This window comes from Pecten maximus, chromosome 11 (assembly GCF_902652985.1).
Source record: "Pecten maximus chromosome 11, xPecMax1.1, whole genome shotgun sequence".
Classification (NCBI taxonomy): Eukaryota; Metazoa; Mollusca; class Bivalvia; order Pectinida; family Pectinidae; genus Pecten; species Pecten maximus.
Genome location: NC_047025.1, coordinates 12,394,488 through 12,514,446, shown reverse-complemented (window position 1 = coordinate 12,514,446; position 119,959 = coordinate 12,394,488). Strand labels below are relative to the sequence as shown.

Here is a 119,959-nt window from a genome sequence, read left to right as displayed (position 1 = left end):
GGGATAAACCTCGCGGTCAGTGCAGGACAATGCCGAGTGTAAACAAATATAGGTATTAAAGATAAGTATCTGATGGACATACCGTCACCGTTCTTCCGGAGAAAGCGATTAACGTACTTTTAGTCACAGTTTAACGTGCTGGGTTGGTTTGGAAGTCCCGTGGGGGTGTATTTGTAGCATTCTTATTAATCGGTTAAATAATTCTGCTAAATCTAATAAATAAACAAAGCGCTTTATTATCAAATATTTTCTGCGTTATAAAGCCATTGACTTGCAACTGATTAAATGAAGTTCGTTATCATAATATTAACACCATGTAGGTATTTAGGAATTTCGGTGAATTAGCGTTGTTATGTAAACTTTATTTATTTTACGACAATTGCGAAACAAGCTATACCAACTTATATCATTCACTCTTGTTGGCCCAGATGGAAGTGCGCGAGGAGTCTTCAGGTCTTGCTATGGCAGCACCGAGAGAAAGGCAGTTGACCCCATACCTTTTCAAGTCCGGTCGATGAATCGAACCCCGGCCGCCTAGGTAAAAGGCACCCGTAGCACCCGACCACCGATATAACGCTATATGCAAGTAGTTCTGGAACACCAAATGGGGCGGGTAATGAGGACATTGTCTTTGTAGTCTACCTTTAATGATGTCGACTAGATATAGCAATACAAACCGTATTCTACAAATCACTTACAGAGGTAGCCATTACTATCGAAAAGGTGTATTTATATACTATCATCTTCAATCATTAGTTCCCCTTACAGACTGCCCTAAGGTCTGTGATCTTATCTTTTCTCTTCTTTCTAAACAACGTTTCTTCTTCCTCATACCAACATAACAAACCATAGCCTCCCAAACATACACACATGTATCTCGCACACAGGGGAGATAGTCCCGAAATGACCAAAGGTGTTGATAGGACGTTAAACGATACGACACTACCCCCCCCCCCCCCCCCTACCCCAAGCCGTCGTTGATCAACTTGGATTCGAGGAAGTGTCGTTTATAAACTTGTATTCGAGGAAGTGTCGTTGATATACTTGTATTCGAGGAAGTGTCGTTTATAAACTTGGATTCGAGGAAGTGTCGTTTATAAACTTGGATTCGAGGAAGTGTCGTTGATATACTTGTATTCGAGGAAGTGTCGTTGATAACTTGTATTCGAGGAAGTGTCGTTTATAAACTTGGATTCGAGGAAGTGTCGTTGATAAACTTGTATTCGAGGAAGTGTCGTTGATATACTTGTATTCGAGGAAGTGTCGTTGATATACTTGTATTCGAGGAAGTGTCGTTTATAAACTTGGATTCGAGGAAGTGTCGTTTATAAACTTGTATTCGAGGATGTGTCGTTTATAAACTTGTATTCGAGAAAGTGTCGTTTATAAACTTGGATTCGAGGAAGTGTCGTTTATAAACTTGTATTCGAGGAAGTGTCGTTGATATACTTGTATTCGAGGAAGTGTCGTTGATATACTTGTATTCGAGGAAGTGTCGTTTATAAACTTGGATTCGAGGAAGTGTCGTTTATAAACTTGGATTCGAGGAAGTGTCGTTGATATACTTGTATTCGAGGAAGTGTCGTTGATAACTTGTATTCGAGGAAGTGTCGTTTATAAACTTGGATTCGAGGAAGTGTCGTTGATAAACTTGTATTCGAGGAAGTGTCGTTGATATACTTGTATTCGAGGAAGTGTCGTTTATAAACTTGGATTCGAGGAAGTGTCGTTTATAAACTTGTATTCGAGGAATGTGTCGTTTATAAACTTGTATTCGAGAAAGTGTCGTTTATAAACTTGGATTCGAGGAAGTGTCGTTTATAAACTTGTATTCGAGGAAAGTGTCGTTTATAAACTTGGATTCGAGGAAGTGTCGTTGATATACTTGTATTCGAGGAAGTGTCGTTGATATACTTGTATTCGAGGAAGTGTCGTTGATAAACTTGGATTCGAGGAAGTGTCGTTGATAAACTTGTATTCGAGGAAGTGTCGTTGATAAACTTGTATTCGATGAAGTGTCGTTGATAAACTTGTATTCGAGGAAGTGTCGTTGATAAACTTGTATTCGAGGAAGTGTCGTTGATTAACTTGGATTCGAGGAAGTGTCGTTGGGAAACTCGGATTCAAGAAAGTGTCGTTGGGACACTTAGGATCAAGGAAGATTTGAGAAATTTTAGAAAAAGGAAGGGTCGTTGGAAATTCAAGGAGATTTCCTTACATACGTCAAACATAACTGTGGAAATCATTAAATTTACGATGGTAACAAATAGATTGATTTGACTTTTAATTATGATAAGGAATTTTTAGGTTCAAATATATTGTTTTCCCAGTCAATGCGTCTCGCCTGTCTAACAGTGTCGGGACGTCAATTGAACGGATCACATTTCCTTGTCGCCATGGTTATATATACAAAATGAGTTTCGGACTAGAGTTAAGAGGCAAGTTCCGGGAGGGGGTTGAACAGGTTCAGCGGTGTAAAATCCCAGGCGGACAAAAGGCGTGCTGGGGAGATTGGCGTGTTACATTACAGAACGGGTATCTGTCACAGAGGCGCCAGGTCACGTGACACCTAATTATTTATATTATCGCTTATCCCCGCTGTTTGTATTTGTAAAACATTTCATAGGCGTGTTTTTGTATGAAAATGTCCTATTTCAGATAAATACGAGTATTTAACTTGCCTGTGGCGTTTTTAGAGATTAAATACACAAGTTCAATCAGATCAATTATCGCCAACTTGCATTCCACTGTCCAAAAAATACGGAGTTTTCAGATAAAGCGTTTTCATATTTAAACTGTCATTATAAGGCAGGGAGGAAAACTCATTAAGATTGAGGGGGAACACTCCAGCGTATCTTTGATCAGCTTTAATGGTTAAAAGGTTTTTGATTAGTTTCCCAAGAAATGTAAAAATACCATCCATATGTACAGTCTGTAGTCTGTAAACCTACAGATTTGTATCGCTTCAGTTATAATGTTGACCCACTCATTCAAATGAAAAATGAAACTTAAGTAATTATTTAGAAATTCTTTTAAAATTTGCAGTAAAACTATGTAGATTAATTCTAAAACGATAATTTTATTTTTGTCGAGTCATCCTATGAAATATACGGCTAGATCACAGGGAATTGGTGCAAATCGCCAACCCCACGATCATACACATATTTAATAGAACACAGGGATAGGAGTTTGTAACAATTCCATGTGAAGAAGAAATTTTCATCCGAGGACCTTTCTCGTTACTATATGTTACTTGACCATTCCGAAATCAGTACCAGCAAGTATCACCCGACTTTGACTTGGCATTACAACATCCGATTCAGACAGGTAACTACCGACTTATACAAGTAACTTCCGACTTATACAGGTAACTACCGACTTATAAAGGTAACTACCGACATATACAGGTAACTACCGACTTATACAAGTAACTACCGACTTATACAGGTAACCACCGACTTATACAGGTAACCACCGACTTATACAGGTAACCACCGACTTATACAGGTAACTACCGACTAATACAGGTAACCACCGACTTATACAGGTAACTACCGACTTATACAAGTAACTACCGACTTATACAGGTAACTACCGACTAATACAGGTAACTACCGACTTATAAAGGTAACTTCCGACTTATACAAATAACTACCGACTTATACAGGTAACTACCGACTTATACAAGTAACTACCGACTTATACAGGTAACTACCGACTTATACAGGTAACTACCGACTTATACAGGTAACTACCGACTTATACAGGTAACTACCGACTTATACAAGTAACTACCGACTGATACAGGTAACTACCGACTAATACAGGTAACTACCGACTAATACAGGTAACTACCGACTAATACAGGTAACTACCGACTTATACAGGTAACTACCGACTAATACAGGTAACTACCGACTAATACAGGACATTCCAACATATACAGGTAACTTCAGAATTAGAGGTAACTTCCGACTTGGTTACGTCCGACTTATACAGATAACTACCGACTAATACAGGTAACTACCGACTAATACAGGTACCTACCGACTGATACAGGTAACTACCGACTAATACAGGTAACTACCGACTAATACAGGACATTTCCAACATATACAGGTAACTTCCGACTTACAGGTAACTTCCGACTTAGGTTACGTCCGACTTATACAGATAACTACCGACTAATACAGGTAACTACCGACTAAAACAAGTAACAACCGACTTATACAGGTAACTACCGACTAATACAGGTAACTACCGACTAATACAGGTAACTACCGACTCATACAGGTAACTACCGACTTATACAGGTAACTACCGACTTATACAGGTATAACTACCGATTTACACAAGTAACTAACGACTATACAGGTAACTTCCGACTTATACAGGTTACTACCGACTTATACAGGTAACTACCGACTCATACAGGTAACTATCGACTTATAAAGGTAACTCCCGACTCATACAGGTAACTACCGACTTATACAGGTAACTACCGACGTATACAGGTAACTGCCGACTTATACAGGTAACTACCGACTTATACAGGTAACTACCGACTAATACAGGTAACTACCGACTTATACAGGTAACTACCGATTTACACAAGTAACTAACGACTATACAGGTAACTGCCGACTTATACAGGTAACTACCGACTTATACAGGTAACTACCGACTAATACAGGTAACTACCGACTTATACAGGTAACTACCGACGTATACATGTATAACTACCGACTTATACAGGTAACTTCCGACTTATACAGGTAACTACCGACTTATACAGGTAACTACCGACTGATACAGGTAACTACCGACTAATACAGGTAACTACCGACTAATACATGTAACTACCGACTAATACAGGACATTTCCAACTTATACAGGTAACTTCCGACTTATACAGGACATTAACTTCCGACTCATACAGGTAACTACCGACTGATACAGGTAACTACCGACTCATACAGGTAACTACCGACTTATACAGGTATAACTACCGATTTACACAAGTAACTACCGACTTATACAGGTAACTACCGACTAATACAGGTAACTACCGACTTATAAAGGTAACTTCCGACTTATACAAATAACTACCGACTTATACAGGTAACTACCGACTTATACAAGTAACTACCGACTTATACAGGTAACTACCGACTTATACAGGTAACTACCGACTTATACAGGTAACTACCGACTTATACAGGTAACTACCGACTTATACAGGTAACTACCGACTTATACAAGTAACTACCGACTGATACAGGTAACTACCGACTAATACAGGTAACTACCGACTAATACAGGTAACTACCGACTAATACAGGTAACTACCGACTTATACAGGTAACTACCGACTAATACAGGTAACTACCGACTAATACAGGACATTCCAACATATACAGGTAACTTCAGAATTAGAGGTAACTTCCGACTTGGTTACGTCCGACTTATACAGATAACTACCGACTAATACAGGTAACTACCGACTAATACAGGTACCTACCGACTGATACAGGTAACTACCGACTAATACAGGTAACTACCGACTAATACAGGACATTTCCAACATATACAGGTAACTTCCGACTTACAGGTAACTTCCGACTTAGGTTACGTCCGACTTATACAGATAACTACCGACTAATACAGGTAACTACCGACTAATACAAGTAACAACCGACTTATACAGGTAACTACCGACTAATACAGGTAACTACCGACTAATACAGGTAACTACCGACTCATACAGGTAACTACCGACTTATACAGGTAACTACCGACTTATACAGGTATAACTACCGATTTACACAAGTAACTAACGACTATACAGGTAACTTCCGACTTATACAGGTTACTACCGACTTATACAGGTAACTACCGACTCATACAGGTAACTATCGACTTATAAAGGTAACTCCCGACTCATACAGGTAACTACCGACTTATACAGGTAACTACCGACGTATACAGGTAACTGCCGACTTATACAGGTAACTACCGACTTATACAGGTAACTACCGACTAATACAGGTAACTACCGACTTATACAGGTAACTACCGATTTACACAAGTAACTAACGACTATACAGGTAACTGCCGACTTATACAGGTAACTACCGACTTATACAGGTAACTACCGACTAATACAGGTAACTACCGACTTATACAGGTAACTACCGACGTATACATGTATAACTACCGACTTATACAGGTAACTTCCGACTTATACAGGTAACTACCGACTTATACAGGTAACTACCGACTAATACAGGTAACTACCGACTAATACAGGTAACTACCGACTAATACATGTAACTACCGACTAATACAGGACATTTCCAACTTATACAGGTAACTTCCGACTTATACAGGACATTAACTTCCGACTCATACAGGTAACTACCGACTGATACAGGTAACTACCGACTCATACAGGTAACTACCGACTTATACAGGTATAACTACCGATTTACACAAGTAACTAACGACTATACAGGTAACTTCCGACTTATACAGGTAACTACCGACTTATACAGGTAACTACCGACTAATACAGGTAACTACGGACTAATACAGGTAACTACCGACTTATACAGGTAACGTCCGATTCATGCAGGTAAATTTCGACTTATACAGTGATAACTTCTGTCTTTGGCAGGAAACTCCTACTCAAACAGGTAAAACATAAAATGGGCACCAGTCCTATTAGACAGGCATCACCTGACTAAGACTCAGGTAACGTCCGCCTTAGACAGCGAGCAATTTTATTATCTTGCTCAGTTCCACAAGACAAGAGCAAGTTTCCTGATTTGACATGAGAGATTGGCGCGAGCAATGGGATCACGAATGGGCAGATAACTGCGCGTCATACTTTATACAGGGAGGTAACTCGGTGCAACAATAGTATGACGTAACGCCTTTTGTTCAATATCTCCTTCACAACAGAAGCGGGCGAGCTAAAGAAAAGAGACACGAATTAACCAGATATCATTTTTATAATTAATAACAATGAACAACACGAACAACAACCAGGTAAAGTATGTTAGACAGTTCTTTAATGAGGTAGAATGATTTTACCTACTAAATATTTCATTTTGAGCAAACAATTAATTATTCATAGATAGAAGAAAGCGTAACGACCAGACCGGGATTCGAACCCGTGACCTCCGAGCTCTAGACTGACGATGTGTCTATTTGAGCTACCTGCATGGCCACCGGTAGCTACTCTTTTAGCGGAAAAGCATTTGACACTTGTGACTTTCAGAACTCGAACTAAGGACGTCTTGACTGATGTTCTAGCCATTTAAACTATATGGACATCAGCGCTCAAGTCTAGTCCAGTTCCGCTATACAGTTTCTGAGACGATTTTTCCCTTGATTATCTATTGAACAAGCAAACTATCACTTCATCAAAAAAAGCCATTCTCCGTTTAGAATTACGTAATATGTATACTGTAATTGTTAGATTATTATTATTATTCTTATTTTTTTTTTGTATTTTATATAAGATTCTTGACGGAGAAGAAGAATGGCCCAAGGATGTATTCGGCTTTTTAAGAGGTGAAAGGTCATGTGGTTTAAACCTTTGGGTGACTTATCGAAAGGACAAGGTGAGCTTTACATTACAAGACGTACATGTATTAAAGGTTTTGCCAGAAATCGTTGATCTGTCTATGATTAATTTGATAGCAAACGAGCATGGTGATTAAACATATTCATATAAAAGGAAAGTTAATCTGACAAAGAAAGAACAATATGAAGTTTATGATAAAAATTAACTATGTATGTTTTATGTTTTTTCATTACAAAATTAATATTATAAACACAAAAACATTTAGCAATCGATATAATTTTTAAAGTCCATTTGTAATTATTAATTCACCTTCAAATATAAATTAATTTATATTGAGTGTTTCCTTTTTAAGTTCGGACTAAACGACAGGACCAAGGAACCATGTGGCTATCCTGAAATTGCGGAACAAAATGAGATAGACGAGAAACCAAATGGATTTTATGACGAGGATTACAATCCATATGTTAGGCTGTTTGCCGACGACATTGACGATTGTGGATTTGGTGGCGGCATGCCTGAAGCATGGAAACTTTAATTGAGGGTAAATATTTTAAGAAGATTTTTTTATCATTATTATCTGATTTTCATTATCCTAATTACATATATTTTTATCTATTTAAAACCTCATTGATTGGAACTTTTTATTCTGCATTTCTTTCGTGTATTCTTATTCTAAGAAGTGGTTATATACATGTGCATTTAGATGACTATTTTAAAATGTCATTTTTTAAAATTTTCATTTCAGTACACGAGCCAAGTAAATCCGAACGAGCTAAATACTGCTGTTCCCGTGATAAAATACCTGGATGAAACGTATGGCGGGCCCGGAATCAGTCCCAGACTTGAAAAAAAGCCCACCAAACTTATGTCAAGACTGAGATTTTGAACCCCCCCCCCAAAAAAAAAACAAATACTTCGTTTGTCTTCACAAAGATATTTGGAAAAAAAGGAAAAAGACTTATGAACACCATGTTCACAGAGACTCGTAGATAAAAACTAGGTTAAACAGTCGTAGGATCACGTGACCCCGAGAACTCAATAATGCATTGAAAATATTTTGTATTTATAAGCAACATGTGTATATGTATAAAGTACGATTTTATTTAAACATGCAGATATATTTATTGGATGTTTATGCATGTTAACATAAGTTATATCTTTCTGTGTGGTCGGAATGAAGCGAACAATCATGGGTATACATGTATAGAGTTTCTCAATAAACTGTTATATTTCATCTTTTTTTCTGTTCTTACTCTTCCTATCTATAAATTACATACACGTAAAGTAGATTGACATTGACCTTTGACACCGAAGATGGACATCTGTACGCAACTTTGAAGATATGCAAAATCAAATTCCAAAGGTGGCCGCTTGATGGCCAAATCAATTATCAGGAAAAAAAAGAGAAATTCAACACACTTGAAATTGTTTATTTCTCTAAATATTTCGGGGTAGCTCCTTCTCCTAACACGAGTTGTGACCGACAAATCGACGAAGTTACATCCAAAATCAACAAATGTATTTGCTTTTTGAAAAGAAGCCTCAAAATCAACAGTCAGGTATCCAAGGCAACAGCGTGTAATGCTTTGGTAACATCCAACTTAGAATAGTGTCCTGCCTTAAGATAACAAGGGTGGACAGTTGTAACACAGTCGTCTTTCGCTAAGGCGACCGGGGTCCGATTCTCTGAAATTCCGTTACCCATTCTGGTAAGCTCTTCAGTATATATCTTGGCCTTAGTCCAACTTGTATTTGATACATTATTCGCCTTTCAAGGAAAATATTTCTTATCACAAGAGAACGAATCAGTTTTTAAACGGAGTATTGTAATATAAACGGTGGAAACTTCACAAGACGTGACTGTTTAAGATTTACATAGAGTTCTATAACTTTCAAAACCCTAGTTGACCAATTTTACAATTTGTTGTGAGTGCAGGTACAAATTAGCTATGCTTCCTCTACAGGGATCCCATTTCCCCCATCTCCAGGTATTCTGTCATGGGGACCACACTCTTTCAAGTCGGTGATCATTGACACTCAAGCTGTAACTGATACAAGTTTCAACAGTCTTACCAGAATCAAATCAAACCCCAACTCTTTGTATCAATCACACGGACTTTGATTCTCATCCCCAACCCACGGTCCACATCGAGTCAAAATGGCCGTGGGCTGAGTGCCATTGTGGTATCAATGGTCCCTCTTTTGAGAAGTTTCAACCTTCGGGAAAATACTAAAAACTAAACGGTCCGCATGGTTCTGAATGTATGCTAATTGTGCAACTGATTAATAGGAGATTTGAAACATCTTTTTGTAATAAAATATTGAATACACTTTCCCTTTATTTGTTTGTAATAGTGAACATACGTGTTTGTTGAATGATGATGCCATTTATAGGGTCAGACAAAATTCTGACTTCTTCTGAATCCGCGCTGATTTCATGTGAGAAAAGCCATTTCGCATGCTGTGACAATGCAAAAAATAGTTCCATATTGTGTTTTTCTCTTTATGTATTTTTTTTTAAAAACAAACTCTGCAGTAAGCGAACATTGAAGAAACTCCGTAAAAAAAATAAGCAATCATTAAGATATATCTTAAATATTTATGACTTCAAATTGTATACAAAACAACCATTGGAGAGAAAGCTAAGCACATTATTCCCACAGGAACGAAACTGGGCAGAGTTAATTGACGATTAGACTACCGTCAGAAAACATCAGCATTCTTGTGGAACAGTTAAAAGTTCTATAATACTGTAACACAGATACTGTACCGCGCTGGGAAACTATATCTTACTGGTATTTAATGGGGCTTTTATTACACAACCGGAAGACAGAAGAAATGATTGTGAAAATGACAAACAAGATACACCTTTCAATAAAAATTTAGAGATAAATGTAAATTTGTTCATTGTACAACAATTGCTGAACATGTTATATCAACCCCTATATATATCACACATGGTGACCAGTATGGAAGAGCGAGGGGTCTTAATTTGGGAGGTATTAAATCGGAGAACCCACGTGGTCGGCAGGTGACCCATAACCTTTTCACGACCGATTGGGGAATCAAATCCCTGCCGCCTATGTGAGAAGCAAGTATGTTACCGCTGATCATCCGACCGCCCACTTAGAAATTTAGTTTGGAGTCCGGATGAATTAACAGTATCATACAGTTGTTTCGTCCTTCTAGGATGGCCGCCGTCAGGCGTTGGCGCACTCATTACTGAACAAAACCCAACGATCGTCTTCCTGGTCTAATATTACAGATTTATCATCGTACGTTTACCCGATAGAAAATTCACTTCACCATCCGGGCATTACTGTTGCGAGGTAAACGCCTATATATATAGTACCCTTTGATTTGGGAGTACACTGTATACGTCTGTTTAATTGTGCTCCTACAAACTTTACCCCATAACTCATTTCAGTATACTTAACATCCATCATATTGGCTCAAAATTAATACTCTTAACTTCTATTTAGTCGTTCGGAGATTTCAATACGGGTAAGCTTGAAAGTGTGTCAAGGACGTTAATTTGTACAAAACGTTAGTCCATTATCCCAGCATGCAACTGGCAAAATGTAACTATTCACCTCCTGAGTTACTGGTTGTCACAAGATTATGCAAAACATCAGATTCATTTACAGAACCTTGTAAACCATCACTCAACCTATCAGCAACATATGACAATGGGTCTAGTGATCTGCATGAGAATTTTCATCCACTGCCATCTTTCAGTAATATTGAGCCAAGTAACTTCAACTAAAACTTAATTACACACTCATCTCAGCATGTTTCATATAATGTACATGTACTGGCCAAATGTTTATACAGATAATCTGATAATTCATCTTCATGATCTGAATCGGTAATTTTTCCATTTGCAGAATTATGCATCAAATAAGTAATAATGACAAAAACACACACACAAATAATAATAGTTCATTATTTTATTCAAGTTCTTACAACTGTTTGTAAAACATGTGTTTGGTAGCTGAAGGTTAGGTCTGTACATGTAATTTTAAGAGAACAGCAACCTGAGAAAAATATCTGATCACATTCCAAGGGAGATAATTACATTTGGTGTACTTTTGAAGTTACATTTCATCATTATGCATTTCATACATTTATTGCATTGTGTAGAAGGGGAAAATAATAAAGACTTGTTGACATTTCAAGATGTCAAAGACACTTTGTAACATGATTAAGGATGGAACAAATTAATTTGTCAAATTGTGTGCTCATGATCAAAAACCTGGACAAAATATAATTACAATATCATAACTACATCTGTACATTGTCACTTCAGTCTACATAATCTAGAATATAACAACACACAAGTCTTCATGGTATCATATCTAAATGTTTCTTGTACGATTTGTTGATTAATAGAGTGAATTCAGTCTTTAAACTTAACATCACCAGCAATTCTTTTTCACTCTTGGAATTGAAAAGTAAAGTTTTAACAATCATTAGATGAAGCATCAACCATGGAGTTTTACAAAATGTGTAGTGATAATTCATGCTGAAAAAAAATACTATGGGGGAAAGAGTCAGGAAGAAAGAGGATGGGGTTTCCCTGTGCAATTTGTTGAATACTGAAATTTAGGAGAAAGTAGAAAGGATTTCCCTACACAAATACATTCTGAAAATTCTGACGAAATTTTCAACGCCAATACTTGTGTTTTGGTAAAAGTCCCACAAATCTTGCCCTGAAGTAATTGTGTAGAGTGGTCACATGAAAATTGAACATTTACCTTCAAATACAGAAAGGAATGAAAATGTATCAAACAAAAAAATGTATGACCGATATCAAATCAATCAATGATACAATCCTGGAGTGATAGGGAACGAGACAATGCACATCAGGAACGTTTTTATGAAGTTACAAACATGATCAATTCTAGAACAATACATGTACAGACTATAATGATATCAGCCAGACCAATAAAAAAAAAGGTGTAAAATCTGGATTTGTATATTTTCTCCTTCAGCTGTGACCAATTTGGACTAGTCCGACTGTATCCGAGTCTAATCCAGACACCAGCTTACACATGCTGGTTTTGTATTGCATTAAAAACCTCCACTAGACAGTAAGATATTGTGACAGATAACAAGTGTACCGATTGTACGTAAGTAACAAATCCAAACCATTATCATTTTTAAAGCCTGTCCCTACTAAACTTAAAAGATATGTGACTTGTCTGTTATGTCAAATGGGTAAGATTTGGCAAATAAAAGCTTCATGATAAAATTTCTTCCCCATTTCGTAACATTTTTTAGAAACATGATTCATGTGCTAATTAAAATTCAACCATAACTAATATCTAGTAAGAGTCTTTGTGATCTATGACAATGAAAAATGGGAGGTTTTAAGTAAGTTTCTCGGCGTTAAATGAGGTCTTGATTTAAAACACAAAAAACAATTCATACAATAAAAAAAACATAAAATTAATGGAGTGCTGTACAGTAAACATAACAAACAGACACTAGACCATCCTTTCACGACTCAAAACAACTTGTGTGCAATTAACTTTCAACAAAAATGTTCAACATCATAAAACATTTGTGCATTATTATCACCGTTTTAATAGGCAACAGAAGCTTTAAGCATTTAACAATGCAGCAATTTTAGTAACAACTTTTTATCTTGGTCGTTTTAACTGCAGTTTACCCATTTTGAACCCAAACCCTGTTACAACCATACCATTAACGTACAGATACAACCGTCACAGGTGCCCATGCAAGCGTATTTCAGCTGCAACCAGCAGATGTGTCAGAATTCAATGCGAGTGGAAAAACTGCTCAGTAAGAAGTAAGAAATTAACATCAGTTTTATATATATGTTAAAAGCTAATACGAAGATTTTATGACATCTAAACTATCTGAAGAAATGCTTCTCCATCTCCTACCCAAAATGTTTGAAAAATAGATCCTTTCAGCTTTGTACAGAATCTTAATACACTGTATGTGTCTTCATTTAGCTAGAAGTAATAGATGTGTAAGTGAACTGCTCGAGGTAAACACTTAAGTTACCTTTGTATAACATGTTTGTATTATTTCATTACAAAAAGTTATAACAATTACACTCAAAATATAATAGCATTCTAAAGAATGTCTCAAATGAGTTTGGTTCATTAACACCACAATATCACAAGTTTAAACTGGCGTATCGACAAAAAAAAAGGTTCTGATAATGATTTTGTTCTTTCATCCATGAAACATCAGAACATTATAGTTCCTCTAATATATCACATTCTATATTTAACAAGTTCACATAATGATATATCACATCCTGTAGTAAACAGAACGGACATCCGAGGAGACATTCACCACATCACTGGTACACCATTAAAATCTAGACTTCTCTATATATATTAGACATTTCTTTGAGTTAATTTCCGCAAATTTACACATAATTCTAATCATTTCATTAAATGTTTGAAACAAAATTGTTGAATCCTGGTAAAAGTTTATGATTTTTTTTACCCAATAACACTAAAATAAAATGGATAATGACAATGTTAACAAGAGGTTTACTGCCAAAAAATGTGACACGAAAAAAAAATTCTGATTTTGCAATTAAGTAAACTTTGCATAATTGCCATCATATTAAAAGTGTTCATCTTGATAGAGATGGACTACAAAATAAAATTTGATTAACACTCTGAGACAGACAGGAGATTCTGTAGATGCTGGTGATTGTTTTACTGCTAAAAAGGCAGGGTTAATATCTTATAATACATTTCTATACATTGTGTATTACACAAAATGAAAATTATATTAGGATTGTGTTGATATATACACCGAACTCAATTCAGTTACTTAACATTATAAACAAATAAAACATTTTAAAATAATAAAAAATGTTTTTAAATCTCAACGAAGATTGAAAATGACTCTAAATATTAAATAAAATGCCTTTTGAATCCGAGAGGTTTAATAGCACATGTTATAAAGATTAATACCATATTTTCTCACTAAAAATCAAAGTATTGTACAGGTATCAAATTTCATTGGACTCATTAGATTAAAAGTCTCGAGTGTTTTTCTTAAATCCTCAATGTTTGATAAATAGTTACATATGGGAAAAGTACAACAAACTGTCTGTCAGAGAACACACACATAACACAACTTACAATCTCACTTTCATCTAGATCCATGATTTCTCTGTATACATCAAGTCAAAAATAAGAATATTACATGTTCACAATGGCATTCTATGGCGGGATGAAACGTTAAAACACAAAGTCCTCGTCAGCCATGTCGATGGCCCACCTGAATTTGTCTCGCTGAGTTTTGTTGTAGATTTTCTCAATAGGAACTTCCCACTTCTTGCACCTGTAAATGATACGAGACTTGTTATGGATAATGTGTAGCACACATTTTAAGATATGCAGGGGTTACCTTTTAAGTCAGCATGAGGCCAAAAGTGAACATGACAGCATTGAACATAAAGCATCAAAATTTTCTCTGAATTCATGTTCAGTGTTGTATTAATCCCCATCATACTGAATATCATATTCATATACATGTAATATAAATTTTCCTTTTTCATATTTTCTTACCAAGCTGGTTACAATTTGTTGATAATCTGATTCATAATTGTGACATTTCTAACTGCTTATTTTCTCTACCATTAAAGTGTGGAAAATCGAAAAAAAGAAGATATTTTGATATCTTATAATTACTGACAATTTCATCTACATTTTAGAAATGACCCTCTTCTACTAAAATTAAAAATATATCAATAAACACATTTGCATAGCAAAATTGACATGAGCAAACTCACCAGGCAATGGATATTCTGGGATCTAAATAGTTTAACTTGGAGGTGCCCAATGCTATTTCTTTATTCTCATCCTGAAAAATAATTATACATGGGTAAAAATTGTACCATTAATTTTCTTAAATTAAAGAATGAAAAACAATATAATCGTGATAAAAGTCATTCAGAAATATAAATTGCAAGAGGGCATGATTAATCAGATACCCTAACACACAAGGAAGTCCCCAAACTATGGTATCATTACAAAGGGCCATAAAAATATAAAGCAATGCATGGGATCATCACAAGAGGTATTTGTCAAATTAGAACATTTAGGGCCATAACTGTTCATATACTTGGTCATGGTCTAATTTTAAGTACAATACCCTCCTCTTTTCCAACAAATATTTACATGTTGTAGGTAAAAGAGTATATGATTGAAATGGGTCTTTACAAAACAGACTGGCTCTCATAGGCCCCTCGAGAAATCTTACAATACATAACCTGCGGATGTGATAAAAACTTCAACCGTATGAGTGTATAAAAGTTCCTGACAGTATTCAACCCGTCTTTTGAACAGTTACATACTTATCATCATCATTTGAAATAACACATACAAAAAAAAATATCATGTTTTTATAGGAGGTAAATCCTGCATGTTTTAAAACCATTATAAGTACCTTGTCTGTTGCTTGCACCTCCAGTTTGACCAGCTGATCTTCCAGTCTGGCAACACTCTTCTTCTTCATGTCCATCACTCTGTAAAACAAGCAAGTTACATTGTTAAGAATCTCGTCATAAACAAATTAAAGCCACTTTAAGCAATTATACACTTGTAAAATATGAGTAATCTAGGATGACTATTTTCCCCAAAATGGTTAGTCTTTGATATCATCTAATGCGGCTAAGGGGTGGTCAGGTGACACAGTGATAACACTGGTTTTTCACCTTTAACCTGTCAGTTTGTTTGCCGAGTTTATTGCCCTGTGAACAACTACGATCATTTTGAGGCGGGGACTCCTTGTAGTAGTTGGTGACTTCCTCTCTGAACAACATACAGGAGGTCGGTCAAGGATACAACCATATCAGCACAGACTGGCCCATTGCTTGGCTTCCCGAGGAACACAAACTTTCACAGGTATCAAACCACGTACCTAGGATCTTCACATGAGGTAATTTGACCGGCGCTCTAACTGAGCTATCGTGACCCCTATGTGGTCGAGGTTGGATTCCCAAATCAGACCAGAAAATGTATGGGGTCACCTGCCCAACCATGTGGGGTTTCCTCTGGATACTCTGGATTATTTCCCAAAGACAAAACTCTAACTTAATCAATACATGCCAACAAGTGTGATTAAAAGGAGTTGATATCTCTTCACGCAATTGTTGTAAAATAAAGTTTACATCTAATGCAGAAAATGTATCAATATCAAAATACCACTTCAGAACAGACAAGTTAACCGTCAAAAATCCTTTCATAAAGACACAGGTAATGCCTATGTCTAGTTTTCCAGTGTATCTGTCAAACAACACATCACTAGCATGGCAGTTAACCCCAGTTTCAGGGGAGAATACTCTGCAATTTTTACATACTTCTTGTTCTTGTCCGACTTTGCAGCCTTGAAGTTGTTCTTTGCTGACTTCAGCTGCTTTTTGGCCTCACGTATAGCGTCCTTCTTGGCATCGATCTAAAAACACAAAGGAATTACAACAATGACATTCTTAAATTTGAGAATATTTGTGAAATATTTATGCCCCACTCCAGCTTTGCCACAAAATTAAACAAGAGCAACATGTCTCATATTTAATTTTCCAATTTGACTGCACGGCATGTAGCGTGCCCCATTACTTTATGCTGGGTAAAGTGTACCCCTCCTCTGAAAATCTGAGGCATAAAAACATAAGCCAAGGATACTAGCAAAAATTCAGGTGTCAAGGTTATTTATATGTACACATTTAGCAATCACATTACAGCTGTAATTATAAAAGTGCTATTAATGTTTTATTGAATTGAACATAAAAAATGTGATCCAAGAAGTTTTGATGTGCTCATTTCTTATAAGCAATTACATGTAGGTATATTGGCCCAATGGATTAATATATGTCTTACAAAGATTGTTTTCAACTCAAATTTTGAATTTTGAAAAGTTCAATTCTGCTTAATTTTCTATTGATCCGATATTGATGAGAAAACCCTTTTTCTTTTCACAAAGAATAAACATGATTGGTGTATGTCATATGATCTGTAGCAATGATTGTGCCTTTAATGAACTAGAGAGAAACATTTAGGTTAGGAAATAAACTAGATCTGTGTGTCATCTACCAATCAAAATACTGACAGTAGCAGCTGGCTTACGAAACAATCTGGAAGACTTCGCCTATCATAAATCATATTTTCTTCAGACAATTTTGATTCTTAAATGATATTTCTAAAACTCATTCTTTCTGTTTTATGTGGACGCAGTGTACCCTCAACATTTACTGTTTGTGTGTGCATCATAGTTTTGAAGCATGAATCATGTACAGCTGTATGTAATGGGGTTAGCTGCTGGAAACAGATTTATATAACATTTAAGGCATTAAATGACTTGATGAGTGAATGATCATATCTAAAGAACCTCTTAATCAAATTTGTACAAGTCTAGACTTAACTGTATGTTCCCAACCACTTTATGGAAGGGTATTTAAAAAGTAGTTTTATTTTTCTTCATCAACAGGAAAGTGTTGACCTGGGTATCGTTTCACAAAGCTTTGTAACTTACCAACGAAAAGTTACGCAAAACTTACAAATTTCGTAAGTGCGTTTCACAAAGGTGTTTGTAACTTTTTTCATATCTTACGTCAAAATCGTACGATCTCCCGGTAAAAATTTCCACTCTCTAACTTTGGAGGTAAAAAAGGACGACATTTTTTAGGTGAAAATTGTACGCCAGTCGTATTCCTGAGTCACGAGTCAAGGTTTTTGCATAACTTACCAACGTTCGTAGGATATGAAGTTTTTGTGAAACACTTAGTAATTAGTAAATGCGACTTACGCAAATTTTGAAAGCTTTGTGAAAAGATACCCTGGAGTCCATTACAAATGTAAAACTCAATATTATTTTACCAAACACAGAGGATAAATGATTACACATACCTTGTTCTGCAGGTTTTCCATCTGTTTGCTGAAATTTTTCGGTACAGCACGTTGATGGTTACATAGCACAGCCACAGCCCTGTTGGCTCGATTGTATGACAGCAGCTTGGCCGGTACTTGGTCTTCCTCTACAACACGTTCAAAGACAGAATATATAAAAGAGACAAAGTGTAAAATTACAGTCATGCACAGGTGTAAAAATTTTCACTAAGAATGGTCAATCTGTTTCTTTGATGTAGGTTATCGAAAGTCAAATGAAGGTCATAGTGACCTACTTTTAAATGCATGTTGTTGAGAATTGGAATGAGGCCAAAAATCAAATAGTTGATTTATTTTAAAAGCAAATTTGATGTTATTTACCTTCTGTCAAAAGGTTAAGTTGTTCCTGAAGTGTCCGAGAGGCGTTGAAGGTACGGAACACCTTGGCCGTCAGTCCATCCATGAGGTCATGTAAATGTTTGTTCAGAATGGTAGTCTACAACATACAATCAATATTCTTTTCCTAAACTTTGAAGAGCTAAGCAATTATGGTAAAATCGACACAGAGAATCGTTAAACTGACATTAAAAACAGTTCAACTTGTATGAACTCAGAGAAAATATCACCAACAATAAACAATACAACTTGTTCAAACTGTTTTTCAAAAAGTGTTTCTTGACCAAGTCCATTCAAACATATCATGTGTCATAAATAACTGAAGTGTCTGGCATTACTTACATTAAGTCTGTCAAACAAATCATCCCCTGGCTGTTTGTTGTCCATGAAAAGTTGCAAATTTTTGAAAACTCTCTTCTCCACGTTGACCCTGTTATAGTAGCGGATGGAATCTTTACCTAAGAAGTCAAACTCAACCACATTCTCCTGATCTTCGTATTTCTCGTGAGTCTTGAGATGTTCAACACGCAATGAACAACAACCAACAGTATCTGCAGTCTCTCCCTCCTCCTTCTCGTTACCAGCTCTCAAAGCAAGCTTTCAAAACAAAATAATAAAGCATGGTTAAGATCCTATACCCTTGTAAGAGTTTTGAGAAATGTCAAGCAAACTTTCCACTATAGTTTATACATTATGTTGAATACTGCTTTTAAAATTTCAACAAAAAAGTAATGAATTTACTAGTTTTTGCCATGCAGTTCGTTAAGGTCACATTACAACCAAAACACTTTTTGTCGCACGTTCAAATAAACATTCCAACTTAATTGTTTGTATGAAAGAACACCAAGAAATATTACAATGGTTTTGGAAAAGTATCAAATCTTTCTATTCTAAAACTGTTTCATAGTCATATTGACAGCCAATCATGCTGTGACAACAAAATAAAACTTTGGTGAAAATATCAAGATAGACGGAAAAAATAGCCAACATAGCCAAAGAAAAATGATCTTTGTTTGAAATGGTACTTACCTTGTCGATAAAGTACATAGCCACAGCCCTCTGTCGGATCCTCATCTCCTTAGATTTCCAGTCCTCCATGTAGTTGTGCCGAATCTTATCAACACATTTGTGTAACTTCCTTGCAGTCTCATATTTCTGCCAATCCTTCTCGCCCTGTTGTTCAAACCATCTCATGTTAATTCAGCAACCTCCTTAACCTTGAATCTAGTGCATGAATTATCTCCCCTCCCAATATTAAACTATTTCAGTTTCTGGCCAATGTTTGTCTAAGTGTCTTAATGACTAAGCACTGAACCATTTATTGAAGTAAATAGAAACACAGTTGATATAATTTCTCATTCAACATTCCCCCTGGAATTCTCCCTCTTATTCAAGAACAAAAATAAAAACAACAACCACTACTTGCCTTAAGTCTTGAGGCTGCATTCAGCATCACATACTTGGTCTGGCCTTGCACGTTTTCGTTCCAGCATGCCAGCCAAGATACCTGCAATACCAAACTTATGTGTTATACACCTGCATCACTAGATATTTCATTTAGGAATTAGATGCTATCTTTTAAAATTCTTCCATCCGAACCACACTTTCCATATCAAACAATTTGTAATTTGCTCTGGTATGAAAAAAGGCAAAAAGGGCCTGCACTTCCTATATTTTGAACTAGGAATTTTTCATCAGTAGTTTGGGCTAAAATTACAGCCTATACAGATTCAACCAGTTTTTTTTCAGTGAATCACATGTTGAAATTTGTAGTGCAAATACTATTATGAATTTTACTGCTTTACCTTGTTATCGTGTCGAACTTCTTTCCACTTGTGACCTTTAGGTGGCTGGGGAACTTCAGAAGTTCTGTAAAATCACCAAACAGTTAAAGTAAGATTCTTCTAAAACCCATGTCTTGCTATATTTACAATACGCATAAAAAATGCATTTTAAATGAACAGAAATTGTTGATATCCCAAATGGTTTCTATTAAAGCTATGAAGAATGCTATCTAAATTTCATTTGAAAGCTTCATTCTCAATCCATTTCAGATAGTTATGGTTGATGGTTATGAAACAGAAATTGAAACTACATTGACGGCAATGGTGACCATCTTGAGGTTGTTTGTTTGGTTATAAAACTATGAACAGCTAGCATCATTTTGGGTTGCTGATGACTACAGTAATTTTCTATGGATTGTCTATACTGTAAGATTGCCCGCACAAGCCAAAATAATGCTTTTATAACTTCAAATCAAGGAAAACTCTTGCAGTGTGTGTTTAGCTCTCACAGTTGGGACCTGTAAATGCTCTTGTAAACTTTATTTATTTTACAAAAATTGTGAAACAAGTTATATCAACTTATATTAATCACTCTTGTTAGCCCAGATGGAAGCGCACAAGGGGTCTTACTGTGGGAGGAAACCGGAGTACCCAGGGAAAACCCACGTGGTTAGACAGATGACCCATACCTTTTGACGCTCGATCTGGGAATCAAACTCTGGCCGCCTAGGTGAAAGGCAAGTGTGTTACCACTGTGCCATCCCACCACCCTGTATTGCCTAGTGATCAGAGTTAATAAACCTATTTCTAGATATACTTGTGAGTTGTTTTTACTTACATACAGAGGCCTATCACATGCTATCTGGATATAATAAGGTAGTATGTCTTCCTTAAGGACACAACTACGACAGCATAAGACCGTTTGTATTCTCAGCTTCCTGGGAAATGCAAACTGCTCTGGGTAGGGATAAAGCCCATCTCCCCAGATTCTTATCTGTGGTTGAATTATAATTCAAGCTTCTAGCATTCGGAGTGGTTACATACAGAAATTCTGAATATTTCTTCTCCCTAATGAGGACGGAAACACAAAGGTGAAGTATGACCTACTTCGCACAATTAATGATGACATCTTCAGGCATGGTCCTGCGTTTCAGCATGCCTTGCTTGGGGTGGTCTCCGCGCCCTCTGAACAAGCCCGGAGGTTCAATACGAAAGTTTCCAATCTTTTCCTTGTGGCCATCCATGGTACAAAAGCCATACTCTTCTTGTATTTCTGCATTTTTATTTTTGATTTTCTGAAAACATTATCCAAATGACATGAATTTACAATGACTACAATATGATATATTTACAGTTGCAATGAGGTCAGTATAAACGAAATTGTACAGATATATACAGAGCAACCCGCTTATTTGCATAGTCCTTTTTCCATGACAAAATATGCAAATAACCGGAGTATTCGTATAGGCGGAGTTGGGTTTTGGCCCCTCCTATACACTATGTAGATCGTCAGGTAGGTACTCAAAACGAGCGCTATATGATTGTTTACGTTATTTGCATTAAAAACATATTTAAAAAAAAAACATTATTTAAAATATAAGAGTAAATACTAAATAAATGGGTTTGTTATTCTTTGTAAATGTACAAATATTTGCATATACATTTGTACTTCATCGTTTACTACTTGTCACTCCGAGTCTGTGGGTCCGAAATCGGTCATACACGCGTGGGTTGGCACTACGATGTACAATGTCATCGTTTCAATAAACATTCATTATCGTCTTGAGATGTGTTTTGTTCCTGCTATGAGTATATTAGTTGTTTGATCATAGATGATGAACTGCTTAAGCAATAGACTGTCTTAAATGACCGTGAGATGTGCATTGTCGTTTGGGTTTGTTTTGGAAAATGGCGCACACACACAAAGAGTTGTCGTTCCTTACACATATGCCCCCACAATGCAACGCGCCTAGTAAACAATCATGGCAATCGCAACCTGCCTCAGCGAGTGTTCAAGTGCACAGAACACAGGTTTGGATCGATGCTATAATAAATAAACAAATCTCATCAAAAGATGAGACATATCAATATTTTTTTCAGTAATTCTTCTTCACAATGCTACTGATATGGTCTGGATAATAACTAAATGTCGATATCGATGCATCGAACATAACCTGTTTTGACGAAGTGGGAACCAATGATTAGATAACATTGTAAATCATGTCGAATCAATATGTAAGTTAAAAACACTTTTCATACAACTTTTATTACGGGAAAATCACAAAATACCCTAAAATCAATTAAATTTTTTGATTTTTTGGAATTTTTATATGCATATAAGCGGGAGTCGGTGTTTTAGTCGATGCAAATACACGGGATTAAAATACAAAGATAAAGAAGAAAAAAATCGGGACCTGAGAATTTTATGCAAATAAGCGGGATATTCAAATAACCGATATGCAAATAAGTGGGCTCCTCTGTACAACATTTGAAAAACCTTTATATTAAATATGCTAACAGAAGATTTGATAAATCTGACTGGGATAATTTATAGCAAATTGCTCCACTAATAACAGTTTCCCTTATATAATCCTATGTATTACTTATACATACCAGTTTCTCTTCCTTTGTCATGGCTTTCCTTTCCTCGGTCTTCAATTTGAAGTATCTGTCCATTTCTGTGAAGTTACACTTGGACAAGTCTTTGATCACTTCCTTCTCCTCTGAAGTCATCATCTAAAAATCACACATGTTGAACATATTATCAGGGACCCATTTGTCAACATTGTTATCAGATAATTCATTTTTACAACCAGTCATCAAAGCCAAGTCTGTGATGGACCTGGCTGTATTTTTGTTCCCTCTTATTAAATCATAATGAAGAGAAAAAACAATGCATTGTTTGGATACGAAATGGAAAAGAGGAAAAAAGGGACATAATTCTTGTTGCAATCCTGAGCAGATATCTTATGAAGTAAGCATTATGCTGCAGCATAAAGCGTTTCAAGTGATAAATATCAACTGCAAGCAGAAACGAAATCTGGCAGTACAGAAGGATTGATAGAAACGAAATCTGGCAGTACAGAAGGATTGATAGGTATATCTTTAATGACGGGCATTACATTTCCATAAGGACACTATTAAATGGTTATCATTGAATTCAAGCAAAGATTACTCAGATTAGTAATTACTTGCATCTTGGAATCTAATCATCTATACCACAGTATTACCTTTCTCCAATCCTTCAGGAAATTTTTGTTGAAAACATCTCTTGTAGTGTAGTCATGGTCCAACATTCTCGCATAAAATGTTCCCACTTCTTCCGCTTCAGGACTCAACTTCATCACCTTACCTGTAAATGCGGACAAGCTAGTAAGGCATTCTTTACAAAATCTCCAAAGTTACTGCACAAAGCACATGAAATCTGGATGCTTTGAGTGTCAATTTTATTTTGTAAGGACAACTTCAGTAAAATATTTAACTTCAGAGACAAAGACAGTATATAGGAAAAATTGATTCATTCAGACTTTCTTAAAACTATTTACTATTTCACCTTTTTAAAATAAATCATTCTATAGTTTACTTATTACATAAGCAAATGATGTAGTGATGGTATTAAAGATTGCTTACAAGAATCAGTAATTTTTGCAATTTTGGAGGATAATCAAAATCAGACAGTCTTGAATAATTTCATTAAAAGTTTCCTTCAGGTGGATTCCTTACCATCATAGTAGAATTTGACATCGCTGGGCACCGGCTCATAATCGGGGGCAAATACTGGCCCTTTGTGTTCTAAGAAATTCCATTTCTGACCGTCATCACGACGCTCTTCCTCCCACCTTGCAAAAGAAACAGAAAATGAGAGTTTGGATACAAAGCAAATTTACTCCAAGACTAATCACCTAGTGTAAGAATAATGCCTAATGTTAGTTATTCAAGACCTGATTACACTGCTCACTGGCAACTGCTTCTTATAGACACCATCATTGAAAGTCAAATACAGGGATCAAAACAAATTCATTATGCAACACTTTGCCATCCCTAGGAATTACCTATAGTATACATTTTAAATCTGGCCATGGTAGGTGATATAAGTTAGAATCAGAGACTAGAAAATGTCTGTAAAGACATGAATGTCCCACCTGCCACTTGACCACCCCACAGTTTGGTGAGGATCGCATCAGCAGTTCTTGAGATTAACTAGTTACATTGCATCAGGAAGGGATGGGACAGGGCAGAACAGACATGGGTAACACTATATGCCCCCCTCCCGATTTCATGGCAAGGGCATAAAAACCTGTTTGCAATTTCACAGTAGACAAGGGCCTTAACTCTATGTATAGTAGGTGTGAAACTCAATTTCATTTAAACACAGCAGTTTCAAAAGGTACCCGCATATACATGTATAGTTGTATGTGATGACAAATCATACAAGAGATACCAAGTAGCCCGTTGGTGGACAAATATCTCTTCCAAATAAACATCCTAATCTTATCACGATGCCATATATTGATTATTGTCACTTACCATCTCCAGACTTCTGCTTCTTCGGGTTTCTTCTTGCCTTTCTGTGGCGATTTCTGTTGGGACTGCTTTGGCTGCACTTTTTTCTTCTTTTTCTTTAACACAATTGAAAGACAATTTTTTTTACAGTTTACCTAGTAGAAGTCCATTGAAACTATACAGAAGTTCCCAAATTAGTCAGCTCTAGGATTCTCATGTTTTGCAAAAATATTCCTGTAAATATAACATTTTTGTAACATACCAGTGGTTTTTCTTCTTCAGATTCTTCTGGCTCTGATTTCCTTTTCTTGGTTGGCTGTTTAGGTTCTTTTTTAACCTTCTTCATTCTTCAATGATAAAGTGAAAAAAAAAAGAGTTTTACTAAGAATTTCATATCTTCTGAATATATTTGCAATCAGAAGGTAATAAATATCATTTCTATATAGTTATGTATCGTCATTTCATAGGCATGATAATTTCTCTAATTCACAGGGTATCAAATGCATAAATATTCATCTGTGAAATAGTCTTTGGTGCAGGTTTTAGTGTTGTTTTCTCCATCCTTTTGGACTGTTTATGCACATCAATTAAAATCTCACTTGCTCAAATTCTTCCGGACCATACCATTATATTTTTTAATTAGTTCAAGGAATACTGATATTCGAGTAATCAGATGCAAGTCTCAAGACTGTGTTAGATATCAGTCATGTGAACAACGTAATGTTAAACTAGACTGTACTTGGTAACATTGCCGACAATGCTAATTTATAACCCATATTAAAACTGAACTATGGGAAAGGATGTGAAAACAAATATTGACAACAGCTAATCATTTTAATAAAATGTAAACTGAACAATGTCCTCATCCTTATAAGGACATAAGTGACCTGAACTGAAAAGGACTAAATACTTCATTTGATGAATCTATGACCAAAACCTAAAATTCATTTTTTTCTGCATCAAACAGCAGAAAAATATATAATTTACCTGGAAGACAGGGGTACATCTTCATCATCAGAGTCTTGCCCCAGTTCCCTCTTTGGTGCAGGTTTTGGTGTTGTTTTCTCCATCCTTTTGGACTATAAGTAGTAAAACAGATAATAATAAAATTAATAAAGAATTAAATCTGGATTGCACACACAAGGCACACACACATTTTCCCATTTTTTCCCCATTCTTCCTTAAATTACTATTCATATAAATAGAAAATTGTATTATTTCTAGAACTTGCATTCAAACATGAATAGTTTGGTGTAAACATGACAACATAAATAGCACTGGATTTAAGTGTGACATTTATGTGACAACAAAATGTTACCTTCAAGGTTTGGCAGAGATCAGTTAAGTTAGTTATACCCTGGAAATGGTCTGTAGACCGACTCCTTCAAAATTTTATTTGTGTTTAATTTAAATCTTATCTACTCAGTACTCACTACATTGAGAACAGGAGAGATAAATTCCAATCATCTAAATCTGGCCAACCTTAACCATCAAGTGGCTGTCTTCCATATTTCGAGTAAATATTGGTCAAGCTTACCAGTGGGACGTCGTCGTCACTCATTGGCTCGTCCTTTACAGACTTTTCTGGGGATGACTTAGTTGGAGATTTTTTAGGAGATTCTGGTTCTTTCTTTGTGGGTGATTGAGGCTCATTTTTCACCTGTTTAGGGGGCGAGGATTCAGACACTACGTCTGGATTCTCCGAGCTCTTACTGCTAGAGTGTTCCTTGTGTTTGCTTGATGAGCTGTGCTTGTCTTTTGAATGACTGCTTGAGGAGCTATGCTTGCTGCTACTGTGGCCTGAACCATCTCTATGCTTGCTGCTACTGTGGCCTGAACCATCTCTATGCTTGCTGCTACTGTGGCTTGAGCCATCTCTATGCTTGCTACTACTGTGGCTTGAGCCATCTTTATGCTTGCTGCTTGATGAGCTGGAATGATGCCCATCCCTGTGTTTACTAGAAGAGCTTCCTTCCCTGTGCTTACTAGATGATGAGCTTCCATCCTTATGCTTGCTCGAGGAGCTTGAACTGTGCTTACTTGAGGAATGATGAGAACTTCCATGCTTGCTAGAGCTTGAACTACCATGTTTGCTGCTTGAGCTGGAGTGATGCTTTGAGCTGGACGAACTTCCATCTTTGTGTTTGGAAGAGGAGGAATGGTGCGAGTGTTTCGAGGAGCTGGAACTATGATGTTTATCTTTAGATGAGCTCTCCTTTGGTGAAGCATGACCGTTTTGGCTTTTCTGGTCAATGTGGTTGCTCATATCACCATTCTCCTGAAGCTTGGCTTTTATGTCAGCAACTACAACAGAACACAAATATATACGTAACCACTTTTAGATTATATTTCAAAGAAATCTGATGATAAAACTTTAAGCATGAAAATGATGAACAGAAGAATTCAAATGATGCATTGGCTTTTGGAAATATTAATGACTAGAGTAGATAAAAATTTTGAGTACAGAGGAATCCACTTTATAACATATTGGTTATTTGCATAACTTGTTTATTCGCATAAAGTAATCATGTCCCAATTTGTTTTCCTTCCTTGCCTTTGTATTTTAACTCAAGATATTTGCAGAGATTTTTGCACTGAATCATGCAAATGAAAATTCTGAATATATATTTGGGGGTAATTTTCATGAAATGTACTGATCATGATAGATCTATGTTTTTATAGAATGTCAATCAATTTTGATCATGTTTTTTCTAGACTGGTTATGTCGACAAGCCCATATATATATATAAGCAGCCACCAATATCCCTATTACAGAATAATTATTTATTAAACATTTAAAAAACACATTTATTCTGAAATTTATTTATTTGGTCATGTCTAGCTTGTTCTGCATAGGTGTAACCATCAAACCGTGTTTTTACTAGCAGCCACTGGCCCACGATATGATTGGTTACACTCAGCATGTTGCATTAGGGGGGCATATGTGTAAGGAAGGACAACTCTGTGTATGGGAGGGAGTAAGGTAGCATGTTCCTGTGTTAATGCTAATTAGTGATAGTTGTATTAAATTCCTCCGATAGCTCCAATAATGAACATATCAATACCAGCAGTGATTATGTTATTTTAAGCCATTTAAGAATGTTTAATTATTGAACAATGTCAAGTGTCTTCAACAAATACAAATCAACTTGTGCATTGGTAATGGGCAAGGTCGAGATGTGAACAACATAATTCATGCTACTACCTTTCATTCTAAATCACATTTACATTATTCCATTTTTTAATTCATTATAAAAAACACTTTAATTCTTGCAAAATTATACTTTTAATGTTTTTGGATTGCAAATGATTGATACATGTATCTTGTGCACATTTCCAATTCCATGAATACATGGCGATGAGCTCCTTGGAGTAATACTTTGTAATAAAATGTTGATAAGACTGGAAAGGAAAACATGACACAAGTTTGGTTTTGGAAAACATTAAACAAATTTAAAAGTACCTGGTATTACAAGTATATTATTACTAAGAAGTCGGAGATCCAAAGTTTTATTTTAGGGTATACAGCTTCCATTTCACTTCTGTTACCTTACCAACTCACTTAAATTTTACACCACAGAGAAACAATACATAAATTGTCTGGTTACTGACTTAATTACATTCATTCACAAATAACAAAAAAAAAAAAAACACATTTTACATCAAGATTCGATTAATAATTGATGACTAATCAATTTAGCTTTAAATCTGATCACATTATGATATTTCTGATCACATGATGATAATTAAATGATGATCCAAAACATTCCATGTTATATTTCCTGTTTGACAACGGTCATGGTAACCCGAGTTTCCTCTGGGCCGGACATCATGTAGGGCCAGAGCGCACTACTATATGAAAATGTGGAATTCTCCGAGACCATTTGGTGTCGCTAACTTTTTATCTACCTTTAATTGTTTTTATTCTAATTTAATTTAAGGACGTTTAAGTAAATAATGATCAGGTTCCTTTGTAAGAAATTTTGAAATCTTCCCTTTTTTTGCCTATATTTTTTTTCTGGAAACAAAACTTTTGGTTTTCACTGGCTTACTTTGAACATTTCAGTACAATTAATTTTGCCCACAAAATATATAATTTTGCTCGAGTTGTAGTTTGAAATGCAAGTTTTCCAATAGGCCTGAGATGGCAAAATGATAATGGCTCCCCCTGTAACTGTATGGCCATGGCAAAACCATGTTGTTGTTTTTTAATTTATAAATCAGACCTGTTTTTATTTTATTTGGTCATGTAATTAGTAATGAGCTCAAGAATTATATATACACCATTTAGAATCTTCTTAATAATTTTTAACAATGTATAAACAAAACATCAGTGAAAAATCAATAAGCACATGTTTAAAGATACGAGCGTTTGAAAACATCTCAAAATAAAAGTTTATAATCTCGCACACAAAAATGAATGAAAACTTCTAGTTCTTGGCATAAGTTTGGTTTTCATCATGCTTACCATAATTATGACATTGAAATTATATTATCATTTGTGATTTTAATTTTATGGAAATAAGTTATAATTGGGTCAAATATGGAAATTGGAAACAGCTCAATTTAAAAAAAGTTCACGTGGAATATAAGCTAATTTAGGTAAGTTATTTTGATGTCATGTTAACAGTGATCGTATTACGTATAGTTCTTCCTGCTGTGTATCGGTAACGCACTCAACCGAAACGGGTTATAGACTTCATCAACACAATTTGTTTATAATAAATAATAATCCGAATCAAAGATGAACTGTGTGATGTGTACATCGAAATCACACAAACAACCTAAACACACTCATTTCTAATCAATAATCACCTTCAACCTAACTCAGATTTACTTTATGGCCTAAATCACCCCAACAGCTGAGCGACATTCCGCCAGCCTTACCCATGTTGGACTTAGTCTCTCAACGCATAAAAATGGCTAACTCGTCGCCTCGACTAATTTTACTCACCTTGTATGTCACTGTCTGGACCATCCACATGATTCTGGAAGATAAATAAACATTTCTAGTGACCAATCTATGAATTTTTGGAACAGGATGAATTAATCGTCAGCTAAGTAGATGATATGAGGAACTCAAAATTGAGCAAATTTTAACAGATCCTCGTCGGACTTAGAAAATTTTTCAGCCATCTTGACTTTGTCGTTTTCAGGGTCCTTTGTTACGCGATATTTTCTAGTAACAAACGGCAGCTACAACACTTATCAACAAAAAATCGCCAACACAAAGTAAACAGAAAGAAAAATCACGTACCTCCGTGGCGCCAGAAGTGAAATCATCCCCTGCGGAATCCATTTGTACAATTTTTTGTACGGCTTTCTATGGGCCACGTTATGGCGGAGATTTTGCTGAAACGGCTAAGTCCACACTGGCGATCAATGCGCATGCGTCAATGACCTCACATCACCCACCTTGCATCTATTGGCTGATTGAAAGACGTGGTGTAAACATCCTGTGTCCCCAGCACGTGTTCACTGACCTTATTTTTTCACTACCAGACAGAAATATAGTTCAAAGACCTGTACAATGGAATAGTGATTTGAAATAAATAATAATAATAATAAAAAAACAATCCGTGAAATACAGATCTTGTAACAACATATCAATTACGCACCTATCTTCTGATTTCAACTGGGAATGTAAAGAATACTTTACAGGCATCAAATTACTTATATACTATGGCGCGGGAAGGATGTCATAATTAAATAATTTTGCTATTATTTTTGCCTAGGCAGAAATCGAATTTTGCCTAGGCAGAAATAGAATATTGCCTAGGCAAAAATATGTTTGCCTAAGCAGAGACCTATATACTATATAGGTCTCTGGCCTAAGTAAAAATAATTTTGCCTAGGCAAAAGTCTATTTCTGCCTAGGCAAAAGTCTATTTCTGCCCAGAGACCTATATACTATATAGTATATAGGTCTCTGTTCTGCCTAGGCAAAATTCTATTTCTGCCTAGGCAAAATTCTATTTCTGCCTAGGCAAAATTCGATTTTTGCCTAGTTAGAAATAATTTTGCCTAAGCATAAATCGAATATTGCCTAGGCTGAAATATTTTTGCCTAAGCAATATTCGATTTTTGCCTAGGCAGAAATAATTTTGCCTAGGCAAAAATATTTAATTATGACATCCTTCCCGGGCCATAATATACGCTTTATTACATCAGTTGTTTTTATCTATGGGCTTATATTCTCATTTTACGTCCCTATCTGATGTTTATCAATAACATCTTATACAGGTATATGCTTCATGCAGTTTTTTTAAATCGTATCTGAATATATATTATTCTAAAATATATATACACCACTGTTTGATTTTGAAGACTTCCTTGGCCTGATACATATATACATATGTATAAGTCTCTGATTTGGCGTAAATTATTTGCATTTGTATATAAAGTATCTAAACAGTAGTAGTTTTCTCTGTTATAAATACGTAAAGTGCCGTGATACATTAATTAACAAAACCAGTACTTAAATTTAAAAGTGCGTATACAATATCTGAACTTATAAACTTACCAAATATATTTATTTCTTGTAGTCATGTATGCATATTCGATAATTTGCCTTGTATTCTGATGTGTAGTATCTAGACGTTTTTTTTTTTCAAACACTCGATTTTAAACTGACTTTGACAAAAAATCAATTCATGTCAGCCCAAACAATTAAGGCACATGTACATGTTGATCTTTCAAGTGTGGTATCTAATTAATTAATCCTGTATGCCCGGCCTCTTGTTGAACGGTATCATGGTATTCTATGGCAGAATAAATTTGTCACTCAGGCGGAGAAGCAGCGAGTGTCAGTATAAAATGTTCAACTCCAGAAGCTTTTATATATATATTGTACTGTGACACTAATTATATCAAGCTAGCAGTCATCACGTGACAGCTAAATTGTAGTTTCCGGTGTCACCTCCCGATACGCCCCCATCAATAGTTTACAGATCTCTATATACATGTGTGTATATCTGAACGCCAACGTTTTCTAATTTCCCTGGAGGGCAGTTTGTTTTTATATAGGTATTATAGTCTTTTTCACAAAATGAATCTCGATCAGATTTACCAATTGAATTGAATACCGTTAAAAATAATCATATGTTGGTACTAAAGGGCCCGTAAGGCACATGCGTAACCTACATATAAATATATCAATGGATTAATATTTATTTATTGACGAGGAACATAATGCTGTATTTTATAATCATATTAATTTAGCTGTGCATTTAATTGTTGATTGAGTATTCATAATAGCACCAACTATTTAAACCAGTGTAACTATTTATTTTCATTTTTACTTCACATTTTATTGTTATCGGAGATATTTGATTTTCATTTGAGATTTTCTATTTCTATTTCTATTTGTGATATTTCATTTTTATTTGAGATGTTTTTTGTTTTTCTTTCTCATGATATCATTTATTTTTAATATTTCACCTTTTATTTGGATGTGCTTAATTAGTATTAGTACTTTTTTTATTTGACAATGGACGTGATAACAAACCACAATGTACAATATAAAGTATCATATTGAAATAATACAAAAAGACAACAATTAATCATGTATTCGTTATCATTAATTATGTATACGTCATCATGTGCCTTTTCAAATATAATTGCGATAATTCAAATAGGGTTCATATAAATATTTGGCAAAATTTACCACCAATTTCGCTTTGAGAGTCAATAGGTGTGTCCTATTGTTTCATAAAAAACCATCTATTATTGAAAAGTATGTCGGCGTTCAGAAAACACTCCCTATATCATATATAATATCTATTGACCCTATGTGATCTGATGTCGGTAATAAATAAAACATTTGACGATAAATATATATTTTTGTATACATTTTGGTACAAACGTCAGATCTGAAATCAGACATGTATTTTTTCTACTATGCTTCTGTAATTAGCCAATATTCGTGATGGATATGTCACGTAATTTGTGTTAATCTATTTATCAAATCCAGGTATGTTATCATATTCCGCCATATAAGTTGAAAAGAAGTACATATATGTAAGACTAGTAATAATACTTTGGATGATCACTATTGCTAAAGAAAGACGGAAAGAAAGAGAGAAAGAAAAAGAAAGAAAGAAAGAAAGAAAGAAAGAAAGAAAGAAAGAAAGAAAGAAAGAAAAAAGAAAGTATAAGTAAGTAAGTAAGTAAGTAAGTAAGTAAGTAAGTAAAGCCATTCAGCCAGGCAGTAAGTAAGTAAAGCCATTCAGCCAGGCAGTAAGTAAGTAAAATAAAACATATCCTACTACTTTAGGGCTGTCGCTCGGTATACAAGTATACAATACCAGGTATACACATCGAGTTCATCATTAAACAATACCCCCACCCCCCACCACCACACCACACACAAAAAGATAAAATGAAATAAATAAAGACAAAAAAGTCCTTTAGAAAAAAATAAAAATATCGCTTAGGTGAGATAATGAACGCCACCAGACAATTACAGCACTAGACCAAGATTGACAGATTGATATAATTAGCTAACGGCAACCAGACACCTTAATATAGTCCTATAATGAGGTATCTGGGCAATCACTACAGGGATGCTACAATACTCGTACAGCAACACGTAATATACCCGCAGGCTATGGTCGCCAGATCACAGGCGTCTGCTTCTGATTAATATTTATAGAAAAAAAGATGTAATAGGAGTAGGGGCTAGTATTTTTTTTCTATTATTGCTAACCAGAAGCAGGCGCCTGTGGTCAGATACTGTAGAAATAATATATTGGACCACAAAAGTCGTCGCTAAAGGCGATTCATCAATACAAAATTAACGCCATTCAAAACTTCATAAAATGCAGACATTACCGTAGCTGGGAATCTATGGACTACAAACATTGCGTTCGAGCGAAATAACACATGTAAAAGTGTATTTCTTTCGTCTATATTTATAAGGATTGTACCTCATTTTGACTGCGTATACGGTAGTATGCCCGCAGTTGGCAACGGACATTTCCTATGGTTAGCGCCGTTAGCAGCGAACATTTCCTACGGTTAGCGGTCACCATATGAAATGTTTGTTGCTAACTGCGGGCATACTGCCGTATACGCAGTAAAAATGAGATACAAGTCTTATATTTACATCAAATAAATCGTTCAAATATAGTGCGAAGAAAATAAAATTCAGGGTGTGTTGCGACGTTGGTAACTAGAATCTACGGCAGCCGTGGTTGCTATAATAATATAGTTCCAGTGAATCGATCTATACGTAAAGACACCAGTATTGTTAACAAAATTAAAAGAAACAACTCAACATGTTTGTTTAATACCTTTTATATTTTTATTTAATTGATACATTCACAATTTCCGTCTCAGATTAACTATGGTCGTCAAGCACAGCGTGTATTGACACAGATTTAGTAGTGTGGTCAAATGTTCTCTAGGAAGTGTAGGCCCTATGCTTCAGCCATTTATTATTAGCTTTCTTGACCGTAGGCCGGTGGTTTTACTCCGGGTACTTCGGCTTTCCTCCACCTCCAAACCTGGCACGTCCTTAAATGACCCTGGCTGTTAATAGGACCACTGTGTGCGAACTCAACTGTACGGTTACCGGATGTTGCGATTGCTGAAGCGGTTGAAAATAGCTGCTTATTGCAGAGGTGAGAAGAAAATAACAATTATGTACCGATAAAGAGTGAAATGATACAAAGAATAAGTTGTGGTACATGTTAAGATATCAATCATGCCCTGAGACTATCAACATGTCTGTTAACTATAACCAAACTATCGCAAGGATTAAAAATCACTTGCTCCTCGTCGAAAATTTCATCCGAAAGATGTTATTATTTTCATTTATATCCTCTCGTTATGTGTTATTTCTTCTATCTTAGTTCTGAAACGAAAGTTTGTACTCCGATTATTCTATATCACCATTCCTACACGATGTAATATTATGCAAACTTACATTTTACGAGAAAAAATACACGGAGTTGAATGCGGGAATATGTACGGGTTGTTATGAAACTACTGTAAGGGTTGTAGCGATTTATGAAAAATAAATCGTACGGGTAATTGTGATGGTTATCGATGCATTATAAGTAGTCTGAGCCACAGTCTCAATGTCCACGAGTTTTATGTAATTTATTCGATATTAAAAAATGTTTCTAATGAGATTTCTTGTTTACCGTTTCAGATCACGATGGAATACCGTTGCTATTATTGTGATTTCAAATGTTTGCTGTTTGAAGACGTAATTAAGCACAGTCAAACTTTACAGGGACATGAAATGCTTAATTTCAAAACTGCAAAACACTCATCAAAAGGAACTATAGTTCAGACCAAAAATTCCAAACGTGTACCAGATGTAGTAGGAAGACAGGGGGTAAAGATAAAAGTAAATAGTGACACCTGTACTATCACATTACAGGAAAGTGATGAAGGCTCCCATGACAATACTCATGCTATTCCGCCGTGGTGAAACATATTTGGAGAACAGGATTGAAACTGTTCAAAGAGAAATTCCTGAGACTTATGGGAGGTTGGAAGAAACCAGTTCGCAGGATGCGAAAATAAATTTTGCTGTTCCACATCATTGATGTTTAGAGGATATTGAGCTGTCACAAAAGCTAAGAAATGTAAAGCCAGGAATATTGCACGAGATGATAGAAATGGCAAAACTGGACAACGTGGAGCATTACAATACATTCAAATTCTGTATCGACGGTAAACAAATCAACACAGGTGCAATGGATCAGAAAGAAGGTGATGTAAATATATGGGGCTATGGAACAGAACCTACATTGTCACAACGGAAGGATGAACTATGCTAACTGAAACATTTACAAATTTATTGGAATCACTTGATGCAAGATGTAAGGCAAAGGAAGATTGTCACGTTGACAAAGTTACAAACGGCATGCGCAACACCACTGTTGAAAGAAAAGTATACATATGCCATCAGTGCCATCAAAACCCATGTTTACAGATTGAATATGACCATCAGTAGGACTATGAATGCGTTTGACTTACTTGGGAGTAAGTCGCTGAATGCAACGACATGAAACACGTGTATCAACGTGGGCAAAATTGCAATTTGCCATCCCAAGAGACCTACATTTGCTTGACAGGACCTAATGGAATCAGAAATCTCATAAACTCGTCCTTCATTAAGCAATGAACAGATGCCTGGTAAGGGACGCGAAAGAACACCAAAGTGACAGGAAGTACTGACCAAACAGCACTTGGATTCTATGGTTTAAAAAAGATGAAAGAACGTTATGAAAATGTTTCAACTCAAAAGAAAAACCGGCCCCCGGGGATGAGACAATGTAAAGGATGGAGTAATGGAACGTCAAATGAAATCAATGCCATTTCAACACTGGTATCAAAGGTTTTACCCGTCTTCTTCCCGTCGTTGTCCTATGTAGCTGAAGGATGTGATATAATTCATTATAAAGATGCCCCCTTTGCTGTTGTGAGTCCAGATGGCAGTGCCAGACAGACAGATGAAATTAAAAGACCACACGGGGAAAAACGTATGCTATTGAAATGAAATGTCCCTTTCCAGATCAACTATCCAAAACACCAGTTGTTTATTCATTACCATGGTATTACGTCGTTCAAATTCTGTTCGTTTACTATTTCTATGCTACAACACGGAAAGCACAACGACATTCCTAGCAAAATTCGACCATGAACTGTTTCGGGACATTTTTGCCTTGCTCTAGAGATTGTACGGTCAGGAAAGTTTACCTCCAAAGAAACTACCAGACATTTTCTTGACACGCGGTTGTATTGAATTTTGTACGCTGTACGTACACTACCAGGCAAACATATTGGTGCTTACATAAATCACAACACACCGTTCAATCACATCGCTATAAGCCGTACACAATCCTAGATTTGTTTGTGTTACAACCCGTACAGTCGATGCTAACTTTATTTCGATATTTTGCAAAACGTAGTCAAGACAGAATCATGCTGAATGTCATTTTCATTTTAGGAGACGTATATGTTTCTACTCAAACAGCCAGAAAGTTATTTATTATCCGTGTTTATCTGTAAAATGTGCTAATTTGATACGACAGTCATATCGACAGCTGATTTCACGCCGAGTTTTGATATAAAAGTATCATTTCCCATGTGTATTTTTAATTTATAAATCTACATAATATCAAGAGTTTATTCAGGAGACACCGTAACGCTGGGGTATGTAAAATACATAATATAACTACCTAATTTCAGCTTTGAAACTTATATCGCTCTCTCCGTTTACCTTTCCGCCTCGCTTCGGCTATCGCAACATCCGGTAGCCGTACAGATGAGTTCGCACACAGTGAGGACGTTAAACAAAAACAAACCAAACCAACTCTAGGAACTGTACGCTTCAGCCATTTATTATTAGCTTACCTTATGGAGAAGTTAAATATGTACCCACTTCCGCAATATTCAGTTTAGTTTTTGACAAAATACTCACCTGACGTTAGCTTTTTGTACAGATATCATCGGGTAACAGGAGAAAACGCAAAAATTGCGATGATGAGACCTTTCAAAATGGCGCCGTCTAGTTGACGTTCCGGTAACGTGACAGTGAGACGACGTCATGATTATGTTACCGATTCCCGCGCTTATCAATACGATGTGCCTCTCTTCGTTGCGTATCCCGACGTCATCATTTGCGGAATATTTTCTGATTTAAGATAAAAAAAAAAAAAAATAATAACATCAACAAAAACTATTTTTTTAAGAAAAACGGAAATTATCAGAGCTGGAAATCATTATAGATCTAGATATGAAAATTAAGTGACGAAGAGGCGACGTATACATTTTCCACTTTCGTCTAATTTTTTTCATTGTTTGGAACTTATCTAACGCCCTTGCTAATTCATAAATGATACACATATGTGACACTCAGATTATCAACAAAGAATTTCCGTTGAAGTGAGTGATAGATGAAAGTTTTTGCACCAGATTGGTATTATAGAGATAACACCTTTTTGAGATCAAAGATAATTAACCTGTAGAAACGGAGAACCAAGGACACACACATATATATACGTCTGTCTGGTATATTTGCAAATAATTAGCGATCTCCGTGAACTTCGAGTGAACCATACTACCATAGCTACATGTAGGTTATTAACCATTGAACAATCACCAGATATGGCGTTAATTGTCAATATGAATGTCACTAGGGTAAGGTGTCTGGTGAAAAGAATGGCGTTCGTCAGCTGTATGTTTCTATAGAGACTACCGTTCCGAAAAGCTTCAGATTCTATCAAATTAGTCTGGTCCGTTTAATAAAATTGTTGCAAAGGTTGTCTTTTTCTTGTATACATGTAAAATAATGGTGCAGAGCCCTTATATAATATTATATATACTATATAAATCAGGAAGATGCTGATTTTACGAAATGGCAATCAAGTTTCGACAACTTTGTAATTGTATGCAGACTGCGTAAATGACAACTGAATTCACTAATACAGCAACAGGTGCCCCCCTCGTCTCGATTCAGAGCATGCTGCGTACGTATGCAAACTGCTTTTCGTCATCGCGGCCGATTGGAAATATCTCTGTGATGTTACTGCATCCATTTACATTATTGTAACTCCACCCATCAACTATCTTTTTTTGTTTTGTTGAAGCTATCTTGTATGGACAAGTATTCACTTTTCATCCCAGGGATTTGATACTTAATGTACTTGACATACACGGATGTTATGTGCATGTATTTTAATGACAGTTATGTCACTATAACCTTTTCTTCGGTTTGTAGACAGAAATTTTCCAGACAACTTCTGCTATTTTTCGTTCACCCCACTTTTGTTTAATCTGTAAATATATTATTATATCACTAATTTTTATAGGTGATATCACTATATGAAATGGTGATATTTCCTTTTCCAAAGTTTGTAGACACTAACTTGTTCCTCTTACAGTTTTCATACAAACTGTTGGAAACTTCACTGACGTTATCAGCACACAAAGCACTTTGTTTTTATTTAACCATTTTAATGGCAGTTATGCCTTGTGATTATAAGGTTTTCTCCAAACTTTTTTCGAAACTTCTGTAGTCATTGAACACATACTCTGAATATTTAACTAAGAAAGATAGTGTGGGAATCGGAGTGGATTCGGGAGCGAAGGAAATAGACATTTTAGCGAAGGTTAATTTCTTTGATTGCCGACAGTACATATATACAGAGCATGGTTTTACTTATATTCGCTTTATAACATCTTCAAGTGAAGTGTATTGGATGTACAACCATGCTTTAGTTTTAATTAAGCATATTTAAAGATATGTATTGTCTACATCCTTTATGAACCCTAATTTGTAGTACATGTATATCCTAATGTAGCAACATTCATCTCACTCTTATAGATCTCTAGATCTCTCATTCTTCTCTGCTTTTCTTTCTTTATAATCATTATAAGTATTCTGTGTCGCTATCACAATCTTTGTAATATGTATTTGTGGGGAGGGCTTTTATAAGTTGTTAAAACTTGTGCCCAATCTAATTGTGTCTAAACAATAAGATACGTTCAAGTCAACATCTTAAAATGAAAAAAAAGACACCAAACAGGCCTGATACCGGTATTTTTTTTCGGTGATGTAGCCTATCTTTCAAATCGTTCATTTTGTGATATCGTTGTAATAAATTGCTGATATTATTACACTGAACAGTTAGTCACTAAAATGAATGAATGGCCATATAATCCGAATGTTTCTTATTTTTTTTATCTTTTAAAATCTGACGTGGTCCGACTTCTGACGAAACATCTGGAACCTTCGATTAATTCGGATTATGGCCAATAGAAGATCTTTATTTAGGGTTTCAGATTATTTTTGCTCTCAGATTTTAATGTCTTTTTGAAAGTCCGAAAGTTGGACACTAAATCGTCTTTAAATATGGGGTTTGAGTATTCTTTTTCTGCCAGAACACCTGGTTATTGGTCGCGTTTATTGTCAGTTTGGTGACTGCTATAAAGTTAATAGATTAGCTTACATGGCAATAAAACGTGACATTTTCAATATTGAAGAATAATGTTCTCAATCAGTAATCTAGTACAGAGATTGTGGTGAACTCCATGCTTGGTATCTGGAGGAGGATGTGACCAGTAGTTCAGGTTTGCCACCTCTCACGTCCTCGGTGGGAGACTCACGATATTGAAAGCTTTCTCCCACGAAGACCTCTCTCACGCGACGGGAGACAAAATCTCACGTTTTTCAAAAAATTCTCCCTCATTGTCACGTTGAGCCATTACTAATGTACCAGAATGCATGGCATCCATACAGTGCCTTACTATTGTCAATCATGTCTGAACCTTATTAATCAGAACACCAGGGCTGTGTTTATGTATACACTAACAAATGTGAAGGCAATTAGTCTGACATAATTATGAGTAGCTAGTTGTATAAAGAGTGTAGGCCAAGGACCAGTTTCATCAATATTCCTTAACTTAAAGAATTCAATTCAATCAAAATTATCTTTAGAAAAGTTTTACAGAATTAAAGGAATGTTCCTTAACTAATATTTTTGATGCTTTCCTGTGGACATTTTTAGGTTAAGTAATTTCCTTGAGTTAAGGAACGTTGATAAAACCAGTGCCTGGTGTATTTGAGACCCTTAAAATTAAAGATCAGTTAAATAAACAAAACCAAATAAACATATTTATCTCATTTTACTAAATGTAATGTTCTTAAAACATGAAACAGCACAAGACATAAAATAAAGTCACTGAAAATCCTGCTGGAATCACCCACAGGAACTTGATATAGGTAATCATGAAACTCATTACAATATTACTGAAATACAGATTTTTTCCTATCTTAACTTCTGTAACTCCTATATATACAAGTCCCCTGTGCCAGTCAGATATCACTCCACTATACCTACTTATCCTGTACTGTTATAGCACTAACAATTTCACAGGCACAAGCACAGGGGATTGACAGGATTTTCTAAATGATAGTCCATATACATGTATATATATATATAACATAGAAACACAAATGACGAAGGAAGACAACTTTTTGACTCATGCCCTGACCAGGCCTTGAACTCATGATCTACGGCACTCAATCGCCTAGCCAGAAATACCCGCAGCTTATACCACTGCACCACATCGGCGTTCTTAAAAAAAAAAGAACGTTTCAATGGCGCAGTGATGGTCGGCCCGATACCCTGACATGATCATTGTGGAAGTCGTCTATAAGATGATATGAATACCTGGATCGCAATGTATTTACATACATGGATACGAATTGTACATATATTATAAATATTTCTCTCGGTACAACTACGACAGGAAATTCAAATCTATATCTTCGGATCACCAACTCATAGAGTATATGATGCATTGTTTGGTTTGTTTGGATTGTTTTTGCTTAACGTCCTATTAACAGCCAGGGTCATTTAAGGACGTGCCAGGTTTTGGAGGTGGAGGAAAGCCGGAGTACCCGGAGAAAAACCACCGGCCTACGGTCAGTACCTGGCAACTGCCCCACGTAGGTTTCGAACTCGCAACCCAGAGGTGGAGGGCTAGTGTTAAAGTGTCGGTACACCTTAACCACTCGGCCACCGCGGCCCCGATGATACATTGTGCTAATAAATAGATATATAACATAGAAACACAAATGACAAAGAAAGACAACTTGTTGACTCGTGCCCTGATATATAATATATATATATTATAGTGACACCATAATACATATATAATATATGGACTATCATTTGGAAATTCGTGTCAAGTCCCTGTGGGCACCAGTGACAATTTATTTTCCTACCTGGTATTGGCCTGCTGATATACGTATTTCATTAATATTTACATGTAATATACTATAGCTGACTAACTAGCATGTATGGCAAAAGCCAAGATATCATTTATTCACGGATGAATGTTAATTCTGTCTTTAATTGAATCGTATCAATTATTATTTATATCATTTTTGTTTTATTTCATTCATATCTTATTGAAAGTTTATATATTTCTACTTTTGTAAGATATCTTCTTGTCGACTATGTGATATATAAGATATAAAAGTATATTTTCATGATTATTTTTGTTTTACAAAAACTCTAAATCAAGATGTGAAAACAGCGCTGTAGGAGCTTCCATTTTTCATGAGAGTTTGACACTTATGATAATGTTGACATTTTGACAGGCTTGTTAAGATGAGAAGATATAAATTTTACTATTCTCTCACAAAAAAGAAACTTGTGTACATTTGTAGAAGGCAACCAATAGGAAAATAATATTGTGACTGGCACCTGTAGATTCCTCAAATGTCAATCTTCCCAGCTAGGATTTTTATTTGCCAAAACTGACTGCTTATAAGTCATGTTGTCCAAGTTATATCTTTTCACATCACCTGAGCTGAGCAAATCCTTGCCTCACCCAAGCTGACCAAGATCTCACCTCAACTGAGCTGAGTAGCACCAATAACACCTAGTCAAGAATGATAATAATGTTCATTTCTGAGATTCTTTTGGAGATATGACAATTCTGAATAATTCATTACGTACATATAAATGTATATACCTATGCTTAATGTATAACTGGAAAATCAGGTCTTTTGAGAGAGATAGATATATATATATAAATCATTGATATTATTAACTCATATAATCAACCCTTTGACTGTTTGGTACTTCTTATTCAAAGTTCTCTTTTATTTTCCTCAAGGAAAATTATCTCCAATGTCAGATTCACAATGCCATTCAAACTTGTAATTTTGGATTAAATCTCATCAATATTGATTAAAATTCAAAACTTCCCTTGATAAGGGCAATGCTAATGAACACATATTTTGTATTATGGCAAATGTACATCATAGTACACTGTACATGTATAACAATGCAAGATTCACATTCAAATATTTCAAATCCTTTCCATCTTACATGAGTAAATTTTCACTTTCTCATCAGCAACATTCTCCCATACCACACACATTCCCATTAATACTAGGGTCAGTTCTGTATTATACGGTTTCAGGTTTTGAAAATAAGGAACAATTGTTTGACAATTTACAGTAACAAGAGGCCCATGGGCCTGAACGTTCATCTGACACTATAAAGACTCTTGTACTATTGTAGTATACATACTCAGTAGCAAGTATAGTGGTATTGTTGACCATGGTGGCCATCTTAGATTTCAGACCGACTGTGGAAAATAACAATACTTGGTCAGGATCATCTCAGGTAATTCGAGCTGAATGCCACTGTTGGAACTTGAGAAGAAGTTTAGAATAGAGGTTGTTCAGGAAAACCATGATTGGAAATTCATATTGAAAAATGGCCATCATAACAGCCATGACAAAGTTTTTACGAGGCCGAAAAATAACAACACTTTGTTGGCTCCTCTTCCTTAACATTCCTACCAATTTTTAGCTCAATGGCACCAAGTTTAAAATATGTTTTTCAAGATGGCTCTCATGACGTTCATATTGGATTTCGCACCGACCGATAAAATAACACTTGGTCAGGACTATCTCAGGATCATTAAGCAAGTTTGAGCTGAATCACATAAGTGGAACCTGAGGTGAAGTTTGAAATGTGAAATGTTTACAGATGGCAGACCCTTCGGGTCCGATGGCCTTACTATGAAGTTTTAAAATGATATATATACTGATAACAAACTATCTTTGTGGGTCGTGATATCAGTCTGAAAGTTTTCCTGTTAAATGGTCTTGAATACATGTTAAACCCATTTTATTTTCAAAACCAAAAGTCAAAGGGAACTGAATATAGCCTGTATATATCATGTAGTACCTGGGCAAGTTTGATCATCAAATTAATAACTATAGTCAGGGCTGTTCCATCTAATGTGATTATACATGCTGATAAACCAATCATCCAATCACTGTGCTTCCAAATGGTGACGCAGACATCTAGATTGTGTGATCAGACCAAAGTAAACCCTTTTGGTTGAGCCATAGTCAATAAGACATGTGCTATGTAATTTCCTGTTTCTCTACATAAGCATATTTAAAATGTTATCAAAGTGAGTTTGATCTATAAAGTTAGACCATCGTCCCTGTCAAGTAGTGACTCACTAAATGTTTATTGAAGTCAGCCTTATTGTAAACGCTTACATAACCATCACTATGACTGCGTCTTTTGTCCATGTCTTAAAGAGGCATTCCTTCGTTTGAAGAAAGTTTAGGTCGTCAAAATTAAACTTACTGGAAAATATATATTTTTTCCAAGTAGTAAAAGTTATAATCTTTACATAAATACGGCAGTTTTACTCTCGAGATAAATCAAAGTTCTTCGAGTATTAAGTCCTGAGAATTCTTAATTCGATCCGAAGTATCACTAATTACCACCAAGTCATACGGTATTTGTATACAATACACCTTTTTCCTGTACATTTCAGCATTAGTTTCATTACTAGTAGGCACAAGCACTCATATAATTATCGTTCGGGCATAGATTTCATCAACAGAAATTGTGCATGTTTCTAATGTGCCAACAAAGGAATGCCTCTTTAAATCATAACTTTTGACATAAATTATCTTCCTTATTAACGTATAGTACCATTGAACATAGAAACATTGGATCAATTTATAATGTATCAAACTTTCCTAAACATTTTGGTTGATAAGTTATTATAGTCATTCTTGATCTTTATTTAAGTGTATACAACCAGTACCATGAATTTCTCTCATTCTATGAATAACTCTCAACGTTAAACTTATACAAAATTGGGAAGAGTTGGCATATAGACATACATTTGTTGTATATATATAATGTAAATGAATTGACTATTTACCACATCAGTGTATTTATGTTACAACCAAAAAGACCTGTCACTTATAAGATAACAATTTAACAATTTCTTCCAGGCCTCTGTTTATATATGACTCAGTTGTGATTTGCCTGATGAAGGTGACATTGTAAATCCAATACTGGTCATCATATAAGTGTCCACTCAGATTCACATACACTCTGTAATGAAGCCAGATTTACAGCATGTGGTCTGAATTCATGTTATTGACCTACAGGACGATCACCATGTCTGTATTAGGACCAGGTACACTCCGTCCGAATTCCATGTCAACCTCATTCTTACGATGTTTTTTGTTCTTTCTGTTGTGGTTCTGAAGACTCTGTGAACTGGTCACTCCGTCGCTTATTGGACCTTTTCTCCAAATCCGGTTCAGTCCATAATTTTCCAGTATTTACATCTTTCACTTTTTGGAAAGCAAATGCTAGATATATAGCTGAAAGGAGAAATATTACAACAGTGGATACTCCAGTCATTTGTTACTGATACAGTAAGAGAGAATTTTATGTCATTTTTTAGGCCCATAGTGTGAAATGCAATAGTGAATTTGACCCCTTTTCCTAGACTGATGACCTCAACTCACTATTACTAGATTGATGACCTTGACCCATTATCACTAGACTGAGCCCCATTCAATTTGCTCTCTTCTCAGAAGTCCTGAGAAGAGAAGCCTTCTAAGAAGATCGCATTCCGTTATATGTAAATCGAGTAAAGCGGGAGAATATAACCCAAAATAAACAAGTTTTAAAGTTTTCTCAAACACTATGACACAAACACATCCATGTATGTGTCATATATCCTTCTCTAGTGAAACTCATCACTCGCACACTTAAAACATGGTCGCCGCCATCTTGGAAGATAAATCTTCCAGCTTCGAGACAGAAGAGGTAGAAGATCTTCCAGAAGCAGAAGAGCTACAAATCGAGTGACCGGAAGATATATTCTAGAAGGAGAAGAGTGCAAATCGAGTGGGGCTCTGATGACTTTGACCCCTATCAATAGATTGAGAACCTCTTCCCCTATTTTTTTTTTTTTTAACCTATGATTTTATTTGGTTTTCCAAGCAATTGTTTACTTGACATAGTAATATATATCATCCATACCAAACATCTCTATTTTTCCATACCAAACCTCCCTAACAACATAATACTTCTTCCCCTATTATTAGATTGGCAGTGATACTTACTAGAGGCATCCCACTCGGCTTGTGACAATGTCCCCTAAAATTAGATCAGACAAGCATTAGCAGTTAATCATACATAGGACTTTCATCAATTCTATGTCAATTTAAGAATTACAAACAAATATCTAAAGAGAAGTCAATCTTGTTGGCATCCTTTAACCACCTTTTAAGGAAAACACTGAAAACAATATTTTAATTGACTGTATCAATGTTTTCAACATAGAACAGGGTTAAACAATACTATTTTTGAATGTTCGACCTTAGATATTGAAAGGAGAAGTTTTTCACCTCAAAAATTAATCATCTGACATAGTGTAATTTCATGCAAGATATCATGATGTCCAAAAGTCTCTCTTCCTTAAAAAAGTTATGTAACTTTATCAAAAAAATCAATTCCGTATGTTCCCCGGAGTAGATATTTTAATTCAAATATAAGTTCACATCTTTATGATAATTTCATCCCTCTGTATATCCACGCATGTTCACCAAATTTCATATTATTATAAATTTACATGTATTGTATTTTGTAGTCTATCTCTGTATACCTGTATAGGTGTTGAGATAATAAATGAATTTGAATTTGGTGGTCGGGTGGCACAGTGGTAACACACCTGCCTTTCACCTAGGCGACCAGGGTTCGATTCCCTGATCAGACGTGAAAAGGTTAGGGTCACCTACGCGACCACATGGGTTTTCTCCAGGTTGTCTGGTTTCCTCTCACAGTAAGACCCCTTGTGTGATTTAATTTGGGCCAACAAGCGTGATTTATGTAAGTTGATATAAATAAAATCCATGTTTTATTAAAATTCAGTAATGAGAGTACGGTACATAAAAAAAAAAAAAAAAAAAACATTAAAAAAATAATTTATTCCACGTTTATTTTGGTATAGTTTTATGTCCTGTTAACACAACAAGGTTGTTTTTAGGTTAATTTGTTTAGCTCTATACTGCCATATCTAAGAGTTAAAAAACAACTTACCACTCTGACAGGGCGATGTCGTTTGAGGTCCTCTGGACGAGTGTCCTCCTCCTTCAGCTTGTTAAGGCAGATCTCTGTGTCCTTGTAGTCCTCTGGACTAGTTCCCTACTAGAGCTGTCCCTTCTGGTGGAGGGTAACACTACAAATATATGCAACAGAGTTATTAAATTTGAGTATTTTTGTGAATGGTAGTGTTTTCTGGAGTCCCTATATTGGGGCCAATCTAACAGGAGTTGTAAAATTAAGGTGGAGTATTGATGTCAACACTAGTAATTCCTCGAGTCCCAACATTGGGCAAATCTAACAGGGGTTGTAAAATTAAGATTACAGGTATTTTATTTCCTCAAATCCTTATATGGATGCCAATGTAACAGAAGTCATTATTAATTATATCTATTTCACAGCCTCTATTTGGAATCAAACCCTGGACCTTACTAATGTAACACTTTACTAAGTGAGCTTATGAGAAATTCTTCAAAGCTAACACAATGCCAAAGGCCACAAGCAGGGAACCCTAACCAGCCACATTGTACTGACAACTGATGAACACTACAACAATGTTAAATGTAAAGCGAAAGAGTAGGAACTACCATTTTTAGACTCTGGTATGTCTTGGCCAGGAGACAGAACCTGAAGCCTTCCTCACAGGGGCAAATATTTTATTAAAGGTCAAAAATGTGTCATTTTTCTAGTGTGAAAGCCCTACAAATATTAAACAATCACTTTACAGTTTTATTAATTTTTTTTTAGTATTTTTAGTGTTAAGTCCATGCTTTAAAACAGAACTTTAGAACTATATATCACAATGAATATACTGATTCTCCATCAAGTGAAAAAATTGATGCTTATCTCAAGACTTACTTCTAAAGCTGACATTCTCCCCAACAAACCCCTGTGTTCACCAATCTCTGACTTCTCTGCGAAGTATTCATCAAACGGCTTTCTGTACACCAACTTCATACCAAAGTCCTCTGCCATTCTACAACAAGAGCAAGTTTACTGTATACTTTTATATTTGGGATAGCCATTGACCAAATACCCAGGTATGTTTTCATCAATTTCATTAGCGGTGGATTAAGGTAGTATTATATCACACATCAGCTTTATAGAAGAGAAAATCTAGTATTATTTCTGAAAACAAATTTTGAGAACAGAAAATCATCTTTTTTTTGTAATCAAAATTGTTAATGATTGAGTTCAATTAATATCAGGAGCAGAGCTCACTAAATAGCTTCAGCTTTTTTAAACACAGTTGTCTTCATATGATCAGCTGGCTCTTGAGAGGTTGTTTGATAACACAAAACAAATGAATAGTAACCTACAGCCAGGATATGATCCTTTTACAAGTATTGACATCGTATTTTACTCTTACTTCTCAAGCACTGGAAAGTATACGAGGAACTCCGGACAGTCCACCACACCCTCCAAGTGGAAGTCATATTTAGCCCCAAACAAGGGAATGTTGTCTAGGTCCTCTGAACAGAAACTCACACTGTACACGTCATTGCCTGCACGACGGTCTGGGGAGTCACGCATTCTCCGCCTACAACAGTAAATCGTGGCTTAGTACTGTTAGACCAGTAAAAACATATCACAATTTAAAGATCATGATTATGTTTTTTGCTATTAAACACAAAAATCTCAAACTCATTTAGATTAACTTCCTGCAGAAATTGTTTCTTCAAGGGTATGATTATTTTTCAATATTTTTCATGGATAAAATGAATAAAAACTAATTAATGTGATATAAAATGAATACTTTGACAATGAAAGAATGAAAGAAAGTACAGACAATTTCATAACTTCCATTAAAAAGTAAAATTTTAGCTGCAACTATTTGATAAAACCTCAAAAAATTTCCGGCTGGTAACTCATCAAAAGCTACTATTTGTATTTGCCACAATGATAAATGTCAATTTAACCTACAAAAGTGTCAATTTTCTTGTTAGAGAAAATACAGTAGTTATACAGAAAATTTAGTTTTACACAATAAAATATATATATATCTACTATCTAGTCGATATATGTGTGACATTGGATTTAACTTACATAATTTCGTATGAGTCTGGGGTTGTTCCAATAAAGTAGCCTCCAAGTTTTAAACTTTCGCAGGCATTTTGAAGCATAAGTTTTGCCTGGGGATAGCTCTCAAAACAGTAGTGGAAGGAAAACTGGCAACTTGTAATGTCAAAGGTCATGTTGCTGTCTTTGTAGGTGTCTTTGAGTCTCTTCTACAGAAATAGAAGTGATATTTAATGAATCTCCAGATATTGTCAAGTTGAAATCATATAGAATTATTTATAATTACAATACCAGTTAAAATATAACCAAAAAAAGCTGCCATTTGATAAGGAACGAAATGGTGACATACCAACTTGTTTTTTTTCTTTATTACAGTAGACTATGCAGTCATCAAGTTTTGAGGAACATTGATGAAATTTTTAAATTCTTATATAGCTATTAGATCTTTAATCATTTTAGATTAATTTAGAATTGGGATACCGAAACTTTTCTGTAAAAAGATGATTTGAAAGAATACTGACTTTGGTGCAATCTGCTGCTATAAACTCTGCAGAGAAGATTCGGTTGGGGCCTCGGTCATTGCGACCACGGTCAACCATTTCCTGATAGCGACTCTCGCATTGCTCCACAGATGTTTCGGCTATGTCTGAAAATTCACCATATTTTATTACATTTTGAATAAAGTATGCAGAAAATGAATATTTTGCAGGTAGAATCCATAGACGGGAGCATATCAGCTTCTTGTGCCTAACAAAAACTATTTAAATAGCTACATGTATAAAATTTGTTGTTCTCTGATATTTTATCACATGAGCACAGGAAAGTGACCATCGTTAATCTGGGGCTGTGACCAGATATTTGATAACTGACCATTCTGGGGACACTGATAAAACATGTATATCTTGACCTTTTAAAATCACATTATTCTGGATGAAAATTTAAAATCCTTTTACATATGTGAATTTAGAGGTGAACTTCAATCAGGTACTGAACAAATGCACATTTGAAGTTGTACTGATTTTCTCCTAGCGTTAAGTTTATCTTATACCTGCACACACTAATTTCGATATCTGTCCCTTTTTCCACTTGAGAAGATCGCCACCTTTTCCACAGCACATGTCGAGTACAGCCAGGTCCTTATAGTCACGGCTTTGTTGACGTACCATCTGGACAGTTTCCCCTGTTAAAAGATAAAACGTCTGGAAATGTAATTCAAGCTTCTCTAAAATTAATAACTTCACATCCTTTCTGATTTTTGTATCCATGTAATACATCGCTTTCTGATTCTAACATTTAAAAGTTTAGACAATTTAATCAAGAATTTACAGAAGCTAGGGAATGACTCAAACTATTCATAGACTACAGTAAATGTACCATTGTTTCTAAAACGATGAAGGCTATTCCAGTAATAACCCTACCCAAACAAGACTCTGGGTTTATCAAATTGGGGCCACAAACAAGAGATTTAGATAAAACAATACCACATCATACTGGTAAACACATTTTCTCCTGTGCCTACCTAGCATTTATATATACAGTCAAACCTCAATGATTCGAACTTCGTTGATTCAAATTTCTTGCTGTATCGAACTTTTTGCTTGGTCCCGAATTTTCTCACTATATAACACTACTAACGAAACTATGTATGATTCAAATTTTTATAAATCGAAGTTTTCGATGTATCAAACTTTTTTCATGACCCGTTAGCTATGATTTTATAGGTAATTGACATCTCATGATTCGAACAAAAGATTTACCTGTGCTGACCACTGGACAGGTGTTTGTCGTGACCCCTGCGGCAAGATTTCACACCTCTCCCCCAAATGCCCTGACTGACAATAGGGATAACGATAGCGTGTGTTGTCACTCCCGGTCATGGGGTTAATTAATAATCACACCAAATTGATAAATAAAAGGTGTATTTAGAAGCCATGACATTTAATCACTCCGGTAAAAATTTTCGGTAGTCGTCTCTGATAATCTCCGCCGCCATTGAAATCAGCGGTCGGTGAGTAAATTTTACGGAACTGTAAAACAACCGGACCAATTTTAAACACAAACAATTAGCGATGGCTTCACTCATATTCAAAGTGTCCCGTTTCAAACTTATACATAAATATCCAAGTAAATCGATTATTTGTCATCCAATCATGCATTCTCCAATCGATCGGCATTCCGTATTTTATATGCACATAACGTAAACGCATGTGTCTTTAGCAGAAAAGCCTAACGACTTACGTAAGTGTGCATTGTACTTATTTTGCTTTATCTGTTAAACGCGATATAAGTGTTTTGTAACCGATACATATTTTGTTTAATTAATAAAATGCTTAGGTATAATTAATGAAAATAATTTTGTTTTGTTGTGTTTGAGGTATAAATTAACTAAACTTTTCGATGTGAGCCTGACAGGCGACGATCAACACGAAGACACCGAGGACATATAACGTTAACAGATATGGTCATTATCAAGAAAACATCGATCTATTGTCAACCATGAATAATTCGAAGTCCCGCTGTTTCGAAGTTTTTCTGCTAGTCCCTTGAACTTCGAAACATCGAAGTTTGACTGTATTTTTATTCTGCAGTCCTCCTGTTGTATATATCTTACAGGCCTAAATCTGAATTATGAGTATGATTACTGGACCATTGACAGTTCACAAAAAAAGTGGAGAGAAAATAGTAGAAAGGGTGATGTCTGAAAAGTTTGTATCGACCTATAGAAAAAAATGTGTATGTATACTAGTATAGATGAATATAGGACACACAATATATATATACATGTTTATCCTGCAACTGCCACCACATTGTCGGAATACACCCACCGTATATATTTTTGCTGTATACGGCAGTGACGGAAAACAGCTGTATTTTGGAATCATAGCATGTGCGGCAGTTCGACTGACCTACTTCAAAGTGAAACTACGTTTAAAAGGCGAACATATGTCTGTCATTTTTGACACCGTTTCACTTCAAAATGATTATTTCTGATGATTATTTTTATGTCTGTTGCAGGATAAATAGAATACATGGTCAGTGTCTTAACATATAAGCTGTATTTTTGGCTCGGGACAGAAAGACAAAAGTGGCTCGCCAAGGCTCACCACTTTTGTCTTTCTTTACCCTCGCCAAAATACAGCTTATATGTTAAGACACTGACCATGTTTTCTCTATATATAGTAGTCATACTGATTTGACACATGATATGCCCAGTACAGTCAACTTCACTTAAAACAAGTTTCCGTGGTTCAAGAAAAGCACTTATATACTAGCAGTTAGTTGAGTTCATAATTCCGCTGATTGGTAAGTATATTTTAAAGCGAATCGGTATAAAATAATGCTTCATTGTTTTTGAAATTGTTTTGCTCCAGACATTTTTCAAGTTTGCTGTCCATCTCCACTGCATTGCAGGAGGAGGTTAAACTGTTGTCATAAACTGTGTCTCTTAACTAAAATGGTACTCTTCATCTTGAAGAAAAGAGTTTTCAATATTTTTCATGGCTTTATCTAATTACTTATTACATTTGACTTACTTACCTATTAAGACACTTTTTATCCAGTTATTAAAATTTCTGAGATGAAATATCCGGCTTTCTTTTCTCTTCTCAAGGCCGGATTCCTGTAACTCATTGTAATGCTTGGCGACTGTTGATGTATGGTCCTCTTGTTCCCGTGTCTGTGGCTAAAATGACAGACAATGTCAAATCAAAACGAAAAAGAATCTTGATGACTTTAATAAGAAAGGTCTCATGGTCATGACCAATTTTACAAAAAATAAAAAGGAACAGGCATCTCATATTTTAAATTGGGAGTTTCTGTCACTGACAAATATTACTTGTCCTGTTTTGCCATGTCAGGTCAATGCATGTACTTTTGTGGTCACTTCAAAAAATATTTTTAAATTAATTATCTCTTTCCTGTTTGTCCATACATATGTACTTACATTTGATTCTGCCATCCTGGGGCCAATATCATGTGAAGTCAAAGTTTTCCAATCCTTTTCAAAGGATCATACACCTGTATTAAGTAAATATAAATTCACATGAATAATTTTGTGTGATGTAAAATTGGAGAGTATACATGTAGGCCTATATATATAGGTCACCTTACTAGTTCAAGCTAGTGGGAATTTCTAGAATGCTCTAGAACCCATATCATAGGATGTCCATTCAGGAGCTGTTCATGGCAAAAAAGCAGAACAAAAACAAAACAAAAAGACCAGCTAATGTGTAAAAACACCAATTAATGATTTAAACAATAATTTAATATACTAAACATAAACTTGAACATGCTTAACTACTTAAATGCATTACGTTGAATGCTATTAAGTTAGCAGTAAACATTTTACATGTTTAATCCTAGATCTATGTTGTTTTTTATTTATATATACATGTATTGGTATAGATTGAGGCCTAGCAAAGACACAGCATATCAAGTTTGTGGTTTACTATATAAACTTTATATACATGTATTTCACAACAATTGCAAAACAAGTATAAGGTCAACCTACACTCATCAATATTGTTGGATCATATGGGAGCGCAAGGAGTAATATTGTTGAAAGAAATTAAACTAGAGTATCTGGAAAAAACCCACATTGTTGGTCAGGTAGCCCAAGGTATTTTCACCCCTAATCTGGAATTCAAACCCTAATTGCCAAATAGGAATATGCCTAGTGAAACCACAGTAACATGCCAATGTTATGATGCTTGTAAAACCATGTTATATGTAAACTATAAGCTACTTGTAGGCACTTGATTGGACCACGGCACAGGGGTTCATTACAAATGATATAAGATTGGTCACACATATATATACAGTCAAACCTGCTCTAACGGCCACCTTGAATAAGCAGCCACCTCCCTTAAGTGGCCAGTCTGTGGTCCACCCGATGGAAAACACTATATAATTAACCTTAAATAAGCGGCCACCTGTCTAATGCGGCCAACGGCCACAAACATCTGCCCCGAGTCGTCGCATCGTCCTGTATTAAGCGACCATTTTGTCCGGAAGTAGACATCCGCGATGATCATATGACCAAGTATTTTTATCAAATTCATCAAAACTTTTATCTTTGTTGGTTTTCAAAATACACTATACATGTTAAATTGTATAGAGTTATCAATATCAATAAGTGCATTGTAATATGATAAATTCAATAATCTGTTGAAAAAAGAATTAGGCAACAGGCCGTTTCTGGCCAACCTGGTTTAAGCAGCCACCTGCCTTAGCAGCCAATATCTGTCGGTCCCTTGGGTGGCCGCTTAATACAGGTTTTTGTCTGTATATGATTTGTAACGAACCCGTGATTGGATGATAGAATCTTACATATGATATTATTAAATAAGCCAGACATACCTATATATAAGCAGAGACATGTATGTCTCTGATATAAGGAATAAGCATTTCTAGCTAAGTTTATAATGCAACACTAAACATGTGGTGAAACTTGCAATTGTCTAATGATAGTAAATCTGACCTACAGATTGCTCCTTTTAATAATCCAACACCTTTATAAATAGAACATTTACCTTGCAAGGTGATCATCAGATGGTAAATATCAACGCAGAAAATGAACTACAAACCCACGTAAACGTTAGTCTTGCGGTTTTTATCTCCTTTTTTTTTTTTTTTTTTAATTTTAACTGGTAGATAATAGATGGGCAAAAACTGCAACCATGATATTCTCATATTGACGCATTATACGGACATATTGATACAGAAATAACATTTACACGCCTTTTATATGTGTGTAAACGTCGTACCTAAGTGCTCAACCTGAACCTGCCACTATTTAGCTCGTCAGGAACACACATACAGCTGAAAGCGGATCTTCACAATATTCTTTATTCTTTCTCGTGGTCGGGATGTTTATGATGGAAATCAAAACTGATGTCGTAAAACAAGAATTATTTATAATTATTCATTTTAATGTTTAAAAGTATGGGAGTTAGCATTGGCACAGAAAATTGAATAAAATACACGAATAAAATCGTAAATATTGTTACAATAAATAGGTTATGTTGTAGTAAAATCACTGCCTATCCTATTTGTGATAGTTTGTTTACCACATGGCCAAAAATGCTATCCACTTCAATGACTTCACCTAAAACAACACCACTTTTTTACCGAAAATATTTATCGGTTAGATAGATCTGTTACCGTCTATATTAGACTTGCGCAAGTCATTTTGCAATTGTTTGTCAAAAGTCAATTTTCAGTCGTTTTATTTTCTTCCAAACCAGGGACATCTAATGAGATAATAATGAACGCGCCTGCCCAAAAAAGACGGGATGACAAAAATAGATTTGGAAAAAATCCACGAAGAACGAATCGATTGCATCTTGTACCTAAAAATATAATTCTAGGGAATGTAGGATAGTATAGGAGCAGACGACCCGACTCTACAACTTCCGGTACATTTTCAACATCAATATTCCGTTGTTTATATCTATTCGTCTATCAAATGGCTTGGAAACACGTACCAATGGTTTAAACTTTCAATTTGCATTCTTATTTAAAACTAAGTGAAGAAAGTAGAAAAGAAAAACCCAAATAACACTCAAATGAAATCAGGATAATACAGTCGATAAACGATGTGCTTGACCATATAGTATTTAGCATATTTAGCTGGATGACATTCCCGGGCATCGAACACCTTAGAATCGAGTCTTATCTCGCTGTCATTTCTCTATGAACTTGCATCATTTTAAAGTGTTGTTTCTCTTATGAAGGTGATGATATATAAGGTATTTAAGTAATATGTTTAATTCAGCTCGTGTTTCCGTTCACAGAACGGTCCAACATTTATGTCGACAGCCTATATCCCGAACTGGACATGTCCCCGACCCCGGAGAGTTCGTTAGGGCGCGTCCATGGATATGGACATCTCTGAAGACGGTGACTCAAGACACGCGCGCACTTAGATGTCCAGGAACTGTAGTACATGGTAATGTTGGCACATCTGACGTTTTGTTCTTGTTACGGTTTTGGTGTGTGTGCCACTGACGGTGATTGTGAGGGGAGGAGAGAGAGAGGTGTGTTTGTGTGTGTAAATATATGAAATACTTGTCAATACTTAGCCCGAAATTTCTCTGGCGTTGACATGTACACTAGACTTTGTGTCAGGGCCAGAAAAAACTCGGGCTAGTCAATACTGTATTGTAGGGTTCATCGTATATATATAACATTAATAGGTCATTGAATCCGCTGACAATACATATGTAATCGCAGACTCAAAAATTGTAATGGTATTGGTAATTAGTTTTAGTGGAATAAGAGCAGTTATGCTAGTTCTGTTGGTGCCACCCTTGTTCTTATATTGAGAGCCTGGCATTAAAAGGACATTACCAAGATTTGCATGACCAGTGTCATTGAAGAAGCAGGCCAGTAGATGCTTCTCCTTCTGGGACACATGGTCTAGCTTATTTACCAGGCTATTTTCAATAGTAGTCTGGACATCATAATTCAACGCAACGAGAAAATTTTGACAGGCGCCTGGTTACAGTCAGCACAATAATAATAATAAATCGGCTGACCAGCAAACTCTTATATCATAGGAGTAGGTAATTGACCTACATATAGCTATTTCTGACATAGGTTTAATATATCGCCAGCTTTCCCGGGAAATAAAATTGGCAATAGTAGCCAATTTGCTAAGTACTACAAGTCATGTTAATTATTATCAATTATGTATTTTAACACTTCTATATGTAACTTAGGAGTGATTTATTTTCAATATCATGTCAATTTTGATTAAATTTCCTCTTTACCTAATTCATATTTCTTGTAAATTCTCAGTGAATTTAGAAAGAGTCCAATATAAACAACACAATTTCATTTTCAGAAAGGACACGTCCAGTCTTGGTGAGCCTGCAACTGCACCCATCAGATTCCTTCAGCAAAAACCCATTAACATGTCGGAGAAGTATACCTTTGTTTGGATCTGATCACTGTGATGTGAACAATGTACAGATGAATCGCTATCAGAATCACATCATTTCCAGACGTTTCAGTGTGCAGACACAACAAAGGCAGAAACAAAACCAAAATTCCACAGACGAAAGTAAAAAAGCACAAGAACAAAAAGGTGTTGAGAAACCTGTTGAAGAAGGAAAGGACATTGAGAAACCCACAGAACAACTCTCTTTGGTGCAGAGATTTAAGAAAACTTATAAGGAACATGGAAAGGTTCTCATTGGCGTGCATCTGCTAACATCATGTGTCTGGTTTGGAAGTTTCTACGGGATTGTAGATAGGTAAATATCTATATGACATCTATATGACATATAAGGCAAAACCAAAAATATGTTTGTTTCCTATTCCTGTTATAAAAGATGTTTTTAAAAAATCTATTTTACAGAGGATATAGGAAATCTTCAAAATTTGTTACAGCAGTACTTTGTATTAGTAGTCAATAAGTGTAGGATATATAGTGTACTTTATACCAACCAGAGGAATATAGATAAGACTTCTTTAATTTGACAAAACATATATATTGATCAAAAACTTCATATCTAGTAGATTGTAGAACTTACGGTTAAAACACTGGTTATAACACATTTTACATATATCAAAGTGCTTATAACCTAAAACATGGAGGGTTTGCAAGCTAGGAATGTGACTTTTATCATTGAACCCATACACTTAATTATTTGAAATGTATTGATAAAATCCAAATGAACAGAGTCTGAACTGTCCAGGCCATGATTTGAACAATAGTTTAAAAAAATGTATTAATTTTCATTCAATTCTGAATTTTTACAAAATTTTAAGCAATTTATTCTGAATTTTCAGTGGAGTGGACATTGTGGCAATTCTAGAGAATTTGGGCTTCAGTGAAACAATTACAAATCCGTTTAAGTCATCAAGTGTTGGAAATGTGGCACTCGCATACCTGATGTACAAGTTAGCTACTCCGGCTAGGTACACAGTAACCATTGGTGGCACAAATATGGCCATCAAGTACATGAGGAAGACTGCAAAAATTCCTCCTTTGAAGCAAGAAGATAAATTAAGGAGCCTCTTTAAGGAAGGAGTCAAGGATGCTAAAGATCAGGGCACGATGAAGTTCAAACAAAGCAGGGCAAACGCAAGGGCGAAAAGAAGGACTGCCAATGTGCAGAGGACTAGAAAAATGAAAGCTGCAGGAAGGAGGTTTATTTCAAACATTAAATCAAGAAGAGACAGGTTTCTGCTTAAATTTAGATCATCTCGACTTAACAGGAAAAATTCAAAAAGAAAAAACGGAAACAGTGCTAAGAAATGAATACAATTTAGCTAACATAAGAGAGTGTAATTATTTAAGCAGAAGATGTCGCATACAGATTTAAGAAATGCAGCATATTTCCTTGAATGCGAGGCTGAATTAATGCAAGTGTTGTGATATATTTTTTCCGACTGCTTTCAAGTGGGGCCGTTTTAGTTATTTTCCGTCAGGAATTGGTCAACATTTTTTTTCATCTGATGTCAACAGCAGGTGTGAGAACAATAACTGGTATTTGTTTGTACATTGGTGATTTGATGAATGATTTTTAACATATATACATGTATATAGCAGTAATTGTTGGAAATGGATTCATAGTGTCTCTTTGATTTTCTCATTTTCATTTGCATGCTTTTAATATGATAAGTTGAAAAATCTAAAATGTGAATACTGTAATTACTGTTTAAGTTTTCCTTATGAAAGCTATTAAAGATGTCGATTCAAAATCATCAAACTTTGCCAACATGTATTCAATACAAGTCAAGCTGCATGCATGCTTGAAATACCCATCAAAATTTGCACCTGAAAAATTGTGTTAATTACCCCACAATGTTCAAATTAAGTGACCATGTTATGACTGTATGTGTAACCTTTTGGGTACTAATGACATATGAAATAAAATTTTACCCCTAGCCCTCGTGTTTCAAAAGTTTTGGTAGAAATATTGCCCATCAATCAATTACCTGGAACACTGTATATCTGTTACAGACATATTTAGGTTTCTTTAACGTGTCAAAAGGGTTATAATACATGAACTGCATTGCTTAAAGCTAGCAGATACCATTCATAGGAATGACATTCCATTAATGACAATTGATAAACTTGAAGAGCAACAAGCAATTGCAACTTATCTGTGATGTATTTCCATAATACAGTGATCACAGTCCATGTAGATACTCTAAAAAATATATATGAACCGTGGGTCGAAAATTTGTGTCAAGACCCTGTGATGGTGATAATGATGAAATAGGAGAGATAAGAAAGTGTTGTATATATGTATATTCAAAATTTATATATGTAAAGTTATATGTATATATAATAATATACACACATACACAGTAAGTTATAATGGCTTTCAAGGGGACCATGAAAAATGCTTCCTTTTTTCTGGGGTATTGTTTTTCTCAATTCATAGATCTATACCATGATACAGTTCAGGTCTATTCAGAACTACAAAAATGTTGTTGTTCTGGTCTTTCTTATTTCTATTGAAATGATGGCACACTTGCACATATATGACCAGGTAATAGGCAAAGAGATACAGAATCGAGTCAATTCTGTCCAATTACAATACAACACCATAGTGTTGTAATATAACACAACAGCATAGCTGAAATTGACATGGATCTTCAAATTTCAAAGACAACTCGTACACATTTAACACCTTTGTGTGCACATGCTTGTGTATGTGTACACTTACATACTTGCCCTTGTCATTTGTCTGATGAAGTTGACTGTGTACATACCATACTAGTCATGGAAAAGTCATGTATAAACATTATTGCATTTTTTGCCAGGGAAATATAGAAATTTATCAAACTGATAAAACATGCATTTTCACTGCAGCGATGAGCAGTGAAAATATACGATTTTGCTGTGAAAATACATTTTTGTTTTGTTTTTGACCAATTAGAGCGAAACTTTACACAGTACAGTGAAACCTGATTTTTCTGACCATTGACTTTAGATAAACTCTTGGAGGGTGGTAATTTGTGTAAAAAACATTTTATTGTATAAAAATATATAAAGAGTTTATTTTAATAATTTTCATTTGAACATAATATAATTGCTTTTTGTCAGAGATGAAGCAACTTTACTCAAATAAGAGTTACCTTTCCCAGTTTTATAATTACAACATGTTAATAATACAAGGATAACGATCACAATTTTAAGCCATCTTGAAGAGATTGTACATGAACAGTAAAAAAGTAAAGTAATTTTGAGGACAAGTTTTAAATTGATAATGATTAATTATATAATGCATATACAAGTGGTTTTCTAACCTGCCTTAGAAACCACTTGTGTATGTAATGATGAAGTGTATTAAGAGACAACTTTGACAAAATCTTGTTTTCGTGTTAACTGAACCTGAAAAGACCAATTTCAATGCAGAACCACAGAAACAGGAGGGTGTTTAAGTTAGATTGGACTGTGATTCTTCAGGTTCCTTGTGTTTTTACAAGTGTTTTAATGTAGTGCTGAAGTGTTGAATAATTTAATTTTACCATGACAGTCAATACAAGCATGTGTGATACCGGTAATTTATTCTGATCAAATTGGAATTATGCTTTATAGAAAAGAGTTTTTTTTCATAGACTCTAGTATGCAGTGTGTTATGAAAAATTCATCTTTGCTTAGTTAAATAACGTAATTTATATTCATTATCAACCGTTAGTTTTAGAAATTCAGTTATGCTTGTTAACATTTTATGGCAGATGATGAAACCAAAAGCTACACTTTTCATTGAAAGAAAAAATCACCTCAAAAATGATTTTCTACAAAAACTGTATCATTTACATGTATATAAGTAACTTACAGATTTTGAATTTAATATACATGTTGTTGGTTCTGCAAAGACATCTAGAGAATCTATGAAGAGTTCATTTGAAGTTAAACATTAAAGTAGCAAAACTTCATAATCTACTAAATACTTTGTTGTTTTTAGCTCTACTGCTGAAAAGTTGAGCTTTAATCATGGCACATTGTCTATGCATTCGTCTGTCCATCTGTTTTAAACTGTCTTGTTATCACTACTCCTCCTGAAGGGATAATGGTAAACACAGAGGATTGAGTAGGCTTGGTCTGTAATCGATCCTGAACAGTAGGAACTTCATATGAAATTGACACCATGTCTTTTTAGCTCGTCTCTTCGAAGAAGAGTGAGAGCTTATGTCGTCACTCCGGCGTCGGTGTTGGTTTTTAAAATGTTAAATTTTTGGTGCAAGTGTTGAAAGGCATAGTAATTTATGGTAATATGGTCCATGTGGGGGTTAAACTATACCCTGCCGGAGTTAAACTAAAAGATTTTTGGAAAAAAAAACAGTTTTTTGAAAATTTTTGGCGTCAAGTTTTTGGTGCAAGTGTTGAAAGAATATTTCTGCGTTTAGCTTTTGGTGCAAGTGTTGAAAGGTATTAATACATCACTTTATAATTGTACTAGGGTGCTGATATTTCGCAATAGAGTCCCTATGGAGTAAGACAATCCCTTCCTGGAGTAAAACTTTAAAAAAAAAATTGATTTTTTCTTTTTAAATCTGTGTTTTTTTGTTTTTGCTTTTAAATCTTTGGACTTTGTGTTAAGTTTATGTTGTGAGTGTTGAAAGCCATAGTAATACATGGTATTAGGTTCCCTGTGGGGGTTAAACTATCCCTTGTCGGAGTTAAACTGAAAGATTTTTTTGGGGAAAAAACACATTTTAAAAATTTGTGTGCAAATGTTGAAAGCTATTAACACGTCACTTTATGATGTACTAGGGTGCTGATATTTGGTAAAAGAGTCCCTATGGAATTACACTATCCCTTCTTGGGGTGAAACTGAAAATAAAACAATGTGGAAATGCTCACAATAGACAATTTATACTGGTCCACATTTTTCAAGGGAGACAACTCTCATTAGGATAATATTTTGTCAAAAAATTGAAGAAATATGTCCAAAAGCAATTACATTTGTATTTAATATATTCATTTAACAACAGCATAGCTTGTCTCCCGAATGTTTATGAATAAATAATTTATATATATATATAAAATGGTATGGTTTTGAAAATTGCATGAATTCACAAAACAATCTGATCAGGTAAACAATATAAATATAATTAATGCAATTTGCGAAACCATTCCAATCAATATATTTTGATTATTTATTGTCAAACATTTGCGAGACAAGCTATGCTGTTCTCCAACAACTCTTGTATATTTTATCACTTCTTCTCCTGAATAGATAGTAATATCATGATAGGACTATCCCTTATAAGTTGAGTATAGGAACTGAAGTTTTAACCTTTGAACCTACCGTATGCCAATTTTCAAGATGGCCGTCATAGCCACCATTTTGAAATTTTGGAATTGATAGAAAGTTAATTGTATGAAGACGAGGTGTATTCAGACAGGACATCTATTGATGTGTTGTGTATGGTCTTAACTGAAATTCAGACCCAAGAATGATCCATAGATGGTTCTGACCTAGTGTTAGCTTTTGGATTGGTTGGGAATCCAAGAAAGATGGTTGCAAACTTGAAAAAATATATCTCAAAAACATCTGGCTCCAGTTCAAAGAGTTTGATATATTTTCACTCGCATTACCCAATATGTTTTCGAATTGATCAAAAATGGCTAATAGCTGCCATTTTGAGGGGGAAAAAATCTAAACTTCATCTGCTCAAGCTCCATCACCGGGGTTTGATGATTGAAATGGTACTGAGACTTTCCTGAGAAGGTGTAAATATTTTTTGTCATGGGTAGCTATGACATCCATTTTGAAACATAATTGTGCAATTATCTGTTTCTGAAACAAAATGTAAATCTTGGTAGTAAGGTTAAGATGGCAGTTACCAGACATATTGAGTAAGTGTTTTTGTCAGGTCTGTTAGAAATCCAAGATGTTCACTATGGCCACCATTTTGAAGAACCTCAATATTTTTTTTCTCTCACAAATTTGACCTCTGTGACCATGAATACAGTTCAAGTAATTTCTTTATGTGGTGTCATCCTAGTATTTTACAAACCAAAAAATCTTCCTCTATGACCTTTGAATATAGATCAAGGTAATTTGTTTTTGCAAACTTTGGTGCGTGTCATTAGAAGAACCTACCAGCCAAATATCATAATTATAAGCCTTTTTGGAAGCTGTTTGAATGTTTTAACAAATTTGACCCTTGGGACCTTGAGAAGGGGTCATGGCCATTTCTTTTCACATCCTTTATTGGACTCCGTACCAAGAACCTACCAGCCAAATATCATGATTCTAGGCATTTTGTTTTTTGAGTAGAAGCTGTTTGAATGTTTTAACAAATTTGACCCCTGTGACCTTGAGAAGGGGTCATGGCCATTTCTTTTCACATCCTTTATAGGGCTCTATCCCAGGAACCAAAGAGTCAGATATCATGACTCTATGCTTTTGGTTTGTAAGAAACAGTCGTTTGAATAGTTCAACAAATTTACCGCCTGTGATCATAAATAGCGCTCAATGTCGTTTCTTTTTGGACGCATTGCGGGGTTCCTTCACAGGGCTCTACCAGCTAAATACCATGCTTCTAGGCCTTTCGGTTTGTTAGCAAAACTCCTTTTAACTTTTTAGCAAATTTGAAACTTTTTGGTTTGTGACAAGAAGTCATTTAAATGTTGACCCTTGTGACATTGAATATTGGTGAAAGTAATTTCTTTTTGGAAACGTTGCTGGCCTCATCCTAGGAACCTTTCAACCAAATATCATGATTATATTAAGTGTATTAGATTGTGGGAAGAAGACGTTTAAATGTCAACAAATTCGACCCCTGTGACCTTTGCTATAGGTCAAGATAATTTCTCTACGCATTTTTCGGACCTCGTCTAAGGAACCTATCACCCACCAAATGACCCCGTGCCCTTCGCTATGGGTTAATGTAATTTCCCCTGGCAATCTTTGTCAGACCTCGTCCAAGGAACCTATCGCCTAAATATTATGACTTTGAAACTCTTGGTAATGAAAAAATGGAAAACTTCACGTCAGACGGACGACGGATGCCGCACGACGTATACTCTGATAACGCTCGGAATTCTGACTATCGACGGAGTCAGATAGTCAGAACAAATGAAATATATTCCTTCGCCAATTACATCATCATCACCGGGTGATACCGGAAGTTACGAATCCGACGGGGAGTATATACAAATCCGACGGGGAGTATCTACCCGAAGGGCGTAAGGACATGGCTGGGTATGTTTTATGGGGATCCATGGCATTTTACCATACTATTCGAAATATGATGATACCCACGGAATTCTACGCTATCTCCTTTATACATATCAGTAATTAGTTAATCTCATAAACTTGCCGTGTTTGATTGATGCTCAATATTATCCGGCTGCCTTACCGTCAAACGACGAATTTGTTATGATTTTTGTCAAAAATACCCAATAATCGCGATCAAAATGCGATGGACAGAGTTTTGGCATTAAACATTGACTGCAATAAACTATTAGTAATCAACAATTTGTTTGAATTACAGCTATACAGTACCTTAATTGGCTAATTATAATGACACGAAAAATTCCGACGGGGAAAATCTCTCTCCAATATCTGAATCCGACGGGGAATATCAGTACACAAAGTCGCGACTTAAGCATTGAGCTTCTTCCATTTGGAAGTTATAGGCTGATGAATGCCAACTGGACAAAGGCAAATTTAATGAAGTGCGCTAGTGCTTCATGCTGCCTTTGTCCAGTTGGCATTCATCAGCCCATAACTTCCAAATGAAAGCAGTTCAATGCTTATACTTACATTTGACAACGATTTTTAAAGACTATATCCAGGAATTTTGCTGCTACGATGAATGAACAAATTATTACTGTCAAAGACGGAACCACCTTTTCAACAGCCATCTTTCGTTATCGCCGACGTGACAATTATGACGTCACTATAGTAATGACGTTATGGACTCGTAACCTTCAAGTGAGCTTGGTAAAGTTATATAGTAGGGCTGCAGTGTAAATGTAAATATATACATGTACAAGTATGTCAAGCATCGTACAGTGTGTGTATTGCGCTACACGTTATCAAAATGTAATAAGTCTAACTGAAAACTGTATGGGTCCAGTTGCGTTCGATCTTATGAAGCTCAATTCCACTTATGATAGTGTCCAGAATTAGCGAAACTGCTAACAAACTAAAAAAACAAAACAAAAACAAAAAAACTATATACAACAATTTGATGAATAAAGCTCCAAGGAGCATGCGCATCTAACAGAAAATGTTTCTAACCTCTCCGTATAAGCCAAGTGAAATCATTTAAATCTGCAATTGTGCCCGTCAATTACTCTATACGTTAGATGCATTACATATTGTTGCGCTGTTCTACTCCCAGGAGCTGCTGTCTCTCTCGGACGCTTAAATGTCGTATCATAGATTGCAAAACAATTCACTGTTTGAGATTCTATGATTCAATCCTGTATGTAACGTATTACTGATATGTTGTATGTACACGTGAAAATGTCCAATTGACAAATATCATATAAATGATAACAGGAATTGTACACCTCTCAGAAGCCAGAATTTTCCTGTATTAAACTTGTTTTCTCGTATCTATTTTTGGAAATCGGATGTCATGCCATAGCAGAAAATGGCGAAAAATCATATGTCAATGTGCTCGTTTTCGAACTATTGTTGATCAAATATGGAATATCAATTTATGTAACCCCTCACCAATGAATTTTGAAGTAGAGACTTTAATAACGTCAACACTTATTTCGTTTAATTTTCAGGATAATGCCAACACGTAACACGTTGTGGCTTCACGCGCCCCCAAAAAAGGGGTTAAATCCAATTTCGTTAACTCCAAAACATAAACGTTTTATTAATCCTACAAAAATAAGAATGAACGTTAACGGGCAAGAAGTCACTGGATCAAATGTAAAACACCAGAATCTTTCGATAACTGGGTAAATCTAGGATAATCTGGAAAAAAATGAAATCAAGTGTCATATTGATTACAAGTATTTGATATCTGAATGAAAATCAAATGAAAGCCTGTGAACTGATAGTCCCCGTCGGATTCAGATATTGGAGAGAGATTTTCCCCGTCGGAATTTTTTCGTGTCATTATAATTAGCCGATTAAGGTACTTTATAGCTGTAATCCAAACAAATTGTTGATTACTAATAGTTTATTGTAGTCAATGTTTAATGCCAAAACTCTGTCCATCGTGTTTTGATCGCGATTATTGGGTATTTTTGACAAAAATCATAACAAATTCGTCGTTTGACAGTAGGGCAGCCGGATAATATTGAGCATCAATCAAACACGGCAAGGTTATGAGATTAACGAATTACTGATATGTATAAAGGAGATAGCGTAGAATTCCGTGGGTATCATCATATTTCCGATAGTATATTAAAATGCCATGTATCACTGTTAAAAAACCCCAGCCATGTCCTTACGCCCTTCGGGTAGATACTCCCCGTCGGATTTGTATATACTCCCCGTCGGATTCGTAACTTCCGGTATCACCCGGTGATCATTGACAAAATGTAACCATTCACATATAAATTCACAGTATGCTAGACCACGCCCCGAGGTGGATATCTTACGTATATCTGTCAATTATAAAATAAGGTAGGTTTATTACCAGTACAGGATCCGCTATACCGGAATGAAATATTTACAATTTAAATAATGATTAAATAAAGACAATGACGTGGTATTGCACACGTCCCCTCTTCATAATCCAATTAATACAACAGATTATAATGTCCAATAATTAAACGTCATTCTGTAATGCTTCATTTCCAATTACAGGGACTTGGCACGGATTCCCAACCTCAATACATATTTGTATTATTTATATATATATGGACTGTTGGTTAGGAATTCGTGTCAAGTCCCTGTGTTTCCAATTAGTGTCGTTTGCAAATAAATTGCAGCCCTATTTAACGTTTTTAATCGTCAACTTTTGAACAAATACAATTAAACAAAACGTTCATCAGAATGCCGAACAACGTTCTGAAAGTGTTAAACAGTGGTATGCGGTCGTTGTGAATTAATTATCTACCTACAATAATTGAAAAATTAAATTAGGCTTCGAAAAAAAAGTTTGAAAGCAAAACGTTTCTTCAAAATTTTTAAAACGACTCTTATTAGTTCGTGCATAAGCTTGTATATATCTGATATATAAGTCTCTGGTTTGTGTTGATGATAACGTACACGTGTAAGATCATATTGGATTTTGTCTTAATCCTTCCATCGATTTAGTTGGGAATTAACTTTAAAGACAGGGGTAATTAAACTGGGCTATAAATATGACTTTTGTTTGGTGTGTTCTAGTCTTCTTTCGTTGTTGAACATCAAATCCTTTCTAATTTACAGTATCGTCAGATGCGAGTTTCTGCTTCCAGTTTTTATGGTTTTAAAGTACACATACAGTGACATAGGCATCAATCAGTGCATATGGATAAATACAAGCTGCGGGTAGAATTCTCAAGGCCTAATATGGAGAATGTAGAGAACTCTTAGAATCATATTTATGTTTTAGTATATAATTTTCTAAAATATGTAACTTTCTTATATATTAGATATAAGATCTATATGTTCATGGGATAATCGAGTTTCTGTATGATATACTGCCTTGTTTATTTTGATCAGTGACGTATATTATATATACGCGTCCATGCTTATAAATATAAAAAAAAATCTTTGGTGAAGTACAGTGTATCAAAAATTAGCGTATAACATATATAAATAGCCAATTCACCTAAAACGTATAAAAATACAGTCCTCAACAAACTCTCTGGTACCTGAGGGTAAAAAGTGAAATCCATGGGAAAAACCCGTAAAATGCAACAATTTCACTTTCAAAATTCATGTTCGATATAAAAAAAGAAATAGTGCCACCTGCAATAACATTTTCTCTGTAAATTTCGGTCTGACCACCTCAAAAACGGGGAGTGTTTTGTTATAAGGGAAGTAACTCTTAGAGTATATCGATAAAAACATTGGAACTCTTCAATTGGTTGCAACATAAAGGACACCGGCCGGCGTAAGAATAACAGGTAGATTAATGTATAATGTAAATCCGTCATCATCCAAAATGAAATAGGATCAAGGAAGGCAATTTCATCGCTATACTTCATTTGTACATGTATTGGTACATTTTCAAATACATATTTTCAGATATTAATGAAACATGGCCGATAAAGAACCTGATTTCGCAGATGATTCTGTAACGGATTTCGATCCGGACGCACAGCAGTTTGAAGGAGGAGACGGTGATCATGATGCTACAGCAACAAACCAAGACGAGTCGGCCGTGGAGGATCCGGTATGTAAGTCAGGAAGGTGTCAAGATGCTTTAAAGGCATTCGATTTGTGTTAAAATGACTCCGGAATGTAATCGCAAATCCATTTTCGATAGTTTAAAATTGGGGATCAATAACTAGTCTAGTGTGTATACGTAGTTGTGCAGCCAAAACGTAATTTGGCCTAATTCAGACAATTGTCAACTAGCAGCAGGTCCACATATATTTTAACCTAACCCCAGCGTCTTCCTCTTTTGATATACAATTTTAGTATACAAACAATGAAACATGTAAAATCAAATGTAATGGACACAGGAAGTGTTTGAACATTTGAAATAAATTGATATGGAAAAAATAATCCAACGACTCTGCATATTACACAAAATCATAGAAAAATCAGCTCGCCTAATGACATATTAAACACAAAAATCAAGCTCACCTAACAACAAAATTTTTGTGAAATTAAAAAATTAAAAATATGATTTTGTCGTTTTCTTTATTTCATAACAAAAATCTTATTAACTTAATTAATGTATACTTAGATTTATGCACACACAAAGACATGTGCAATAATTATAATAAAGTCTAAACTTAAATCTAGGTGAAATTACAAGTTTGTTATTTGGTGCCGAGTGGATTTCAAATAGTGCGAGGCTTGTACTATTGTCACCAGGCACAATGCTTAGTGGCTCTAAAAATTCTATCCCAGTCCCTGAAAATGATATAATTTCAATGGCCAAGTACGTATACACCGCCCAAAAACAATGAGATTTTAATTCATCTGTTGCTTTTGTTACGTTACAGTTTCAATTACAGTCCAAATAATTTTGACTATCGATAATCTGAATCATCTGGACTTGGTTTTAGTGTTCCCACAATAACTGACAAAACTATTACAAAGAGCCCTTGTCTCCAAATTAGTGTCTTGATATGTATAGGCTTGACAGGGTGATTTAAAACGGAATTCTCGGCAAACAAAATGTTGGAATCAAAGGAGATGGTATGATATATTCTTTAGAATTGATATATACTGCCATCCTGCGTATGCTATAAGTGCCTTTAGTGGCCCTAAGAAAAAGCTTAGGCTGGTATTATACACAAGTTGGTGGTTTCCCCCACCTGATATAGTAAACAATTATTCAACGTTTCTGATTTATATTTTAGGAGTTGGAGGCTATCAAGGCCCGTGTGAAAGAGATGGAAGAGGAAGCAGAGAAATTGAAAGAAATGCAGAATGAAGTGGAAAAACAAATGAACATCACCTCCCCAACAACAGCCACCACTGCTGGTATACATCACCAACAAATGAGATAATGTTTACAAATACCGTATTTGACCTAATAAGGGTGCCTGCCCTAATAAGGGTGCCCCTACCCTTTTTCAAGGAAATAAATCTTTGACTGAGTGTCAAAATGGTGTTCAAAAGTAATAATTCATAATATGTATTTTATTTCGGAGGAAGCATTGGTATTCTATTAAAACTTGTGAGATTTGGAAAGGATAAATACTTGTTCCTTTTACTTTATATTTGATGTCAGCTTTCATTTAGTTTTCCAGATTCCTATTAATCACAAAAACAAAGATTAATTTAAAAGTCCAAATAGTATAATAGTAAGCTGTAGGTTGAAGGAATGACTAGAGGAATGAGAATTAAATATGTATTGCCAAGTTTAGATTTTGTAAGTACACTATTAGTTCAATAACAGAGTACAAATTTACATTTTAATGTTAAATGCTATTGATTTTTTTCCCCACAGCTGGATTCCCTACAGTTGAAGAAAAACTTGAAGCTGATAACAGATCGGTTTATGTTGGAAATGTAAGTTACAAAAAGAAACCCGTTGTGGAATCCATTGGAGTATTGTCGTTACATTTGCCGTCCTAGACAGCTTCTGGCATACATGTGACGCACTGTACAGTCTTTTGTTTTGGTTTTAATATTAGTATCTTCACTATTTCGCTTCTGATATGAGTTGAAGTTTATGCCAGTGCTTGTAGCAGAAAGTTGTATTCAAACTTGTGAGATGGTTCAGGAGATGATGTTTTACACATGTTAGACTAAAGAGCTACACGGTAGCTATGATTTCAACACTTTGCTGATCTTGAACCAATCTTCATTTCTCTCACTGTCATCAATGTCTATCTTATAAAGTATATATTTTTTCAAAGAATTCCACAAAGTTTTTATAAATAGTAAGCAATTATTTGTAAAATTGAAATTAGTTCAAGGCATTAAGATAAACATTTGCTATTTTTGAAAGTTTGTTTTATGAATAGAATACTATGAATGGCAACTAAACTTCTAAGTATTGTCGTCACATTTTCCATCCTGGACAGCTTCTGGCGTACATGTGACGTACTGTACAGTCTTTAGCGGCATGGAAATCCTGGTCCATCTTTTATTTTGGTTTCAATATTAGTATTATCATCATTTTGATTCTGATATGAGTGGAAGGTTATGCCAGTGCTTGTAGCAGAAAGTTGTATTCAAACTTGTGAGATGGTTCAGGAGATGATGTTTTACACATGTTAGACTAAAGAGTTACACAGTAGCTATGATTTCAACACTTTGCTGATCTTGAACCAATCTTCATTTCTCTCATTGGTTAAAAGAATTCAACGAAGTTTTAAAAAGACAAAAAACACTGATTTGTAAAATTGAAATAAGTTCAAGGCATTCAGATAAAAATTTGTTATTTTTGAAAGTTTGTTACATTAATAGAATACTATGAATAGGAACTAAAAAAATCATATACAACTGTATGCTTGGGTTTCACACTGGCTAATTTTGTAAATGGGGGGGGGGGGGGGGGGGGGGTCCTTTTTGTATAGTTCAGATGAAATTCTTGAAAATAATTGGGGTCCTGTCTTAATTTCAAAAGCTATAGGGATGCTTTTATATTATAAAGGAATAGCCCTAGTTTATGTCTACTCGGAGTATAGGAAATTGATTTATTTGTAATTGTATTACCTGCATAGCTTCAGTTTGGATGTTGGATTTAAAATCTATTTACATACAAGCTAACCGACAATGTACAACTATCTAATGGACAGTATGGTTCAGGACATGATGTTTACACATGTTAGACTAAAGAGCTGTGATATGGCTATGATTTAAACTTTCACTGATCTTGAACCATAATTCAGATTTGTTAAGATATGTATCTTTATGTATAAAATATCAATAGAAATCTATGACTATAATCACTGATTTATGACGCTGATATATATAATAGCCTTGTTATTGAAAATAAGCATGTTGTGATTGTAAGTGATGAACTGAATACTCTTGAGTGAGGTCTTTTGCTGACTGGTCCTGAAGTAACTCAAGTTGGTGTAGTCTACAATTGGTTGAACCGCTGTATGGATCTGTTTACAATTATGTTGAAATTGTATATACTTCTCTGGTCTTCTTCTGTACTTACAGTAGCTCATTTGTCACAAGACTCATTAAAAAAAAAAGATTTTGTGACTTTGTTTGGTTTGAGAAATGATGTTTCCACATGTTAGACTAAAGAGTTTCATTCAATGATTTTAACCTGAGCTGATCTTGAACCAAAACAAGGCTTAAATTTAGGGAGTACAATGAGTTTTATTATGAACTATTGAATTCATACTAGAGTTTGTATTATGAAGAAGAAAATATTGATAAATGCCACTATAAACTGGTATTTGAAACACAGAAACATTTGATAGACAGACTTTAGAATAGTACATATATTACAGACATGATGGATAAGCTATAAATACTTCACACATTGGTATTCAAGAGATGATGTTCATTACATGTTAGACTAAGGAGCTACACGCTGTAGTGATGATTTCAACTTGCAGCTGATCTTGAATACAATGCATTATTAAGTATATTTTTATAGAGAAAAGAATTTTATATTTTAACACAACCTAAAAGTCTCTGATTAAGAGTTGTGTGTTGCATATAATATGAATATAACATAAGGAGTACAAAACCCAAATCTTCATGATCTTAAATACTAAAAATTGAATGTGTTTACTGTTTAGCTATATATAGGAGTGCAACTGTTTTAATCAATATGTGTCAGTTGTTGAATTGTATATATTATTGGGTCCAAGGAAAACTTTTGAATATCGAATATAGTCCCCACTCCCCAACAAATGTTTTGAAATAGCTGTAATGTAAGACATGAGTTTTGGTAGGGAATATGATAATGGTGTGCATCTCTGGTGCGCTAAACAGGTATTCTTCATAGCTTTTTCATCATTTTAGGTAGATTATGGAGCTACAGCTGAAGAACTGGAACAGCACTTCCATGGTTGTGGATCCGTGAACAGAGTGACAATTTTATGCGATAAATTTACAGGACATCCTAAAGGGTAAGACACCCAGCCCTTAACCTGACCCCACCCCTTAACCTGACCTCTACCCCCTAACCTGACCCCTACCCCCTAACCTGACCCCCAGCCCCTAACCTGACCCTCGCCCCCTAACCTGACCCCCACCCCCTAGTCTGACCCCCACCTTGTAACCTGACTCCAACACAACTGATATTTTTCTGTCGAGTGTTACTTGTTTACATGTTAATTAGAAAATGAAGTCCTTTTGTTAAGCAACCTGGCTTGTATGTAATTTCATTAACGTTCTAGCAAGCGGTAAATTCAATTCTATAATCACACAATTTTCTGTAAATTATTGCTTCATTAAGTAAGTGCCTTTGTTTATTTTACAGCTTTGCATATGTAGAATTTGCTGATAAAGACTCTGTAGCCACAGCACAAGCGCTGGACGATTCACTGTTTAGGGGAAGACAAATTAAGGTAAACATACTTGTGATTCAGGGCACATTTCTAGCTTTGTGGATAGTTATAATTTGTGGCAGTCTGTAAGACATTGTGAGGATCAGTGTTATGTTGAAAATTGTTGATCAAAACTTTGCTATGGTGGCCATATCTGAACTTAAAGTTTCCTGCATGTTCGTTGATGGGTACATACACTGGAGGGAGATATTGATGTTCTTGTTTATAAGTGAAAATGTTGCATTGGCAAATTGCCATCTTGAACTTGTTGAAATTTTAAACACAAGCTGTCGTTTTGTAGGTGACTGTAAAAAGAACAAACCGACCTGGCATTAGTTCAACAAACCGACCTCCTCGTGGCCGAGGGTATCGGAGAGGTAGTGGCGGGTTCCGAGGGTCTCCATATGGAGGTTACTCACCACGACCAAGGGGCAGATTCACGTATGTATATACATTGGAAATGCTAGTCATATATATAATCTGCTATTGGTTAGATCTACAGAGTCTTCACTGTTATCTCTTCTTTCACACTACTAGCATGTATATGCCATGTTGAAGCTTTCTTTCTGCATTTTCTTCAAATGAAAACCGAAGTCTCTGCATGATATAAATGTCTGCGGTAGCTTCTTGAAGCGAAGGCTATGCAGTGAAAATAACGTTAACACATTGGCAGCTATATATGGTCACAGGTCAAATGTTTTTGAATACAAATTTAAATAGCTCTTACAAAACCATTTGGTCAGGAAAAATGTCAACTGTTCTGTAGATTGTTGAGTTCAACTGGAGGGCTTTTCAAGTCTGCTGAAAGTATATATATTGGGAATGGATGTACTGACAAGCTACTACCCCTTTAAATTAAGGCTGTCACGGGTACAAATGCTTTGCCCCGGGTACTCGGTCTTTACAACCCGACTCGTACCCGGTGTCCTGTTGGCTGTAGACTTGTAAGTTGTAGCCCTGTACGGGCATTTAGAATAGAATAGGAGAAGCCTTTGATATTATGAACATGGATTTGTTTGTGTTAAATGAATACTTTGAATAGTTCTTACTTCTTAGTAGAACATTACTGATGAAGTCATGATATGTACTCTGATGAAAAGACATTGTATTGAGTCGCACTTCAATCAAGGAAGTCATGTTGTTTGGTTGACATACGCGCAGTTTGTTATGCGCATGACTGGAAACACAGCTCTACCGTAATAACTCAGGTGTGTCAAGGCTACTGTGTATTTTGAACTATATGTGTACTTCTGTGAACCATAGTAGTTAGTACTATGTTAGTACAAAGTTTCGGGGTTCAGGTACACAATTTCAAACCCGGGTCGGGATCAAAACTGACCCAAGAGGGGTCACCCGGGTACTCGTTACAGCCCTACTTTAAATTTTATTTGTATGCACATGTGGAGTTTTTGTGAAGAATACAGTCTGAGAATGTGATGACTTAAAGTAATCTTATTCTTTTTGTATAAAGACTCAAGTGGTTGCCCTATTCTCTTTCTCTACACAGACCAATGGTCCTCCTCTTTAGGTACAAAGCACGGCCCTTGCTGTCCTATTGGCGATGCTTGTTTTATGCATTGTTATTTTACAGTGTATGATCACATTCTATTTCAGAAACAAGATAGACTCCTATGAAATGAATTATTGTCATCTAGAAACTTAACAGGATCTTCAAACTTAGCATTCATTAAAACAGATTTTTTTTTAAATCTCAAAAATTAAGTTTTGTCAGAAAGGTAATTGAAATGACACTTCTTTGTCCTTTCAGTGTTTTATATAGCAGTGATGATTATATTTTTCGAATTGATAACTTCACAAAAAGCACTGAAAAGAGGAAAATGTTTTGTTTGATGTGCCAATTTGAAACACCTTGATTAACTGAATGGGAGATTTTACACAAGGGGGTGGGGGAGTGTTCAAAGACATGGATAATAGATTACTGTATTGTAGTGATAGGAGTGTTGACATTGTGATATTGCATGTTCAAGATTGATGACCGGAATAGTTTTGATCAATGCTTATCTATCTTGTTCTTACTTTCAATTTCATTTTATGTTTCAGTCGGTACAGACGGGCCTCATACTTTTCTCCTTACTGATGCAAGTTTAGCCATTAAGATTACTGACAACAAGGAAAAGAAAGGCTTAATATTTGGATATGAAATTTTGTAAAGATATATATCTTGAGAAAGAAATTTTTGGAGATAATTGAGCAATATTAATGAAATAATCAATATCTGATGAAAAATATTAAATAAATAAGTTATCACTCTCAAGTATTTAAAAAAGATCCAAGTAAGTTAACTATTCGGGATACCACATAAAATGATGTTCAAGATAAATTAAAAAAGAAATTTAGTCTTAAAACAGTTAATGTCTTGATTCTTATTCATTCTTAGTTCTTTAACTATGAAGAAACAAAATAGAATCTCTGGACCAATTGATTTGGTCTTCGGTATGCAAATGTGTGTGAAAGAAATCAGAAAGTTTCAAAAAGGGAAAAAGAGTTAATTTATCATATTATAGGAGTAAACAAATAAAACCAGCACATTAAATTCAATGAAACCACTATCTTAAAATACCATTTCATCATGATTTTAGAACTACTAACTTCAAAAATGTTTTACCAATTTTTATGATATAAGGGTATGTAGTAACATTTTATGTAAATTTGATATTCCAAATTTATTTTAGTTATTTTATTGATAAACCGTTCTATTTTAATGTGGTAAAGCTTTGCAGATTCTGTGAACTAATGCAGGATTTAGCTTTTTTTCAGGTTGCAGAGTCCTGATGCTTTCGGGCGTCTGTGAAGGTCCTCAATATATGTTCTGTTTAAGGCCATTTCTATGGCAGACCTATTTTCATCTGAAATCCTACTGGAAAAAAGAAAAAAAAAATTTAAAAAAAAAGAGAAAGAAAAAAAAAAGAAAATCAAAGGCAGTAGAAAAGCGTAGTTGTAAAAAAAAGATAATAAAAAAGAAAATAAAAAATGGCAAAAAGGAATTAAGAGCAAAAAAGTTCATGAATTGAAAAAAATGTAAGGGAAATTGAAAAGAAACATGAAAAGAAAGAAAGGAAACTATACAAGTTATGTGAAAAAAATGTACGCAGTGGAATTGTTAATAAAATATTACAGAATATGTTATGTGTTGTGTTATTTTGAACCCATGGTCATATGACCATTCAACAGTCTGCCTGTCGTCCGTTCTATCAGTCCTTGTTTAAGAAAAATTTAGATATATAAAATTGTAACAGCCGTGACTCACGACCGTGTATTATTGGCACGAGCGTGGGTTATTGGAAAATAATACATGGTTTTAAACCAATCAAAACTGGCGTTACATACATAGCAAACATGGTAGAATAAATATTATATTGCTATTTCTCGTTGGATATTTCATCTTCCAAGATGGCGGCGACCATGTTTAAGTGTGCGAGTCACCGAGTGGTGTGCGAGTGTCGAGTTTGAGAAGGATTTATGACACATACATGCATATGTTTGTGTCATAGTGTTTGAGAAAACTGAAAAAACTTGTTTGTTTTGGGTTATATTCTTCCGGTATACTCGATTTACATATAACAGAATGCGATCTACTTACAGCGCTGCGCGCTGAAGTGTGTACGGTCAAAGTGTAACACAAGTACCGACAGGTATTGGTACTACATTACTGTGTATCGACAGTACTCTAACAAAGTCGATCGCGCTGAGTAAGCGTTGATTTGATTGGTCGAACTGAATGCACACACCTTTCTCAGCACTCGTGTGCACATGAGTAAACTTGCGAGAATGGCGGGTTATGAAAATGTTCTTCGAGTGAAATATTCAGTGACAAGTTTATAAATGAAGGTCCATATATGAATTTATCCTGCAACTGCCACCGCATTGTCGGAATACACCCATCGTATATATATTTTTGCTGTATATACGGCAGTGACGGAAAACAGCTGTATTTTGGAATCTTAGCACGTGCGTCAGTTCGACTGACCTACTTCAAAGTGAAACTACGTTTAAAAGACGAACATATTTCTGTGATATTTGACACCGTTTCACATAAAAATGATTATTTTTGATGATTATTTTCATGACTGTTGGAGGATAAATAGAATACATAGTCAGTGTTTTAAAATATAAGCTGTATTTCTGGCTCGGGACAGAAAGACAAAAGTGGCGATTTCTTTACCCTCGCCAAAATACAGCTTATATTTTAAGACACTGACCATGTATTCTTTATGTATATACTATACATACATATATGGAACGTCATCACCATCGTGCCAAGCCCCTGTGCACCGGAACCCAGTTTTGTCTGATGTTTGACCCTTCCAAATTACATGTAAACTGAATCGCTATCGTGACCCAGATAGTTAAGCTTGTACACGAGGTGTGAAAGGAAGTGCAAATGCTATCTACCCTATACAATGGACTTTCCCACTCTCAAATCAGTGTATTGGGAAAATATATCCCTGAACTGAAGGGTCGACCTGGTCAGCTGGTGACAAAGTTCGAAGGGCTGGTTAGCTTGACGATCATCAATCAATACGTGCGTAATTTTCAAAATACACTGACTGTGTTGTCCATATTGAAAGAACATCTGCATAATAAACATTTAAATGTATAAAAATTAGATATATTGTAAATTAAGCTGGTTAAACATTGCAAGTTGCAGTTATACACATGTAGTTGTGAGCTTATACATGTAATGCAAATCACCTTGGTTACTTACATGTCTGACAAAAAAACAGGGAAACTATAGGTCTAGACGGTGTACACGACGGTACGCATATAACGTACTACTTCAAACATGTAAAATTCCAAGGGCCGTGTTTACACCAGAGGGAAAAGTGAAGATAAAAAAACGAGAAAAAACTGTTTATAATCTACATTCAGAAGGACTCTCATATTCAGCCATCAGTGATAAGACCGGTTTGTCTAATCAGGATGTCGCAAAATTATGAAGATTTTTTATGCGACTAAGTCTTTAGCGCCCATCGTCAAACGGAAACCACTGAAAAGTAAAAAGGTGACTCAAGATGTTATGGAATTCATCGAATTCAAAAAGAAATGTAAGCCAAGTATTTAAGATGCTCTGGATTTCCCTGCTTCGTTCATGTCTGGATTTTTCCGACAGTGTGGATATGTATAATCACGGAAGGTATCATATAAGTTGTTCATAACAACATGGCATATATATGTGTGTAACAACCCATGTATTCAACGAGTACCAGATCTTTATTAAATGCTTAAAACTTAACGTAAAAGTTGTCGTTGTTTTGCATAGTCATGTAATTATATATAATCGCACACGTGTGTATACACAGCCACGGTCCTGGTACAGTACATACTCCGTGTTCGCCCCGCCCCTTTTGGCACAGAACCAATCAGGAAGGTCGATACATTGTTTCAAGCTTATCGGTTGGCGATTCAATACAATCAACAGTTGCTGTACTACTATTGAAAAAGTACCGTACACACTTCAGCGCGCAGCGCTGTAAAAGGCTTCTCTTCCGAGAAGAGTGCAAATCGAGTGGGGCTTCGGAAATGATTGTTCCATTTTGATAATGACAACGAGATTAGAACCACAGACTGGCTGACATACAACCATCTTGGATTTTGACAGTTGATTCTAGTTTGTAGGTTTCCATTTGTCCGCTGTAGTTGTAAATGTTTGACTTTGGATATCTCAAGATAGGAGTCTTAACAGACTAATTTTGATATTTTGAAGGTAAAATGTCTAAGGAGAAACGCCTTTGGATATCATCAGTATAATAAAGACTAATTTTGATATTTTGTCTGTAAAATGTCCTAAGGAGAAACTACAAATGTACAGAACAGATCAAACTTTGGTAGAACCACGAAGATCAATCTGAATCTCCTGTAATGCTCCGTTGTTTTTCTGAAATACTGGATAGTTTCGCGTGATATGTAAAGCTTATAAAAAAGTTATTACATGTAAAACTGAATCGCCATGCTGGAGGGTATTCTGCTACTGGTGTGACGAAGTATTTCGATCTGTTCTGTATCTTTGTCTATTACCTTCAAGTTCCAGAAGATCCAGATCCAGAGGTATGTTATTTGGCATGCGGTTACTTTGAGTGAAATTAAAAAAAAAAGACTTCCGACATAAAGAAATCCGAAATAGATATTACTAAATCACAACAAAAAACGTGTTTATCAACATAAAACAGGCAGGATATCGGCGATCCGGAGGTTGGTAACCAACTTAAGGAATCATTCTAAATATAAATTCAATTCAATAAACCAAGACCCTCTGGTCACCATGATAAGATACGACGATTGACAACATAAGGATTGGGTCTGGTATGTTACGGTGGAATAAGGCGCTAGTATTGAGTTGGATATGTTGCTGTGGAATAAGGCGCTAGGCTGTTTAAATAGGACCGGGGTTTTGGACCCACTGTTATATTGCTAAATTCTATAAAACACCTAAGGACATTGTCGGAAGCTATATATATGAATAAAGCAACTAGCTTTGTTCAAAGCAATGTAACTAGATCGTACTTGGCATATCGTAAATCTTTATTAGCTCACCATCAGATGAACAGATGGTGGGCTATTCAAATCGCCCTGCGTCCGTGGTTTGTCGTCAGTCCGTCCGTCCGTAAACATTGTTATCGCTCTTTCTCAGAAAGTCCTGAAGAGATCTTTCTCAAATTTCATATGTAGGTTCCCCTTGGTTCCCACATTATGCATTTTGGTACCAGTCGGAAAACAACATGGCCGACAGGCAGCCATCTTGGACTTCGACAATTGAAGTTTGTTGTCGCTATTTCTCAGAAAAAACTGAAGGGATCTTTCTCAAATTTAATATGTAGGTTCCCCTAGATCCCTAAGTGTGCATATTGCATTTTGGGATCGATCAGAAAACAACATGGTCGACAGGCAGCCATCTTTGATTTTGACCATTGAAGTTTGTTATCGCAATTTTTCAGAAAGTATTAAAGGGGTCTTTCAAAAATTTCATATGTCGGCTCCCCTTGGTCCCTAGTTATGCATATTGCATTTTGGAACCTTCTGAAAACAACATGGTCGACAGGCAGCAATCTTGGATTTTGACGATTGATGTTTGTTATCGCTATTTTACAGAAGGTACTGAAGGGACCTTCCTCAAATTTCATATGTAGGTTCCCCTTGATCCCTTTTATTGCATTTTAGGACGAATCTGAAAACAACATGGCCAACAGACAGCCATTATCGCTAAATCTCAAATTTCATATATATAGGTTCCCCTTGTTTGAAAAGTACTGGAAGGATATATGTTTCTCAATTTACACAGATTAGTAAGAGGAAGGGAAAAATAGAAGATCAATCTGACATGGAACCTATAAAGATCATTCAATGTACATTTACTTGTGGACATGAATATGATGTTTTTAATAAAAATATTACATTATAGACGAGTAAATTATTGTATTACAATCGCATGCTTAATTTGTAAAAAAAAATATCGTTCCTTGGCCTTATAAATACTAAGGCCAAGGAACGATATATTTTTTTTTACAAATTAAGCATGCGATTGTAATACAATAATTTACTCGTCTATACTGTAATATTTTTATTAAAAACATCATATTCATGTCCACAAGTACCTGTGGTGGATTACACCGCAGGGGTTCCTCTTGTATAGTTATTCAAATCGTATTTGCGTTTCGGTAACGTGTCAGTGTCGTATTATTATAGTAAGAATCAAAATACATGTTGACCAGTACCGTATCACAGGGGATCGTTTCAAATAATATATATGAGATGGGTAGCAAAACCATATCCTGTGCTACCCAGCTCGTATATCATATACTTTATAACGAACCCCTGTGGTTGATTCATATTTAGATGCATATTTACTAAAGCAATGAGTTTATAATTGTGGCTATAAAGACAAAACATGTCCTCTTTAGAGATATGCATTATCTACACTTACTTTGCCTGAAACAAGTGAGGTACGGTATCAAACACCGATCAGGTACTGTCAGGGTTTTTATACGCTCGTTGTTGACGGATCGTATTATTGTATACCCTGCGCTGTATGTACGTCCGTCCGTTCACTTTTTCTTATTAGCGCTCTCTAGCCTTTATTTATCAACGGATTATTAATGAAACTTGCTACAAATAGTCTTAGGCACAATAACTCGGAGTTGCGCGATTATTTTCGCAGAGTTATGCCCCTTTTATTGCCAAATATTGGCAATGTGTAGAAAATGCAAGAAGTTTTCTTTTTTAATTCCTCTAAGAATCTGTTCACTACAACAAGAAGCAGTAATGTTCAACATATATTAGACTTTTTTTCCCCCGTCAGTGACGCTTCAATTTCCTGCGGTAGCTTTTCCAGTGACGAGCCTATCATGTAAGCTCTTGTTAAAGATCTCGAATCATATTTATCTCACAGTTGACGTACGTAAACATATGGTGTGTATATTACCGATGACTTTTTTTATATAAACATGCTAATGATCACCGGTACGAGATAACCTCTCGGTTACAGGAACCTGAATTGTCTGGTTACCCGTTTGATAGATATCGGACGGTAGTATTAACGCCATTTGATTATGTGGGTTATCTTATCTAAGGCAGGCCGACCGATCGATATATCGGACACCATGTTTGGGACCATTTTAATGACGTTGACATGTTGTGCCGTCTTTGTAGTTGTTGTTTGTATTCAATAAATACCGGCGAAAATCTGCGACTAACGGATTGGAACCAACGCTATGTATTGGTCACGGGCTGTGATTCAGGTTTCGGACGCCTTCTTGCTCACACAGCTTGACAAGGCAGGAGTGCATGTATTCGCTGGATGTCTCAACAAGAAATCCGAGATAGGACTGAAACAGAAATGCTCCAAAAGATTAAAACCTATTTCTCTAGATGTGACGAATGAAAAGTCGATTGCAGAAGCAGTAGAGTACATGGCCAATACCATTCCTGAAGGTCAAGGTAAGGCGGGTTTATGGTGAGATCTATACTAGACGCAAATCTCTTTTATCTATGAAGATTAACTACATCACCACGAAGTATTTTTGTCGCCTTTTTAATCAGAAGTTGAATAAAATTGTCAGAAATTTAAAACATAGTGCAAAACTGCTGTAAATTATTTTAACTATGTTTGCGAAAGTATGTGAACGGTTGCTACATAGCGCATTGTAACCGGGAACATGTTTTTGTTTCAGAACAAATGCATCGTACATTCGAACCTACCGTAATCGCCATATTTTTATACAGTTAGAATTTAGAGCAGGTCTGAGTACATCGATTGTATGCGAATTTGTCAGGAATATTTGCGCTATAAACGTCAACTATCCAAACATTCATTATAAGAATAAGCTATCTTGTAAGGGCCTCACTTAGAGGATGCTGCCATTACTGAGAGTATAGGCAAAGAGACAGAAGACGCTTACTCTTACGGAACTCCTTATTTTGTACTTTTTCAAATACTTCCATGGAAATCTTTGTTTTGTTCATATTTTGCACTCGATCGTTTTATCGATTCTGGGTTAGAATCACATTTTCGTTTTCATGACAGTTTTACATTTTTGTTTCTATATGAATGCCTTCTTGGACGCGTCCAGGTCTCGGAGGATTGGTAAACAATGCAGGCATATTTCCAATCTCGGCTCCACTGGAGTGGCTCACCAAGGACGATTACAATCTGACGTTTGCCGTCAACCTTCACGGCGTCATCAGCGTCACCACGGCTTGCCTTCCACTCCTCCGTGAAGGAGCTGGAAGGGTGGTTAGCGTATCAAGCGATGCAGCATTGTTCGCCTGGCCAGGAGGTTGTGCCTACAACGTAACCAAGTGGGGTGTGGAAGCATTCACGGATACGTTCAGGTGAGCGTGGATTAGTCTTCGAGAGAATGCAGATATGTAAAATAAAACGTAATTCTAACTGAAAAATGAGAAAGAAATACGAACAAGATATCAATTTGCATGTGCAAATGTTCCAGTATCAGTAAATTACGTCTTTTGTTTCATGAACGACACCCAGCAGGCAATTATAGGGTCAAATTCCCGCTTATTGTTACAGGCGGGAGTTCTACAACACTGATATGTCCGCACACCTTATTCAGCCCGGCGCTTTCCAGACCTCGATTGTTTTACCGGAAATGATGGCGAAGAAGTTTCGAGACCGTTACGTCAGTCTTCCAGACAAGATCAGCAAATATTACGGAAGTAAATTTGTGAATCAATGTAAGTGAGTTTTACCTATGTTTGAAATAAAAAAGAGAACTATTTCAAAATTTTAGAATAAATGGTATTGATTTTATACTTTCTGAACATGATGTACAAGCTGATTTAGAATGTGAATAGATAGTTTGTGAAGAATACAATGTACAGTTTATCTCATTTAGTTTCATGTACTGTAAATGTTGTAATTTTCTATTCGTTTTATTTCTCATAGAAAAAAAATCAAGAAAAAATATGATGAAAATTGAATTGAAAGAAAAATGGCCAGTGTAATAATTTCCACTTTTAAAAATACACCCTTTTATCTATTTATCTTTTTTAATTCATTGCTGAAATCACAAGCCCTCTAATTGAAACATATTAATGTTTCTTTTTTTTTTACCATGCATGCTATATCAAGAAGATTTATTCTAATCTATCTTTTGATTATAGGGAGAGAAAATATACTAAACCTGCCTAACATCCAAGACACAGATTTATCGAAGGTCACCGATGCAATGTCGCACGCGCTGTTTGCTATGTATCCGCATGCGCGGTACCGCGTGGGGTATGATTGCCGCTTTATGTGGTGGCCCCTTTCAATTGGCTCCTTTGTGGTTCTCGGATTGGCTGTACAGCCTACCTCGTACAGATTTAAGGTAGCTGTTGAAATTAATTTGTTTAAATCCAATTAAAGGAAGTTTCATTATTTTAAATGAATCATTGTTTTGGTTTATTTTCAGCCAGACAAACTTCATAGGGTAAACTACTTTGCAATCTGTATAGATATGACTTAGTTACTGATAATCTATTGTTTCTCATTTGATGAACAAGTATTCTGATCATTGAAAGTTGGAGATAAAACCAGACAACTTATTTAAGTTGCATTGCATAATCGCCGAAACGCGAGTCAACATCGCAGAGTGCATATGATACATTGTGCTAATAATTAGATTATAACATATTAATACAAATGACGGAGGAGGACCAGTCCTGACCTCGAACTCGCGATCTACGACACCTAATCGCCCAATGGGTCATATACATATATATTTATGTGTGCAGATATTATTTCTTAAACATAGATTCTACATATTGAGAGAAACGAGGAAAATGATAATGGAATATGGGGCGTGGTTCTTCCAGTATCGAACTATCAATTGTTATTCAAATGTGTTAATAGTTTTAATCCTTGGTGGACACTAATGATGGATACAAATATTAAAACTATCATGGATGTTGTCTCCAATATATCCTTCCTTTCCTCGAACTCCAGCACTAATGATATGAAACCAATTTTCTTAATGTCCGAGGCGACCGCTGAAAACTTTTCTAGAATAAGTCACTGAATCCTGAATATGATATTGGTTTATTTACCTTCCTGCGGACGTATCTTTCAGAATCCAACTTAGTGAGATTTAAGATTTCTAAATACTAAGTATCAGTTGGAAGGAATACCAGTTGATTTCAAATGTAATTCGAAATTTCCCACCGGACACAAACAAGAACCCGTTTTACTTAAAATAATCTACGAACCATCCCGATGTAATCTGTATTTGGATGTACGTATACGTATATCTAATCCTCTCAGTGCGGGTATCTCTCCGCTACTCCTAAGACCTGCTGCAAACATATAGTAATGATTCTCAGAATACATACTAAGTGTTCAGTAACACTGCTGAAAAATTGCAACACAATGTCATTCTCCCTCATCAAAAACACAAAAATAAATCATCAAGCAAAACTGCTGATTAAACTATTTTTCACAAAACTTGCTAGAGCACAAGAACAACCCAAAATCAAAAATCAAAAAGACGAAAATAATTCAAACGCAAGGTTTCTAACGAAAATTTCAAGTCTGCATTTCGGAGCATGCTTTTTCCTGATATGGAAGGAGAATAAAATTACCCTTATACTCTTAAATACCCTCAATACAGTAATTCAATCTGAACGTCAATAAGGGAAAATCTGCAAACGTACAGAACAGATCAAACTTTGGTAGAAACAATGAAGATCATAAATTGGTGGACACCAAGATCAATCTGAATCTCCTGTAATGCTCCGTTGTCTTTCTGAAATACTTTCTGATAGTTTCACGTGATAAGTAAAGCTTATAAAAAGTTATCAAAATGAATCAACATGCTAAAGGAAATTATGCTACTGTGATTGTTTTTTTTTTGATCTGTTTTATACTTTTGTCTTTCTTCTTACTTATTATTTTATAGAAGATCAAATTGCGTGTTATTTGGCGAGCGGTTCCTTTGTTTGGAATTCAATAATTTCATTGTACAAAAAAACTTGATCTAAAGAAATCCGAAATAAAAATTCCTAAATTATAAAAACGTGTGTTTATCGACACGATATAGGCTAAATATTATCGGGAGCATATCCACGAGACAAAAAATGCCAGGTGTGACCGACCCATAACATGTTGGTCAGTGTGGACTTAAAGCGGTGTCCGGTGTGGTAACTGTTCACTCGGCACGTAAAAGTTTCCCCAGTACTTATTGGCCAAGAGAAGGCGCGATAACACCGGTCTGGAGGTCATGGATCAGCAACTAATAGGAAGATTTCAGACAGACATCCAAAATATAGATAAAACTAAATTCAATAAACGGCGATCCTTGCGACATCGGGTCACCATGATAAGATACGGCGATTGACGGTAATGTATCAATTGATATGTTGTGGAAAAGGCTATAGGCTGTTAGGACCAGGGGGTTCAAACACTTTCCCCACTGTTATATTGCTAACGCTCGGATCACTAAGCCGTGCTATTTTTTCCAGATATATGAAACACCAATCGGACATTGTCGGAAGCGATATATGAATATCTCTAGTTATATCTCTAGTTAAAGCAACTAAATTTGTTCAAAGCAATGTAATGTTGGTGTGTCGACGATATCACCGAAGAAAATTAATTGTCAATGCGTTGTATGTATCCTAGGGAAGTTTATTAACAGTTGATGCCATACAGTATACGATTTACTGAAACACATGAAACAAACAATAGTATTTACATGTCTTAAAATATTGTATAACAACCTATAATAAAAATGACCTACATAAATCAATATGACCATTACAGAACACAATATGGTCTATTCTACCATGTTTGCATTGCAACGCCAGTTTTGATTGGTTTAAAACCATGTATTATTTTCCAATAACCCACGCTCGTGCCAATAATACACGGCCGGGAGTCACGGCTGTAACAATTTTATATATCTAATATTCACCCGTTTACCAAAAGGTTACTATAGCCGAGTTGGCTAATGGGTTAGTCTTTCAATAAATTTTTATCACGACGCGAGTTCGAATCCTACGGAACCCCCCCCCCCCCCCCCCCCCTTTTTTTTATCCTTTTTTTTTTTAATTTTCAAAATCATTGCCATATCATAGATTGTCTTGATCGTAGTACTGTATTGCCTGTATATTTCATCAACAATTTATGCAATACTCAAGAATTTTTTTTTCTTTGCTGTTTTTCTATTCAAAAGAGGTCGATCTCAGAACTAAACAGTACATGGTAGAATAGAAATAATCAACTTTGACTCGTGTATTGTTGCAGGATATACAACTCGGACTCGGATATTTTGCAATTTTAATTAATAACTCAGGCCTGCGGCCTTCGTTATTAATTCAATTGCAAAATATCCTCGTCCTACTATATATACTATATAACCAAATGCTCTAGAAAATAATAATTCCCATATAGAATAGTTCACAGCATTCACTTACTAGCAGTGTTGTACATAATATCCTATTCAACCATCAATTAATAAAAGGGAAGTAACTCGTACGAAACTAAACTTATATCTCCCTTGAATCGATGATAAATTAACCGTGACTAAGTTCTACTTATTGATATTTTGACAACTAATAACAATACTAATCTATGATTACTATTCTGACGTATTTTTAGTCTGACAATGCAATAAACAGTACTCGTTGTGAAAATCACCAAAATTATTGATGAAATAAATGACACATGAATAAACGTCAAATTATACAGACGACTTTGTAAATTATACGACGACATTCTAGCATTGTACATGATTACATAGATATGGTATTTACCAACTGGCATATGATATGAATCTCACTAGAAACGATAATCAAACGAATTCATAAACACTCAAAATACATGCCGCGAGCTAATACTATGCATAATACATAACAGGCCCATAACAATATATAGGGTGCTGTTGGTTAATTAACTCACCAAATTAATAGTTTCTTCTACATATCTGATATTTTGGCACAGAAAAATAAAAGAGAACGAGAACAAGAATCAAGACAGACTACGAAAACTGATGAACATGTGTCCATGCAAGCCTCGTTCTCGTATGTTAGAAGAAATTGAAAGTATGACGTAAGCACAAAACTAAGCGGGACATGTAAAAATTGTAAGAATTGGCTGTAACATTTGGTAATGCTGTAATTCTTCATTTCACAGTTGTGAAACTACATTTAGTAGTATGAAGACTGCACTGCGGGAACGTGGTCAAAATGATTACGTCCTTGTCAGGTTCTTGCTGCGTTCAAGACGATTCCACGCACCAGCGACCATTCTAAATTATAATGACCTAGAGAGATATCCAACCCTTGAAGTTTATATATACTGTAGCCATCGCTACTATTTTCATTCCAAAATATTTTATTAACAATACATATATAATACATAAAAATATTTATGCATGCAAATACAGCATTATTAAAAGAATCAGACAACAGGTTAAGCCTATATAAGTCTTCTTCCAGAAAAAACTTCAGGTTAGACCTGACAGAACGATGTTACTCTCCCTGTTTTGTGTACCTTTGTGGTGTGGATCATACCACAGGATTTCCTCTTCTATATAGTGTTTGCGTTTCGCCAACGTGCCAAAGTCCTATATACATTATAGTTAAATCAAAATACATGTAGACCGGTACCGGGTCACAGGATTCGTTACAAATGATATGATTTGAGATGGGCCACAGATATATACATCATTATGTGCGACCCATCTCGTATATCATATAATTTATGACGAACCCCTGTTGTTGATTCACAATAAGATGCATATGTACTAAATCAAGCAGTTTATAAATGTGACTATATGGACAAAACATGTCCTCTTTAAGATAGATTATCTACACTTATGTTGCCTTAAACAAGTGATGTACCGTATCAAAAGCTTATCCGTTTGTCATGGTTTTTTAAAATATATTTGATAATATTTATCTTATATTGGACGTGCGCATACATATTGTGTGTATAATCAAGAGGACTTTAAAAACATAAAAACATGCTGAATGATAACCGGTTACCCCTTTATAGATATCGGACGGCAGTGTTAGCTTCAAAGCGATTATGTTGGTTATCTGATCTAGGGCACGCCGACCGATCGGTATACTGGACACCATGTTCAGGACTATTTTAATGACGTTGACATGTTGTACCATCTTTGTAGTGTTGTTTGTATTAAATAAATACCGGCGAAATCTGCGACTAACGGATTGGAACCAACGTTATGTATTAGTCACGGGCTGTGATTCAGGTTTCGGACGCCTTCTTGCCACACAGCTGGACAAGGCAGGGGTGCATGTGTTTGCGGGATGTCTCAACAAGAAATCCGAGATAGGACTGAAACAGAAATGCTCCAAAAGATTAAAACCTATTTCTCTAGATGTGACGAATGAAAAGTCGATTGCAGAAGCAGTAGAGTACATGGCCAATACCATTCCTGAAGGTCAAGGTAAGGCGAGTTTATGGTGAGATCTATGCTAGACGTAAGTCTCTTTTATCTATGATGATTTACTTCATCACCACGAAGTATTTTTGTCGCCTTTAAATGTCAAACATTTTTTTAAATCAGAAGTTTGAATAAAATTGTCACAAATTAAAAATTTAGTGCAAAACTGCTGTAATTTAAATTCTTTTAACTATGTTTGCGAAAGTATGTGAACGGTTGCTACATAACGTGTTATAACCAAGAATATGTTTTTGTTTCATAACAAATACATCCTACATTTGAACCTGCCTTAATAACCACCTTTTTACAGTTAGCATTTAGAGTAGGTTCGAGATTAAATGGGTATAAATACATGAATTGCGTCTGAATTTGTCTGCAATATTTTGGGGCTATAAATAACGTCACCTACACAAACATTATTCAAAGGACTATTACCTTAGATTTCAACCTCAGGAATTGTAGAATTGGCCTATGAATAATAAGATATATATTGTTTATCTTGAGAGTTGCTTGTAAAAACGAGCACGGTCGGTTTATTACGAGGAAAGCCGAATAGGTCACATGGTCCGTCACGTGACGAAGACATTTACATGTATTTCCGTCGCAAAGAAAAATGGATCACGAGGCAAGTGTAAACAAAACATGTCTTAGGCATGACACTTACTTTTGCGTCTTTCTGTAATTTTTGTTTGCATGAAATGATTCCATAATGTCATAATATATATCTAAAAATCAACCTTAGTAAATCGTTTTGTTGTGGCTTTGTCGTGCGATAATCAACTTTGTTTATCGCTGGCGCTAAACTAGTGGGGCCTCAGAGCAAAAATAAACTTATTGTCTCTTTGTATTCTTTCAGATGTTTAACATGAATGTTACTGTATTCTTTGCAGATATGCACAGGAATTGATGACTTCTCTGTTAAAATAGATACTGCTTTCCATTCAACTGGCATCAATAGATTTGATATAAATACATGCAAGTAAAAAAACTTGTGACTTATGTATATGGCTCTATGCCTCCCAGGTACATGTTGAACATGTTAAAAAGAATGAATGCCAAAAGTAATGAGTTGGTCCAGTATTTTTCTATTTTTCTGTCGTGCATCAAGTTTTCTTTTTTAGTGTTACATTATATATTATTACATTATGTATAAGAACATTTTAATAGCTTTGGTTTTAATTCATATCAACACCATGTTAGCTAATTATATATTATACAATAGACACCATCACCAGCTTCTCAGTGCTTGTGGAAGGGGACAAGGTAGAGCTTGTAGTAGTCTGAAAGACATGGTATATCATGCACAGTATGTGATAGAGGATTAACATATCAACATATTGTTGTTCCCTTGGTTTTACAGCAATTTCCCAAGGTGTACAGTTTAAAAAATGGAGACAGGTCCACCCTGATGACTTTGGACAATACATCAGTTTTTAAGGCATCCAGGATTGATTAACTGATATATTATTCTTATATGTTATTTAACAAACGTTTGTCTCAGTGCGATAAGTATGGATATAATGATGTGGTTATTTAGTTTGGATGATGATGATGAGTTGTCAAAATATGCTCACCTCAGGGCTTTTTCTGAGGGCTTTTTGAGCTCATTCTCAATTGAAATTATTTCATTTTAAAGCCAAATTCCTAAAATTTTCTGATTACAGCTGAAAAAACCTTTCTAAATTCAACAATTTTCTTCCCAAAAAGAGACATAAAGACCCAATCCCAAATCAGTGAGGAAAAACCCCTGACACTACAATTGATGATGATGTTGCTTTGTTCAAATATGCTCACCACAGACAATGATGATGATTTTCGCAATTTGTTCACTAATGTATTTGATATAATGACGACTTCAAATTATTCACACATATTCGTGCATGGATACGGATATGTGATGTTGTTTTTAGTACATTACAATGCACAGGAAGTTTAGAAGAAACAAGCATTCTGAGAGTATTGCTGAAGCAATACATGTCCATGTCCCCTACCGTAAAACAGTAATGGTGACCCTGAGTCATAACTGTGAACTCAAATTTGATCTGTACCTACTCATACTGAAGTTACATACCAACTTTCACAAACATACCTTGAAGCATGACTGAGAAAACTGGAAAACTGAGACAGACAGTAAGACGGGGAGGAAATCTATAGCCCCTTCCCCCTCCTCCTCGCTATGAATTGATATACATGTAAAATAATGCAAGAACCCCAGAACTTGTCAAATATTTATGGTTGGCACCTATACACTATATATACACTCCATACTCTCATTGCTGTAAGCTGGCTGTATCGCTACATGATACAGCCTAGCAAATGTTGTACTTACAAATCATACATCAACATTATACCAAAGAAGAAGGCAAGTCACAATAATAGTTTCTTGGACTAGTTTTTTAATTGTTGGCATATCTATTTCAATCACATCTGTAGACGAATATATTTCATTAAAAGAGTGTCAGTACAGATGACAATAGCCAGATCCATGGACACTTATTTTCATGCATGCAACGTTATCATACTTATGGCGCATACACCATACTTACCACATACATCATACTTACCAAACTTATGACACATACACCATACTCCCACATAAACCATACTCAACACAAACATCAAATTTATCAAATTTTGACACATACACCATACTTGTTACATACACTGTTCTTTTCATACACACATACTGTTCATGAGTCACAATTAATATGTTTCAGGTTGACATCCTTTCAATATGTTTTCAATCTTGCTGAAGGTCAGGAAGCATTATGATTATCATCGGTCATTATGTGTGACTCTCATGGTTCCATCAGTCTTTAGATACCTCTTTTTCTTCCTCTTCTGCCAGTCCAGCTAGAGCTACTGATTTTGGTCTAAATGCTACATCACCAAACAGCCAAGTTTTCACACTAATCAGACCTAAAACATATAGCAGAACTGCACATGGCTGTTTAAATGGTAAGCATGTTTCAAAGGATAACTTTTAACTGAGAGATCAGATATCTTGACAAGACAATGATCATGATAAACAAAGCAATAACAGAAATATAACTTCTCAAATGAAACTGCCCCTCCAAAACAGAGCTGTATGAGAACACTATAGTTTGGTTATTGATGACATTCACTAACAGAAATTTACCCCTTTTTGTGTCAGTCAAATATGAAAAATATGGTTTTGCATAATGATTTTAAATCATGTTAATGCTTGAACAGGTTATTGACAACTGGCATTTAGAAAGAAAACAATCACTGTACACAGGAGATGTTATTGTGAAAGATTAGTCAGCACAATTACTTTCCATTTTGAATTGTTCTATACCTGAGAGTGATGTCAAAGCTTGGATCATAATCCTCATTATCAGAGTTTAGGTCATCCACATTTCCACTGACATCTATGGTTAATATGAAAAAAAATCTTGCTTGATAGTACAAAGGATTAGTAAACAACATACCACCTACTACACAAGACCATTCCTTTTAACAACTGCAAGGTATTCAAACATTCAGTGAACTGTAGTCGTGCACCGAATGTGAAATCATATGCCATTATGCACTGATGATGGATTTGTGAGTCATAGAAAGAGATAAAGGTCTGAATGACCTACTTTTTATACATAACAACAAGGTGAACACATACCAAAGTATGAGGTTTCAGTAACACATATTGTAGAAGACATGAAGCAGTTTTTTCTTTGATGTAGGTCAAATGTAGTCAATGTGAAACTTCCGCAAAATAACATACTGCCTCACCAAGTTGAACACATACCACAAGTATAAACATTTTATCAACCCCCTCCCCCTCCCATGTTATTCTTCATCTTACAATACTATATATTTCTTTCACTAATATGAGCTGTTCTGGAAGTGATACATTTACCGGACACCTGGATGTATTAATTTCTAAATGTCAGACAAGGCAAATACATATATATGAAACTTACTCAAAAGGATTGATGAAATTGCTCTCCTTTTTGGTAGCACTAGTACTATCAGCCCTTTGCTTCTTTCAAAATAAATGCGATATAATAAAATAAAATTAATGCTATACATACAGTTGCAGCTTATTGTAGTCTGGGTCGAATTGTACAAAATGAGTAAAGTTTAAAAAACACTACTTGTACCCTTTTTATCTGGACATTGCAGTTATAATTAATCATTTTATTTATGCTGGAAATGTCTGAAGAAGACATACAAATGTAGATTACTTGCGTATCTATTGATTCAATATTCTCAATTCAGTTTTCATCTGATATTTTTCTTGTGTAACTTTTATAACTGAAATTTTAATAAACAATATTATCATTATTATGCAATATTGATACGCTAGAATTATATGCTAAAGTTAAACTAACCTGTCAAGTATCAGCTTCGCGAATGCCGAATCCATATTCATTAAGAATAAGCTATCTTTTAACGGACTCACTAAGAGGATGTTGTCATTTTTAGGAGTAGACAAAGAAACAGAAGACGATTACTTCTCCCGAACGCCTGTCTCATTCTTGTACTTTTTCAATGATCTCTATGCAAATCTATGTTTTGCTCATATTTCGCCCTCGAGCGTTTTATTGATTTGAAGTAAGAATCGCAGTTTCGTTTTCATGTCAGTTTTACATTTTCGTTTTCATGTCAGGCTTACATTTTCGTTTTCATGTCAGTTTTACATTTTTGTTTTTATATGAATGCCTTGGACGTGTCCAGGTCTCGGAGGATTGGTAAACAATGCTGGTGTAGTTACAATCATTGCTCCACTGGAGTGGCTCACCAAGGACGATTACAATATGACGTTTGCCGTCAACCTGCACGGTGTCATAAGCGTCACCACGGCTTGTGTTCCACTTCTGCGCGAAGGTGCAGGAAGGGTGGTTAACGTATCAAGTGTTGCCGCATTGTCCGTCAGGCCAGGAACATGTGCCTACAACATAACCAAGTGGGGGGGAAGCATTCACGGATACGTTCAGGTGAGCGTGGATTGGTCTTCGATTGAAAAAAAAAAGAAAAAAGAAAAAAAAAAAAATCAGGAGAAAATGCAGACATGCAAAATAAAACACAATTCTAACTGTAATATGATAAAATGAGAAAAAATACGAAAAAGATATCAATTTGCACGGGGACCATGACAAAATAAGAACAAGACTTAAGTGTTCCGGTAGCAGTAAGCGTCTTTTGTTTCATGAACGACACCCAGCAGGTAATTTTAGGTCAATACCTGCTTATTGTTACAGGCGGGAGTTCTACAACACTGATATGTCCGCACACCTTATTCAGCCCGGCGGTTTTCAGACCTCGATTGTTTTACCGGAAATGATGGCGACGAAAATTCGAGACCGTTACGTCAGTCTTCCAGACAAGATCAGCAAATATTACGGAAGTAAATTTGTGAATCAATGTAAGTGAATTTTGCCTATGTTTGAAATAAAAAAGAGAACTATTTCAAATTTTAGGAATAAATGGTATTGATTTAATATTATTTTTGGATAATACCGAAATCGTTTCAAAATATATTTTCTGAACATGATGTAAAAATGATTTATAATGTAAATAAATAGTTCGTGAAGAATGAAATGTACATCTTGTCTCCATTTTGACAGTTTCTTTAGTTTTATGTACTGTAAAAGTTGTAATTTTCTAGTCCTTTTATTTCTCAATAAAAAAATTACCGTGAAAATAAAAGTAATAGATTTTGTTTTGTTTTTAAATTCATTGATTGAATTGAAATATATCATTGTTTCTTTTATTACTAAGCATACTATATCAAGAAGATTTATTCCAATCTATCTTTTGATTATAGGGAGAGAATATATACTAAACCTGCCTAACATCCAAGACACAGCTTTATCGAAGGTCACCGATGCAATGACGTACGCGCTGTTTGCTATGTATCCGCATGCGCGGTACCGCGTGGGACATGATTGCCGCTTTATGTCATGGCCCCTTTCAATGGCTCCTTTGTGGTTCTCGGATTGGCTGTACAGCCTACCTTGCACAGATTTAAGGTAGCTGTTGAAATTATTTTGTTTTAAAACCAATTAAAGGAAACTTCCATTATTTTGAAATAATCTTTGTGTGTGTTTATTTTTAGCCAGAAATAATCTTGGATAAACATTATAATGGACATACTTGGAATCTATATAGATATTTAGTTCCTGATTATCTACTGTTTCTCAGTTGATGCACAAAATTTTTGGTCATTGCAAATTGGAGATAAAACAAGACATGTCTTATTTATGTTGCATTGTATAATCGCTGAAACGCGGATTAACATCACAGAGTGATATGATACATTGTGCTAATAATTAGATATATAACATGTTAATACAAATGACGAAGGAAGACCAGTCCTGGCCTCCAACTCGCGATCTACGTCACCTAACCGTCTAGACAGAAATACAAACAGCTTATACCAATGCGTTGTGTACATATATTTATGTGACTAGATACTACATATTGCGAGAAACGAAGAAAATGTTAATGGAATATGAGGGGCGGTTCTTCAGGTATCTAACTCTCAATTGTTATTCAAATGTGTTAATAGCCTTTTGTACAATGTTTGGTGGACACTACTGGTGGATACAGATATTCAAACAATCATGGATATTGTCTCTAATGTATCCATCCTTTGCAGTTTCCGACCTCGAACTCCAGCACTCATGATATGAAACCAATTTTCTTAATGTCCGAGGTGACCGCTGAAAACGTTTCTAGAGTAACTCACGGAATCCTGAATACGATATTGGCTTATTTACCTTCCTGAGGACGTATCTTTCAGAATCCAACTTAGTGAGATTTAAGATTTCCAAATACTGAGTATCAGTTGGAAGGAATACCAGTTGATTTCAAGTGTAATTCGAAATAACACACCGGACACAACCACGAACCCGTTTTATTTACAATAATCCACGAATCATCCCGATGTAATCTGTATTTGGATGTGCGTATGCGTGTCTCTCCGCTACTCATAAGACCTGCATGCAAACATATACACCACATAATGTAGTAATGATTCTCGGAATAAAAAGATTGTTCCGTAATACTGCTGAAAACTCTTAACACAATGTCATTCTCTCCCATCAAAAACACAAAACAGATCATCAAGCAAAACTGCTGATTCAACTATTTTTCAAAAATATTAGCCAGAGCACAAGAACCACCCAAAATCAAAAATCAAAAAAGAAAATAATCTAAACGCAAGGTTACCAACGAAAATTTCAAGTCTGTATTTCCAAGCATGCCTTTTCCTGATCGGGACGGGGAAGAAAAAATACCTACCAGTTTTCAGAAATTTATACTTTTAAATACCCTTCATACACTCATGAAATCTGAACGTCAATAAGGGAAAACTATCAAGGTACAGAACAGATCAAACTTTGGTAGAAACAATGAAGATAATAAAATGGTGGCCACCAAGATCAATCTGAATCTCCTGTAATCCTCTGTTGTCTTTCTGAAATACTGGATAGTTGCACGTGAAATGTAGAGCTGGTGAAAAGTTATCACAATGAATCACCATGCTAAAGGGAATTCTGCTATTGGTGTTTCTGTTATTTTGATAAGTTTTTTTTTTACCTTTGTCTTTCTTCTTGTTAGCTATTTTACAGAAGATCAAATTGCATGTTATTTGGCGAGCAGTTACTTTGTGTGAAATTCAATCATTTCTTTCTACAAGAAACCTTGATCTAAGGAAATCCGTGGACTGAAAGCGGTGTCCGGTGTGGTAACTGTTCACTCGGCACGAAAAATTCCCCCCAGCGCTTATTGGTCAGGAGAAGACGCGACAACGCCGGTCTGGAGGTCAGGGATAAGCAACTAATAGGAAGATTTCAGACAAATATCCAAAATATAAATTAAAATATTTACATTTGTCTGGCATTGTCACTATATAGTCTGGTTGAGAGCTCTTGCATTGATGTACGGTTAAATGCCATCCATCACGCGCTACACTTATCGGCGTATTAATACAACACAATCCGGAACTACAATATCGAGGATAATTAAGTTTAACGACTAATCATTTTGTCTACATTATGTGTTATAGAAAATATGCCATTTGCGCATTACGTTGATAAAAAATGATTAACAAATTAAATGATTTTCTTTTAATTTTCCATGTCCTTTTATTTTTTGCCAAAAAACACGCGACCATGTTCCGGCTGTTTCAACGACTGACAAAAAAATCTGCTGACTGTCGGTAAGGTGGGAATTATGAATTTTAAATATGAAAGCATTTGAAAAATAAAAAAAGTAAAAGGAATGTAAATATAAGCGTTAAACTGTTTTTGTATGGTATTTATGATCTATTTGAATGCCAGAGCTTTGCAAGCAAACAAATCATACTGTGCTATGTTGTTTGCTTGCAAAGCTCTGGCATTCAAACACATCATAAATACCATACAAAAACAGTTTAACGCTTATATTTACATTCCTTTTACTTTTTCTAAACTCAATAAACGGCGATCCTTGCGACATTGGGTCACCATGATAAGATACGGCGATTGACGGTTATGTATCAATTAATATGTTGTGGATAAGGCGCTAGGCTGTTAGGACCAGGGAGTTCAGACCCACGTTTCCAACTGTTATATTGCTAACGCTCGGATCACCAAACCGTGTTATTTTTTCTAGATATATGAAACACCAATCGGACATTGGCTAAAACAACTAAATTTGTTAGAAGCAATGTAATCAAATCCTACCCGGTATACCGTAATTCTTCATTTCACTGTTGTAAAACCACATTTGATTAATTTCCTAAAGCCTCCATCACACTCGCGTGAAGACCATATATAAATACCGCACTGCGGGGACGTGGTCAAATTGATAACGTCCTCAGACGCCCATGTCAGGTTCTTGCTGCGTTCAAGACGATTCCACGCACCAGCGACCATTCTAAATTATAATGACCTAAAGAGATATCAAACCCTTGAAGTTTAGACTATAGTCATCGCTCCTGTTTCACTCTAACGCGGCAAAAAAGTATAGTAGAGATGCAATAAACATATTTAAGTGTTGATAGTCGGGATGCGACCGAGGAAGAGCCTGGATCAGAGGAGCAATAGTCATGAGTTTCACTACTATTTTCTGCATTGCTTCTTTGGAATTTGAGATGTTGATTATACCACAGGGTTTCCTCTTCTAGTTAAAGTGTGTTTGCGTTTCGCCAACGTACCAAAGTCCTATATGCATTGTACATTATAGTATAATCAAAATACATGTAGACCGGTACCGTATTCACAGGGTTCGTTACAAATGATATGCTTTGAGATGGGTCGCAAATATATACATCATTATGTGCGACCCATCTCGTATATCATACCATTTATTAGGAACCCCTGTTGTTGATTCATAATAAGATGCATATGTACTAAATTAAGCAGTTTATAATTGTGGCTATAAAGACAAAACAGGTTAGGTTAGACATATGTATTATTTCACTTATGTTGCCTTAAACAAATGATGTACCGTATCAAACGCCTATCTGGTGCTGTGAGTTTTTTTTTAAAGATATTGAATAATATTTATCTTACATTGGACGTGCGCATACATATTGTGTGTATAATCAAGAGGATTAAAAATATATATAAACATTCTAAATGATTACCGGTACGAGATAACCTCTCGGTTACAGGAACCTGAACTATGCGGTGATCCGTTTATAGATATCGGGCGGTAGTGTCAGCGCCAAAGCGACAATAAGGGTTATCTTGGCGGGTCGACAGATCGGTATACCGGACACCATGTTCGGGACTATTTTAATGACGTTGACATGTTGTGCCATCTTTGTAGTGTTGTTTCGTATTCAATAAATACCGGCGAAATCTGCGACTAACGGATTGGAACCAACGCTATGTATTGGTCACGGGCTGCGATTCAGGTTTCGGACGCCTTCTTGCCACACAGCTTGACAAGGCAGGGGTGCATGTGTTTGCGGGATGTCTCAACAAGAAATCCGAGATAGGACTGAAACAGAAATGCTCCAAAAGATTAAAACCTATTTCTCTAGATGTGACGAATGAAAAGTCGATTGCAGAAGCAGTAGAGTACATGACCAATACCATTCCTGAAGGTCAAGGTAAGGCGGGTTTATGGTGAGATCTATACTAGACTTTTGAATTAATGGTTGTCTGGAATTTAAGGGAATTGTAACTGCAAAACTTATTTGAGGTATGTTTGCGAATGCATGTGAAGGGTATAAAAAAAATTTGTTTTGTAAGTTTAATAACAAATCTATCATATATTCGAATCTACAGGCGCATTAAAAGTAGGTTTGACAGAAAATTAATGAAATGAGCGATAATATATCAATTGCATCCAAATTCGTTTGCAATATTATTGGGCTATAACATCACTTACAAAACATTCATCAAATATGAATTAATTACTCTTCCGGAACGCCTTATTTTTGTACTTTTTCAAGGATTTCCATGAAAATCTTTGTTTGTTTATATTCCCCCCCCCCCCCGATCGCTTTTTCGATTCTGAGTTAAAATCACAGTTTCGTTTTCATGTCAGCATTACGTTTGTTGTTTTATATGAATGCTTTTTTGGATGTATCAAGGTCTCGGAGGATTGGTAAACAATGCGGGCATATTTCCAATCTCGGCTCCACTGGAGTGGCTCACCAAGGACGATTACAATTTGACGTTTGCCGTCAACCTTCACGGCGTCATCAGCGTCACCACGGCTTGTCTTCCACTTCTCCGTGAAGGAGCTGGAAGGGTGGTTAACGTATCAAGTGATACCGCTTTGTACGCCTGGCCAGGAGGTTGTGCATACAACATAACTAAGTGGGGTGTGGAAGCATTCACGGATACGTTCAGGTGAGCGTGGATCGGTTTTCAACTGAAAAAAATCAAGAGAGAATACAGAAATGCAAAATAAAACGAATTTCTAACTACAAAAATGAGAAAATGAGAAAAATAAGATATCAATCTGCGTGGAGACCACGATAAGATATGAATAAGTGTTCCGGGAGCAGTAAGCGTCTTTTGTTTCATGAACGACAGACGCCATGCAATTCTAGGTCATATCCTTGCTTATTGTTACAGGCGGGAGTTCTACAACACTGATATGTCAGCACATCTCATACAACCCGGGTCTTTCCAGACCTCGATCGTTTTGCCAGAAATGATGGCGAAGAAAATTCGAGACCGTTACGTCAGTCTTCCAAAGAAAATCAGAAAATATTACGGAAGTAAATTTGTCAATCAATGTAAGTAAGTTAAGTTTACCTACGTTTGAAATAAAAAAGAGAACTATTTCAAAATTTTGTAACAATTTATGGTATTGAGTTAATATTCTATATTTTGGAATACTATCAACTATCAGTAGACAAAAATTGTCAGTCTCATAACTTCACGCCTTGAGATTATCATTTTTTTCACGAAAACATATACCCCAGCATTGAAATATATTAATGTTTCTTTCATTACAATGTATACTATATCAAGAGAATTTATTTCAATCTATCTGTGCGTTACAGGGAGAGAAAATATTCTACACCTGCCTAACATCCAAGACACAGATTTATCGAAGGTCACCGATGCAATGGTGCACGCGCTGTTCGCTATGTATCCGTATGCGCGGTACCGCGTGGGATATGATTGTCGCTTTATGTATTGGCCCCTTTCATTGGCTCCTTTGTGGTTCTCAGATTGGCTGTGCAGCCTACCTCGCACAGATTTGAGGTAGCTGGTGTAATCAATTTGTTTTAAATCCAATAAAAGGATACTTTAATCATTTAAAAAGGATAATTGTTGGTTGTTTATTTTCACCCGGAATTAATGTTGGATAAACTTTATAGTTATACTTAATATTTGTATAGATATTATTTAGTTCCTGATTATCTACTGTTTCTCAATTAATGAACAAGTTTCCCGATCTTTAAAAAATGGAGGCACCGCCAGGCATATCTTATTTCAGTTGCATTGCATAATCGCTATACCGTGAATGTTCATATATAGATTAAAACCTTAACCTTCGGATCAACATCACACAGTGAGTAAGCTACATTGTTCTTATAAATACCCGTGCCCTAACCTGACCTTGAACTCACGACCTACGGCACCTAATTGTATAGACAGAAATACACACAGAAAATGAGGAATGGGGGGGCGTTTCTTCAAATGTGTTTATAGTCTTTTGTACAATCCTTGGTAGACACGGCTGGTGGATACAACGTTCAAACTCTCATGGATATTGTCTTCAATAGATCCTTTCTTTGCGGTTTCCAACATCCAACGCCGATACCGTTTAAATAATCTGTCTGGTATACTGGCATTGACCCAGGATGATGAATATCCAAACACATTTACAAACCAATGAAATCATGAAAAATAAAAACAAAAGATAGTGTTTTAATGGCCGAAATGATCAAAGCTTCCGGCAACCCTCATGAGCTTAGAAGCCCATAACATGGGTAATAGAAATAACCACAAAACCGATAACCCATTATATAACCGTTGAATAAGTTCTATAATGACGTTAGAAATCAAGTATACATGCGGATTATACCATCCATTTCCCGGCCCAATCTGCCGAAAAGTGTCAATGCCTTGAGGACTTAGATTCTGGTACATGGAATAAAATGGCTATACAGTACTCTTACCACAATGCGAACCAGTCGATGTTATATAGACCCCACGGATCAAGCTACTTAAAAAAATCACACTCAACCATAAACTAGTCGTCAAAATCCACACGTTTACCTATTAAAACAGCTCTCTCATTTTCCTCCTTTGGGACCCATTATATTTCTAATGAGATATGATGATTTTGCACCATTAACCGACACATATCCAACGCTATATCCTTTAAAAAGACTTTATGCAACCTTGTTTTGCTATCATTACCACAGTGTCGTTATCTGAAAACCATTTAACTCTAAAGCCTCTCATCAGATGCACTAACGATTTAAAAAAAAAATCTACAACTACCATCATTACTCTAGATATTGAATTCAGCCTCATACGTAGACCATGACACGTGTGATACAACTTCTGGTGAGTCATTACTTTAGCAACTGAACCCAGTTCGACTCGTGTCTGAGAAGACTATTCTAATGCACTGAGGGATTTAACAGATTTCTTTGACATCGATACGGTCAAGATGTTTCGATCAGAACTGCATTTGACAAAGTTATTCTTTATCTAAAATAAATCGTTCAAGACAAGAATGAGCTTGTACCATACACATAGATATACATTTGGTCATTACCTGTGTAATGTTATCTAACACAATGCCATTTGAAATTATCTGTCAAACAAAACGCTTTCATGTATTCTGCCCTATCATTACAACCAAACTACAATATGTCAAATACCCCTGCGCGCCTTTTCTATTCGCCGAAGTGGTATCTTCAAAACACTCAACTGAGTATACCAGGAAACACATCTATGCGGTGAAAACCTGACTAAATGTTATGACGAGCCAACATTGCTTCTCTATAAACACCAACGCTGTTCTAAGAATCATGGAGCTGTTAGTGGATCTAGAGTTGTATTAGACCTCGGTACTAATTCACTTATCTTCAATCTAAAAATGCATTCTAAATGAAAGCTCTATGCTTATGTGCCTTGTTCATATTCAAAATAATCATCAGTGAATGTACTGTCATCGTCATGACTATTGCTGCCATCATTCCATCCCTTAACATCACCCGAAACAAGTTTATTTTATCTCTTACCACTTGTCTTACTTCAGTATCCTACATGGTACCAATTCCCGCTCCTGGGGGTTTCGGGACACTCTCTCCGGAAATGCCCGAATTCTCCACAGGCAAAAACATCTCCATGGCCCTGAGCTCTGTTGGTCACGACAAAACGTATTCCCACTATCAAAGCCAGAACGAGTATAACTATCATGGCTGAATTCGTCTAAAATTTCGGTCTTCCATATCTGAACTTTTGTCTTCTAGCTTTCAACCTTTTAATCGTTTTGCAGTTAGCGATTTCCCGACCATCATCAGAGTCACTCGCCAATGGGTTAGTAACATATTCGTTCACCCCCCCCCCCCCCCCCCCCTCACCAATCCTGTGAAGTGGCTATTCTAATCAATTTATTGCGCTCGTTAACTTGGTGGTTTAATCCTCAAGCAGTTCAACTGAATACTCTTTTATCTAAGTTTAAAGCCCTACGTACCTGCTGAACTTTCTCCAATACCTCTGAATTAAACTTATACTGTTCGTTATTTCCCACACGTTTCCTAACTTCATTTACCTTTTGGCTATTATGAAATATCATTATGAACAATTTATCTAATGTCTGTGATATATACTCCTTTTTATAAGGTACCTCAATAGTGAGATATTCAATCTGAATATATATGTCCACCGGGAAAATGTCTTTTACTTAAAAATTATGTTACAGGTAACTGTTGAGTAGAAACTATATTCGCCTATCTGTCACAAGTATTTCCCTGTGAACGGTATCATCATTTATTTCCTCATTGGGCGGGGCGATTATAAAAGTTTAAAACAAGTCTTTCTCTAACGATACTTTTATCTCGGATATTCTTCCTGATTAGGAAATTCCGTATTCTTACGTAAATTGTTGGCCACATTGTTTCAGATCATGTTACCAAATAGTTAGGCCTTATTTAACTTCATGAGGAAGCAAGTCTTTTGTTAGTGTCAACAGTGAACGCAGTTATCAAGACGTACCAGTCGGCCTGTCAGGTAAGTAATCTGCTTCAAGATTCATGTTCAATTTAGTAATTATATCTATCAATTAATGACATATTATTTCAGTCACTATGCTGTACATACAGAGCTGGTTGGTAATATTAACCAATCAAAAGTCTTCTTTTTTATATAACAATTGTTGTACGTATTTACAAGTGATATGGCTATTGTCTTGCTTGAATACATTAACTCAAATACAAATTAAATGCCTTGATTACATAATCATACGTTATCCTCTAAAATTTATTAACTAGGATTATGGAATCCATCTGATATATATATACATCAAGTATATTACAGATCAATTTGCACGTGACGATCTCTTAATCAATCAGAACAAGGGACATTATTGTCAACTGCAATATATAAGTATATACACCCTAATTGACCTGTATGGAAAGTAAAGATATATTTTGGTTCTACTAATTAACGAAACTGACAATTAACATATGCTTTAATCTTTATTTAATATATTTTTACTGCCTTGCTATAAGTAGGTTAACAGAAACATGGATATTTGAAATAAAATACTTTTTTTTTTTTTTTTTAAATTTACTTCATGTCCTGTAATCATATACCCTCAATTTTACAGGATTTTTATGATATATTCTATCAAGATATTTGTGATGCGATTGTGTTTATTCATTACCTCCTTTTAATTATGATTTTATTTTAATTACAAGATGAATTGTAAGCCTATATCATTTTACGTCGATATGTATTGGTTTCCTCATTTTTAACCATTCTTGTTTATTCATTTATTATTCTATTTTTATATTTCTTGGAACTAATATCGATTCAAAGAGAAACTTATATTTATTTTACTAAGAAAAAATGAAAGCGGTACCTTCTATAGCTGGGTTCCTTTTGAATTTTTCTATGAATGCGACACTTTTAACAATGTTCAAAATCAATTCCACGAGAAAAGGTAACTAATACACTCTTGTCAGTTGTTCATACAACACTTTTAAAACAAGCAGTAACCATAAGGAAGAGTTTCGCCAAGTGGTGATACTCTACTCTACCATTCAAAGCAAGCGTTCAAATAACCCGGGTATTACCTCTGTTCCTTGCCTCATCTTTGTTATCAACGAAAATGTATCTCCAATTTCAATCCAAGTTATCACGATTGTAACAGGCGTAGTGCAAGAGACATCTAGAGAATCTCAAATATATTGTTTCCACATACGTGGACTTAACAAGTGAACTTCAGTTATTTTGTTTCTCTATTCAGTGGACTTGTAAACTGAAATGGGAGTGTTCATCCTGATAATCGTATGTCTGGCGTGCCAATTTGTCGGGGCATCTGCTCAGTTTGTCGAGCGAATGGAGGAGGTGGACGTGTTGGAGAGTTACGTTATAACTAAACAGAGCTACAGTCAAAACTCCTTTGGACATGCAGAAATTTGTGGTAATACTGACAATAAATCGCTATAAAAAACAACAACAACCAAACAAACAAAATAACAATTCTGAATTATCAAAGGTTTTATCGATTCATGCTTTAGAATAATTAATAGTATCAATGTCTCTTTAGACACTCCAAGATCATGCAATGCAACTTTGATATCTAAACAGTTACAGTTAAAAAATAAACACACATACTAAAAAAAAACACCGGAATAGTTGCTTGTTTGCTAAGAATTAACGCCTACAAATGAACACAAAATACAGAAATATAGTAGGCTCTTTATCTTATACTTGATTGACAGGTCCCCCTAACGTCACAGCCTCCCTCAGCTGGTATCCGAAAAGCCCCGGTAGACAACAGGATATCGCCTTCGCCGTCAACATCACTGCACGTACGTATTAAACAAATTCGAACACGAATCTTAATAATTGAAAATTACTTTCCCCACAGAATATTCCTGGTGAACCATACGAGTGGGGTATTTCAGTCCATTTTTAGGAATTCCACCTAGTTTCAGTATGAAAACAGTAGTTTTTCACGTAGGTTAAGAAGAAAAACAAAAGTATTTCACGTAGCTTCAGTATGAAAACAGTAGTATTTCACGTAGCTTCAGTATGAAAACAGTAGTATTTCACGTAGCTTGAGTATGTCAAAAGTAGTATTTCAGTATAACGTCAGTACGATAGCAGTTGTATTTCACATAGCTTCAGTATGATAACGATAGTATTTCACATAGCTTCTATATGATAATAACAGCATTTCAGGTAGCTTCAGTATGAAAACAGTAGCATGTCACGTAGCTGCAGTATGAAAACAGTATTATTTGATGTAGCTTTAGAATAAAAACAGTGGCATTTCACGTAGTTTCGGTATGAAAATTGTAGTTGTTCACGTAGCTACAGTATGATAACAGTAGTATTTTACGAAGCTTCAGTGTAAAAACGGTAGTATTTCACGTAGATTCAGTATGAAAACAGTAGTATTTCACTAATCTTCAGTATGGAAACAGTAGTATTTCATGTAGCTTCAGAAAAAAACCCAGTAGTATTTCATGTAGCTTCAGAAAAAACCAGTAGTATTTCATGTAGCTTCTGTATGAAAACAGTAGTATTTCACGTAGCTTCAGAATAAACAGTAGTATTTCACGTAGCTTCAGTATGCAAACAGTGGTATTTCATGTAGCTTCAGTATGTAAACAGTAGTATTTCACTTAACTTCAGTATGGAAATAGTAGTATTTCACGTAGCTTCAGTATAAAAATAACAAAATTTCACTACAGAATAAGGTAAACATGTTAAGTAAAATTATGTTGTACGTTTATAGGTGAAACAACTTTTTGTATTTACGAGACAGCCTACTTCACGAAAAGAGTAGGTGGTTCTGAGTGTCCTCCATGAATAATCAATCATGTTTCATTTTGATACTATGCCTTTTCGGGATAACATCTTTTTTAAGCATACGATAAGAGTTTGAGCATATTCTTCGGACTTCTCTTCTATTATTTTCTACTTTGGGAAGAGGATTGAGTTCCAACATATGTTTGTGCAATTATAATAACGTGTTCCGTAAGAGTAAGATGATTTTATATAGTTTTTATTTGTAGAAAATGACAAACGACACTTGAACATTACTAATAACGCGTATTATCTGCATCCACTTCGACAGGGTAATGGCCAGTTTTATATTGTAACACGTGACTAGTAGGATTAAGCGGTGAATGTTTATTCCCCACAGTACTTTTTTTTTGGGGGGGGGGGGGGGGGGGGGGTTACCCAAGTCCGTTCTTCCCGTATCATTCTGAATCATTGACGTATCTTTGTAACCTTTCAACAGATTTTGCACCAGACCATGACATCATTGCATCAAGTTCTACACTCGATCATGGTTATTGGTCAAGGTTGAATGGACAGATATCACCCTTGCATTGTTCTGTACGGGACTCATTGTTGCGAATAAGTGTTTTTATTGACGTATCAGACATTTTCTTGCTTCATGCGTTTCAGTGTTTTAATATAAAGTGATCGATTATCAGTTATCAGCGTTATTATAGTTAGAGACATGTGAAACAGATGTTCATATTTGCAGCTGTCGATGTTTCTGCTGGAGTTTTACTTGGTGACGTTTACATGGCAGATGTCAAGCATCGTATCTTTGAATTTAACTACCCTTTTACTTGTGAGAAGTTAGTGAAGAAGGTGAATATTACGTGTCCTATTAAAAAGTCAGGTAGGTAACCCAAACACTAGTTCATGACTTAACAAGCTAGACTGAAGCAAGCTATTATAGTCAAATACACCGAAGACTAAAGACTAGATTTGACTTTAAGATATCACATTTTATTGATTTCAATCAATATATGAAAAACGATCTAAACAATTAACAGCCATAGACTAAAATTAATATCAATATTAATGTTCTCTTAAATCAATATTTTCTTCACTTTAATGACATTTCCGATTGAATGACACAACGTATAATGAATGCTGGACAACTGAGGAAATATTGGCTGAAGAACGAAACGTAATGCATGATTGTGTATAAAAATGATATCAGTGTAGCAATAAATTAGTATGAAATACATTTGTATCATTATTCTTTCAGTCAAATATTATGTCCCATACACTGGCGGTGCTGGACAACTTCCGATGGTAAGTTATTTAGGCAAAATCCATTACCAGCTCAAACATATATATTTTTAAAAGTTATTTCCATTGTCTTTGTTGAATTTTAAGATTAGGAGCGAGATAAATATCTGAATAAATATCATAAGCTTTCAAACAAACAAATATGGACATCTCATGCTCATGTTTTATTTATTGTTTATTTAGAAAACAAAATTGAATTCAATTTCATACAACATTCATAAAACAAATTATCATGGAATCGAGTATTACAACAATGACAGTAAAATAATAACTAAAGTGAAATCGTAATCAAAGAAAGCCAAGCCAATAGTCAATGGTATTGTAATATAAAACATACATACATAAATACTGTTTTGTGTATTCTGGAAAACTCCAAAATATACAAGATACATTTCAATTTAAGGTATTAACAAGTATATAATTCAATCGTGATTGTAACAAGGATTTCCATTGGCTGATGTTATCAGACCATAAAGTAAAAAATGACGTCACCGTTAGTTATGTCACTCTTAATCGCGTAATCATTCCTAAGAGAAAAGAATACACAAATAAAAGTAGATTTTCACATGTATTGTCTATGGTAAATTAAATCATAAGGATTGACTTGCATATACTTTTTATGTTATGGAGCTATACTGCAAAAACTCGGAGCGTGTTCTCATCTTCGAGGTTTATTTAGAGTCCACTCCATTTTTTGTGTAATATCTCCAAAATATAAAACTTTCAGTTAATCCTTAAATATTCTATAAACATTAGCATTGTTCTAATTGCCAGGGTTCTTTCAAGGTTCACGGAAAAATCAAAAATCAAGACGAAGAAGAATTTCTGTGTTTCAAGTTGAACATAACCGTTACCGATTGACGTGGAACAGAGCTGACGTGGAACGTATCTGTTGAGATGATCTCTCATATCCTTCATATTTAACTTGACTTAATAGAAATGATAAAATATTAATCAAACTTAAACGAGAAAGAAAATATAATGGAAATAAAAGAAACCCTGTATATTCATATTACTTGTCAATGAAGAAATTAAAAAATGTAGAAAGGAAAACATACATTATTCTTAATTTGCATTAATATGAATTCAGGAATATAGAGACATGATGAGACATTATTGATATTCCAGACCTGGCTGGACAAATTGTTTTCGGAAATAACTTCTATTACTTTTCTTCACAAGTAGCCTCCCCTTACAAGTAGTCATGATGTTTGATGTCAGGGGGCGTAATGGAGGTCCGTGGATATGAGCACAGTTCTCTGTTGATACAAATATAGTTAAGTCAAACGAGAAAAGCATCAGACTTATAAAACGGAATTATTCCATTGAATCTTATGTATGGAAATGGCGGCGCATCTTTGTCTGTGCTTGCTGGTATATTTAGCAAAGATTAAATTTTGTGAAATTTGAGATCTTGCAACTCAGGATAACACACTCAGTGTTTGTAAAGTCAATTAAACAAATTACTAGTAAATATGTTTTGAAGCTATGCTTCTTTATTTGATATACCAAACTGAATTCTTTGATTTATCGAACAAAGGTCTTACAACATACCTGCATCAGTGACAGACTGGGGTTGACGAAGTGGACATTTTCAATTGTTGGCAAGGCAAGTCCCTTCGCCCCAATAGCTGTGATTTACAGAACAGAATTTAAAAAAAATATATACATGTGACGTTCCTTGACGTTTGTCGATAACTTGCTTCTATATTTTTTAACGTCAACAAAGACTTGGCAGAAGCCATCCAGCCAAGACCAATGTATATGTACTCTATATACATAATATATATAAACATAATATAATCTATTGGCTATGGATTTGAAATGTCTTTCGATCCCAATGTAGACATCAGATTAATAGAAAAACAAGTATGATTATATATATTTGCTTTTAACGTGCACATACTTATTGATAACGTGAATCAAAGGTACTTATTGATAACGTGAATCAAAGGTACTTATTGATAACGTGAATCAAACGTAATTATTGATAACGTGAATCAAACGTACTTATTGATAACGTGAATCAAACGTACTTATTGATAACGTGAATCAAACGTAATTATTGATAACGTGAATCAAACGTACTTATTGATAACGTGAATCAAACGTACTCATTTATAACGTGAATCAAACGTACTTATTGATAACGTGAATCAAACGTACTCATTTATAACGTGAATCAAACGTACTTATTGATAACGTGAATCAAACGAGTGTCACATATATACTACATTCGTACCACACTAACATAACAGTGTAAAGAGAGTTTATTATAACCGAAAAAATGCATTACACGTTTTAGAAATTGTAAAAGTAAATTAGAAAAATAGCAACTCAATAAAATCTAATAGTTTTAAGAAACATATTCAATTATGTACTTACAATTGATCTTTGGTATGACAACCGTGTTCAGGGCAATGTCGATGATAAATTGTAAGGCTTTGTCCTGGGGAAAATAATCACAGCACAAAAATAGCTTCTATCAATGATCAAATACATAATTGATCTCAGATCATTATATCATAAGTTATGGATGTTTCTATTTACATAAAAATGGGTCCGGTTGTTCAAAACTTTCGTTCCATTCTGAGAAACCACAATAAATGATTATCAATAAATAAATATAAAACAAAATGCAAGTATTCGGTCTAATTTAACTTAATTTCTGATGGATGTAAAATGACTTTACTGTTACCTATTCAAATAGTTATGAAATGATACTAACTTTAAACCTAAGGTACTTGAGTAAAATAAAATATAAGGACATTGAAGAATAATCGTAATGTATACCGCCATAGTTTTCACTACGTCATTTTTATTTTCTGTACTGGGGGCAAATTTATATTAAATGTCAGCTAATATTAGTACATGGCATCCACACTAATAACAATGCGAAACGAACATCTGTCGAAGTCTATTTTTCAAGATTCACACTATTCCGTCAGTGCTTACAATTCAATTATTAATATTTATATTTCCACTCAATTCAGACTCAATGAACCTACCACAGTTAACTCGAGTCATTTTTCAATGAACTATATCAAGTCCGGCGTAGGAATACATTTGTCGAGCTTGGACTATATTTTTTTAATTCCTTTTCAAAAGTGATCATATTTATATGAAATAAATTCCTTTAAAACTAATATTTGTTTTGATTCGCTATTAAGTTTGTTCGCGAAAGAAATCCTGAAAGTATTAACCATATGTAGACGAAGAGTGATGACGTACATTTCGGTAAGTTCTGTGGTATACTAGCACAAGTCCCTATTTGTCAAAGACAAAATATTGTACAAAATATCAAAAAAATATAAATATAAGGATTGAATAAAGTTATGTTGAGGTGTATGGGGGTATAAACCTCAATAGGTCTTGAGACAATTCATAAAATTCGCAGTTCATAAAATTTGTCTCAAGACCTATTGAGGTTTATACCCCCATACACCTCAACATAACATTATTCAATCCTTAATTAGACGTATGTAACTCAGCTGATTAGTAAACTCCTTATGTTGGTCAAATATCATCACCATGTTTGTGTTCTAAAAACACAAGTCTAACATAAAACAAAGGATGAGTTATTACTTTTATCTTACATTGATGTCTTTAATTGTTGTTTTCACCACTTTCACACCGAATCTGAAATGTAACAAATGCCTTATTAAGTAATTTATTATAATTATTGGAATAATCTATTGATTTCCTACATGTTGTGATAATTCCGTTTTCCCATATTTATTTAATTATATATCTGCTTGATTGGCAAATAGCATCTAGGGCGGACCAATCAAGTCTTCATGGCGATTTCAGAGAACAGAAATAACTCGCATGACCATGCAAGAATAATGCAGGTAAAACTTTAATTTCAAATTAGCTATAATTTAGACATACACAACATGAGGAGGTTTTCATCAATATAATAAGTTCAATTGGATCGGTTTTAACCGTTTTAGTACTTGGTTAAAGTAAGTGAAATATTCAACTGGATTATAGAGATATCAAACTGAAATGACACCATATTCTGGTTGTACAATACTTTATGCTTACGGCTCCCTAATATTAAGATTTTGTATATCAAAACAAATTTCCGCATTCAATGTTTTCAACGGGTTGAAGTTCAAAATACTCACTTCACGTCCCGTAACTTCCCGTAAATTGTTTCGTTCTTCACTTGAACATCTGCAGCGGTACTCATGGTCTAGAGATAAAAACACATTTTGAAGACATCACTTCCGCTTAATCAAGTGCCTCTTAGAGGAAACATATCATGTCAATCAACTTACTATCGGCCCTTTTCCCTATGCTAGGACACTAGACTAGGATGATTATTATACATGTATGTGCAATATAAAGTTCGACAAAAAAAAAAAAAAAAAAAGAAAAAAAAGCGAAAACTTTGGACCAAAGTAAATTATATCATACTATCATAGTCAACAAGATTGGAATAACAATAGAAAAAGTTAACTATGAATACCTTTAAGATATTCTGATGTATATTAAAAGATGTGACACATGTGACTTTTGCAACAATTGATTTTTAGCCGCGAGAGCTCAATCGGTTGGAGAGCCGTCCACGTAATCTCATGTGAAAGTTCGAGGTGCGTGGTTCCAAACTCCCTACCCGCGGGGGTTTGTGTTTCTCAGAAAGCTGTAAACTTGACTGGTCTGTGTTAAAGAGCATGACATTTCACCCTTATTACACTTGATGGCATGCGACGGGCCTCCCAAATGTTGTTCAATGAGGTAATCACAAACTACTACAATTGAACCTATCTCAAAAGACCTTGGCTGTTCATCCAACAAACAAACACAGAAGTAAAAGGCATAGACAACGCGTTCAAACATTCCAGTTTGGTTTAATTGGCTTAAGATATGAGTACTTACTACATTGAGCGTGAAGAGGTAGGCTGGTGTATTTCTGATAGAGTATCTAAATAATCTATTTCCACGGTTGTTTCCCGTCACAGGACGCGCATAAAAGTCAATGATACCGCTGGCGCTACCAAGAACATCCGTTGGAGTAGCAGCAACACTTGGAACAGACGCACTGCGCATGTGAAGATCAACCTGGCAGTTCGGATAACTCTTCTGCAACTGTACAATAAATGAAATTCTGTGTCGTGATGCATATAATATAATTCAATGTAAACCAGTAATGTTAAATGAATAAGGATGACAGTAGAGATGACTTCAATCCCTTCCTGGTAAAAGGTTATAGTTTTCTTCTTTATCCGTCCGTCAGCCAATATGTCTGTCTGTGTAATAGATAATCTTTAGCTTTCAAAGATAAAGTCATCCAATCCCCTTTCAACTGAGATTCGGCAATATGAACTTGCCAGGGCCGGCATATAAATTATATATATATAGAATATATGTCACCATGCAATTTCAACTTTGTTAAACACATATTTTCATTATATCTTTAACACGTTCATGATATTGGAATAACAATTGAACACGAACCTGTGGTATTAGGTTGCCAATACACAAGAGTGTGTGACACGTCGTATTTAAAGCCGAACGGTTGGCAAGAGGAAGCTGCAAATATAATTAGATGATGAAACACAATAGAAACATATCAACACTACTTATGTTTTATAATCGCATAAGTAATACACAGCTAATTCGTTTTGGTTATATCCACGTTGAAGAATAAATACTATAAAAGCTGTATGACTGTAAAAGTGTTTTGAAGACTGCCTATTGGAATGTTACTCCCTGTATTACCATCTGTTTTCACTATACTCTTCAATATTCTTTTTGAAGCAAATCCCTAAGGGATAGAAAATAGTGAAAAAAAAAGAAAAACAAATCAAGAGAAAATATATATTTCTAAATCGTCATTCTTTCATTATACACAAACAAATAATGTATCCTATTAGATGGAGTTATGTTCTGTGATACACGGAACAAAATATATATCCCTTTAACACATATCTCTTTGACTATATTGATCTTTTATAATGACAATACTAAGAGAAGGTTGGGATCGTTCATCTTTTTTTAGCATTTTCATTATAAACGGTTTTTCTGGGTAAAAAACTCACGTCCTGTGCTGTGAGGTTATATGCAAAGAATTTGTGCAGCTGGCCTTGATAGAGCATACTGTTTAACATGAAGTCTGACACCCAAACATACATCATCCGGCTGGTGTCGTTCCGTGGAGGGAGGGGCGGGGCCGTGAATGGGGGCGGGGCAGGCGAAGATTTCCAGTCGATCTCGCCCTAAATAAACAATTTGTATTTAATGTAATAAACTGTTTTCATCATAAAAGTTAAGATTCAAGATTCAAGATGTTTTATTCACTCAGGACACACAAAGTTTGTAAAAAGAGGTCAATATGACAAAACAATGTACTTAGTTTACAGGGTAATAACGTGAAAATACGAGAATGTATAAACATTGTACTAAAGTATTTATAAGCAATAAAAAGAAATACAAAGTTTTTCTACATTTTTGAGGAAATTACTCACTCTAGATAATAATGATTCGCTAAAAAGTTCAAACATGCCTCCCATTTTAGTTAAACTTAGAATTTTATAGTAATAATTGGGAATGTATTTGTGCCTTAACTCTGTCAGTAAAGCATTATTACATTGAAATAAATAGTGGTAGTCATCACCAAAACCGTTATGACATAATAAGTAATCACGATTATTACGTGCTATACCAATCCAAAAATTACAACAGTTTGCAATCATTTCAAGTTTCGATTTTTACATATTCTGTATACCACTTCATATTTATCTACACAATGAAATCGTAGCCTTGGGATAACATTTTCATTACCTTATGGTATGATTCCATGAAATTCTTCTGAAACATTGGCTGTTCATCCATACTGTAGTCCAGCAGAAATGTATTCACAATATCAACAGTAACTGTTAAAAAAAAGAAATCCGGAGATACTATTTATCATACTTCACTAGGTAAATATTATATCATTAGTATAAAATGTTATTATGTCACATCTTAATAACTTCATTTAAAAGATGTACAAATAAATAGTATATAACTATTTTCTCTCATAACAACTTCTCCTCCAGAAGAATCATATTAACAGACAATAATCTAACATGCATAATTCCATCCACAGGCAATCATGACGTCACAAAATGAAACTATTGAAGTAACATCACTATCTCATAAAGTTCGTATTTTATTTGATAGTTTTAACATAAAAAAAAAAAAAATCATTAATATGATGCCTAGATTTAGTAACTTGTTTTAATAGATAATAATTAAATTGCATTGAAATCCGAGTCACGTAACTGAATGGTTGATTATGTTATTTAAAACCTAAATTTTGAAACTGAACGCCAGCATCAAGGACCTTAGCATAACATTTATCTTCAAGCTGACTAAACAAAATAATATGACACATGAGGAATACTGGTTACAGCTTGTTATCTCTGACTCATTATATAGTGCAGGTTGCATATTTCATATCATAAATGGTGGTCCATGTAGAAAGACTTTTTTCTCAGAATCACCAGAGAAATAAAGAGAGACAGCCTCGTTAAAATGTCAATGAACTTACCTGGTAATTTTGACAAAGCATTTTCTCCGTTTGTGTTGATCAGATCGGTCACAGCCCCACATACCTATACATAATGATACATACTGGAAGTTAATATAAAGAGAGTTAGCTAATGCCAATATTAATTTGCTTTGAGAAAATAAAATAAAATCATGACAAACGGAGCATTTATAAAGAAGACTGTTATGCAATTTTCAACCCGAGGAAATACTCGTCTATACCAAACAGTCACAGAGGATGGAAGACTACACAGTCCAAAGACAAATTCAGTGGGATAATATCGTATGATACAGTCTTATGGGCTTACTAAAGTGTCCCGATGTAAACATGACTACGGGAAATTCACTATAGAATTATACAATTTAACACTGATAGGTAAATATTGTTTTGTATGTTAGTAATTAGAATTTCCCTCTCATTTCCGTGCAGGTCACCTAAAACTTTTCACGTTCGATCGGGGAATCGAACCCCGGCCTGGGTGAATGGCAAGTGTGTTACAACTGTGCCACCCGACCGCCTAATGATTCACCTGGCCAACAAGAGCCGACTTGATATCGTTCGCCACTATACTACTGAAGAGGTTGTAGAGCCATGAAGCACCACCGTGAAACGTCAAGCTCACGCTGCCGATGCTGACGCCACACCCAGAGGCTTTGATGTGAGGACGACCGTTGGTGTCTTTACCTTTTAAACATTAAAAGTTAATAGAAATTATAAACATTTCAATAGAGTATGAAAAGCAACATTGATAACCATGTGTATCGGAAATGTCTACCAGATAGCTGAAAAATGAATTAGCTTTTATATTTAAATAAGATGCATAATGAAGTAGAATAACAATGTTTTCCTGTTTCATTCATTTAAATGTGCTCTGCTTTATCTTTCAGCATATTACTCTTATTTAGATTTTACGTTTTCTGTAAGATTGTGACTGGTGTACACGTTTGAAAGTAGGCAAAATTGAAAAATGTAACAATGAAAATAGGAATTGTGAACTAACTTACTTAGAGCGACATTCTCATGAAAGGACACACCAGTCGCAGAAACATCGAAGTTTCCACTGTCAGATATAAATCTACAACAAGAATGTAAAAATTATCAAAATCAAGATAATATGCACTAGAGTTGATTGGCATGACTAAATTCATTGACGTGTTAACAACAAATTCAACTTGCAAATGGCAATTGAAATTGTACCTCAGGTATCATTTACAAGTAGCCTTGCCGAAAAGGATGGACGCTTTAGTTAAGACGGGGAAAAACCCAGCACCAATCTTGATTTAATCAAAGTAAACAAACAAACGACTTACAGTGTGTTGTATCTCCAATTGCCATGCATCTGTATAACAGCGTTGTTCCCAGTCCAGTACACTCCATTAGGGTTCAATGTAACTTGACTGGCTGGCTTGTTAAATTCAGTTATATGAATCCTGCAAGCAATATAACAGGCCTAAAAACTATATTGTACAAAAAGTTTAAATTACGGATTGATGTCTTAATTGAATTTAACATATCCTAGTGTATTGAAAAACAAGAAGATAGGAACCCAAAACAGTGGTTCCGCATGAAGGGTTGTTATTAGTTTTGTTTCTTTGCTTGCATTTAGGAAATGTTGACTTTGATATTATATATTCGTATTCCTCGGCAACAAAGAATAGGGTTATTCGATTAATCTTGCAGCATGTTCAACAAAATATTTCATTAAAAAATCGAAATTGCTTGATTTTACTTTTTATTTAAACCAATTGTACCACTGCAACTAAGTATAACGTACCCTGTGAGGTGATATGTGACTATACTTGCAGTTCCGGATTGGTCCGGGACAGATACACCGATGATAGCTTTAGATAACACATCCAGGGCGACACTGTTTGCTGTAATAGTAAATAGACATACCTTGACCTGTTCAGCTAATTAATGTTTACTTTCTGACTCTAACGGACAATGGAAGCATGCTATCACTGACGATAACACTTATTGACTCTAAAGTTTAACTGTTATATATGTATCAGATATCAGATGTTATGAAAGTAGATTTATCTATAGTTAGTAAAACTAACTCACATTGTCAATTCAAAGGACATCGAGTGGCAAATAATAATAAATTAATATATTAAAAGTTCTGCAATTCTTGATAACCATTTGCTTCTGTTTTATTTTCATATCCCCATTGGAGTTAATCAAGGGTCTCCCTATTTTGGTCCTTTCATTTTTGTGCACATTTTGATTAAAAGCACATATAAAGTTAAATTACCATACTCTAAAAATAATACCATGACCAAATCAGAACATGACCTGCATATTATCATTCTTCAACGACATATGTAGATACAGTTCTATATCTGTGTCTGTGAAAGAGAGAAATAGTGCATGAGTGGAAACGAAGTTATCATAGAATGACAGCCATGCCTATAGATCCGAAACTAAAATGGCGCGGGGACATAAATAATAAATAAATACGAATCAATGGTAAAGTGACATCAGTCTCTATCTTATCTACACCAACGCATGTAGTTGTCTAGATATTCTTAAATAAATTAATATCTGTATTGATTTTTCTTTAATTGTTCTCGGTAAAGGCTGTGTATATTGCCTTGAAAAGGAGGGCTACGGTTATCACCTTTATTGATCCCTTTATTGAGATCCTGATAGAATTTGTAGATGGTAAGTCAACTAATCGGTAAATTGAAACATTGAACAAAATACTTTGGTGGTTTTTCGTTACAATACAGGTTTCATGTTGACATATTTGCTTACTCCTTTTGTTTTTCTGTCGCATGACATATTTGTTTCACTTTAAATATAAGAGGCATAATACAATTGTAAAATCTAATGGATGTAGATACAGATACTTCATTGTGGCATGTTAGTTATTTATGAACTGTTTTTCACATAAACAACCATTACGACATAAACAGTTGTTTACCCCACCCCTGCACATATGCATTACTGAGCCAGATGTTATAACTTGTACGGGTTGTACTAGATTATCAATATCAACAATCAATAAATCAACTTGCCTTTATTGTTCTAGTTGCTGTACCTATGACTGACTATTGACATATCCCATGCCACATTAGCAAATGTAACTGTGAAGATGTTCACGTGACGCATGCTTCAATATCAGCGGTGAGAAGTAAAACGTTCGATATCCAAACATAGAGATCATAGGGAGACCCCATGTTGTTGTCTGAATCAAAGGTATAGGACTATGTATCATTTATAGCTTTAACAACATTGTTAACAGCTAACAATAATGGTATGAGTATATATAAGTACCATATACATGTCTTGTATATATATCAGCTTTTTCTGTGCCACACACGAACTTATAAGCATATTATACATATATACCTTAGTTAGTAAACGTGCATATAAGTACAGTTTATCCCGGTGTTTATACTTACCATAGGTCAAGCCCTCGGAGGTGATTCTAGTCTTGAAGCCCGGACTAACCAAAGCTGTGCTTAGGCGATAATTGACCAGCAAAAGAAATACTGAAATTGCTGATATACTGGCCATTTTTGTGGTCAAGTTCAGATAACTTCCTGACTAGGGATAAACATTACAGATACTGATATTGCTACGTATGTGTGTGTGAATATATACATACGACTGTATCGCCGACTATAAATAGAACAGTACTCTTGTGTACTCAGTTGTGTTACGCTCGAGTGACAGAGTAGAAAACTAGGTCGACATTGTACTAGCAGCCGCTTATGTGGTTGTTAAATAAAAATATGGCATACATACATGTTTCACTCTTAATAAATATCAATTGAATATTACTTTATTCCGGGTCGGATATCTTTTGAAAATGTCGCTATTGAATTAATTTGTCTATATTTAACCTATACTGCAAGTCAACATTAAACTAAAAATACCGTTGATAACAGTCGCCTGTTACTTAGAAATTATCAAAAGATTTATATAAAGACAAACATTACTGAAACTCTCAAAATACTATTTTCTACTATTTAATTACTTAAATGAAATATCGAGGCTTAATTTAAAAGTGTAGCTATTAAGATGTGCACAACACGCTCTTTATATGATACGTGACAACTCTTGTAAAAAAAGGATGATGTACATGTATATAAAATATCAAAGGATAAGATATTTTGACGTTAATATTACATATATATGATAGAAAGAATATTAAGGTACAATCATTTTTCTCCACAAATATTTCGATTTTCCCTCCATTATCATTATTTTCCTCTCTTAAGTAACCGATATTTGAACGATTATGATGTCACTAATACTATTTGTGCATTATTCTCAAGAAAGATTTGTTAGAATAAAATTCATATGATTTGAAATATAACATAATCTCAATCAAATTCCACCAACAGCAGTATAAAGGTGTCAATGCCTTTTCAATCATGGAAAACAACCTGAGACATTAAAATTATGAATCGAATGCCATTTTAAAGATGACGATTACTCAAACTTAAAATATTAATCAAACATATGATAGATAAACATGCATAAAACTGGAAGAATATAACGCCAACTTCGTCAGCGGGAAATAGCTTGACGGGTTTACTTCTATATATTGAAAAGGTGACGTTTTAAAAATCATCTCTTAAATTAAAAACATAAAATTAAAAAAATAATAACATTTGAATGAAACTGTAATTCTACCTC

At 35.2% G+C, this 119,959-nt stretch overlaps 8 protein-coding genes and 1 pseudogene across 12 annotated transcripts; 6 read left to right on the top strand and 3 right to left on the bottom strand.

The window, feature by feature from the left end:
- Positions 1-11,521: 11,521 nt before the first annotated feature.
- LOC117337791 (DNA topoisomerase I, mitochondrial-like) lies at positions 11,522-30,610 on the bottom strand. Of its 3 annotated transcripts, none has more exons than XM_033898907.1 (21): positions 30,415-30,610; positions 30,112-30,145; positions 26,991-27,461; positions 26,695-26,957; positions 26,145-26,236; positions 25,420-25,504; positions 25,182-25,273; positions 24,378-24,493; positions 23,885-24,006; positions 23,268-23,390; positions 21,762-21,949; positions 20,676-20,739; positions 20,297-20,377; positions 19,900-20,043; positions 19,213-19,467; positions 18,856-18,970; positions 18,496-18,623; positions 16,953-17,047; positions 16,040-16,118; positions 15,384-15,454; positions 11,522-14,932 (listed from the first exon to the last, which is right to left on the bottom strand). In XM_033898907.1, the coding sequence occupies exons 1-21, from the start codon at positions 30,454-30,456 to the stop codon at positions 14,830-14,832; spliced, it is 2,763 nt and encodes a 920-aa protein (XP_033754798.1). In that variant the 5' UTR covers positions 30,457-30,610; the 3' UTR covers positions 11,522-14,829. The 3 variants fall into 3 exon arrangements, with proteins under 3 accessions (XP_033754798.1, XP_033754799.1, XP_033754797.1); XM_033898908.1 differs by having other exon boundaries at positions 27,024-27,461; XM_033898906.1 differs by having other exon boundaries at positions 26,695-27,461.
- A 12,152-nt stretch (positions 30,611-42,762) lies between these two features.
- LOC117337790 (mRNA cap guanine-N7 methyltransferase-like) lies at positions 42,763-54,968 on the bottom strand. Its single transcript, XM_033898905.1, has 12 exons — positions 54,859-54,968; positions 53,037-53,110; positions 52,631-52,775; positions 50,142-50,273; positions 49,615-49,739; positions 49,121-49,302; positions 48,444-48,614; positions 47,933-48,050; positions 47,659-47,682; positions 47,072-47,176; positions 46,096-46,129; positions 42,763-45,345 (listed from the first exon to the last, which is right to left on the bottom strand). Exons 2-12 carry the CDS (start codon positions 53,049-53,051, stop codon positions 45,191-45,193), a joined length of 1,206 nt encoding a protein of 401 aa, XP_033754796.1. The 5' UTR covers positions 53,052-53,110; positions 54,859-54,968; the 3' UTR covers positions 42,763-45,190.
- Positions 54,969-55,718: 750 nt separating this feature from the next.
- LOC117337789 (protein FAM210A-like) lies at positions 55,719-61,001 on the top strand. Its single transcript, XM_033898904.1, has 3 exons — positions 55,719-56,042; positions 56,940-57,351; positions 57,890-61,001. The coding sequence occupies exons 1-3, from the start codon at positions 55,856-55,858 to the stop codon at positions 58,359-58,361; spliced, it is 1,071 nt and encodes a 356-aa protein (XP_033754795.1). The 5' UTR covers positions 55,719-55,855; the 3' UTR covers positions 58,362-61,001.
- Positions 61,002-68,017: 7,016 nt separating this feature from the next.
- On the top strand, positions 68,018-76,046 carry LOC117337788 (polyadenylate-binding protein 2-B-like). The gene is made up of 8 exons (XM_033898903.1): positions 68,018-68,099; positions 68,221-68,368; positions 69,510-69,633; positions 70,103-70,164; positions 72,592-72,698; positions 73,052-73,139; positions 73,420-73,559; positions 75,180-76,046. The coding sequence occupies exons 2-8, from the start codon at positions 68,234-68,236 to the stop codon at positions 75,214-75,216; spliced, it is 693 nt and encodes a 230-aa protein (XP_033754794.1). The 5' UTR covers positions 68,018-68,099; positions 68,221-68,233; the 3' UTR covers positions 75,217-76,046.
- Positions 76,047-81,564: 5,518 nt separating this feature from the next.
- LOC117337786 (retinol dehydrogenase 7-like) lies at positions 81,565-84,020 on the top strand. The gene is made up of 4 exons (XM_033898902.1): positions 81,565-82,070; positions 82,703-82,964; positions 83,161-83,324; positions 83,754-84,020. Exons 1-4 carry the CDS (start codon positions 81,845-81,847, stop codon positions 83,993-83,995), a joined length of 894 nt encoding a protein of 297 aa, XP_033754793.1. The 5' UTR covers positions 81,565-81,844; the 3' UTR covers positions 83,996-84,020.
- Positions 84,021-88,725: 4,705 nt separating this feature from the next.
- Positions 88,726-100,780, top strand: LOC117337785 (retinol dehydrogenase 7-like). Of its 2 annotated transcripts, none has more exons than XM_033898899.1 (4): positions 88,726-89,041; positions 99,591-99,852; positions 100,081-100,244; positions 100,515-100,780. In XM_033898899.1, exons 1-4 carry the CDS (start codon positions 88,726-88,728, stop codon positions 100,721-100,723), a joined length of 951 nt encoding a protein of 316 aa, XP_033754790.1. In that variant the 3' UTR covers positions 100,724-100,780. The 2 variants fall into 2 exon arrangements, with proteins under 2 accessions (XP_033754790.1, XP_033754791.1); XM_033898900.1 differs by lacking the exon at positions 88,726-89,041 and adding an exon at positions 97,775-99,104.
- Positions 93,594-95,090, top strand: LOC117337787 (annotated as a pseudogene).
- A 2,601-nt stretch (positions 100,781-103,381) lies between the features above and the next one.
- Positions 103,382-109,245, top strand: LOC117337783. 2 transcript variants are annotated; one of them, XM_033898898.1, is made up of 6 exons: positions 103,382-103,707; positions 104,948-105,124; positions 105,426-105,515; positions 107,210-107,319; positions 107,726-107,772; positions 108,544-109,245. In XM_033898898.1, the coding sequence occupies exons 2-6, from the start codon at positions 104,965-104,967 to the stop codon at positions 108,608-108,610; spliced, it is 474 nt and encodes a 157-aa protein (XP_033754789.1). In that variant the 5' UTR covers positions 103,382-103,707; positions 104,948-104,964; the 3' UTR covers positions 108,611-109,245. The 2 variants fall into 2 exon arrangements, with proteins under 2 accessions (XP_033754789.1, XP_033754788.1); XM_033898897.1 differs by having other exon boundaries at positions 103,418-103,707; positions 107,210-107,350.
- On the bottom strand, positions 107,926-118,961 carry LOC117337782 (bactericidal permeability-increasing protein-like). The gene is made up of 15 exons (XM_033898896.1): positions 118,717-118,961; positions 117,084-117,183; positions 116,620-116,739; positions 116,314-116,384; positions 115,839-115,993; positions 115,310-115,373; positions 114,559-114,650; positions 113,817-113,993; positions 113,233-113,307; positions 112,654-112,863; positions 111,900-111,967; positions 111,366-111,408; positions 110,155-110,218; positions 109,324-109,400; positions 107,926-109,028 (listed from the first exon to the last, which is right to left on the bottom strand). Exons 1-15 carry the CDS (start codon positions 118,829-118,831, stop codon positions 108,987-108,989), a joined length of 1,473 nt encoding a protein of 490 aa, XP_033754787.1. The 5' UTR covers positions 118,832-118,961; the 3' UTR covers positions 107,926-108,986.
- Positions 118,962-119,959: the final 998 nt, after the last annotated feature.

Bases quoted from the DNA above. Each gene is read 5' to 3' on its own strand.
- LOC117337782 (XM_033898896.1), bottom strand. From the start codon at position 118,831: ATGGCCAGTATATCAGCAATTTCAGTATTTCTTTTGCTGGTCAATTAT. The intron at 111,409-111,899 runs GTGAGTATTTTG...GTTACATTTCAG, and splicing joins GGGAAGTTACGGGACGTGAA to ATTCGGTGTGAAAGTGGTGA. The intron at 109,029-109,323 runs GTATGTTGTAAG...TTGTATCAACAG, and splicing joins CCAGTCTGTCACTGATGCAG to AGAACTGTGCTCATATCCAC.
- LOC117337788 (XM_033898903.1), top strand. From the start codon at position 68,234: ATGGCCGATAAAGAACCTGATTTCGCAGATGATTCTGTAACGGATTTC. The intron at 69,634-70,102 runs GTATACATCACC...TTTTCCCCACAG, and splicing joins AACAACAGCCACCACTGCTG to CTGGATTCCCTACAGTTGAA. The intron at 73,560-75,179 runs GTATGTATATAC...TTTATGTTTCAG, and splicing joins CGACCAAGGGGCAGATTCAC to TCGGTACAGACGGGCCTCAT.
- LOC117337786 (XM_033898902.1), top strand. From the start codon at position 81,845: ATGTATTGGTCACGGGCTGTGATTCAGGTTTCGGACGCCTTCTTGCTC. The intron at 82,071-82,702 runs GTAAGGCGGGTT...GGACGCGTCCAG, and splicing joins TACCATTCCTGAAGGTCAAG to GTCTCGGAGGATTGGTAAAC. The intron at 83,325-83,753 runs GTAAGTGAGTTT...TTTTGATTATAG, and splicing joins AAGTAAATTTGTGAATCAAT to GGAGAGAAAATATACTAAAC.
- LOC117337791 (XM_033898906.1), bottom strand. From the start codon at position 30,456: ATGGATTCCGCAGGGGATGATTTCACTTCTGGCGCCACGGAG. The intron at 20,044-20,296 runs GCAAGTAGTGGT...TTTGAACAACAG, and splicing joins ATGCAGCCTCAAGACTTAAG to GGCGAGAAGGATTGGCAGAA. The intron at 15,455-16,039 runs GTACTTATAATG...ATTATTTTTCAG, and splicing joins AGGTGCAAGCAACAGACAAG to GATGAGAATAAAGAAATAGC.
- LOC117337789 (XM_033898904.1), top strand. From the start codon at position 55,856: ATGTTTAATTCAGCTCGTGTTTCCGTTCACAGAACGGTCCAACATTTA. The intron at 56,043-56,939 runs GTAATGTTGGCA...TTTCATTTTCAG, and splicing joins TCCAGGAACTGTAGTACATG to AAAGGACACGTCCAGTCTTG. The intron at 57,352-57,889 runs GTAAATATCTAT...CTGAATTTTCAG, and splicing joins TTCTACGGGATTGTAGATAG to TGGAGTGGACATTGTGGCAA.
- LOC117337790 (XM_033898905.1), bottom strand. The intron at 48,051-48,443 runs GTAAGAGTAAAA...CTCTTGTTGTAG, and splicing joins TACTTTCCAGTGCTTGAGAA to AATGGCAGAGGACTTTGGTA. The intron at 45,346-46,095 runs GTAAGTATCACT...TTCTCCTTTCAG, and splicing joins AGCCGAGTGGGATGCCTCTA to CTATATATCTAGCATTTGCT.
- LOC117337785 (XM_033898899.1), top strand. From the start codon at position 88,726: ATGACGTTGACATGTTGTACCATCTTTGTAGTGTTGTTTGTATTAAAT. The intron at 99,853-100,080 runs GTGAGCGTGGAT...TTATTGTTACAG, and splicing joins GCATTCACGGATACGTTCAG to GCGGGAGTTCTACAACACTG. The intron at 100,245-100,514 runs GTAAGTAAGTTA...TGTGCGTTACAG, and splicing joins AAGTAAATTTGTCAATCAAT to GGAGAGAAAATATTCTACAC.
- LOC117337783 (XM_033898897.1), top strand. From the start codon at position 104,965: ATGGGAGTGTTCATCCTGATAATCGTATGTCTGGCGTGCCAATTTGTC. The intron at 105,125-105,425 runs GTAATACTGACA...CTTGATTGACAG, and splicing joins TGGACATGCAGAAATTTGTG to GTCCCCCTAACGTCACAGCC. The intron at 105,516-107,209 runs GTACGTATTAAA...TCATATTTGCAG, and splicing joins CGCCGTCAACATCACTGCAC to CTGTCGATGTTTCTGCTGGA.